This window comes from Nomascus leucogenys, chromosome 9 (assembly GCF_006542625.1).
Source record: "Nomascus leucogenys isolate Asia chromosome 9, Asia_NLE_v1, whole genome shotgun sequence".
Lineage (NCBI taxonomy): Eukaryota > Metazoa > Chordata > Mammalia > Primates > Hylobatidae > Nomascus > Nomascus leucogenys.
The window spans coordinates 108993640-109136735 of NC_044389.1; the positions used below are offsets into that span (position 1 = coordinate 108993640).

The 143096-nt window shown below is 50.9% G+C and overlaps 1 protein-coding gene across 5 annotated transcripts; it reads right to left on the reverse strand.

Annotated features, from left to right (window-relative positions):
• Window positions 1-24891: 24891 nt before the first annotated feature.
• Window positions 24892-118620, reverse strand: PFKFB3 (6-phosphofructo-2-kinase/fructose-2,6-biphosphatase 3). Of its 5 annotated transcripts, none has more exons than XM_030819345.1 (17): window positions 118409-118620; window positions 46755-46880; window positions 45188-45284; window positions 44245-44311; window positions 43656-43730; window positions 43230-43286; window positions 40731-40855; window positions 39561-39768; window positions 38904-39050; window positions 38686-38790; window positions 37455-37584; window positions 36416-36478; window positions 36223-36287; window positions 34060-34233; window positions 32244-32266; window positions 29149-29200; window positions 24892-27530 (listed from the first exon to the last, which is right to left on the reverse strand). In XM_030819345.1, exons 1-16 carry the CDS (start codon window positions 118422-118424, stop codon window positions 29158-29160), a joined length of 1521 nt encoding a protein of 506 aa, XP_030675205.1. In that variant the 5' UTR covers window positions 118425-118620; the 3' UTR covers window positions 24892-27530; window positions 29149-29157. The 5 variants fall into 5 exon arrangements, with proteins under 5 accessions (XP_030675205.1, XP_030675202.1, XP_030675204.1 ...); XM_030819342.1 differs by lacking the exon at window positions 118409-118620 and adding an exon at window positions 55124-55582; XM_030819344.1 differs by lacking the exons at window positions 29149-29200; window positions 118409-118620 and adding an exon at window positions 55124-55582.
• Between the last annotated feature and the right edge of the window lie 24476 nt (window positions 118621-143096).

The window sequence follows — 143096 nt, forward strand, 5'->3', positions numbered from 1 at the left end:
TTCATGTATGTTGTACTTCACCATAAAAAGATTACAATGTAGACAATAATACACATTTCTTAGGATGACCATTAGAATTAGAATTAAATGAGCCAGGGTGTACAGAAGGCTTTGCTAAGTGCCTGCCATTCAGCCAGCACTCATCACATAATGGATATTATTATCTGATGTTCCACTACTGAGCAATGAAAATAACTATTAATGCTGGGCTAGGAGACAGCAAACTCTCATGAGAGGACTTAAAATTGTTTCTAGTATATTCTCAAAAATCGCAGGTAGAGGCTGGAGGTAAGATTTAAGTGTGTTTGCCACAGGTAAATGCCAGGAGACAAGGTGACTACCACAATGCTTGGCACATGAGAGTCACTCAATAATTACTAGAAATATGGATGGAAGGATGGATGGATGGATGGATGAGCAGATGGATGGGTAGGTGGATGGATGAATGGAATTATGGGCTGATGAACAAATGGATGGATGAATGAATGGATGAGTGGATGGATTTATGAATGGATCGATGGGTGGATGGATGGATGAGTAGATGGATGGGTGGATGGGTGAGCAGATGAATGGATGAGTTGGTGAATGGATGGATGGATGGTTGGATGGGTGGATGAGTAGATGGATGGATGTAGATGGATGGATGGATGGATGGATGGTTGGGTGGATGGATGGCTAGATGAATGGATGGGATGAATGAATAAATTGATGGGTGGGTAGGTGGATGGATGGATGGATGGATGTAGATGGATAGATGGTTGGATAGATGGATAGATGGATGGGATGAATGAATAAATGGATGGGTGGGTGGATTGGATGGATGGGTATAGATGGATGGATGGATGAATGAATGAATGGGTGGGTGGATGAGTGTATGGATGGATGAGTGTATGGATAGAGGAACTGAAACAAGAGTGGTTTTGATGAAAATCTTGCAACCCCAAGGGTGTAAATACTTCCTCCATGCAGTTTTCTCTCTGCCCAGAGCTAAACACAACACCATATATGATACAGTGTAATTTTAGGCTTTGTGGTAACAGGAAAGTTGGCGGCCATTTTTTGTAGGCCTTTCCATGGTCATTCCTGGCTGTTTACTGGCCAGGGGAAAGAATTATGTCAGCCTGGATCTCTAACCCACCACCAAGTGGGAAGAGAGTTTATTTCACCTACGAATTTAATGTTCTGCCAAGGCCATCAATCCAGGCTGTGGGCAAAGCATGAGAGTAATTTTTCCACTCAGACAATCCCCTACAGGGAGCAGAGGCTAAGCTAATGAACATCCAGTGGATATTCAAACAGGAAGAGAAGACACTAGGCTAAGAGCATGTTTTCCTAAGACAGCCTAAAATGACAATCAGTCATCCGAAATGAGGACCACTGAGGCCACAATTTCCAGTCCAGTATTATGTTTAATTGCAGACTTCAGAGTGTTGTTAATTCAAGGGAAACATCCCTAAATTCACCACGTGGTCCCTATGGTCTACTTAGTGTGGCCTGTCTGGTCCTTAGCACTAGAAACAGAGAAGTCCACTAACTGCACAGGCACATGCTCCTGCCGTATGGCAGAGGCCTTGTGCATTTCTGTCTTTTTTATTCCTGTTATAAAGCAGGACATGCCTGCTCATAAAATCTGAATGTCTCCATGATCCCTTCACCCCTCTTCCCCAATCTGAAACTCTCTTATAGTAACACAATTAAGAGTTGGGTCCGTTTCCTTCCAGACTTTTTTCTTTATGTGCACACGCATATTTCTTTTTCAAAAAAAAAAATAAATAAGGTCAAAATATATATGCTGCTCAGTAGCCTGCTTTTCTCACTCAGTGCTTACCATAAAGAAATTTCTGTCGATGTACTTTGAACTCTACTTCCTTCTTATGGATGGCTGCATAGTAAAGCAGGCCCTCTGCTTCTACCCGCCAGTCCCTTCCTCATTTTGGAGTGTTCATGCCTGGGCTTAGGTGAGCTTTTGCTTTAGGTGTCGACCCCTATAACTCTCTTCTGAGACCCGTCCTTGGGCTCCAAGAGCCATTGTGCTAGGAGGGGCTGAAGGATTATGAACACCTGGCTCCTTGTCTCCAGTGGGTGTAATCTACACTCCAGAGTCCCACATGGGGATCAGGTGGGTGCCAGATCCGATCTGAAATCACATCCTGCCTTGTTCCTTCCACCTCCCTCCCCAGCTTCCCTACCCCTTCACGAGGTTGTCCTAGGAACTCTTCCATAATAAATCCCATGCACAGGAACCCTCATTGCAGGGTGTGTCTGGGGAAGGTGACCCACAGCATGCAATACTCCATGGCACAGGACATGTCATCATTTATCTAACCAATCTCCTATTAGTGGACTGTAGTGTTGTCTCCAATTTTTCCCATCACAGACCATTCTGGACACGGGCTAGCACGCTAACCCCACAACAGGGTCCTCAACTGCCCTCCATCCTGGCCACTCTTACAAGTCCCTTCCATGGTCATGTCACCTGTCTGACCTCCCATCGTCATGATTTAAAAAGAAGAACGTAAACATGGCTGCAAGGAACCCACCACCTTTATTAGTGACCGTGAATATAAATGAGTCAGTGTGCTTGTTTATTTTTCCCAGAGTTGAGTTAGCATCAAAAAGTTCGGCCCACACAACTTCTTGAAACCCCCTGAGCTCAGACTCCCAGGTAATCAGTGGTTGTTGTCACACAGCCTAGATACGATAGGCTGGAACCTGCTGGTGTATTTTCAGATCCATGACTCAGAAAGGGTTCTTTGTATGAGAATCTGGGGTCTCACACAGCAGTGCCTGTCTCTTCCCAACTCCTCGGATGGCCCCAACTAAAGATGAAATTGTGATGATGGAAAGACTTCATTTATGATGCTGCTGTTGGGAACGAATTGTGAGGACAGTGAAAGGAAAAGAAAGAAAAAAAAAATTTTAAATATGATGCTGCTGTGATGTTTCCTGGGAATTTTAGAAAAGAAAGAGCTCTAAGTAGGTTGAATATTTCTTTTTGAAATGTGAAGCTGAGACATATAGAAATCTATTTGGAATGCTTTTGTCTAGGAAACCTCTGAAAATAAGCAGAACTCTCGCTCTCTGGGGAAGCAGCAGAGTGGAGTCTCCCTTCGCACCGTTCCCTTTGCACAGAACCCACCGCAGCAATCATCTGAAACCTTTCTTCCTCCCGTGGGTCGATTTGAACATCCTATCCAGGTCTGAAAGGCCCTCCCATCTCTGCCTACAAGTTTCTATTTACTGAATAGTTTCTACGTGAAGTTTCAGGATTGCAAAATGCAGAAGCTTCGTCACGTTAAATACGCCTGGGAGGAGCCACGCCTCATTTTTAAAGCTTTCCAGGGCAATGAATGAAGTCAGACCACTGACAACAGCCACCTTGTGAAAAGAGAGGTGTGGTGGCTGCCATCTCCATGTGCATGGCAGCCTGGCTGGAGATGAAGTATGTGAAGAAGGCGCTACAGACCTGAATTTATTGGCACAACCCTGGGACCAGCTGGGGACCATGTAGAGCCTCGTCCCCTCCGGGTACTGTCATGCACATCCTTGGAAGAACAGACTCCATCCTTTTTTCTTTTTCCATGAGGGATGACAAAACTGAAGGTAGGTTCGGTTACCTACACCCCCCAAGTCCTCGAGTGACCTGCCACTTCCTATCCCAAAACAAAATCCTGCTTAGTCCCTGGGAATTCATGTCCTCTGGTTTAGGAGTACTACATCGAGCCACCCAGGAAAGGTTTAAACCTTCTCCAGAAAAGTACCAGTCCGGATGCTGAGAACAGAAGATAGAGTGGGTTCAAAGGGCACAGGCCCTAAACTCTCAGGGTTAGAAAAGAACCTAGAGATCAGACTCCGACGGGGCTGGGGGCGGAATGACTATTTTTCTGAGTTTACGTGGCTTATCCCAAACAGCTCATTAGTGGCAAGTCAGAGGCTGCAGCCTACGCCCCTTGTTCCTGGCCTGGGGCTCTTCCCGCTGAAGCACGCGGCAAATGCTATTAGATCCACGGCGAGCCCAGGAGGAACCGGGTGAATGTCAGGGCTGCCCTCCCACCCCGCCAACGCTCCCTTCCAGGATAACGATGATAGAATGCTGCTGTGACACGTCTCCCGCACACGGCGAGGCTGAAGAACTGAAGAGGAGGCAGCTGGGTACTTTTCCATCAGCTTCATACCCCGCCTACCCAGTCCCCTTCTCTGAGCCTGGACATTGGAGCTTCCCCAGCCCGACTGCTGTTGTTCAGGACACAGAGTTCCCGCCCACACCTTCACACAGCCAACGGCCCTGGCAAATTCTGTCCCATCAAGCACATCGTTTGTTTGGCCTGGCAGAGTTCTGGCTACTAAACAAACAAAACAGAAAAGTACACTCTATTCCTCCTGGGTGTACACAGTCAGATAAGGGAGACACACCCATTGAAGTACTCCTCCCTGAAAATATGTCTTGCATTTTTGCATTATTATGGATTAATTAAAAAACAAACGTATTAAATTTTGCTTCACTTACATGGGGACTAGAAAGAAACAGAGGTTGGGCTGGTTGCAATGGCTCACGCCTGTAATCCCAGTACTTTGGGAGGCCAAGGTCGGCAGATCACCTGAGGTCAGGAGTTTGAGACCAGCCTGACCAACATGGAGAAACCCCGTCTCTACTACAAACACAAAATTAGCTGGGCATGGTGGCATGTGCCTGTAATCCCAGCTACTCAGGAGGCTGAGGCAGGAGAATCGCTTGAACCCGGGAGGCAGAGGTTGCAGTGAGCTGAAATCAAGCCACTGTACTCCAGCCTGGGCAAGACTCCATCTCAAAAAAAAAAAAAAAAAAAAAAAAGAAGAAGAAGAAGAAGAAGAAGAAAAGAAACAGAGATTGGCCAGGTCCAGTGGCTCACGCCTGTAACCCCAGCACTTTGGGAGACCGAGGTGGGACGATCACTTGAGATCAGGAGTTCGAGACCAGCCTGGCCAATGTAGTGAAACCCTGTCTCTACTAAAAATACAAAAATTAGCCAGGCATGGTGGCACATGCCTGTAATCCGAGCTACTCGGGAGGCTGAGGCAGCAGAATCACTGGAACCCAGGAGTGTGAGGCTACAATGAGCTAAGATTGTGACACTGCACTCCAGCCTGGGTGACAGAGCAAGATTCTTTCTCAAAAAAAAAAAAAAAAAAAAAATATAGATATATAGATATATATATGAAAAGAAAAAAATAAAAAAATATCATAAGTCAAAGATGCAATTGAGAACACCTAACCTACCAAACATCATAGCTTAACCTGGCCTCTCTTAAACATACCGAGCACACTTACATTAGCCTATAGTTGGGTAAAATCATCAAAGTCTATCTTATAATAAAGTGTTGAATATCTCATGTAATATATTGAACATTGTACTGAAAGTGAAAAACAGAATGGTTGTATGGGAACTCGAAGCACTCTTTCCACTTCTACAAAATGCGTATCTCTTTCGCATCATTGTAAAGTGGAAGTGTCATAAACTGATCCATCATCCATTGGAGACCTCTATATTTTACACAACTGACACTGACCTGGGAAATCCCACATAACCACAGCATAAGGGAAGCTTCTCAGCGTCCCCAGCAGCTCAGGTTAACGTGGTCTCTCTCAGCCAGGTATCGTTAGGAGCCGCTTGCCGCAGAGCCAGAAAGGTGAGGAAGCGTACCAGTCCGGGCTCCCGAATGCTTGGTGCAGCCCCGGGTCCGCTCCTGGACGCCAGGGTCACCTCTCTGGGTATCCAGAGAATGCTCTGCCCTTCAGGGGGCTGCACTGGTGGCCCAGGGTCCCTTCCAGGTCCCTTCCAGGAATTCAACTCTTTAACTCCTAAACAGGAAGGAGTACATTGTGGATTAGATTGAGTGGATACCTCAGAAAGGGCTAAAGAGAGAGAAAAAAAAAAAAAAGAGCCATCTGAAAGTACGTGGATGAAAAAGACCCTCCATTCCTCATCACCATTTTTATTTTTTATTTTTTTGAGACGGAGTCTCACTGTCGCCCAGGCTGGAGTGCAGTGGCACGATCTCGGCTCACTGCAACCTCTTCCTCCTGGGTTCAAGTGATCCTCCTGCCTCAGCCTCCCAAGTAGCTGGGACTACAGGTGTGCACCACCATGCCTGGCTAATTTTTGTATATTTTTTAGTAGAGATAGGATTTCGCCATGTTGGCTAGGCTGGTCTCAAACTCCTGACCTCAAGTGATCTGCCCACTTCGGCCTCCCAAAGTGCTGGGATTACAGGCGTGAGCCACCGTGCCCGGCCAGCGTATCACCTTTCAGTGAAGGCTTCCTGCACACTATGCTTTCTCTTGTCTAGGTGAAGTCCAAACTGCCCCCCATCCCTCATCCCCCACCACCAGGCTATGACCGTATCTTTTTTTTTTTTCTTTCTCCTCTCTGCACCAGCAGCTGAGGCAGGAGAATGTTGAAATCAAAGGTGGTGGGAAGACATTTCTGAGCTCATGTCACAGAACACACCTCCCCCGCTGGCACCCTGGCCTGGGACAAATCCAGCTCCTTTGGGGTACCACTTCCCTGACGCATGGCCAGTGACCTTAGCCAAGCGTGTCTGTGACCTGGCCTGGTAGCTCGTTCACCTCAAAGCAATTGCCCAATTTGTTAAATTTTCGGAGAGCACTTTAGTGGAGAGAGTAATTTGTTTTTCATCCTTCAAAAGGCAGCCGAGCTTATGAGAAACCACCTAGGAAGAAGACTAACAGTCAAGCCTTTTCAAAAGGAGCAGTTACGATTTTATGATTTTTCATTACAAGGGCAATTGATGTAAATGTTCTCGTTGTAAAAGATCCAAATGTAGGCCGGGCACGGTGGCTCATGCCTATAATCCCAGCACTTTGGGAGGCTGAGGCGTGTGGATCACAAGATCAGGAGTTCAAGACCAGCCTGGCCAAGATGATGAAACCCCGTCTTTACTAAAAATACAAAAAAATTAGCTGGGCGTGGTGGTGGGCACCTGTAATCCCAGCTACTCAGGAGGCTGAGGCAGAGAATTGCTTGAACCCAGGAGGTGGAGGTTGCAGTGAGCTGACATCGCACCATTGCACTCCAGCCTGGGTGACAGAACGAGACTCTGTCTCAAAAAAAAAAAAAAAAAAAAAAGATCCAAATATAAAAGTTTATGGAGTAAAACACAAAGGTCCTTTTATCATCCCTCTCCCCTACTTCTCCAAAACTATTTACCTCTATTAACAGTGTGCTCTGTATCCTTCTAGTGTTTTTCTATGCACTGGCATATATACACATAGAGAGAGAGACATGAATGGAATTATATGATACAACAATATGTACTAGAGATATTTTCAAATCTCTGCATATATACGACCTCATTAGTTTTAATTATCACATAGTTTTCCATAGTGTTATATATCTTTTAACCAAGTCCATATTGATGGCCATTTGAGATATATCAGATATTTTTATAATCACATATGGTTCTAAATGTGCATATTATATATATATCATTCTTCTATGTAAATAAGGCATTTCAATCATTTCTAAGTTTGTCCTTATTATAAATAACTTTCTTTATAAGCCTTTGTCTGCATGTATACCTTGGGAGAGATGTCTAGAAACTGAATCGATGAATCAAGAGAGATGAACTTGTAAAAATTAAACACTTACATGCTTAATTATCCAATTACTAATCCAAAAGTATACACTATTGTTAATCCCAAACTACATCAAAAGAAAAAAATCACAAAGGAAACTTACAGAGAAAGTTCTGGGTATCTATTACCAATTATACCATGAGTTTGGCATGAACCATCTCAGCCATTCTCAGATAAAATAGAGTTGGATGTGGCAGTCACAAAAGCCAAAAGTCTCTCCCATAAATACACCAGGATAACAACTTAAGCCAAAGGGTTTTACTTCTGTATTAGCCACTCCGTAGGTGCAGCGGGTTCTTGCAGCCAGTTACACAGATGGTGTAGACAAAGTGTCCAGGCTTTAAAGATGGACAGGCATGAATTTGAATCTATCCCTACAAATTGGAATTTATTCTCTCATAAGGCCTTTATTTTATTTATTTATTTTTTTTTTTTTTGAGACAGAGTCTCACTCTGTCACCCAGGTTGGAGTGCAGTGGCGCAATCTTGGCTCACTGCCACTTCCACCTTCCGGGTTCAAGCGATTCTACTGCCTCAGCCTCCTGAGTAGCTGGGATTATACGCACTCGCCACCATGCCTGGCTAATTTTTGTATTTTTAGAGAGACAGGGTTTCACTATGTTGGTCACACTGGTCTTGAACTCCTGACCTCATGATCCACCCTCCTCGGCCTCCCAAAATGCTGGGATTACAGGCATGAGCCACTGCACCCGGCCAAGGCCTCTCTTATTTGTCTCTTTCCATCCCAATCTGACGCTGCCCTCCTCTCTGCACACATCCCTGTTCTCCTACATTTAACTTTTCCTGCCTTAGCCACCAGATTCATCTTCCCCACAGGCCAATTCATCTCTCTCTTCTTGCGAGGCTTCCCAATGCTAATAGGAATAGTTCTGCTTCCAACTGAAATGTACAAGGTTATAACAAAGCATCACATCCACAGCTACAACAACTGAAAAAAGAAAAAGGAAACTGGATAAGCTAACAAAGACATATTTTTCAAAAAGCTATTGGGGAACTATTAATTCAAAAAACTCTTGAGAGAGCAAGGACTCTTCCTGGGTGAATGGAGACGGGCACCATTCCCTGGAGATGACGGCTGAGTCTGGATGGGCAGGTGGGTGGCTGGTTCTGCCACAGACTAAGGGAGATGCAGGGACTTTTTGAAGATTCAATGAGATAAAAAGATATCAGTCTAGTACTCTCTTTCCACCCCCTCCTTGCCTTCTGAATATCCAAAGTCTATTTACATTGATTTCAACTTGCAAAATATTTGAGCTGGAAAATATATTTTGGGTTTTCCTAGTTCAATGGTTTCAACCTAGGCTGCAGATTAGAATAGCCTACAGAACCTCTAAAAATACCCATGGGGACGGGGGACAAAGCAGTATTCAAACCAATTAAAACAGAATCTCTGTGGGGTGAGGCTCAGACCTTAGCACTTGTGAAAGGTCACAAGATGATTCTGGTGTGCAGCTAAATTAAGAAGCGCTGGCTTAGTTCAACCTACTCATACCATCCTGACTAAGACAGGTTTTAGTCCCTTAGTCCATTTGCCATTTGGGCCGGTTATAACAAGATTCTTGGGACTGGGTAATTTATTAAAACAAAAATGTATTTTCTCACAGTTCTGGAGGCTAGGAAGTCCAAGATCAAGGTGCCAGCATCCGGTGAGGGCCTTCCTGCTGTGTCCTCACATCACAGAAGGTGGGAAAGGGGAAGAGAGAGCCAATCTCTCCATCAAGGCCCTTTACAGGGTGCCTAATCCTATTCACAAGGGAGGAGCCCTCAGGGCCTAAACACCTCTCAAAGATCCCACCTCTTTTTTTTTTTTTTTTGAGACCGAGTCTCGCTCTGTCACCCAGGCTGGAGTGCAGTGGCGTGATCTCGGCTCACTGCAAGCTCTGCCTCCCAGGTTCATGCCATTCTCCTGCCTCAGCCTCCCGAGTAGCTAGGACTACAGGCACCCACCACCATGCCTGGCTAATTTTTTTTGTATTTTTAGCAGAGACGGGGTTTCACCGTGTTAGCCAGGATGGTCTCCATCGCCTGACCTCGTGATCTACCAGCCTCGGCCTCCCAAAGTGCTGGGATTACAGGAGTGAGCCACCGTGCCTGGCCAACCCCGCCTCTTAATACTGTCACATTGGCAACACCAGAAATTTGGAGAAAACACATTCAAACCATAGCACATCTCTTATATTTTATGTGTTAAACTATTTTATATCATAGCCTTTTACCTCCTGAGGGCTCAGGCTATTTTTGGGGTCACCCTTGTCTCTTCCACAGCACCCAACATAACACTTTCCCTGTAGTAGGAGTCCAGTAATAATTGTTTGTGAGGTGGTTGATGCAATGTGCTCCCAGGAGATTTAGCCTTTAGGAATGCAGCATCAGGAACAAAATGCTTTTATAAATGTTCATATTTTTAAATTGTAAATTGGCAAATAATATTTATATATGGATAGGGTACAAAGTGTTGTTTATATTTACGAATACAATGTGGAATAACTAAATCAAGCTAATTAACATATATATCACCTCAAATACTTATCATTTTTGTGGTGAGAATATTTAAAATTTACTCTCTTAGCAATTTTGAAATGTACATTATTATTTTCTAGAGTCACCATGCTGTACAATATCTCACACACACACACACACACACACAAATATTCCACCTGCCTGAGATTTTGTACCCTTTGACCATCAGCTACCCATTTCTCCCATACTCCAGCCTCTGTAAACACCATTCTTCTCTCTGCTTCTTTGAGTTGACTGTTTTGGATTCCACACATAAGTGAGGACATGCGGTATTTTTCTTTCTGTGCCTTGATTATTTAATGTATTTAAATGTTTTCCAATTCCATCCATGTTGTTGCAAATGACAAAGTTTATTTTTATGGTTGAATAGTACCCCATTTTGTATAGATGCCGTATCTTCTCTATCCATTCGTAAGTTGATGAACACTTATGTTGGTTCCATAACTTGGCTATTGTCAATAGTGCTGTGATGAACACGGAAGAGCACACATCTCTTCAACGCAGTGATTTCAAATATTTTCAGTAAATACCCAGAAGTGAGATTGCTGGATCATATATTAATAGTAATTCTATTTTCCATATTTTGAAGAACTTCTATACAATTTTTCATAGTGGCTGTACTAATTTACATTCCCACCAACTGTGTACAAGGGTTACCTTTTCTTTTTTTTTTTTTTTTTTTTAATTGAGACAGAGTTTTGCTCTTGTTGACCAGGCTGGAGTGCAATGGCACAATCTCAGCTCACCACAACCGCCGCCTTCTGGGTTCAAGCGATTCTCCTGCCTCAGCCTCCTGAGTAGCTAGGATGACAGGCATGTGCCACCATGCCCGGCTAATTTTGTATTTTGTAGTAGAGACGGGATTTCTCCATGTTAGTCAAGCTGGTCTCAAACTCCTGACTTCAGGTGATCCGCCTGCCTTGGCCTCCCAAAGTGCTGGGATTACAGGCATGAGCCACTGTTCCCGGCCTAAGGGTTTCCTTTTCTCCACATTCTCACCAACACTTGTTATCAGTTGTCTTTTTGACAATAGCCATTTTGACAGATGTGAACTAAAAATCTCATTGTGGTTTAAATTTTCATTTTCCTAATCCACATGAATGCATTAATGATGCATTAATCAACATTAGTAATGTTGAACATATTTTTATGTATCTGTTGGCCATTTGCATGTCTTCTTTTGAGAAACATCTATTCAGATCCCCTGCCCTTTTTTTTTTTTTTTTTTGAGATGGAGTCTCGCTCTGTTGCCCAGGCTGGAATCCAGTGGCACAATCTCAGCTCACTGCAGCCTCTGCCTCCCAGGTTCAAGTGATTCTCATGCCTCAGCCTCCCGAGTAGCTGGGATTACAGACATGCGCCACCACGCCCAGCTAATTTTTGTATTTTTAGTAGAGACAGGGTTTCACTATGTTGGCCAGGCTTGTCCCAAACTCCTGACCTCAAGACATCTGCCCACCTCCGCCTCCCTCCCAAAGTGCTGGGATTACAGGCGTCCTTGCCCATTTTTAAATCAGATTATTTGCTTTCTTTCCGTAGAGTGGTTTGAGAAATGCATTTTGAAAAACCACACATTTAACACTTCAAAACAAGGAGAGAGAATAACATTTCCAAGCCAGCAAAACAAACAACTTTATACTGGCCCAGGAAAACTGGGGGTGAATATATTTCCAGGGAAATCACATCAATAGCAATGAAAGAAAAGGCCAGTTTTCATTCTCAAAAGGCCCTGCTCCACTGGGTCTCTTACCTTTTTGGAAACTGATTGACTTTTCTCTAATCAAGGTGAGTCCAGGAAAATAAAGGTATTGGCTTGATGGCCACTTGGCAACCATTGTTACCTGATTTATTGCCTGCTTTACCCATGATGACCTGCGTGATCTGGGGCAAATATTTTTTTTTTTTTTTTTTTTTTTTTTTTTTTTTTTTTATGATCTGCGTGATCTGGCACTCTCTCCCCTCCCCTCCCCCCCCCCTACACCCTGCCCGGCTAATTTTTTTATTTTTAGTAACTTTACATTACCTCTCACCTGACGTCCCTCCTCCATGCTACACCCCCCCCCCATTTTAAACTCTCAGCCTGAGTTTTTTCATGTATTAAATATGAAAAAATAAATAACCAGCTCATAAAGTGGTGGGGAAGATTTCATGCAATGCTGTAAGACTAAAACCCACAGCAGGTATTCTAATAGGACCCTTGTTTCTTCTTTGAGACTATTGATTTATTCATTCCCTAGTAGGAAAATCAAGTTCATAAGAGAGACCCCTGTGAAGACGAGGAAGGGTTCCTTAGGAGGGGTCTGGAGGATACTCCATCACGGAAGTGGAATGGGACAGGGCTCTGGGCTGGCAGGGAGAGGGGAGCTGAGCTTTTCGCTTAATGAAGGGAGAGCTGAACTCTTGAACCGATTGGATGTATTTTTCCTTTGTTTGGCCTTGGCCTGAACTGGCCAAGAAGCAGTGGGCGGATGGATGTCACTGCCTATTTCCTCCCAGTTGTTTTTACAGGCCTACATTTTAGAAGGCTAATTGTTAAGAGTCCTCATCTTTCTTCCCCACAAGAAGAGGGCTTTGTTCAACAATTAAATCAGGCTGTCTCAGAGGCAAAGCCTTTCCATTTTTGACCAAGGTTTGGCTCCAAACATAAAAGAAATATTGGCTCTATTTCATTTAGCTGACACTGTTTCCTCCCTCAGAGCCTGAACCGAAGTTTTCTACCCAAAAGAAACACTGGTCCCACCGTGACATATCCTAACATCCAAATACCAGGAGGTGAGATCCCTGGTAGCCAAGCCGAGAATGAAGACAGCCGTTTAGACATCTTGCTTCTGCTTCCAGTGAATGAAGGAAGCCAATGCTGCCCTTGGTTTATCTACATAATGGCCTTGGCCCTTCATCTGACTTCGTTTGGGACTTGTTGCATGTCCGGGTCTGGGCAACAGACTCACAGGGCAAGTGCGCCGCGCCAGCCTCGGGTTAGGGATGCAAGCTGTTGCATCTCAGGTGGCTTCTTCGGCATCCAACTTGTAAAATGGACATTTTTCTCCAGCATTCTAGAGCTGCTGTCTAAAGCAATTGTTTATGGTGGGAATAGTAGACACTGGGGATTCCAAAAGCAGAGGAGAAGGCGTGGGAATCAAGGGCACTTAGTTCACTTCTTGGGAGACAGGATCATTAGAAGTCCAAACCAGCATCATGCAATATACCCACGTAACAAACCTGCACATCTCCCCTCTGAATCTAAAATTTTAAAAATATTAACATATAAATAATAAATAAAATAGGCCGGGCGCAGTGGCTCATGCCTGTAATCTCAGCACTTGGGGAGGCCGAGGCGGGTGGATCACCCGAGGTCAGGAGTTCAAGACCAGCCTGACCAACATAGTGAAACCCCATCTCTACTAAAAATTTTTTTTAAATTAGCCAGGTGTGGCAGGCACCTGCAGTCCCAGCTACACAGGAGGCTGGGGCAGGAAGAATCGCTTGAACCCAGGATGTGGAGGTTGCAGTGAGCCGAGATTGCACCACTGCACTCAATCCTGGTAAACAGAGTGAGATTCCATCTCAAAAAAATTAATAATAATAATAATAAAATAAATAAAAATAAAAATGTACATCAAGAAAAAAATAAATAAATCAAGTGATTGTTACCGGATTAAAGGGTTGTGTTCTGTGCTTTTAATCTGAGTGTAAACTGCTCTAGTCCTTTCTTTGGGAAATTCTGTCCAAATTTCCTTGTGCAAGTCACATGGCAAATTCACTGTGTAAACGGGAGACCCTCAGGAAGCCTGGGCCCAGCCGGGTGAATGGCCATCACCAGAAATCAACCCAGGGCACCCAGGCCATGGGGAGGAAGTGGGAGGCTGAAGGGGTTGTGTGGAGGGTCTTCGAGAAGAAGGAAGAGGAGGGGGCTTTCAGGAGGGAGAAGGAACTTGTCTTCTTATCAGTTAGTAGTAGCTGCCATATCCGGCATCCTAGAGCATTCTCCCTAATGCTACTTAGAGCTTCTGACACCTCCCAGGGCACTGTTTGCCCTCTCATTCTTTCCAGCTAAGCAGTTTTAACTGAAAAGAGAGCTACATCAGGCTGGTCTGAGTGCAGTGGTGCTTACAACTAATTGATCACAATTCATTACAGATTACTTTGTTCCTCTCCACTCCCATTGCTTCACTTGACTAGCCTTTAAAAATAAAAAATAAGGCTCACACTTGAAATCCCAGCATTTTGGGAGGCCAAGGTGAGCGGATCACTTGACCCCAGGAGTTTGAGACCAGCCTGGACAACGTGGAGCAACATGGAGCAGAAATTTAGTCTCTACCAAAAATACAAAAATTAGCTGGGTGTGGTGGTGCACACCTGTAGTCCCAGCTACGGGGGAGGCTGAGGAGGGAGGATCCCTTGAACCTAGGAAGTTGAGACTGCAGTGAGCCCTGATTGCACCACTGCACTCCAGCCTGGGCGACAGAGCCAGACCCTGTTTCAAAAAAAAAAAAAATAATAATAATAATAAATCAAATAGGCTGGGTGCAGTAGCTCACGCCAGTAATCCTAGCACTTTGGGAGGCAAAGGCGGGAAGATCACAAGGTCAGGAGTTCGAGACCAGTCTGGCCAACATGGTGAAACCCCGTCTCTACTAAAAATATAAAAATTAGCCAGGCGTGGTGGCGTACGCCTGTGATCCCACCTACTCGGGAGGCTGAGGCAGGAGAATTGCTTGAACCTAGGAGACGGAGGTTGCAGTGAGCTGAGATCGTGCCACTGCACTCCAGCCTGGGCAACAGAGCAAGACTCCGTCTCTAAATAAATAAATAAGAGAGCTAGACCACAAGTCGTTTAGTCCCAGCAGCTGTGACACCTGACCTCGCTTTCCCTCTGTGAGCCTCAGTTTCCCCGCCTGTAAAGTGGTGGAGTTTAAACTTGCAGATCTCGAAGGTCCCAGCTCAAGCCATCTGGGCTTCTAAGACTAAAAATCTCATTTTATGGTGAGTGTATGCTAGGAACTGTTTCTCTCATTCATCTCTTGTAAAATGAACTCCTAGCTTTCGGCACAATCTTGGGCCATTAATAGGAACTCTCCCTCTAAATTATGAATGAACGCATGAACCTGATTTAACCCAGCCTTTCTCACTTTTACATAACACCATCTGGGTGATGAGGGCATTTCCAGTCATCCAACTTGCCTATATCCTTAGCTGCCCTTTCCAGTTTCTCATCCCCCCCTAATCCTTTATGAGCTGTGGATTTAGAAGACCAAGAATTTCTTGTCCAGGTCTAATCTGCTTGCAATAGAACTAATTTATTACCGTGTAAGAGAATAGCAACAGAATCTTAGCCCAGATTCTCTACTGGGCTAAGGTGTGCTTTGTAAGAGGACCTGCTCCAGAGCACCTGCTAAATACAGCTTTTCTGGATGCTGCGCCCAAATTCTCAGGCCTGCCCCGAATTGGAATACGGTTAGTGTTTTCCTCAAAAAGAATGAGCAGCCAAGTTGGTCCAGAAAGACCACGGTCCCTCCAGAAATTCCCTTCCCCTTGGGCTTCGCTAATATTCCTGTGGCCTGTGGTGGTTAAGCTGCCTGGGAAACAGGAAGTTTGGTCTTCACTACATGGCTTTCGCTTCGTGTTCCCTGTGTGTGTGGTACATTCTCAGCCCTGGCAAGCGCGTTGATGTCTGCTCTTCATTTGACATCCAAACAGCTGAGTCAAGGCCACGCTCTCCCCTCAATGGGATGAGGAAGAAATCGCTGACACCAGCTTCAGGTGCAGTGGCTCACACCTGTCACCCCAACACTGGAGAGGCTGTGGAAGGACTGCTTGAGCCCAGGACTTCGAGACTAGCCTGGGCAACAGAGTGAGGCCCCATTTCTACAAAAAATAAAAATATTAGCTGGGCGTGATAGTATGTACCTGTAGTCTCAGCTACTCGGGAGGTTGAGGTCGGAGGATTGCTTGAGCCCAGGAGTTCGAGACCAGCCTGGGCAACATAGTGAGGCCCTATCTCTACAAAAAATAAAAAAAATTAGCTGGGCATGATGGCGCACACTAAGTAATCCCAGCTATTTGGGAGGCTGAGGTGGGAGGATCGCTCGAACCCAGGAGTTGAAGGTTGCAATGAGCTATGATCGTGCCGCTGCACTTCAGCCTTGGGTGACCTAGCAAGACGCTGTCTCAGAAAAAAAGAAAAGGAAAGAAATAGCTGACATATTGCACTCCTAAGGCCTGGCAGTTATAAAACGACAGAATAATAATTTCTCTCACACCTTCCCCACTCCATGTGAGGAGTTCTGCAAAGTTGAATTAGGGAAAGGGAACAGGCCCCAGAAGGAAAACGTCTCAGCCTCTATGGGGAGCGTTGCAGGAAGCGGCTGCCTCCACTGATGGGACTAGGGTGACAGCACCCAGAGCCTGCCCGGGGCAGCGTCCCAGTTCCCTTCCCGGGGGAAGAAAGGGTGTCTCCAAAGCGAACACCGTGGGCTTCTTTTTCTTTCTTCCTCCTCTCTCTATGCTTGTCATTCCTGACTAACTTCATCCATGATGCCTTCTGGGATTTAATAACTAAGTAAAGATAACCTTGGTTGAGTTTCCTTCAAATCTCAGAACTGACAAAATATTCTCAATATGTTGTCCCAGGACCAGCCGCTTGGGATGTGCAGCAGTTCCATTTCCGAGGATTACAACGCGGTTGTTAAAGGGATCTCTCTTTTTTTCTCTAATGAAACGCTCTCTGGAGCACTGGCTTTCTTCACAGCTCTCTTGGTTGTCTTGGAACTTGAAGGACCTGAGCATTCCTAGACAATCAATTAGACGTTAACTCTGGTAGGGTATTGCCAAGTCTTCCAGTATTTTTTTATCCCTAATACTTAGAACAGTGTCTTGCATATAACAGGCATTCAACAGATACTTGCTGGTATAGACAGCCTCCTCCAAGTCATATTATAAAAGTCTCACTGGAAAAACTAAAACGAGCTCCTTTGGGCTGGTCAGTAACTGAATCTGCTATAAAGTAAATTATAGAAATAAAATATTTAGGCCGGGCATGGTGGCTCATGCCTGTAATCCCAACACTTTGAGAGGCCGAGGTGGGAGAATCACCTGAGGTCAAGAGTTCGAAACCAGCCTGGCCAAAATGGTGAAACCCCGTCTCCACTAAAAATACAAAAATTAGCTGCGTGTGGTAGTGTGCACCTGTAATTCCAGCTACCCGGGAAGCTGAGGCAGGAGAATCGCTTGAACCCAGGAGGTGGAGGCTGCAGTGAGCTGAGACCACACCATTGCACTCCAGCCTGGGCAACAGAGCGAGACTCCGTCTCAAAAAAAAAATAATGTTTACAGAACACTGCTTCAGGGCACTACAGTGGGAACAGTTTCATCCCACGGGTTCGCCTGCACACGTTAGAGACCGTGCATAATAGTTAAGGTGCATGAGGCAAATGAAGTGAGGATGTGACTGGGCTGCCGTCAGGGTGGAAAACGAGGGACCTGCTTCTGTACATAGGGGTGACGGTGTGCCCTGGCCAGGCCCGTCCTGGGCAGGAATATTAAGTGTTAAATATTCTGAAGAGTGGGAGGCAAGGAGTTCATGGAAATCAGAGCTTGCACAGACTTAGTTCAGAGACTTAAGAACCCATCTACAAAGGAACGATCATGAGTCCACAATCATATAAATAAATGACTGAATAAGTAAATAAATGGGGAGATGGAACAGATTTTCCTTATGAAAGAATTACAAATAAGTGTAAAAGGAATAAGGAAAATTGAAACTCACTATTAAGGGCCTGGCAAGGTAGCATATGCCTATAATCCCTGCACTTTGAGAGGCTGAGGTGGGAAGAATCACTTGAGGCCAGTTCAAGACCAGCCTGGGCAAAATAGTGAGACCCAACTCCACAAAAAATTTAAAAATTAAGCAGGACATGGTGGTTCATACCTGTAATCCCAGCTACTTGGGAGGCTGAGGTGGGAGGACTGCTTGAGCCCAGGTGTTAGAGGCTGCAGTGAGCTATAATTGTGCCACTGCACTCCAGCCTGGGTGATGCAGTAAGACCCCCATCTCTTAAAAAAAAAAAAAAAAAAAAGAGCCAGGCGCAGTGGCTCACGCTTGTAATCCCAGCACTTAGGGAGGCCGAGGCGGGTGGATCATGAAGTCAGGAGATCGAGACCACGGTGAAACCCCGTCTCTACTAAAAATACAAAAAATTATCCGGGCGTGGTGGCGGGCGCCTGTAGTCCCAGCTACTCGGAGAGGCTGAGGCAGGAGAATGGCGTGACCCCGGGAGGCGGAGCTTGCAGTGAGCCGAGATTGCGCCACTGCACTCCAGCCTGGGCGACAGGGCAAGACTCTGTCTCAAAAAAAAAAAAAAAAAAAAAAAAAAAGAAAGCAAAGGAAAAGAAAAAAAAAGAAAACCACCATTAGAACACCACAATACAAATAATATCTGCTGCAAGGAAAATACACTAATGGATGCTAAAATTAGAAAGTGAAACTTTAAGGAGAAACAAGATATTTACATACCCTCAAAGTATCTCCTTCACTGCTGGTTTTTGTGTGTGGAGATGGGGTCTCACTATGTTGCTCAGGCTGGTCTCGGCCTCCTGGGCTCAAGCGATCCTCCCACCTTGGCCTCCCGAAGCACTGGGATTACAGGCGTGAGCCATGGGACCTGGCCTGGTGGTGGTTTTAACACACGGCCACAGATTCTTGGATACTGCTCCCTTCAGGAGGTGGAGCTCATTGCCCTCCCCTTGAAAGGGAGCTGGACTAAGTGACTCATTCCTAAAAAATTGAAAGTTGAAGGGGAAAAAGACCAGCCTGGCAAGAGTGGGCAGACACCAGCTTCACCAAAGATCAAAGTTAACATCCCCAGAAGGAAGTCCTGTGTGGCCGTGTCCCCTCAGAGAGGATGTCATGAGAAGGGCGCTTCACCTCGGTGGGATTCTTCCCAAAATCCCTAACCAGACTCGGTCCCATCATGAGAAAACATGAGACAAAGCCAAACTAAAGAACATTCTATGGCCAGGCACGGTGGCTCACAGCTGTAATCCCAGCACTTTGGGAGGCCGAGGTGGGCGGATCATGAGGTCAGGAGTTCGAGACCAGCCAGGCCCACATGGAGAAACCCTGTCTCTACTAAAAATACAAAAAAAAAATTAACCAGGCATGGTGGTGCACACCTGTAATCCTGGCTACTTGGGAGGCTGAGGCAGGAGAATCACTTGAACCTGGGAGTGGAGATTGCAGTGAGCTGAGATCATGCCATTGCACTCCAGCCTGGGCGACAGAGTGAGAATCCGTCTCAAAAAAAAAAAAAAAATTCTACAGCATACCTGACTAGTACTCTGCAAAAGCATCAAGGTAATAAAAATAAAAAGGAAAGAGTGAGAAGTTGTCACAGATTGAAGGACTCTAAGGAGATAAGGTGACATCCTGGACTCTGGATCCTGAAACAGAAAAACGGCATTAGTGGAAAAACTGGTGAGACCTGAATGAGGTCTGTAGTTTTGTTACTAGTACTGTACTAATCATGTTAACTCTTAGTTTTGACAAGGGCACCATGTTGTCGTAAGATGTTTATATTACAGGCAGCTGGGTGAAACACAGACAGGAACTCTGTACTGTCTTTTCAACTCTTCTGTAAATCTAAAATTATTTCAGGCCAGGCGCAGTGGCTCACGTCTGTAATCCCAGCACATGGTGAGGCTGAGGCAGGTGGATCACCTGAGGTTGGAGTTCGAGATCAGCCTGGCCAACACAGTGAAACCCCATCTCTACGAAAAATGCGAAAATTATCTGGGTGTGGTGGCGGGCACCTGTAATCCCACCTACTAGGGAGGCTGAGACACAAGAATCTTTGAACCCAGGAGGCGGAGGTCCCAGTGAGCCGAGATGGTGCCACCGCAGTCCAGCTGGGGGACAAAGCGAAACTCCATCTCAAATATACATACATACATACATAAAATAAAATAAATTATTTCAAAATAAAAAGTTTTCCAAAAACCATCTAGTCTAAGCCCTTTCTTGTACATGTAAGAAATCTAGGAATGCTAACTTGCAAACGTCCTGACCCTAGCACTGAGCATGTGATAAGTAGGAGCTTGGCCTGTTGTTTGCAAAGCAGAAAAAGACTATTGTGAACGTAAGCAAACTTCTCAGTCTGTTTTAGAAAAGGGTGAATGTGGAAGTTGGGGATCCGAAAACATTCCCTTAAAATTATCTATGCAAATGTACCCCTTAGAAAGTCTCCACTGTCAGGCACGGTGGCTCGTGCCTGTAATCCCACCACTTTGGGAGGCCCAGTGAGGCAGATCGCTTGAGTCCAGGAGTTCGAGATCAGCCTGGCCAACATGGTGAAACCCCATCTCTACTAAAAATACAAACATTAGCCAGGCATGGTGGCGCACACCTGAAGTCCCAGCTACTCAGGAGGCTGAGGTGGGAGAATGGCTTGAGCCTGGGAGTTCAAGGCTGCAGTGAGTCAACATCATGCCCCTGCACTCCGGCCTGGGCAACAGAGCAAGAACCTGTCTCAAAAAAAAAATATTAGAAAGTCTTCATGTTCTCCAGGAATAGGAAATCCCCAAAGATGCTGTCTGGAAGAGGTAGGGAGGGAAAAACACACAGCCTTATAGAATGGACCTCTGGTCCCCAAGGTTATGTGTGCATCCAGAGTCAGGACCCACTCCAGAGAATCTGTTGTTCGTCTGGACACTGACAAACCTCTCCACAGCCCCAGGGACAGGAAACCCTGCTTGCTAATTAATATGCGACTCAACTCCCTTTCCTGTGGTCTGCTGACTCATGCAGGAGCATCCTGGCGGTCTGTGGAGCCCTTAGGCTGTGATGTGGCTAACAGCGCCTTCCAGGAGTCTGACAGACCTGGTTTATCTCAGTTATGGCTGAGCAAAATCAAGCAGCGTCCTTAAGTTCTCCTGGCTACAGTTCCATATCTGAAAAGTGGGGATAACAGTGTCTACCTTGCATTTGAAACGCCAGGCATGCATGCTCAGATGAATAACTACCGCAGCGGTGCTCTCTCTGTGCCAGGAACTGTCAGGCGTGTTTCATTCATGTTTTGTCCTCCCCAGTGGGGCAATTCTCAACCCCTGAAGTCAGAAATACCATCCGATCCAGCAATCCCATTTCTGGCTATATACCCAAAGGAATACAAGTTGTTCCACCATAAAGACACACGCACGCGTATGTTCATTGCAGCACTATTCACAATAGCAAAGACATGGAATCAACCCAAATGCCCATCAATAATAGACTGGATAAAGAAAATGCAGTACATACACACCACGGAATACTATACCGTCATAAAAAGGAATGAGATCCTATCCTTTGCAGGGACATGGAAGGAGCTGGAGGCCATTATCCTCAGCAAACTAACGCAGGAACAGAAAACCAGATACCACACGTTCTTACATATAAGTGGGAGCTAAATAATGAAAACACATAGACACATAGAGGGGAACAACACACGCTGGCGCCTATCAGAGGGTGGAGGGTGGGAGGAGGGAGAGGATCAGGAAAAATAACTAATGGGTACCAGGCTTAATGCCTGAGTGATGAAATAATCTGTACAACCAATCCCCATGACACAAGTTTACCTATTTAACAAGCCTACACATCCTGCACGTGTACTCCTGAACTTAAAAGTAAAAAAAAAAAAAAAAAAGATTTAGTTCTCCCAATAAGCCTGAGAACTATGGCATTCCTTCACATCTTTTTTTTTTTTTTTTTTTTTTTTTTTTGAGATGACATCTCAGCCAGGCTCGGTGGCTCACACCTGTAATCCCAGCACTTTGGGAGGCCAAGGCGGGTAGATCACCCGAGTTCAGGAGTTCAAGACCAGCCTGACCAACATGGCAAAACCCCATCTCTACTAAAAATATAAAATTTAGCCGGGCTTAGTAACATGCACCTGTAATCCCAGCTACTCAGGAGGCTGAGGCGGGAGGATCACTTGAACCTGGGAGGTGGAGGTTGCAGTGAGCTGAGATTGCACCACTGCACTCCAGCCTGGGCAACAGAGCCAAATTGTCTCAAAAAACAAACAAACAAATAAATAAACAAACAAGCCAAAATTTCTCCGAAGACATTTCTCAGGGACTGACTGCGCCAGGGGTCCTCTTTAGTCCCAAGGGCTGAAGTGCCATGTTTTGAGGTGATTCTGGTGTCTTTATGGGGGTTCTCCTTTCACCTGGTCTTAGGAGTATGTCAGAAACTGTAGGTTGAAACCAGCACCTTCAGATTATCTAGACCATCAATGAATTGACTGGAAAGACCGGCTCACACACCGAGAACAACTGAATCCAAACCCTCTTATGTTGTCTTGCAAAATATGAGCTTAAAATGAAGTTTATAAAACAGTCTTTAGCTGGGCGTGGTGGCGCATGCCTGTAATCCCAGCACTTTGGGAGGCCAAGGCAGGCAGTTCACCTGAGCTCAGGAGTTCAAGACCAGCCTGGGCAACATGGCGAAACCTCATCTTGACAAAAAATACAAAAATTAGTTGGGCATGGTGGCACACGCCTATAGTCCCAGCTACTCGGGAGGCAGAGGTGGGAGGATGACTTGAACCCTGGAGACGGAGGTTGCAGTGAGCTGAGGTCACACCTCTGCACTCCAGCCTGGGAGACAGAGCAAAATCCTGTCTCAAAAAACAAACAAACTTTAGAACTCACAAGTATTGTGAAATTCAGATTTTGAAAACTCACAGAAGGCTTTGAATTTATTTTTGCTAATATAATATTTTTAATTCAAAAAAAGTTACTTTCAATGACATGTTTGCTCACATTTCCTTTCTTCTATAAAGCCTTCCTAAGCCTCCTCTGCAAGCTGAAGGAATGCCTCACTCTTCACCAGCACGTCACCTGGGTCTTCTCCCTAGCGCTGGTTATCCATTTAGCGACAGAGCTCACTGCGGGCCAGGTCCGTATGGACGATGACGGGGCACAGGTAGTTGCCCTCTCTCAGGGATCTTAGGCCCAGGTTCAGGAGACAGAGGGCAAGGCAGTCCACACACACTGTGAAAGGTGTGCAGGGACCTAGGAGACAGGGGAGCCGTTTTTGCCGTAGGCTTTGATAACTGAATGGGGATGGGGAGGAAGTGTCAGGGAGAACCCTGGATAGCTGGGAAGACCTCCCAAGGGAGGGAACGGCACTCTCGAAGGCCCTGCGGTGGGTGCACATTGGCAAGTTCGAGGGCCTGCAGGAGGCCAGTGTGGCCGGAGCTGAGGGAGTGAGAAGTGGAAGGAACCGAGCCCAAGCAGCGAATGGAAACGACTGGTGTGTGCAACGTCCACCCCTCTCCGGCCCCGGCCCTCCTCTCCCCGACAGCGTCCACCCGGTTACTGAATCTTCTGTATTTAGTTAGTGACTGTGGACCTAGCCCATCTCTCAGATGAATCTCAGAGCTGGCCTGAAAGGTCACAGAGCCCCTGTGGATCCCCACAGCCCAGCCAGCCCAGGACCTTACGATACACAGACATCCTCTTTGGGTAGTCTTTTAATTTTCTGGGTAGTCAGCCTGAAAGGCTAGGCCAGATTTCCGTCAAGGCCACTGCTCCATCCCTGCACCTGACATATCTCACGCCATCAAACGTGGCTCAGAGCTTGAGGAGCTGGCCTTGGGTTCCCCAAAATGCTCTGCCCCACCACGCTGCAGCCAGTTCACAACCCTAGGAGTCATCTCGCAATGGAGGTGCCAAGTCTCTGCCGCCTGTTCTCTTCACAGCGTGGGCGGCAGGCGCGTAAGGGATGAAGACTCACTGGGGAGTCAAGGCTATTTCTGGAGCGCAGCAGTGGGGGGCTCCGGAAAAACAAGACCAAGCAAGATGCTGGTCACGCATACCAGCTGCGGAAGGAACCGTTCCAGGGCTTCCTCCACTCAGTGTGTATGCCACGCTCCACCCTAAACCCTGCCCCATCTGCAGAGATGCAGACGCTGAGGCCGGAAGTGAAATAACCGGCTCAACCTCTGGCAGCCAATGAGTGGCAAAGAAGTCATAGAAGCTTGAGTTTTATCCCCTGTAGAAACTTGGAAGAAGCCAGGAGATGGGGAAGCGCAGGTGAAAGCAACCTAAACTGAAAGATACCTTCTGTAGTGCTGCTGGGGCAAGAACTGCTGCTGTTTAAAAGGGCGCGAGGAAGGGGTATAGAAGGAAGGGAGTAAAAGCGACATGGAGCCAGGCACGGTGGCTCACGCCTGTAATCCCAGCACTTTGGGAAGCCGAGGGAGGCGGATCACCTGAGGCCAGGAGTTCAAGACCAGCCTGGCCAACATGGTGAAACCCTGTCTCTAATAAAAATACAAAAATTAGCTGGGCATGGTGGTGCACACCCGTAATCCCAGCTACTCGGGAGGCTGAGGCACGAGAATTGCTTGGACCTGGTAGGAGGAGGTTGCAGTGAGCTGAGATGGCGCCACCGCACTCCAGCCTGGGCGACAGAGTGAGAAACTCAGTCTCAAGCAAAAAAAAAAAGAAAAAAATTAAATTAAAAATAAAAATAAAACATGAAGTCTATCAATTAGAAGAAAAACTGAGCCAGCTCACTCTCCCCAAATGCAGGCACTAGACACTCTGTGCGTGCACGTCCTGTTGAAAGGAAGATAATGAAGTGGGGAGTTGGCAGCTCCACGGTGCATCTGCCGTAAACATCAATTAAAGACTCTTCTTTCCCCCACGAAAAGACCAGAGGTTCACTTCGTCCATGTATTTCAACCAGGTATTTTATTGGTCTGGCAACTGCAAAATATACAAATTTCTGAAAGGCATCTCCTGTTTGAAAGCTAGCATAGCTTTATATCCCAGGTCATTAATTCAGACAAATACACAGAACACAGAGAAGTCCTAAGTCACACATAGGAGGCTCCCAAACCAATTAACAACGAAGCCCAATCTCTACAGCTTTCTATTGTTTAGGCTCCTTATACATATTAAATAAATAAATAGCACATCTGCTATCAAAACAATAAAAAAATAAATTTCAAGTATTACCAACGAAAATATCATTGGTGTGGTTCCAAACAGTTTTTCTTCTCTCCCAAAATGAAGAGCTTTGCCCGTGGTCTCGGGACAGAATAAGGAGGGGGAAACTCACCCAAAAACAAATAGGCAAAGTTAAAAATATTGGTCCCCGTTATTTTGTGGGGTGGAGAGTTGGTAAGAATCAGTAGACGCCAAAAGTTCATGACTGTAGCTCAAACCCACCCCGCCCCGTCCAATGTCCTCTCAAAAGGTAGGTCACTGGCTTCCAAAGTAGGCAGTGTTCTCCCTTCCGTAGTATCTCCCTCCCTGTCCAGATTCATGTTCCCTCTCTCCCTATCTAGGCCCTTCCCAAACTAAAGTCCTGTGTTAGGCCAAGGCTTCTGGATTTAGGTATTGATTTTAGGTACTCAGAGGGGACAGGGGACCACAGCTTTATCAAGCCCCTATCTGTATCGAACTTCAGAGTCGATGTCCAAAGAATGAGGCCTGCAAGGGGGACACAAGAAACTATTCTCAAGAGCAAAGCAAAAGGCCTTACATGTCAAATCGAAAAATACAACCAAGTGAAGCACAATCATGCACCCGTGCACGCCCACCCCCTACCCACACATTCTGATGAGACTCAACATCCAGGGAGAGAGAGAAAACTGCGCGAGTCTGGAGTTGCACGGGAATGCAGACAGAGACATCCTCTCCAGCAGACGCCAGCCAAAGCGGGTGCAATGGGCGGGGAGGGCTTGCATGGGTCAGCATGAAAATCCCCCACTTGATTGTACGATATCTGAAGCAGAGCCTCACTTCCTACTCAATTCCAACCAGGAAAAAAACATGCATTCTTTAAAAGCTCTTCTCGAAAAACAAACAGCGACGGCTCTTCTCTCCATGCCCACTTTCAGGTGTCTAAATCCCCCACCCTCACCCAGGACCTGTCCCTTGAGCTGGGTGGAGGATCTCAGGGCTCACAGCAGAAGGCAGGAAAGAAAAGTGACCTTTGGCACGAGCTTTAAGACATCCTGAAAAGGGTCATTTGGACAAACTCTGCTGCCGAGTTTCCAAATGGTTTCATCTGGGCACGAGACTGCCCCCGTCCAACCTACCCCAGGGTTTGAGGCAATGAGGAGAAACCAACAGGCTGAGACGACAGGTCTCATGCTTTCATGTGACATGAATGTGACAAAATGTCACAGACGCCATGTCACAGACAAAAATGTCACAGACGCCATGAAGGGAAGGCCAGGACAAAGTCCACTCTTCCGAATTTCCCAAGGCACCGGCAGAGTGCCAGGCACAAGGCAGATGCTCCAAGACAACGTGCAGGCAGCTCTTGAAGAAGTGGCTGGGAGTGAGGCCTTGCTTGGGCCACTGTCCCCACCTGGGAAAAGCAGGGACAGTAATGCAAGTGCTGGGGAAGGATGCCAGGTGTTCCGCTCCCCACCTTCAGAGGCTCCAAGCCCCCAGGGCAAAACACCCCAACATCTACGTTCCTGAAGAGAAGGTGTGACTCTCAGGTCACACCTCTGCCATCAAAAAAGTGCAAAAGCCATCAGCTCCGGGAAAGTGTTTCTCAGTTCCCCCCAAGTCCAGGTCGGAGGAGAGAGGGGCCCTGCAGCTCCCTGGGAGCGGGAGGCCTCAGTTCTCATATTTCAGCAAAATACTTCCCTCTCCCCGTGCAGCCAGCCTGCCCTTGAACATCTTTGGAGGCAGAACGCAGGCCCGGAAGGTGTGTGGACCACCCAGCCAGCTTGTGTCTCAGCTCAGGGACTTCTTGCAGAAGAGGCCCCAACACCTGTCCAAGTTCGTTCTCATGAGACGTCTTCCCAGGTCAAGATGCACCAAACAGCCACGTGGAAGTTTTTACACATTCCTTGACCTTCAGCAACTAGGAGCCTGCCTCATTTAATTTTAGGATTCTGCCACCAGTGTGGTCTTCCCAGCTCCAAACGTGCCAGGAGATCATAGAAACAAAACAAAACGGCACAGTGTCCCCAGTGGCCTCTTGTCAGGACCAGCACTCATCGCCCTCCCCAGGCTTTGTGAAGGTCTCCGAGGCTGGACGCTCCTAGGAAACCCAGAGGGTGGAGGTGGGGGCCCCGCGGCTAAAGGCAGGGAGCCAGGGACCCACGTGGCTTTCTGGTGTCCAGCGGCCGAGGGGACACAGAGGGTGTCAAACACGGTTCTCTTCAGCCAAGGCTCCCCCGCTGCTCCACCCCACCCTCTCCAAAACAAGTCCTCAGGATACGTTTTGCCTCGGGCGGAGGGCAGGACACAAGCTAAGCTGCAGAAATGGAAATGGAATGGAACCAACACGTCTGCTTCAGTGTTTCCTGGAGGAGTCAGCACTGCTCCGGGAGCCTTTCATGTTCTGTTTTCAGGAGAAAAGAGGTGGGGAGGGAGTTAGGATTTGTAGCTGGCTGGCTTCTAAAGCAGAAGACCCTGAGCCATGCAACGGAGAATTCTTCCCTCCCTCCATCCCAGACAAAGAACATGATCCAAGAAAGGTGCTGCCAACCCCACGGGTGGAAGGGAGCCCAGGTGGGCCCCAGAACATGACGGAAGATAACCCCAGAGTCTCAGAGAAGGGGCTGGGCACCAGGCCTGGAGCCCGCCTGGTGGGGGCCGTGTGGCTCCGGGAGGACTGTGAGCTGCGTGGCACTGGGCACCAGTAACTACAGAGCCTCATGCTCACGACCCCATAGAAACCCCACACACAGAGCCTCACCAGCCACAGCCAGGCAGAGGACGAGCCCGGGGCCTCCAAGGACACACAGGGCCCCTCCTCTCCACTCAGCTCAAAACAGAGCCACACTCCCAGCTACTGCATCCAGATTCCGGGAACACAGTTTGACAGGCAGAACACAGGTGATACATGGAATGGCTGGACTTGGTGGGGAGGCCCAGGCGGGGAGCCAGGCAGAGGGGGCTGTTGCTAAAGCCCTGCCCCGCTTCTGATCACAGTGGCCCTCGCAGGGAGTTCTACCCCTAAGGCACTGGCCAGTACCAAACCCCCCCGCCCCGCACCAAAAACATGTTCCAAAATCAGCGAGGAACACGGCTGACTGCAGCCACGGCACAGCAGGCCTCCTTCCCCGACCTGCTTCACCCACGCCTCAAAAAACAAGAAAACACACAATGTTTAAAACTATTCTCTCCAATCGTAAGTGTCTCCACCTGGACTGCTCTAAAGAGGGTGGGAGAGAGCCCAGGCACGCAGGGCCACCACGGCCCATGCCTACCCCACACAGAACTGGGGGTCCAAGGCTGAAGCCATCCACAGGGAGGAAAGTCACGGGGCTGGGCAGCATCAGAGCTATTGCCCAGGCCTGGGCTGGACTCAGGAACCCAGGTGGCGGGTGCCCACCGGGAGGTGACGGGTACCCACCGGGGGGTGACGGGTGCCCACCGGGAGGTGATGGGTGCCCACCAGGAGGTGATAGGTGCCTGCCAGGGGACGATGGCTGCCTGCCGGGGGGTGATGGCTGCCCACCAGGAGGTGATAGGGGACGATGGCTGCCTGCCAGGGGTTGATGGGCGCCTGCCGGGGGATGATGGAAGTGATGGGTGCCCGCCGGGAGAGGGTAATTCTCTTCAGAGAGCCCTGGGTCTTCATATCTAGGGAGAGCCCCAGCCGGGCTGTGGGATCAGAGAGCAGGGCTGACATTTCCCTCCACATCTGCTGGCTCCAACCTGTCCTCAACACCACCAGCCCACGGCTTCCGGCACGCACAGATGACGGCGAGGCAACAGTAACAGTGGAGAGCCTGCAAGACTGGGTGACGTCCACGTCCTTCACCCAAGGGCCCCGGCTCAGGACACGTGGGGGGTGAGAGACAGACTAGAAAGGACCTCACGACAATGGTGCCGCAGTTACCACCCTCGGCATGGAGACAGATGAGCCCCGCACTGCACGATGGCCAGTCTGCACACAGACCCAGATGCCGTGACGCGGTGCAGGACAGAGGGACATGCACCCAGGCATTTACCTTCCACAGTTAGTAAGGAGAAAACTTTGAGAAAATGTGACAGACAGTTCGTCTTTCAAGCAGAGTGGGGACGAGGAAGAAACAGGTTGGAAAAGGAAAAAAAAAGAAAATCTTTAGTAGGATTTTCTAGTGTGCATTTGAAATTTTAAAAATGAAGGCTGCATCACAAATGCCAGGTGATCTCTCAATCCCAAGCAGCCATCACAGCCCCCAGGAAGGCACTGCAGAGCACCGGGTCCGGACAGTCGTTCGTCCCCATCTTACTGGGAAACCAAGATCACAGGGGTGAAGACTCTAGGCTGGGCGCAGTGGCTCACACCTGTAATCCCAGCACTTTGGGAGGCCAAGGCAGGTGGATCACTTGAGGTCAGGAGTTTGAGACCAGCCTGGCCAACTTGGTGAAACCCCATCTCTACTAAAAATACAAACATTAGCCGGGCGCGGTGGCGGGCACCTGTAATCCCAGCTACTCGGGAGGCTGAGACGGGAGAATCGCTTGAACCCGGGAGAAGGAGGTTGCAGTGGGCCAAGATCGCGCCATTGCACTCCAGCCTGGGCAACAAGAGCAAAACTCCGTCTCAAAAAAAATAAAGACTCCAGGCCACGGCCTTGAGACCCAAGGGGTTTCCCCTCCCCAAGTCTGAGTGTTCCTGCTGCCCCAGAGAAGAAACCCCTCAGGTTACAGGAGGGTATCCAAAGGCTGACCCGATGCCAGCAAGCCCGGAAGTCTCCACAGGCCCAGGGCACCAAGCTCCTCCCTGAGAAGAACAGCAGCCGTCATCCCCCACGCACTTCCTAGGGGCCAGATACTGTCCTAAGTGCTGTATCTACAGTGTCATTATGAAAACTTTATAAAGTTATTATCTCCATATTACAGATGAGGAAGCTGAGGTCCTAGAATTGCTTTAACTTGCCCAGAGTGCCAAGGATAGAGGCCAGGAGGAGTAGAACCAAGATGCAGACTTGGCTTGGTCTGACTTTCATCATAAATTCCGGTCACAGAGCTCAGGTGGACTCCTAGAATCAGATGTGGCTACAATCCTAGGTGTGGGGTCACACACCCAGGATGGATGGGACAATGGGACTCTAGAGTGAAATTCCAACCTGAGTCAGGTGTGATGGGTCCATAGGATGTATTTTTGCTGAACAAGAGGGATTCTAGCAAAGGCACTATTATGTTAGTCTTGGAGATGGGTAAGATCAGCTTTAGTGGGTGGGGGGCTATCCCCAAATGGCTCCTCCCAGTAGAAAGATTTCTTTCCTGGCAACATGAGGCCATGTGTCTAACGCAGGGGTCCCTAACTGGGTACCGGTCCACAGCCCATTCAGAGGCGGGCCACACAGCAGGAGGTGCGCGGTGGGTGGGCCAGCATTACCACCTGATTCGGAGGTGCACACAAACTCTACTGTGAACTGTGCCCACGAGGGATCTAGACTGTGCATTCCTTCAGAGAATCGAATGCCAGATGATCCGAGGCAGAACAGTTTTATCCCAAACCATCCCCCACCCTGCCATGGTGGGGAAAATTCTCTTCCACGAAACAGGTCCCTGGTACCAAAAAGGTCGGGGACTGCTAGTCTAAAGGATCAGGACACGCACAGATGTAAAACCTTCAGGCTCCAAATCCAAAAAGTTTCACACAAGAAGCCCAGATCCTGAAGCACTGCACGCTGGCCCCGCGCATCACAAACACTGGCCCTGAGGATGGAGGGCGTGCCCCGAGAAGATGGAAGTTGAGGGCAGGCCCACCTTAGGTAAGCAAAACCTGGCCATGGGAAGCAGCTGCAAGGGAGTGGCTGTGGGGGTACCCGAGGGTCCAGCAGCTGCCCATGCCTTGCGGGTTGCAGGGCAGGGGCCTCGGGACAGCGGCAGGGGACAGGCACCCAGCCCACTCTCAGAAGCCGCAGAGAGGAGGCAGCCGGCTTTCTGAAGCTAGGGGCCTTTCAGGCCCCGGCTCTGCGGCTCACCTGCTGGAAGCACGGGCCAGTCACTCAGCCCCTCAACCATTAAACGGGGGACTGACTGCCCTGCCGACCTCCCAGGGTGGTCTTAAGGAACGTGGACATGGGGGACACTGGCACATCCTCTGGCCCTTCACCCCTCTGCCACCAAAATCTGAGTGCCATGCCGAACCTCTCCCATTTCCAAAACCCAGCCATTCTTTTCAGCATCTCAGGCTGCATTTCTCATCACACCTTTCCAGTTTCTGCATAAAGTAGTTAAGGTAACTTAAGGAGCAAAGAGGAAATAAAGGGGGGTATGTTTTGGGGGGGGCGAGGGGATGACACTTCACGTGGCTGTCATTAAAGTTCTGCGGCAGGAAGGCCTCTGCTCCTGTGGGGAAGGGATCCCAGGGCAGTGGGAACACAGCCCCCGCTACCCAGGGGCTGCCAGAGCTCAGGCTGAACCTGAAACTGCAGGGAGCGCTGGGAGGAACAGAGGTGACCACATGGGTTAGAGATGAAGGCCGCACCCAGCCCCGGGCGTGACTGTGATGATGGGCAGGCTCCAACCCAGGACAAACGGATCCCCAAGAAGGGTCTCCACTTGGAGCTCTTTCGGGGTGTGGGGGGTCCTCATGGGGAGGGAGAGGCTCACAGCTCAGGCCCCACCACACTCCCACTATTCCCCATAGGTTTGTTTTACAGATCAGGCTCTGAGTAAGTTTTCCTTTCAAAACAAAGGACACTCCTGGGGCAGGAGGGGGCTTTAAGGCTAACGGCACCTGGCACAGATACAGCTCGCCACCAAGATCTGATTCTGAGAGGGAAATGTGGATTTATGCCGAGCCCTAAACCGCGGCCATTACAAACCACGACCTGCAGCCCTGAGAGGGTCATGGAGAAGCCAGCTGTCGTGCGGCAGTGTCGGAACACACCCAACAGTAATGGAGCCACCGTGACCGCCTGCACCCTTTTCTAAAAACATTCAGGAATCTCTCCTCCCTGCTCCTACACCCATCTCCTCCTTCCCCCATGGAGGACCTCAGATCACAAAACTGCTCTCATCCTCAATATTTTAACAGGCAGGAGGCCAAATGAGCAAGCAGGAAGAAAGCGGTGCAAGCAGCAGCAATGATCGGAGAGATACTTACAGACAGGCTTGCCCTAGCAAAGGCTGCGGAGGAGAAGCAGAGAGAGAAGTCAGTAAGGAGGCAGGGCGCAATCTGCAGGGACGAAGCCCTGCAAAACCCCACGCCAGCCCAGCCAGCAGCTTCAGATGTCCCTAAGAACCTGGCCACCCTGAAGGACTGTCCTCCCAACGCCAGGGGCAGCTCTGAGGCGGACAGGAGGATGCAGCCCCTGCCACTGCATCCTCCACGACGGAGGTCTGTGCAGCTCAGGATGTCAACCCCCTTCCCCAGCCTGGTCCCCCCAAGCATCGAAGCAGCAGCCTCTGAACTTCCAAATACAACCACACACTTCCATCAGAACGGATGCCACGGGGACACCCTTTCAGTTCTGCTAGTTTTTCATAAAACCCTCAGATCTGAGACCTGCAAGGGAATATGTATGACAGCTCTCCCAGTCCTGCCCCGTCATGTGCAAAGCTAAGGAGACTGAGGGCCTGGGAGGGGAAGGAATCTGGGCGATTAAATTGCTGCACTCACGTTAGTGTGGAGCTACCACCAAAGCCAGGCCTCCAGGCTTCCGCTAATCACAGCCACCTCACCGTGTCTACGTGTCCCCACCACACGCCCCACACTGAGCTGATGCAGGCTCATCTGATCTGACTTCTGCACTGCCATTATTCCCCCATTGCCTGGATGAAAAAACTGAGGCCTGGAGAGGTTAAGTGACCTGTGGAGGCTGCAGCATCTCCCAGGTCACCTTCCAGACACCACCAGGTCTAAGGAAGTCTCAGAAAAGGCGGGAAGAGGGGGCAGGCTGGAAAGGATGCCCAGAGCCAGCACCAGCATCTGGCTCATCAACAAACCTACTGGAAGCTGCACTGGGCTGATTTGTGGGGGCAGGCCTGGAGGGTGGAGGTGGGACAGACCCTTGGGTGGTACCTGAATTTGAGCCCAGAAATTTCTACATCTCACATATTTGCAAGGGTTCCTGGCCATAAAGGAAAAGACCAGTTTTCTGAAAACAGTTTTCTGAAAACAAATCTTAATGTCTAATAACCAAAATCTTCCAGCCTGTAATCTTCAAAATTAATGAAATAAGTGAAATCGGGTTGGGTTTTTTTTTTTTTTGAGATGGAGTCTCCCTCTGTCACCCATGCCGGAGTGCAATGGCGCGATCTCGGCTCACTGCAACCTCCGCCTCCCGGGTTCAAGCAATTCTCCTGCCTCAGCCTCCTGAGAAGCTGGGATTACAGGCGCCCGCCTCCACACCTGGCTAATTTTTGTATTTTTAGTAAAGATAGGGTTTTGCCATGTTGGCCAGGCTGGTCTCAAACTCCTGACCTTAGGTGATCCACCCACCTCGGCCTGCCAAAGCGCTGGGATTACAGGCGTGAGCCACCGCGCCTGGCCTTGTTTAGGTTTTTTACTACCTGCTGGGATAACCATGTTATTTATGTGAGAAAGTGGCCGCTTTGTTTTAGAAATAACCATTCACGAGCGTGAACGGATCTTGGACATCCCACTCTTCCTTCTGCACTGCCTGCTTCTGCCCTGTAAAAGCCCCATCCCCAGAAAGGAGGCGAACAGTCACGGTTGTCACCAGCAAGGAAAGCCCGCAGGATCTCAACTTTAGAGGGTGCTTCCCATGTTCTCCCTCAACACGCGAGTTGTGTGCGCATGCCCCAACACACGTGCACAGACACCTACGACATACACACGCGCACCCACACGCACCCACGCACGCATTCTTGCAAACACACACGCACGCAATCCCAGATCTGCGGCATCACGCCCGGCATGTGTCCCCCACGCAGGAAGGAAAGGGGAGTGCACTGACTTGTCCAGGCAGCTGTGTGGGCACCTCCGGGGGCAGGCAGCTGGGCAGGGCGGCCGAGGTGGAGGCCACATGCTCCTCAAAGCTGTTGATGCGAGGCTTTTTGGTGGGCTCGGGGCTGGCTAGCGGGGTGACACTATTGCGTCTCATGAGCGGGTTAGGTCCCTTCTTTGCATCCTAAGCAAGACAAAGACAAAAGAGAGAAAGGCGACAGTTACAAAGAAGGGGAGGAAAATTAGCCCCAAAAAAGTTTCTCTGCTCCTGGATTTTAGGGAGGCAACAAGACTGACCGAGGGGAGTGGCCGGGACCACGGGCCAGGGACCATGGGCTGCTGAGTGTGTGGTGACTCCCAGGCAGCAAGAATGGGGGCAATTCCCTCCCATGCCCGTTCCTCGGATGGTACCAAAGGATTCCCCACACAGACAAACACGGTGCTTGCAAAGCAAGGAGGGAAAGAATGATCACCACAGCAGAGCATGAGGTCGGAGAAAAGAGCTTTGCTTCCTTCCAGCCTAAGAGCTGAGGAGGGGCATCTAGGAGGGAGAGGCTAGGCCTGAGGCTCACAGGATGGGGAGGGGAAGGCACCTGTGCTGACTCCCTTCCGCCCACCCGAGGCAGGGTCTGCAGAGCCGTCTGTACTACGCAAAGGGCACTCTGGCTTAGGATGGGGCACGGAGGCTGCAAAACCAGCCTGGAGACCAAAGGGGCAGAAAATGTGCAGCAGGAAGCAGGTTCTGTGGCCAAGACCAGACATAGCCCTCCCAGGATAGGGGCAGTGTGAGGGGGTGTGGGCCTCCAGCCTCAGAACCGGGGTCTGTCTCCATTGTGGCCCTGCCCCCATTCCCTGCAGGGAAAAGAGCTCCAGGACCAGCTCAGGCCCAATCCCATAGCGGGGGCAGTGGCTCCCTGACCAGGGCTGTTGTCATATGGCTAAAGGCAGGACAGCATCCAGTGACCCACATTCCGAAGGGGAGGGGGTGACAGGGACCAAGGCGGCCAAGGGACCCTAGCCTCTCTCAGGTCAGCCACCAGCCAAGCAACTGCCGGCGACTGGGGCGGACACCTCATCCCTTCATGCCAAAATCCGAAGGCCAAGCTTCTTGGGACTAGGACAGTCACCTGCTTTGGGAACGCCATGACAGAAAGTCACGCTCGGTCTAAGAGAAAGGTCTGACTAGTACTAGCACAGTTTTGTACTTTTGGCAGCCTGTACACGGTGAATTCAAACTCACTTTCACAACGTACATCCACCTGGGCAGAGGCCCATTCTACTCAGCCAGAGGCAGCCTGGCCCACCTCCAAGTATCAGGCCTCCCCCCAAGGTAGAGAGCAGCTGCACCGCCAGGCCTCGAGGTCTCCTGAAACACCTCCCCACCCGCCATCCCCCAGGCCTCTGCTCTCCATGCCTCTCCTCTTTCAACACCGTGTTCTTGGTGGTTCTGAGCCTAATCACATGCACGTGGCGGCGCTGACCTGCTGATCCTGTTTGAAACAGTAACTCTGGAAACTGAAAGCGCTGGTTTTAGCTGCCAGAAAGGAAAGGCAACAAGAACTGTGCTATGCTGATGTTAAAGAGAAGAGAGGCTGGGCACAACGGCTCACACCTTTATCCCAGCACTTTGGGAGACTGAGGCAGAGAGGATCACTTGAGCCCAGGAGTTCAAGACCAGCCTGGGCAACACAGTGAGACCCCATTCTCTAAAAAAAATGCATAAATTAAAATTAGCTGGGCATGGTGGTGCGCACCTGTAGTCTCAGCTACGCGGGAGGCTGAGGTGGGAGGATCACTTGAACCCAGGAGGTTGAGGCTGCAGTGAGCCGTGACTGCGCCACCGCACTCCAGCCTGGGGAACAGACTGAGACCCTGTCTCAAAAAAAAAAAAAAAAAAAAAGAGAGAATGTATTTTCCTCACTAATATTCATATCTCGAGCTCAGCAGAAATGGGAGGAAGAGGACACAGGAAGAAAGAAAAAAGAGAAGGCCCCAGAAGCCATAGAACGGATGCGCAGGAACAAAGAGGTGCTGAGGAAGGCAGCCAGCAGGCCTGTGGCCCCATACAGGCCAGTACCTGCAGGCAGGCGGCCCCGGGGCCTCCTGAGCGCCCATCACCCACCAGGGCTATCGTGTGACGATGGCCAGGATGAGGCTTGGGGCCTCCACTCACCTCTGACCTCTCCCGGTGCGTGCTGACGGACTCCACGTTCAGGTAGATGGACTCCACACGACAGCCTGGAGGGCGTGGGATGGGGGCAGAGGAAGCTGCTGTTAAAGGGACAGCGCCGCTTACAGCCCACGGCCACAAGAAGCTACTGTGGTCACCTTCAGGGAAACAGGGCTTGGCAGGGGCTGCTACTCACCATAAGCGACAGGCGTCAGTTTCAGGACAGTGTGAAGAGGGCATTTCAGGTAGGGCATCTCCTCTGAAATTGAAATTGTACACCCACAATTAGAAATGAGACACGGCCAGACGTGGTGGCTCACGCCTGTAATCGCAGCACTTTGGGAGGCCGAGGCAGGTGGATCACCTGAGGTCAGGAGTTCGAGACCAGCCTGACCAACATGGCAAAACCCCATCTCTACTAAAAATACAAAATCAGCCAGGCTGTGGTGCCACATGCGTGTAATCTCAGCTACTCAGGACGCTGAGGCAGGAAAATCGCTTGAACCTGGGAGGTGGAGGTTGCAGTGAGCGCGTGCATTGCACTCCAGCCTGCACAAGAAGAGCAAAACTTTGTCTCAAAAAAAAGAAATGAGACATGAGGGTGGGGGAGGCACGGAAAGACGTTTATGGTCCCCCCACAAGGACCCTCGGAAGCCCTGTCGTGCAGGGGCATCTGTCCCCAGCCACAAGCTGTCCTGGGCAGCAGGTGGCCCCAGAAGAAGACTTTAGCCCAAAGAGCGCCATCAAACCAAACCAAGACTCGCCCTCACAATGACTTAGAGTTGGGAAAAAAGTCACTCCCAAACGATTTAGGTCTGTCTAGGGATTCAGCTGCACTGGATTGGACATGCTAAGACTTAACATTTCAATCGGATTGTCAGAGTTTTCCGGGCTGTTTGTTCCCTTAGAGGGCACTTAAGAGAAGTGCAGCCCCGACCCCAAGCCAAGACCCTGGGATGTGTGGAGCCAGGGGCAGGTCTCAGGGAGCTGTTTATGAAGCAATGACGTCCCCGGCATCAACCTGGGCTCCACAGCATTTGCCAAGGGCTTCAAGGAAGCACTGGACAGAGAGGACCTGAAGCAGCCGGGAGCTGGGAGCTGACACTTGTGCTGTTCTCCCAACACCCCATGGCACAGCAGCCAACATAGGGCAGGCCACGGCAGGTCTGCGGCTGACCCCCCGAGTGCCAGTCCCCTCCTCCCTCCATCCCGGGGCCACGGCCTGCCCGAGGTACCTGCGCTCTTATCCAGGAAGTAGGCCAGTAGGCAGCGCAGGACGGCCTGGTGGCAGATGACCAGCACGTTCTCCTGCCGCTCCAGCTCCATGATCACCGGCTCCAGGCGCTGGACCAGGTCCTGGTAGGACTAAGCACAGAGGGCCGGGCCCACGTGAGCTCAGGGCACTCAGGAGGGGCTCTACCACTGGCCACAGCCTGCATCAGACCAGCCAGAGAGCCGTGCAAAATCAGTCACCCATCATCAGCAGTGGTTGAGAAGGCGCAGGGTTTAACATGGACTATGGCTCAGCCACAAAAAGAGTGAAGCCCTCACCCCTGCTCCCCCATGGGGGAACCTGGAAAACCCGATGCTGTGTGAAAGAACCGGGCACAAAAGGCATGCATGGCATCTGACTCCACTGACATGCAATGCCCAGAATAGGCAGATCCAGATGCAGGAAGCAGACGGGCCGGTGCCGGGGCTGGGCGGGGCAGGCGGGAGCGGCTGCTAACAGGTCTGGGTTTCTTTGTGCAGTGAGGGAAAGGCCTGGGATTTGTGATGGCTGCACAGCACTGTGAGTACACTAACATGCACTAAACCATAACTTTAACATGATGAAAGTGGTCAATTTTATGTTATGTGTATTTTCTATCAATTTAAAAATGTAAAAAGAAGCAGGAGGGCTGTGACTTTAGAAAAAGACCAAAAAATCTCCTGCTCCTGTGGACTCTCTGCTGCGCTAACCAGGGCCCTGGTGTGCGAGGCTCGGTCTGAGGCCAGAGGACAGTGGGCCAAGGGCCTGAGGCATGACACTGCTCAGCAGGGCACGGGCAGGGAGGACACACCCGGCCCAGGAGGGTCCCATCGGCAGAGGAGGCAGCAGCATGCTCAGCCACAGCCCCCCGGGCACCGTGCATGGGGAGGCACAGATGCTGCCCAGGGGATGTAGACCCACCCCTCCTGCCAGCCTGCCCACCACCCTGCCCAGTGGACCTTCACACACCACCTTCCTCCTCTCCCATAGGGTTCTATGTCCCTAGGGAAACACATCTCACTTCTGCTTATGGGAAAATGCACTTCACCCCAGGCTGTTAGAAGGTTCAGTTTGGGGGGACTCGATTCCGAGGTGGAGAGTGTAGGAGCCCCCAGAACCCACACGGAAGTGAACTCCCTGGAGGGGGGGCCCAGCCCTGCACAGCAGTGGCCATGTACGCTGGGGTCCCTCAGCCCACCCCAGCCTGCGCTCACCTCCCCGGTGGGGTAGCGGTAGTAGTACTTGTCCTGCTCCCGCAGCGCATACTCCTCGGGGTAGGTGTCCCTGATCTCCTCGTAGGTCAGCTCCTCACAGACACCCTGTGGGGACCCAGTGGTCACTCAGGGGAACAAACCACAGGGGTGTCTAGGGCCTCTTGGGAAGCCGCCCCATGCCCGAGGGTGAGGCTGCCTGCCCGCCTCCCGGGACTCACCGCGTCGATCTCATTGAGCGCCTTCCACTGCTCGTAGGGCAGCCGCAGCGCCTCAGCTGTCTGGATGGTGCTCTTCAGCTGGCTGGTCCACACGCGCAGGTCCTTCAGGTTCTGCTCCTCCACGAACTTGCTCAGAGCGCTGGCAAACTGAGAGGTGGTGGAGAGGGGCCATTGATTCCAGATGCCCGCAGCTCCTTCAAGAGCCAGGGGATGGAGCAGGCAGCCCATGTGGGGATGTGCACTACCTGGTTACACGGTGGGGGCCCCAGGCCACTGGAACAGCCGCAGCCACACACACCCTCCCCAGAGACCAGGCTCAGCTCTTCCTGCCCCTCCCCTTCCTAGTGCACAATCGCTCACACATCACACACATGTGCAGATACACACACCACAGACACACATACAAACACACACATACATACAAAGGAACACAAAAACACACACACACAAAGCCACATGGATAGGCATAGACACACACACAGAGCTATACAGAGATGCACACAGATATGCAGAGACACGCAGGTGCACACACAGATAACACACACAGCAAGCACACCAAGCAGCAGCAGCAGCAGCAGCACACACCTCCCCACCCACCCTATAGACCCTGCAACCGCCCTACAGCCAGAACGGCCCATGCCGCAGCACAGCCCGCACCTTCTTGCCCCGGCTGGACAGGCCCGAGTCGCCCCCGATGCGGCCCTGGAGGTTGTGCTCGTTCTCGCCGTGCCGGCACAGGTAGATGGTGCGCGGCTGCACGTGGATGTTCATCAGGTAGTACACGATGCGGCTCTGGATGTGGTCCTGCACCCGGTTCACCAGGAACCTCCGGCCCACGTCAATCACCTTGATCAGTGACAAGTCCCTGCAGAGAGACCCCACCAAGGACCACAGCTCAGGCCACCGCCCACAGCAGGATGCACCCTGCCTGGCCCAGCCCGTCTCCAGAAGATGTGTTCCCCAGAGAACAGCAAAGCTTGACCGTAGGCCCCCCTCCAGGGCACAGACCAAATCCTTCTAAGGAGCAGAGCGTATGCGTGCGACAACTCCCACGGCTGGTGTCTGGCTGTGAGGCTGGCTTGCCTCCCAGTAAAGGGGGAGAAAAAAGAAAGAAAATGGAGAAAAAAAGAAAGGGGGATGTGCAGTGGCTCATGCCTGTAATCCCAGCACTTTGGGAGACTGAGGCAAGAGGATCGCTTGAGTCTAGGAGTTTAAGACCAGCCTGGGCAACATAGCAAGGCCTCATCTCTACTAAAGAAAAAAAAAAATTAGCTGGACGTGGACACCCACACCTGTAGTCCCAGCTACCCAGGAGGCTGAGGTGGTAGGATTACTGGAGCCCAGAAGTTTGAACCTGCAGTGAGCTATGATCATGCCCACTGCACTCCAGCCTGGGAGACAAAGGGAGACCCTGTCTCTAAGCAAGCAAGCAAGTAAGTAAATAAATAAATAAATAAATGGAAAGAAAAAAGAAAGGAACTATCGGAGGGACAGTAGCAACACCAGGCTCAACTCTATGCTGACTTCTTGTACTTCTACACAGTGTTCAAAATATTCCCACTGAATATCATTGTGTCATCAAGGATTGTTTTTAAAAGATATTTTCAAAGAGTTGATAAAGGTATCCAGCGGCTTTATGTGGATCACCTGAGGCCAGGAGCTCAAGACCAGCCCTGGAAACATAGCGAGACCTCATCGCTACAAAAAAAAAACTATCTTAAAAAAATTTTTTAAAGGTATCCAGGAGCAAATCCTTTGTGGGAACATCAAGAATTCAGTAAGAACCCTCGTGTGGGTCTTGCAGAGACGGCCAGCCACGGGAATCACCTGTCGCATTTGTCGGGGTCGAGGGGCTGGTAGCTGGCTTCATAGCAACTGATCCTCTTCATGAAGTCGTCCATGGCTTCTGCTGAGTTGCAGTCTTTGTAATCCGGGCTGGAGATTTTAACTTCCTGCAACACCACAAAGGGGCGGCTGATGAATCACGCTGGAAGGCTTTCTGCTGAGATTAAGCAGGATTTGGGGCTTTCAAAAGGGGAGCGCGCAGAAGGCTCAGCATAAAGATTATCCAGCCCAGCGTGTAAGAGAAAGGGAGAAAGATCCCGGGGGCTGAGTCACAGCCTGATAGTACACGGGGAGGATTCCCTGGGGAGATGGAGAACTGGAGCCGGAAGGACAGAGACAGGAAACCCACGGGGATTCCGTAATGAACACCTCTGAATGTTCAGCAAGTCAGGATCTGTCCCGTGCCCGAGTCACCGCCAGACAGCCTGGCGCTGAACTCAGCCAAGCTCCACGTGAGCATCTGCAATGCTCCCCGCACCGGGAGGAGGCTGCCGGTTCTAAGGTATGCTCAGGAGTTCCCAGAGATGCCTGTGGCCCTGTGTGGTTTCTCCTCCACCCCACACCGCCCGAGGCAGCCCCGGTTGACCAGTGCGTGGTTAACTGCTTCTCCGACTAGGGCTGTGCCTGCTCCTTTGCAGGGCTCACTCTCCTAGGCAACAACATAGGTCTACAACACCCACGGTGGCACGGGCCCCAGAGACCAGGTGGATCTTAGGGAAACTCAGCATTTCTGAATGCCTGGGCTCTTTCTCTCATCAACCACTGCCGTCACTGAGAGGCAGCCACTCTTCAAAGATCGAGTCAATGGGGAGTTGTGTCTGTCTCCTGGCAGAGTTTCAGCCGGGGAAGATGAGAAAGTCCTGGGGATAGAGTGTGGCAGTTGCCCAACAATGGGAATATAATTTGCTGCTGTACTATACATTTAAAAAAACGGCTAAAATGGCCGGGTGCGGTGGCTCACGCCTGTAATCCCAGCACTTTTGGGAGGCCAAGGCGGGCAGCTCACTTGAGGTCAGGAGTTTGAGACCCGCCTGGCTAATGGTGAAACCCCCGTCTCCTCTAAAAATACAAAAAATATTAGCTGGGCATGGTGGCGCACACCTGTAATCCCAGCTACTCAGGAGGCTGAGGCAGGAGAATCGCTTGAACCCGGGAGGCAGAGGTTGCAGTGAGCCAAGATTGTGTCACTGCACTCCAGCCTGGGAAACAGGAGACTGTCTCAATAAATAAATAAATAAATAATAAAAATGATTAAGATGTTAAATTTTACATTATGTATATTTTACCACAATTTTAAAAAAAAATCTAAGTTCACAAATGCCTGGATCTACCAACCTGCTTTGAGATTTCATCAGAAAGAGATTTCTGAACATGGCGGGTTGGGGCAAATGACTATCTGTTGGTGGACAACCAGACAAATGCTGAACTCCTTGCTAAGCACATTGGTGACCACTCATTGGGAAAAATGATTTCACAGCTACCCCCTGCTGTCTACCAAGGGGAACAAGGAGTGCCGAGCCAAAGAAAGGTGGCAAACCCTCTGTTTAGATGATTTCCTCGTACTCTGAGCCTCCTCCTCCCACTGGACAAATCTAAACTGACTTTTCACAATTCAAATAGCCCTTCCTGAAACAGGAATTCATTTCCTAAAGATATCTAGAAATACTTCCACCACTTTGGGGAAGATACCGGGGCTAATACATGCTTAGCATCCCCTCTAAAGGTGCAAAGATGCCAGCACCACAGCGTCCCAGTGTACGTTTTCAGAACTGCTTTTCTTTATAGAATTGTCATATTCTGATATGTTTACACTGAAGAGAAAATTAACTCCAACACGGGGTGGCAGCCTGTAGTAAGTCTCCATAGTAACCATTCCTGTTTATATATATTGCTATCAAGTGGTAACACTGGAGAAATTCATCAAGTTATAATGCCAAGTGCCCTCAATTTATCTGGGCAAGCTCCCTTGCACAGCACAGACAGGAGGGTTTGTGGCAGGTTCACGAGATGCATCGGCAGGAAGAAGAGTCTTACCTCCCAAACTTAGGAGGCTGCTGAGCCCTATGGACTTTTGCCAATGCCTAAGCATTCTTACCACCTGGAGCCATCACAGCAAGCGATCCACTTGCTGCCTCCTGTCCCACTGGGGGCAGTGAGCTGCCCTCTGCCCCAGCAGCTCCATCACCACTGGCTGTCAGCCTCCCGTCACCAACAGAAACTAATCCTATCTCCCTGAATTATTTCCTACGTCCCATCCAAGCCTGCCCACTGCCCTGGATGAAGCTAGTCCCACACAGGACAGGCCTCTGGGTCAAAAACCGCTCTGTAGGTCTGACCTCCCAATCGACAGCCAGCTGGGGGCTGCTCATCCTAAGGGCTCAGCTGCGCTTCCAAGCTGGACCCAGTCCCCCACTTCCTCAGACTGCAAATGCCCTTGTGGTCTACGCTGCCGCAGAAGCGTGGGGTTCCTGGCTGTCTTACCATGATATTGGAGGCCACAACTGTAGGGTCGTCGCACACAGACTCGATGAAAAATGCCTGGTGGAAGTGAGGTGGGGATGTTAGAAAACAAACACCACGAAGGACCAACCTCACCATCACTGTGATGTCATCATCCGGACAAGGCGGAAGCACGCCACCCACCAACTCCCAAAGACAGGAAAGCCCACCTCCTCACTGCCGCCTCCCGCCACCACCCCTCTGGAACGCCCCACGGCCCCCAAGAGCCCTACCGCACAAAGGCCCTAATTTAAGGCCGCAAAACGTGGGCAGCAGGAGGGGAGGGACCGAGCAGGACTAAGGAACATGGGCAGCAGGAGGGGAAGGACCAAGCAGGACTCAGGCCGCTTCCTGAGGCCTTTTCCTCTCTCCCGAGCCCTCTAGCACAACACAAGACGCTCAGCTCACCTTAAAGTCATTTTCTTTGGCAAAATGAAGGATCATGTGTCTCCTCTCTCTAGTAGTATTGGTGGCGTCGAAAACCTGATATGGAGAGCAAAGGGCCAGGAAGAAGACTCTAAGTTTGAGTTTAAAAACGTTTACCCGAACAGCAAGGATGCCAGACCCATCATCTCCAGGAATAAGCCCCAAAAGTGCTTCAGGGGAGCTTGTGCCTGCCCACAGTCCTCCCCAGGGCGTGCTTACCAGGCAAGCCTCCCCCAACTACCAACAGCACTCAGGGGTGGTAGCGTGGGGGGAATACCCCAAAAGCAAACAAGCAAAACAGTAACGTGCAATGGGACAGTGTACAAGGAAGGGCCAGTGGTCCTGTGGGCAACCCAAGTCCTGCCCGCCCTGGAGGTGGGGGACTGGCTGCAGAGGGGGTGGGTCGCTGAGTCCACCCCACATCTGCCTTCCTGAGCCATTGGGCTGCCCTGGCCCCCTGCTTTCCTCCACCCTCAGGGCTAGAGGCACAGGTCTCAGTACACCCTAGGCCAGTGAGGACACCCTCATGGGTGGGACTGGACACTGAGCCGGCTACATTCCCTGGACTTACCGCAATTTGTCCTCCTTCTTTCGCCAGGTAGCTTTTGACATCTCTCAAGGCAGCTAAGGCACATTGCCTGGAATGCACAAGAGACGCCGAATGTCAGCGCCAGTGCGTCCGCTGGGGCAGCCCAAGCAACTCCCGATGCACCCCGACAGGCAGAGTAACTGGTGGTTCCATTCTACACTGCTTAGCGCTGGGCAGGCTGGCCAGCACCCCTCAGGCCCAGAGGCTTCCAACCTGGGGCCCCGCACGGGTGGCCTCAGGAACCCTCGGGAGGTGGTGCTCGCACCAGGCTGCGCACGGGAACCACTCCTGGGGAGCTGCTAAGAAATGGCTGCCCAAAGCCACCCACAGATCTGCGCTAACTGGTCTGGGGTGGGGCCTGGCATCAGGGGTTTTAGCATCCCCCATGAGACTCCAACATACAGCCGGGGCCGAACACCCTTGCACTAGGGTTTCACAATCAACTCGCACTTAACAAGAAATCCTTTCCAAACAAACAGACACTCCCGACAAACAGGACCTGCTAATTCTCAGTGAGGGTGCTTCTGCAGCTCTGTCCCAGTGAGGGTCAACTCACTGAGACCCTCAGGGAACAGATGAGAGCAGCAACCTCAGAGGGACAGCAGGGCTTGTTCCCACACTGCACAGCCCTGAAGACCACCAGCAGGACCCACCCGCAGGCCGGCTTTCTCTGCCTCCTACAGAGCCTGGCTCAGAACAAAGCAAGCCCAAGCCCGCAGCCCAGCCTTACACCCGCAGCCCCACAGCCCAGCCTTATTCCCGCGGCCCAGCCTTACGCCCGCGGCCAAAGTTTATTGCAGCAGCCCAGCCTTACGCCCGCAGCCCCGCAGCCCAGCCTTATTCCTGTGGCCCAGCCTTACGCCCGCAGCCCCGCAGCCCAGCCTTATTCCTGTGGCCCAGCCTTACGCCCGCAGCCCAGCCTTACTTCCGGACTTTCATGGCTTCCTCATTGTCGGGGCGGAAGAAGTTGTAGGAGCTGTACTGCTTCACAGCCTCCCGGCGATACTCCCCGACGTTGAACACTGTGGATGGGAAAGAGAACAGCCTGGATGATCGAGCAGGAAGGGGCCAGCTCACACCGGGATCATGCGATCGACCAAAGGAAGAGCCACCCACCCAACCACACCGACTTGAATGAGATGGTGTGGAAGCAATGCTGGTGCCCAGTCCTGCCCTACCCTCAACTCCTGAGGACAGCAGGCCACAGGCAGCCCGGCTTCCCCAGTCCAGCTGCAATGCCCCTGCCGCAGGCTCTGCGACGCTGTCCCCTCCAGCCAAGTCTACAATCCCAGTCTCACGATATCCTAAACCAGAGACTGAGATTGTGAGGATGGGTCGGGGGAGGCCCCAAGTCTAGCAAAAATAGGGACAACACATTTCCACCAATGGTATCAGAAAGCGAGTGGGGCCTCATGCCCACCGCCAGATCTAGGTCAACCCTTCTGCTGGTGCAGCCGCCAGGGCCAGGGCCGGGGGAATGTGTCCCATGGTTCCTGGGCACTGAGCTGGGCACAGCAGGGATGGTAAACTTAAAAACCATCCCTTCAAAAGAGGGGAGGGTGGGAGATGAGCAAGGGTTAAAAAATAACCAGTTGGGTACAATGTTCACTATCTGGGTAACAGGTTCACTAGAAGCCCAATCCCCAATCAATATGCAGTATACTCATGTAACAAACATGCACATGTACCCCTAATCTAAAATAAAATTAATTGAAAAAAAAAAAAATGCCCAGTGCCTATCCACAAGATATTCCCCATCTTGTTGGGAAGACCAAGCACAGATTCTTAAATGCGTCATCTACAACCAGCGGTCCCCATCCTTTTTGGCACCAGGGACCACTTTTGTGGAAGACAATTTTTCCATCGACAGGGAAGGGTTGTGGGTGTACGGCTTTGGGTTGAAACTGTTCCACCTCAGATCATCAGGCATTAGATTATCATAAGGAGCAGACAACCTAGATCCCTCACATGCCCAGTTCACAATACGGTTCACTCCTGTGAGAATCTAATGCCACCGCTGATCAGACTGGAGGCGGAGTTCAGGTGGGAATGCTCACTCACTGCCACTCACCTCCTGTGGCCCGGTTCCTAACATGCCACCCGGCATAGCAGTCCACAGCCTGGGGGTTGAAGGCCCTTGACCTATGGTAGGCAGTGCTTAAGGCCATCAGCAGAGGAATGTTAGCTAGGACTGAGTGTGACAGGAATGTAAAGGACTGAGATGGCCGAAGACCGCTTTGAAGGAGGTGAAATCTGAGTCGGGGCAGGATTTAGGGGAGTGGGAAAGAGAATGGCCAGTGAGGAAAAAACCCCAACAGAAGAAGGGTGTAGACACAGTGTGAAGGGGGACCTGGCTGCACAGGAGGCAGGATCAGACTCCCTGACCAGGGGACAGCGGCGCCCAGGGATGGTCCTGCCTGTGAAACCAGCAACTGAGATGGAAGGTCAAGTTTTTGCACTTGCAGGGGACTGGCCTTGAGACCCAGTCTCACCTTTTGTGGGGACGCCAATCCAGTTGAGGTAGCGAGTCAGCTTCTTGGAGATGTAGGTCTTACCCCGGGCGGGGAGGCCCACCATGACGATGACAGTGGGGGAGTTGGTCAGCTTTGGCCCACAGGCTGGAAAAACAAGCAAGAAGGGTGTGTCATCAACCAAGTGACCGGAGAAGAGGAGCAGAGGCCATGCCCAACAATAACGCTGAAGAATTTCACCAAAAATGTTTTTGAGACAGGGTCTCACTCTGTTGCCCAGGCGGGAGTGCAGTGGCCACCACAGATTACTGCAGCCTCAAACCTCTGGATTTAAACGATCCTCCAGCCTTAGCCTCCCCAATAGCTGGGACTACAAGTTTGCACATCACCACCCCTGGCTAATTTTTTTATCTTTGTAGAGATGGGGTCTCGCTGTGTTGCCCAGGCTGGTCTCGAACTCCTGGTCTCAAACAATCCTCCCAGAGTGCTGGGATTACAGGAATAGCCACCACACCCAGCATTCATCGAAATTTTCATTTCATCTCCCTATCCTGAAGCCCCTGGCATTGTACCAGAGTGGGACCAGGCATCCCTAGTGGCCACAGCCCCCCAGCCACACCCTGTCCGTCAATTCTGCCTTTAGGTTCCACTTGGCAAAGACAGTCCCAACCCCAAATTCCTGAGCTGATACCCAGGGCGCTAAACCTAGCAGGGAACCAGTGACTAACACCACAGTGGAAGTGGAATGCTCCTGCGGGTGGGAGGAAAGGATTCCTCTCCCCAGGGAGGGTGGGGCTCAGAGTCGAGAGGGCGGATTCCAACACAACATGGGGACAGAGGGGCAGGGGGCTGGGGCCCAGGGGTCAAGAGACAGACAGGCCCACCATCAATATCCGAACCTCCACACAGAGGTATGGGCAGCATTTCTGAAAAAAAAAAATCTTTAAAAAGGCAATTTTTAAAAGTAGGAGTTTACAGCCAGGCGCGGTGGTTTATGCCTGTAATCCCAGTGCTTTGGGAGGCCGAGGCAAGAGGATCACTTGAGACCATGAGTTTGAGACCAGCCTGGGCAACATAGCAAGACCCTGCCTCTTCAAATAAATAAATTTTTTAAAAAATTAGAATAAAATGAAAAGAATTTATCAAATGAAAGTAGGTCAGGGAGGCAGAATGCTGAAATTACCCCAGTGGACAGGTAAATCCTCCACCCCTGAGCCTCTCACGCCCTGTCTGACCCCCTCTTCTGGTGCCAGGCTCGGATGAATGCTGGGGCCCTGCCGAGGGAAGGGCCGGTCACGAAGCCTCACGCAGGGGCTGGCTCCACCACTGTCTCCAGGAAACCTGGAGATGCTCTTGCCTGCCAGCTCCCTCCTGGCTTCCGCTGCTACACAACGGTCTTGGCATCTCAGTACGACAAAACAGCAGGGAGGGGGGTTTTGCTCGGTTTTTCAGAAAGCAGCCAGAAGCCCCCTGTTCTGAAAGCCAAGGGCCCAGTATCTCCCCGGCTGTCGCCTGGCCCTGGGAGTCTCAGGCAAATCCTACACCCTGCCAACATGCAAGCTCCAGGGCCAGATGACACCCGCCAGCTCCCGCCTGGGCAGCACTGCCCAGCACTCACTGCCACGTGGTCAGCCTGGCTGTCCCCATCATTCCCAGACACAGCCCGCATGGCCTGCAGGAAAACCTCTGAAAGCTGCACACAGAACCAGGCAGATGTCAGACTGGACAGATGCCCCGATGTCCAAGCTGAGCAGGCTTAGGCTGCGGGAGCCACCACCCCTCAGACAGGCCGCGGCTCAGCGAAGAAGCCCCTCTGTAAGCTGGACCCCCCAACAGGGCTCCAAACTGAAGTCAATGTCCAGGATCTGCTCCCAGGCCTGGCGGCGGGGGCAGGGAGGCAGGCATGGCATGCCGGGCCTTTGTCCCCTCCATGCTATTTGGAGACCATTAGTGGCCTTCTCAGCAGGCAGAGTAAGGAGACAGACAGGCTATCAGCAGATGAGGAGACGCTAAAAGCCCTGGACTGGTATGCCCTTGGTGTCCAGTGACCTAGAACAAACAGTTCCTCGAAAACAGATGCTTTTCACTGCCCAGGGTGAGCCGGGCATCCTGAGCACATGAGTGGAACAAACAAGCACAAAGCACCCAGGGGCTTTCTTGTGTCCCCAGGGGGCACACGGAGAGATGGTGGCCTCCCTAAAAGCCAGTGAGGCACACCCCACCGTGCCCAGGGTCATTCTGGCAGCTGTAGCTGCCACATCGGAAAAGTAGCAGCAACTCCTTGGAAACAATACCCATCCACTGACCCTTCCCCCAGGCCAAGGGTCCCTCCTGGTCTTACCAGGTGTCCCCACCGCGCCGCTGCTCCTAAGAGCACCCAGATATGCAGAGACAGACGCACACACATACTCTCAGCTGTGCACATAGGCAGAATTATTTCTGTCGGAACCACGCCAAGGAAGCAGAGGCTGATTGATTTATCCAACACGGGATTATGTCTACCCACTAATCATAGGGACCGATCTCCTCTGGCAGTAGACATTTAGGGAGGGAAAACAACAACAACAACAACAACAAAAGAGCAGAGGAAATACACACGGCAAAAGGTCAGACTGGATTTCAAGCCCAAATAAACCGCCAGTCCCTTCTTGGCAAAGCAGAGCCATTCTCCCTACGCACTGGTCTCTCGAATAGTAAGATTCAAAGAGAGGGGCGTGTCGGGCGCAGTGGCCCAGGCCTGTAATCCCAGCACTTTGGGAGGCCGAGGTGGGCGGATCACGAGGTCAGGAGGTCGGGACCATCCTGGCTAACACGGTGAAACCCTGTCTCTACTAAAAACACAAAAAATTAGCCGGGCGTGGTGGCGGGCACCTGTAGTCCCAGCTACTTGGGAGGCTGAGGCAGGAGAAGGCGTCAACCAGGGAGGCGGAGCTTGCAGTGAGCAGAGATCGCGCCACTGCACTCCAGCCTGGGCGACAGAGCGAGACTCCGTCTCAAAAGAAAAAAAAAAAAAAAAAACTCACAGCACACCTCATGTTTCTAATTCTGTGACCCTCAGTTTCTTCTTCTCTTCTCAATGGGCCTTTTTACCACCAAAAAAGAGACACCCCTACCTGCCTCATCACCCTCCCTGGCAAGCCACAGTGATTAGAAAGGATAAGTATTGGCTGGGCACAGTCTCCCAGCACTTTGGGCGGGAGAGGAGGGCAGACCACCTGAGGTCAGGAGTTCGAAACCAGCCTGATCAACATGGCCAAACCCCGTCTCTACTAAAAATACAAAAATTAGCCAGGCGTGGTAGCGGGCACCTGTAATCCCATCTGCTGAGGTAGGAGAATCGCTTGAATCCGGGAGGCAGAGGTTGCAGTGTGCCGAGATTGTACCAATGCACTCCAGCCTGGGCAACAGACCAAAAGTCTGTCTCAAAAAACAAAAAAAAAAATTACTGGGTTTAACACAAGATTTTCCAAAGAGTATTTGTGTCTCGTTTCATTTTATGTAAATGTTTAATATTTTAACTTCTTTTTCACGCACCCAAAGTTTTGAAAGTTGTGAAACTTAAATGTACTTAGATGTTGACTTTAGATGTCAATTGAAACATGCCTGGGGGAGCACAGATGTCACCCTGTTACAGGGGAAGGAACAACTGTGTAAAGACCCTGGGTAACAGACTAAACACCCGAATTGAGTCTGGGGGCCTCAAGCTCAAAGTGTTGTCATGGTAACGACCATGGCCACTTGGGTAAGTCCTCCCAGAAAGTCACCAAGTCCCGGACACGGAGCTTCAATTCTGCAAGGTTGTTACGTTCACGACACGCTCGCTCACTGGGCACATGCGCCAGGTACATGCACTGGGTACCCGTGAGACAGAGGCTACTTGGGGGATACAGGGTCAGTGTGGCTGAGTAGTGCCTTTGGGCTAAGCCCTGGCTGTCTACAAGCCCGCAGTACCATTAGTGTACAACGCAGACTGCCTACTAGGGCCCATTCCCTGCAGGCAAACGTACACAGGAAGCCAAAAGAAAACTGAAGGCTGGCTGATGAACACTCAGTCGCGGGATAGTGACACAAGGAGCCAGTTATGGAAAGCAGCAGCCAGATTGATGGCGAATCCCCCACCTGGACAGTGAGAGGCTGGCACCCCCAGGTTCCTACTCCTGCTCTCCCAGCTAGATTAAGCTACTAACCTCTCCGACGGTGTGCAATGCACAGACACACAGGCAGCAGCCCGCACAGTCTGTATCCCCACTGACTCGGAATGCATCCCCAGAAAATAAACTGTAGGGGCTATGCAGGGATAAGGCACGGATTTCTCTAGGACATCACCCACCCAGCTTCCTTACGCTAGAACACCAGCAGCCGGCGTAACTCCCTACTGAGATGAAAGTCTTTCTCTCCGTATTTGAGTACCACATCAACCTTTCTTCAGACTCAGCTTCCTCGGTGTCTGTCTAAATCCTGAGCAAAGACAAGCTGGCAGTTTGTCTCATTCCATTGTTTTTAAGAGGGAAAAAAAAATGCCAGGTACACTGGCTTACACCTGTAATCCCAGCACTTCGGGAGGTCAAGGGGGCATCGCTTGAGGCCAGGAATTCAAGACCAGCTTGGGCAACATAGAGAGACCCCGTTTGTACAAAAATCTTTTTAAAAATTAGCTGGGTGCAGTAGCACATGCCCATAATCCCAGCTACTCAGGAGGCTGAGGCAGAAGGATTGCTTGAGCCCAGGAGTTCAAGGCTACAATGAGACATGATTGCACCATTGCACTCCAGCCTGGGTGACAGAGTGAGACTCTGTCTCAAGAAAGAAAGTTTGGTGCTTTAAAAGGCTGTCTTTTACCTGTTGCTTACAACCCTGCAGTGGCCTGACCAGTACTAATACCCCCTTTGCTCCACTGATGATGGCAACTTCTGATTTAATGCCAAGTCCCAAGCACCATCCATCTTAGGACTCAGCCTGGTACCCGGGATCCCTCAGAACACAGAGACTCTTGAATTTTAGTGATGAACACAAAGGAAAGCCAGACCTTGCCGGTCAAAAAGGTACTTCTTGCCCATTATGCTGACTCACAAATTCAGTAAGTCAGCAGGAGTTACAGGATGCATGCGAAGGAAGCTACGGGTTTTGTAAGAAACATTTACCACCATGCTGATGTAGCAACAGGGTATCCCGTTAATGTGCCTCTGACGCAAGAATATAATGCAGCTTATCGATACAGTAATTTTTGTTTTGTTGTTTTACTGTTCTTTGTCTATAAAAAGCAGCATCCTAGACACCCTCCTTCAGCAATAAACCTCAAGGAGGCTGGGAATGGTGGCACATGCCTGTAACCTCAGCACTTTGGGAGGCCAAAGTGGGGGGATCACTTGAGGCCAGGAGTTAGAGACCAGCCTGAGCAACATAGCAAGACCCCATCTCTATGAAAATTTTTTTTTTAATTAGCCCGGTGTGGTGGTGCACACTTGTAGTCTCGGCTACTGGACAGGCTGAGGCGGGAGCATCACTTGAGCCCAAGAGTTGGTGGTTACAGTGAGCTATGATCGCACCACTGCCCTCCAGCCTGGGTGACAGTGTGAGACTCTGCCTCAAAAATGAATAAATAAATAATAAACTCAGGGAACTCTGCTGCAGACCTCCAATGAGAAGGCTGCTTATAAAGGTGGCAACAGGTTTAGGAGAAAGAAAACCCACCCAGCTGGGCGTGGTGGCTCACGCCTATAATCCCAGCACTTTGGGAGGCTGAGGTGGGCAAATCACTTGAGGTCAGGAGTTCGAGACCAGCCTGGCCAACATGGTGAAACCCCGTCTTTACTAAAAGTACAAAAATTAGCTGGGCATGGTGGCACACGCCTGTAATCCCAGCTTCTCAGGAGACTGAGGCACGAGAATCGCTTGAAACCTGGAGGCAGAAGTTGCAGTGAGGCAAGATCGCACCACTGCATTCCAGCCTCAGTGACAGAGTGAAACGCCATCTCAAAAAAAAAAAAAAGAGGCCGGGGCGGTGGCTCACGCTTGTAATCCCAGCACTTTGGGAAGCCGAGGCAGGCGGATCACGAGGTCAGGAGATCGAGACCATCCTGGCTAACACGGTGAAACCCTGTCTCTACTAAAAATACAAAAAATTAGCCGGGCGTGGTGGCGGGCGCCTGTAGTCCCAGCTACTCGGGAGGCTGAGGCAGGAGAATGGCGTGAACCAGGGAGGCAGAGCTTGCAGTGAGCCAAGATTGAGCCACTGCACTCCAGCCTGGGCGACAGAGCGAGACTCCGTCTAAAAGAAAGAAAGAAAGAAAGAAAGAAAGAAAGAAAAAAAAAAAAAAAAAAAGAAAGAAAGAAAGAAAGAAAGAAAGACAGACCCACCCAATGTCCGAAATGCCATTAGAGAATCGAGGTAGGGTGTCAGGAAGATACCAAATAGAAATAGCGTCTTCCCTCCATTCCAGTAAGAGATAAATGTGACTATATAAACTGAAAGACACCACCACTTGAAATAAGGATGTGCGATACCCAGGCTGCAGATCTGTTTACAAAAAGGAATGTGTCTGAGGCTATACCTCAAAGCCACACAGGAGGATACCAGCAGTAGGCGGGACAAAAGAATTAATCCATCAGCTTTAGCCAAATTCCCACCCTCCAGCTCTGAATGATTCTGACAGGGATTCTTAGGCAAATCTCTCACTGCGTGCGAGACGTGCAGGTTGATGGGGTCTAATGGATCAGGATCCAAGCCTGGAGGGAGGACGCCTTGATGCACGCTGGTGTTCTCAAGATCACAACTGAGCTGATGCCAACCGATCTCAGAGCCGCCCTGGAAGTCACGGGACACTCCTCCCAGACCCGTGGGCATTCGTATACAATCACATGTATTTACATATATAGGACTAGCCTCCATTGCAGTTTACAAAGTGCTATAGAGATAATACTTGTTTTATGCAAAAGTTGTTTCTGCATTTGGACTTGGCCAAATCTCCGTGGGGATTTAAGAGCTGCATTCCACTCCACTTACAGGTTTTACACAAAGACAAGAGAACCGTGGGCCACCCCAGTTCAAGCGCATGTGACAGGGCTGGGCAACACACCCGCATCCCCCAGTCCTGGGCTACCTCACAAAGAGGGGGAACAAGACCTCTCCTGAGGGCTACCCCAGAACCCTGAAGTCCAGCAGGGTGGATCTGCTGACGTCCCCACCCAGGGCACACCACGGGGGTGGGTGTGGGGAGAGGGGCAGGTCTGGACGAGGCCGGTGATTCAGACCCGGCAGGGCTCCAGAAGAGCTGTCAAGTCCCGCGGGGGCCGTCCTAAGAAACGTGGTAGCCGGGCAACCCTGCCAGCCGCCTGAGCTCAGGCGCCTTCAGATGACCCGAAGCCACCTCAAGAGTTTGCACCTGGATCCCACGGTCACTACTCAGGCTACGACCTGACCTGTTGAAAACCGCACCAGGCGGCTCCCTGTCCAGCCCATGGGAACCGGGGCGCATTACCTGGAGAGGCAGCGTCGCCTCTCTGCGCTGCCCACCCGCCCTTTTCCGCGGCGGCGCTCCGCAGATGAGGTGGAGCTCGAGGTAACCCTCTCCCAAGAGATCGCTGGTGGCGGGGGCGGCGACCGGTGGGGCGGGGCAGGGTACTGCCAGCCAATTCCGAGCACTGGGGAATGCGTGCGCCCGGGGCGCGTGGAGCAGCGCCAACCGTGCACTCACCAACCCACCGACCCTCCCCAAAGCCGGGGACACAGGCATGGCTCCAGGTGGCTCTCCTGGCGCCCCCAGCACGGGCGCCCCCATGGCACTGGAGATGCACGGAAGAGAGAGAAGAAGAGAGAAAGAGATAACGGCAGAAAAAAAGAGTGGGAGAGGAAGGAGGCAGAAACAGAGAGAGAAAAACAGAGACATATATATCGAAAGAGAAAACAGGACAGAGAAATAGGTTATTAAGTGCAGCGAGGGGATAGGAATGCATAGCAAGGCGGGAGAGGAGATGGAAACATGCAGAGAGAGGAGATCCGGACGGTGGAAAGGGGCGGAGGCGCGAGCGGCCGGGTCCCTGGGCTGCGCTCCGGCCACGGCTGCCCGGGACGGGTGTCGAGGACAGGGATCGCGGAGGATGTGGATCCTCTCCCTGGCCTGTCCAGGCGCGCGCGTCCCTCCATCTCGGCGTACGCAGCCCGGCCGGGCTCACTCGCCGTTTCCGGGCCGGCGGGGCAGCCACGGGGACAAGGGCCACAGCGCCCCTGCCGCCTGGCCAAGGACGCGCAGCCCGCGCCTCCGCCCCGCCCCGCCGGCGCGACCCGCACGGGCGCGCCCCCCGCAGAGGGGCGTCGGCACAAAGCCTCCCCACACAATGGCCCGGCCCCGCGCAGCGCGCCCTGCAACCCGGCTCCGCGCAGCTGCACTCACATCTGGGCAACGAGGGCCGGTGGTCCACGGGCACCCAGATCTTCTGCACTCGGCTCTGGGTCAGTTCCAACGGCATCTTCGCGGCTGCGCCCGACGGCCCGCCTCCCGGGGCCGAGATCCCGACGCTGGCAGGAGAGCGGCCGCCGACCCCCGGAACAAAGGAGGAGAGGGGGGCGTGCGCCGGCGCGCGGCCGGGCGTTTCCTGCGCTGCCAGGGGAAACGTGCTTTGGGCTAAGTTCCGGACCCTCGCCTGTGCGGGGCTCGACGTGTGCTGCGAGGGTGGCGAGGCTGGGGATGCCCGGCACAGCCGGCTCGTCCGCTCGGAAAGCTCTGGGATGCTCGGGCGCAGTGACAGCCGCGCTCTCGCCACCAAGTCCTGCCGCTCGCCTCCTCTCCGGCTCGGCTGGGATACCCCGCGCACCACCGGCTTTTAAAGAGTCCGGGCTGGCCGCAGACGCGCACGTCAGCCTCGGGGCGGGCCGCATTCCTTGGGTCCCAGCCCCCTTCCACGTGGGGAGGAGGGTGGGCGAGCCGGGAGGCAGCCTGCGAGCTCCCCCTGCGGGCCGGCGACGGCGGCGCACCAGCTCCTGCAGCCCAGCCCTGCTGAAAGGTCCTGGCTGCTGTTATCCCCTCGTCCCGTTGTTCCCTCGGGACGTCTGGCACAGCTTCCCCGACTAATTCCGGCCCCTCATCTCAACTGTGCTGGCCGGGAGGAGAGCAGCGACGCAGTCCTGCACAGTGTAGACCGTGGCCCCCTTAGCCGAATCCCTTGGGAAGCTGCTTAAAGTACATCCTACCAATGCAGCTCCTTTAGGGCCGTGGAGCCCCGATACTCTGCATTCCTAACACGCGCTGTGGGGCAGGCGCAGTCCAGGTAAGGACACGGGCCAGGCTGCTCCCTGATAATACCCGTCAGCCCATCCCCCGCCACGACCCGGGCCACCCGCGGGGAGGAGGCTTCCCTGATCCTCCTTCCTCACCCTGTCCACTTTCCTGAATCCCTTAGAAACCTGGACTTGAACTGAGCCTTGCTCCCCTCCCCTAGCCCAAAGACTGGGAACCTTGAGAGGCCTGCGGTGCTGGGCACGAGGAGGGGGCGGGAAAGCCCCGGGGAGCTGAACTGAAGTGGACTGGGGCTGGGGGCAGCTGGCATCTGGTTTTCACACTCACCATGTACACTATTCAATAAACCTTTATCGCCCCGAGTAGAAGAATGAATAAAACTAGACCCATTTCGATCTGCAATTCATTACCCAAGTCGAGGGAAAACTTTTGGAGGCGGCCCCTTATTATGCAGACCCCTAAAATTCACTCCGTTATCCTGCACACCCTGCAGCTCTGCCTCCCCACTTTTTGGTGCATGCGTGCCCCGTCTCCTTTTCCGGCCCTCGCAGTTTGCACCAGCTCGCGACTTGTGATAGTCGTGCAGTCAGGTCAGAGGCGTGCGGGGAAGATCTGGGCTGCTTTTGGTGGGGAACCGCCGCCCGCGCCGGGACACGACATGGATGTAATTTTTGCAAACGAAGCCTCAGTACAGGAGCGCTGCGCCGCCTTGCAGAGAGGTGCACACTTAGCGCTGAGGCTGGGCTGTGATTGGAGGGAAGGCGGCGCTCGCTGAAACCTACACCGCGGCGGAAAAGTCTGCGCAGAGGCTGCCACACGTCGCTCACGTCCCGCATGCTCCACAGGGAGGGCGCCCGCGCCCAGGCGGCGACCAGGGCTGCTCCCGCCCCGCGCGCCCGCCCCACCCGGGCCTCCACTCCTCCCGACCCGCCGCCTGCCGAGGGGCCCCGGAACGCGCAACATCGGCCACCTGGCCTGTGCCCCGCCACCCTCCCCCACGCCTCGACCCCCACTCCCCGCTAGCCTCGACCCCCACTCCAGCACCCCGCCCCCCGCGCCGCCCTCTCAGAGCCCCTGTTCCCGCGACAGCTTTGCTGACGGTCTGGTTTCCGCGCTCTGGCGGCTGTTCAGAAACCCGATGCGTTGCACTTGGACTTGTTTTCTGCAGTGGGAGCACATGCCAGAGGCGACACCCTAAACGCCCAGGGGAGAGACCCACTCCACTCCTGAAATAAGAGTGGGCTGACCCGAAGAGGGAAACAGCAGGCAGCGAGCGCCCGCGCCACCGGGACGAGTTCCCGCCCTGGGGTTCGCGGGGGTCCGTGAGGGCTGCAGGCTGAGCGCCGGGAGAGCGGCTGCACCCCTGCAAAGAGCCCCCGCGGTTCCTGGGGAATGACGGTGCACCTGCGCGCCCGCTGCTTGCCCACCGATTTTGCACACGTACAGGCCAGGCAAGCGGACCAGGGAGCCTTCTTCCACACTCCCTACAAGCTTGCAAACACATTGCTGGTTTCAGCTCACAGAGAGAGCAGAGAGATGGCGTCTGCCCCAGCAGCGGCACATCATTAATCTCTTGACCTAGATAACGCATCTGACAGCGGTCAGCTTTTAGGGCACAGGGAGTTGACGTCCCGGAGGTCCAGCTGAACTTTCGCAGACCGGGCACTTTTCCTGTCAATAACGCGTTGTGAGTCTAGAGGGAAGACTATGTTCTTCCCCCATTCGCCTCCTGCACTTGCTATGCAGCAGGCAAAAGGAAGTTAACTCAATCCCCCTCCTGCTCCTCACATCTAAGTGCAAACGGAGTGCGTGGGAGCAAGGACGAATGCACACCTGTTTTTGTGTTTGTTTTTTTAATGGCCAGCTAGAACTGGCAGCCTTTACAGCCCCAGGTAAGTTAGGGTAGAGCCCTCATGAGAGATGAAACTGCTTCACTACAAAATCACTTATAAACAACCCAACTGCAGCTGTATTCTGGTGATTTGCTGGTTCCGAGTTTACTAGTTTGGACATCCTCCTAACTCATTCCCTAGCTCTGCTAATGCCCCATCTTCACCCCAAATGTCCAACTAGGGCTTGGCCAACTTCCCTGCTCCTAACCTGGGTATCACAAAGGCGGCCCTTCAGAAAACGCCCCCAATAATGTAAATGTTCCACTAAGACGATGATTCTTTTACAGCTACAATAACACCAACGCTAGCGCAGATCGATTATTTCTCCTAGGTCATGGTCCTAGAAACTGTGAAAGATAGAAGGAAACTTCAAGACTACCTAGTCAACCCCACTTGCTTTATGGGAAGAAGTAAAGGGAGTTGAGATTAGAGAAGTCAAGGAACCAGGTCAGAGATGAAAGAAGAAAGCCAATTAGGAGCAGAGTTTGTTGGGTTTTTTTTGTTGGTTTGTTTTTGTTTTTCCCTTCTACTTGACACAGACACAGATAGATAGCTCCCTAGGAGACTCATTATGGGGCCACCCTAACCCCAGGGTGCTTAGTGGAATCCTAATTTAGGAGCTGATCAGGCTGTGATTCAGACTCACCTAGAACAATTGAGCTGTTTGGGAAGGAAAGGTCAGAGAAGGACCTTCCGTGAGTAGAATGAGACATGAGCAGGGCAATTATTGAAAATGATCCTGGCCAGTGCAGTGGCTCGCACCTGTAATCCCAGCACTTTGGGTGGCTCAGGCGGACGGATTGCTTGAGCTCAGGAGTTAAGAGACCAGCCTGGGCAACATGAAACCCCATCTCTGCAAAAAAAAAAAATTAAAAAATAGCTGGGCGTGGTGGCTCGCACCTGTGGTCCCAGTTATTTTGGAGACTGAGGTGGGAGGATCATCTGAGCCCAGGAGGCAGAGGTTGCAGTGAGCTGTGATTGCACCATTGCACTCCAGCCTGGGTGACAGTGAGACCCTGTCACAAAAAAAGAAAAAAAAAAAAAGCAAGTGCCTGGTGAGGTGCTCACATCGCTGAATTCACTGAGTTCCGTCCAGCCTTGAGAGGACAGCGGAGTGGTTTTTCTCCAGGATCACCTTTGTTCCCACACTTCTGTGCCAGCCAATGTCATCTAACTCCTACCAGTGCTTCCAAATGCTACTGTAACAACAAACACAAGCAACCGCATTTCCATGATCCTGTGCCAGCCATAGCCAGGTTAAAACGTTCAAACCAAGCTAGGACCTACCCGCTGCCCCAGAGAGAGTGAGAGAGGTGACAAGCAATGGTAGGCTGGGAGCAATCAGAAGTTGCTCATTAGACATCAAATGTCACTGTTTGCTCTTGTGAAAAATCCCATGTATGAGGGAGAGAAGTGAGACACCAAACAAAACACTGAAACAAACCCTTCCATCATCACCAGCCAAAGACACGGGGAGGGGACTGTTATTTCAATAAATTATTTGTAACTCACACATGATTGAGAATAGAGACAGACTATCCACACACTGTCATGTCAGGGGTTCGAAAAACCAATTCATGACATGCACATAGATGTTTATACCAGCTTTATTCATAATTGTTAAAATATGGAAACAACCAAGATGTCCTCTGGTAGATAAATGGATAAACTATGGAACATCCAAACAATGGAATATGATTCCGTTCTAAAGAGAAATGAGCTATCAAGTCATGAAAAGACATGGAGAGGCCAGGTGCGGTGGCTCACGCCTGTAATCCCAGCACTTTGGGAGGCCACGGCGGGCAGATCACTTGAGGTCAGGTATTCGAGACCAGCCTGGCCAACATGGCAAAACCTCATCTCTACTAAAAATACAAAAATTAGCTGGGTGTGGTGGTGCACACCTGTAATCCCAGCTACTTGGGAGGCTGAGGCACAAGAATCACTTGAACCCAGGAGGTGGAGGTTGCAGTGAGCCAAGATTGCGCCACTGCACTCCAGCCTGAGTGACAGAGCGAGACTCTGTCTCAAAAAAAATTATTATTTTTCTACAAATATCATATATTTTTCTCCAATCTAGTGGACTTAGTGTCTCATTAAGTGGGTGTGAGGAGAATACGCAGCAGCCATAACCTGGCTCTGGGTGAAGTGACTCAAATTGCTCAACTTAAGTACCGGCAAACCCTCCGGTAAGTTTCCATTTCTCTCTGCCCTGACCCTGTCACTCCATCTCCTGTGGGCATTTCCTTTTCTTTTCTTTTTCTTTTTTTTTGAGATCGCCCTGGTTGGAGTGCAGTGGTACCATCTCGGCTTACTGCCACCTCTGCCTCTCAGGTTCAAGAGATTCTCCCGCCTCAGCCTCCTGAGTAACTGGGATTACAGGCTTGCGCCACCATGCTCGGCTAAATTTTTTTGTATTTTTAGTAGAGACGGCATTTCACCATGTTGGCCAGTCTGGTCTTGAACTCCTGACCTCAGATGATTTATCTAAGTAAATTGTTCCAGAAAATAGAAAAGAATAAAAGCAACTCTAGTCATTTCTGAGGCTAGCATAACCTTGATTGGTAAAACAAAAAGTAAAAGAAAAGTTAAAGCAGAATTTTTAGTAAGGGTAAATTTTCAAGTCTCCATGTTCTATACTTATTGTAGCTCGGGACAGAAACGGACTTCAGTGACGAGATTGCCACTGCATCCGCTAACAGTTAAAATATTAGATCGTGAGAGCCAACCATATACAGTTGACCTTGAACAACACATTTGAATCACACAGGTCCACCTACTTTCTCCTGCCTCTGCCACCCCTGAGACAGCAAGACCAACCACCTCTTCCTCCTTCCCAGTCTACTCAACATGAAGTCAACAGAGAGGAAGACCTTTATGAGGATTCACTTCCACTTAAGGAATAATGAATGTTTTATCTTCCTTAAAAAAAAAAAAAAAAGATGTGGAGGATGGCTTGAGCTTTTTGTGTATTTCTCAAAAGTTTTAAGATGTCCTAATTTATTGGTCAAGCAAAAGAAGAAGAAAAGAAAAAGTCATGTGTTGGCTAATGATGGGGATTTGTTCTGAGAAATGCATCACTAAGCAATTCTGTCATTGTGCAAACATCACAGAGTGAACTTACACAAACCCAGATGGCAGAGACTACTGCACATCTAGGCTACATGGTATAGCCTGTTGCTCCTAGGGTACAAACCTGTAAAGCATGTGACTCTACGGAATACTGTAGGCAACTGTAACACAATGGTAGGTATTTGTATATTTAAACATAGAAAATGTACTGTAAGGCCGGGTGCTGTGGCTTACGCCTGTAATCCCAGAACTTTGGGAAGCCGAGGTGGGTAGATCATCTGAGTTCAGGAGTTTGAGACCAGCCTGACCAACATGGTAAAACCCCGTCTCTACTAAAAGTACAAAAATTAGCTGGGCATGGTGGCGGGGACCTATAATCCTAGCTACTTGGGAGGCTGAGGCAGGACAATCGCTTGAACCCGGGAGGCAGAGGCTGCAGTGAGCCGAGATCACGCCATTGCACTCCAGCCTGGGGGACACAGCAAGACTCCGTCTCAAAAAGAATAATAATAATAATAATAAGTACAGTAAAAATGCAGTATAAAAGATTAAAACAAGTCAGGTACAGTGGCTCAGGCCTGTAATCCCAGCATTTTGGGAGCCTGAGGTGGGGAGAATTGCTTAAGGACAGGGGTTTGAGACCAGCCTGGGCAACATAGCAAGACTCCATCTGTGATGGTGAATATTGAGTGTCAAGAAGATTGGATTGAAAAATGATTGGATTCTTCCCTCCCCTCCCCTCCCCTCCCCTCCCCTTCCCTTCCTTTCTTCTTTTCTTTTCTTTTCCCTCTGTGGCCCAGGCTGCAATCTACTCAGCTCGCTGCTGCCCGCTCCGCGGACTGCCTGGGACTGCCGCCGCACGCCACCGCTGCCTGCTTTTTCTCGTTTGGCTGCAGGCGCGCGGTCGCCATGTTGGCCACGCTGCTCGCCAGCTCCTCACGCCGAGTGCTCTGCCCGCCTCAGCCTCCCGAGCCCCTGCCCGGCCACCGCCCCGTCTGGGACGTGGGGAGCGCCTCTGCCCCCGGAGGGCCTCTGCCCGGCCGCCCATCCGGAAGAAGTGAGGAGGCCTCTGCCCGGCCGCCCCATCCGGGAAGAAGTGAGGAGGCCTCTGCCCGGCCGCCTCCGGGAGGTGGGAGCGGCCGGCCGTCTGGGAAGAGGTGAGGGGTACCTCTGCCCGGCCGCCCCGTCTGGGAAGTGAGGAACACCTCTGCCCGGCCGCCCCGTCTGGGAAGTGAGGAGCGCCTCCGCCCGGCCGCCCCGTCCGGGAAGAAGTGAGGAGCGCCTCCGCCCGGCCGCCCCGTCCGGGAAGAAGTGAGGAGCGCCTCCGCCCGGCCGCCCCGTCCGGGAAGAAGTGAGGAGCGCCTCTGCCCGGCCGCCCCGTCTGGGAAGTGAGGAGCGCCTCTGCCCGGCCGCCCCGTCTGGGAAGAGGTGAGGGGTACCTCTGCCCGGCCGCCCCGTCTGGGAAGTGAGGAGCACCTCTGCCCGGCCGCCCCGTCTAGGAAGTGAGGAGCGCCTCGCCGGCCCGTCCGGGAGGTGGGGGCCTCGCCCGGCCGCCCCGTCGGGAAGTGAGGAGCGCCTCTGCCCGGCCCCCCCGTCTGGGAAGTGAGGAGCGCCTCTGCCCGGCCGCCCCGTCTGGGAAGTGAGGACGCCTCTGCCCGCCCCCGTCTGGGAAGTGAGGAGCGCCTCTGCCCGGCCCCCCCGTCTGGGAAGTGAGGAGCGCCTCTGCCCGGCCCCCCGTCTGGGAAGTGAGGAGCGCCTCTGCCCGGCCCCCACCGTCTGGGAAGTGAGGAGCGCCTCTGCCCGGCCACCCCGTCTGGGAAGTGAGGAGCGCCTCTGCCCGGCCACCCCGTCTGGGAAGTGAGGAGCGCCTCTGCCCGGCCACCCCGTCTGGGAAGTGAGGAGCGCCTCTGCCGGCCACCCACCGTCTGGGAAGTGAGGAGCGCCTCTGCCCGGCCACCCACCGTCTGGGAACCCCCCCCCCCCGTGGAGGAAGCGCCTCTGCCCGCCACCCGTCTGGGAAGTGAGGAGCGCCTCTGCCCGGCCACCCCGTCTGGGAAGTGAGGAGCGCCTCTGCCCGGCCACCCCGTCTGGGAAGTGAGGAGCGCCTCTGCCCGGCCACCCCGTCTGGGAAGTGAGGAGCGCCTCTGCCCGGCCACCCACCGTCTGGGAAGTGAGGAGCGCCTCTGCCCGGCCACCACCGTCTGGGAAGTGAGGAGCGCCTCTGCCCGGCCACCCACCGTCTGGGAAGTGAGGAGCGCCTCTGCCCGGCCACCCACCGTCTGGGAAGTGAGGAGCGCCTCTGCGGACCCGTCTGGGAGTGGGGGCCTCGCCCGCACCCACCGTCTGGGAAGTGAGGAGCGCCTCTGCCCGGCCACCCACCGTCTGGGAAGTGAGGAGCGCCTCTGCCCGGCCACCCACCGTCTGGGAAGTGAGGAGCGCCTCTGCCCGGCCACCCCGTCTGGGAAGTGAGGAGAGCCTCTGCCCGGCCGCCCCGTCTGGGAAGTGAGGAGCGCCTCTGCCCGGCCACCTCATCTGTGAATGAGGAGCGCCTCTGCCCGGCCACCTATCGTCTAGGAGTGAGGAGCGCCTCTGCCCGGCCCCCCGTCCGGAAGAAGTGAGGAGCGCCTCTGCCCGGCCGCCCCGTCCGGGAAGAAGTGAGGAGCGCCTCTGCCGGCCGCCCCTGGGAAGTAGGAGCGCTCTGCCGGCCGCCCCGTCCGGGAAGAAGTGAGGAGCCCTCCCCGCCGCCCCTCTGGAAGTGAGGAGCGCCTCCGCCCGCCCCCGTCCGGGAAGAAGTGAGGAGCGCCTCCGCCCGGCCGCCCCGTCCGGGAAGAAGTGAGGAGCGCCTCCGCCCGGCCGCCCGTCCGGGAAGTGAGGAGCGCCCCCCCCGCCCCGCGCCCGGCCGCCCCGTCCGGGAAGAAGTGAGGAGCGCCTCCGCCCGGCCGCCCCGTCCGGGAAGAAGTGAGGAGCGCCTCGCCCGGCCGCCCCGTCCGGGAAGTGAGGAGCGCCTCTGCCCGGCCGCCCGTCTGGGAAGTGAGGAGCGCCTCTGCCGGCCGCCCCGTCTGGGAAGTGAGGAGCGCCTCTGCCCGGCCCCCGTCTGGGACGCCCCCCCCCCCCTGAGGAGCGCCTCTGCCCGGCCACCCCGTCTGGGAAGTGAGGAGCGCCTCTGCCCGCCACCCCGTCTGGGAAGTGAGGAGCGCCTCTGCCCGGCCACCCACCGTCTGGGAAGTGAGGAGCGCCTCTGCCCGGCCACCCACCGTCTGGGAAGTGAGGAGCGCCTCTGCCCGGCCACCCACCGTCTGGAAGTGAGGAGCGCCTCTGCCCGGCCACCCCGTCTGGGAAGTGAGGAGCGCCTCTGCCCGGCCACCTCATCTGTGAAATGAGGAGCGCCTCTGCCCGGCCACCTATCGTCTAGGAGGTGAGGAGCGCCTCTGCCCGGCCGCCCCGTCCGGGAAGAAGTGAGGAGCGCCTCTGCCCGGCCGCCCCATCTGGGAAGTAAGGAGCGCTTCTGCCCGGCCGCCCCGTCCGGGAAGAAGTGAGGAGCGCCTCTGCCCAGCCGCCCCATCCGGGAAGAAGTGAGGAGCGCCTCTGCCCGGCCGCCCCGTCCGGGAAGAAGTGAGGAGCGCCTCTGCCCGGCCGCCCCGTCCGGGAAGAAGTGAGGAGCGCCTCTGCCCGGCCGCCCCGTCTGGGAAGTGAGGAGCGCCTCTGCCCAGCCGCCCCGTCCGGGAAGAAGTGAGGAGCACCTCTGCCCGGCCACCTATCATCTGGGAAGAAGTGAGGAGCGTCTCTGCCTGGCCGCCCCGTCTGGGAAGTGAGGAGCGCCTCTGCCCGGCCGCCCCGTGTCTGGGAAGAAGTGAGGAGCGCCTCTGCCCGGCCGCTCCGTCTGGGAGGTCTACAATGGAGGCCAGAAGCAATGTGGGGGCTGGACGTGGTGGCTCACGTGGCTCAGAGTGCCTGTGGTCCCGGCACTCTGGGGGGCGAGGCGGGTTGATCACTTCGGGCTAGGAGTTCGAGACCAGTCTGGCCAACTTGGCGAAACATGAAAAATACAACAGACAAACCAACCAACCAACTCAGTGACAACAAAACAGGTCTACCCTGGAGTCATACTCTAATTTTTTCTATTTTCCTCCCTTTCTGATCCTTTATCCCACTTTCTTTTTCTTCCTCTTCCTTCTCCCTCTTCTTTGTCAAATAGAGGATTGAGTTATTATCACTGATCCACATAAAGTCCCTCTCTACCTTATTTTAACTCCCACCCCCCATTTCTATTCCCCGACTTCCCATGTGTAACCTTCCTAATATGTTTGATACGCATCTTTTTGTTTGTATGTATTTTTAGAAAATGTTTATTGTTTTTGTGTGCAAAAAAAAATTAAAAAAATAAAAATAAAAAATAAATAAATAAATAAATAAAAGAAAAATGATTGGATTGAAAAATCGTGGGTGTGTCTATGAGGGTGTTGCCAAAGGAGATTAACATTTGAGTCAGTGGACTGGGAGAGGCAGACCCACCCTCAGTCTGGGTGGGCACCATCTAATCAGCTGCCAGCATGGCCAGAACAAAAGCAGGCAGAAGAATGTGGAAAGACTAGACTGGCTTAGTCTCTGAGCCTACATCTTTCTCCTGTGCTGAATGCTTCCTGCCCTCAAACATCGGACTCCAAATTCTTCAGCTTTGGGACTCTTGGACCTTTGACCACAGACTGAAGGCTGTGCTATTAACTTCCCACTTTTGAGGTTTTGGGACCTGGACTGGCTTCCTTGCTCCTCAGCTTGCAGACGGCCTATTGTGGACCTCACCTTGTGATCGTGGGAGTCAATGCTCCTTAATAAACTCCCCTTATGTGTACATCTATCCTATTAGTTCTGTCCCTCTAAAGAACCCTGACTAATCCACCATCTCTACAAAAAATAATTCAAAAAATTAGCTGGGTGTGGTGGCAGGCGCCTGTGGTCCCAGCTACTTGAGAGGCTGAGGTGGAAGAATTGCTTGAACTGGGAGGTGGAGGCTGCAGTGAGTTGTGATTGCACCAGTGCACTCCAGCCTGGGAGACAGAGCGAGACCCTGTCTCAAAAAAAGAAAAAAAAAGGCAAGCTCACGAGGCAGCACCCTGCCCATGCTGTCTCACGTGCCTTGGCTCTCAATATCTCTCCCGCCCTCTCCCCCGAATAGTATTTATCCTTAGGAAAGCAAAAGAGGAAGGCGAGCCAGAAAGCTTGATTCTGGAAAATTCCTCTCAAAGTCTTGAAAACAAGGGGCGGGGTAGAGTAGAAAAAGAGCAGGATGTTGGAACCTGCAACCGTGCCACATTAAGTAGTGAGGGGCCTCTGTGGGCAGCAGGCCACCCAGGCGCCGAGGCAAGAGACCGAGGACACGAGCTGTTCCAGTATAATAAAATATAAAACAAGAATAGTTATACCAGATATAGATCTTAGATATGATTTTATATGAATATCATTAATCATTAGTTTGTAGCAATTACTCTTTATCCCAATATTATAATAATCCTCGCTCTATAATCATAACCTAAGAAAAACCAGGCCATATAGAGATAGGAGCTGAGGGGACATAGTGAGGTGTGACCAGAAGACAAGAGTGCGAGCCTTCCATTATGCCCAGACAGGGCCACCAGAAGGCTCCTTGGTCTAGCGGTAATGCCAGCGTCTGGGAAGACGCCCGTTGCCGAGCGGACGGTGGTCTAGCGGTAGCATCGGTGTCAAGGAAAAACACTGGCTACTTAGCAGACTGGGAAAGGGAGTCTCCCTTTCCCCGGGGGAGTTTAGAGAAGACTCTGCTCCTCCACCTCTTGTGGAGGGCCTGACACCAGCCAGGCCCGCCCGCAGTTATCCAGAGGCCTAACCGTCTCCCTGTGATGCTGTGCTTCAGTGGTCACGCTCCTAGTCCGCCTTCATGTTCCATCCTGTACACCTGGCTCTGCCTTCTAGATAGCAGTAGAAAATTAGTGAAAGTACTAAAAGTCTCTAATATGCAGAAATAATGGCGTAAGCTGTCTTTCTCTTTGTCTCCTCTCTCTCTCTGCCTCGGCTGCCAGGCAGGGAAGGGCCCCTGTCCAGTGGACACGTGACCCACGTGACCTTACCTATCATTGGAGATGACTCACACTCTTTACCCTGCCCCTTTTGCTTTGTATCCAATAAATAACAGCACAGCCAGACATTTGGGGCCGCTACCGATCTCCACGCATTGGTGGTAGTGGTCCCCCGGGCCCAGCTGTCTTTTCTTTATCTCTTTGTCTTGTGTCTTTATTTCTACACTCTCTCGTCGCCGCACACAGGGAGAGACCCACCAACCCTGTAGGGCTGGACCCTACAGGCCTCACCTCCCCAAAGGAGACCACCATCTGCCATGAGAATAAGTGAATGGAAAATGGACTGAGAAACTCACGTATCATGCCACCTTGGCTCTGCCAGAGTAGCCAGTACAGTAGCCCGAATTCTCCCTTCCCTGCCTCGCCACACACAATGGCCCCTAACTCCCACCTACCTTCTCCCCTAGGAGAATTCTGCGGGTAGCCCCCCAAATACTCTCTGCTGGCAGTTGTGATCCTCCTGGAAGAGAACCACGTTTATCTGCATTCTCTTACCAGTTTGGTTGGTGACTCAGTCTCCCTGGGTGCACTGCCAAAACCAACTTCTAGAGGAAGGTCTGAGTCCTGGGCCACAGTGACCCCATGCAGACGTGGCCAGCCACCCAGGAGGCATGTCAGGGTTGCAGGGGCCCTTGGATACATGGATCTTGCTTGTTTTCATGCTAAGCCATGGAACTATGACCTAGAACATGAGTAGCTTTGTTTCTTGCCAGACAATTTCTCAATATTGTGCAGACCCAGACACAACAAGATGAAGAAAACTCTAGACATCTGTGAGGCCCAGATAAACCCGATGGAACAGCCCTGGGCAAAGCCCCACTCAGGGTGGGGGAAACATGGCCACTACTAATCCCTAAACCACCCCGCCCCATGTCTCCTGTCTAAGGGTCTTCTATGACGCTGACACCACCTTCTTCCAAATCGTGGATGAAAAAGGAACAGGAGGCAAGCGCAGTGGCTCACACCTGTAATCCCAGCACTTTGGGAGGCTGAGGCAGGCAGATCACTTGAGCTCAGGAGTTCGAGACCAGACTGACTAATGTGGTGAAACCCCGTCTCTACAAAAATACAAAAATTAGGCCGGGCGCGGTGGCTCACGCTTGTAATCCAAGCACTTTGGGAGGCCGAAGCGGGCGGATCACGAGGTCAGGAGATCGAGACCACGGTGAAACCCCGTCTCTACTAAAAATACAAAAAAAAATTAGCCGGGCGTGGTGGCGGGCGCCTGTAGTCCCAGCTACTCGGAGAGGCTGAGGCAGGAGAATGGCGTGAACCCGGGAGGCGGAGCTTGCAGTGAGCCGAGATCGCGCCACTGCACTCCAGCCTGGGTGACAGAGCGAGACTCCGTCTCAAAAAAAAAAAAAAAATTAGCCGGGTATGGTAAGAGATGCCTGTAATCCCAGCTACTCGGGAGGCCGAGGCAGGAGAATAGCTCGAACCTGGGAGGCAGAGGTTGCAGTGAGCCGAGACTGCGCCACCGCATTCCAGCCTGGGTGATAGAGCAAGACTCAGTCTCAAAAAAAAAGAAAAAAGAAAAAAGAAAAGGAACAGGAGCAAAAGCCCATCCTTGCCATAAGAAGAGTGCTGGTGTTCCACGCCCTTCACAAAGTGAAGCTCTAAGTGCAGCACCAGGCAAACTGTGCAAAGGGACAAATGAGGTGGTCACTCCAAGGCCCTTGAAAGCTCTCAGGCCAGCTTCCCACTGAATCCACAAACCCCTGTTGAAGAGTCCTGGGATCCTCAGCTTAGACCTCTGGCTCTTTGGCTCCAAGCTATTTGCTCCATTATTAGATGGCGCTACTGGCTAGAAAGACATTGCTTACACTAAGCTGAGGTGATCTTCCTGGAACATGCCCTCTTGTCTCTGTTGCTGGACATGGGTTAAGCCTGTATCCCCCTCCAACAACAGGTGCTCGCCCTTAAATGTTTGAAAGCAGCTGTCATGTCCCACTGAAACAGGCATCCTTCAGGCTAAGGAGCCCACTCCTAGACTTTAGCGCAGCAGAAACAGTTTTCAAGTCTGTGCAATTCACTAAAGAGTGAATTCATCTTGTGATGTCAAGAACTGAATTAAGCAGGGACTCAAGAAGCAATTCCAGGGAACCTCTGCATATCTAGGTTTAGAGACTCAACTGTGATGAACCAGGCTGGTCTTATCTCGAAAGCTTATCCAATAGGAATGGGAGGGCAAGACAGTGACTGTGGTATGTGGCTGGGGACATGGCTTGGGAGTTAGGAACCCCAACCCGGGTTCTGACCCACTCTACACCTCATCTAGACCTCTGCTCCCTTATCTGTCTAAGCATCTCTTTCACTTCCCAAATGGCAGACACCAATGGTTCCCATTGTTCTCAATGAAATACAAATATTAATAGAAACTGTCAGGCCTCTGAGCCCAAGCTAAGCCATCATATCCCCAGTGACCTGCACGTATACATCCAGATGGCCTGAAACAACTGAGGATCTACAGAAGTGAAAATAGCCTTAACTGATGATATTCCACCATTGTGATTTGTTTCTGCCCCAACCTAACTGATCAATGTACTTCGTAATCTCCCCCACCCTTAAGAAGCTTCTTTATAATCTCCCCCACCCTTAAGAAGTTTCTTTGTAATTCTCCCCACCCTTGAGAATGTACTTTGTGAGATCCACCCGCTGCCCCCAAAACATTGCTCTTAACTCCACCGCCTATCCCAAAACCTATAAGAACCAATGATAATCCCACCACCCTTTGCTGACTCCTTTTTTGGACTCAGCCCGCCTGCACCCAGGTGAAATAAACAGCCTTGTTGCTCACAAAGCCTGTTTGGCGGTCTCTCCACACGCACACGTGAGACAGAAACCTGAGAGTAATCACCGGACTACCGGCAACTTAGAAACAGGGACAGCTGTTCATCTTTGAATCACCAGACCCTACCACAGTGTTTGACACGGAGAAGGTATTCAATCTATGCTTGTTTGATGAATGAATGTTTACATTTGCAGCGATTCAACTAATTGATTTATAATCCTTTTTTGTTTTGTTTTGTTTTGTTTTGAGACAGGGTCTGGCTGTGTTGCCCAGACTGCAGTGCACTGGTGCAATCACACAAACTCTAGTGCAGCCTAGAGTTTCTGGGCTCAAACTGTCCTCCCACTTCAGCCTCCCGAGCATCTGGGATTATGGGCGCATGCCACCACACTCAGCTAATTTTTATATTTTGTTTTTGTAGAGACGGGGGTCTCATTATGCTGCCCAGGCTGGTCTCAAACTCCTGGCCTCAAGCAAATCTCCTGCCTTTCAAAGTGCTGGGATTACAGGCATAAGCCACCATGTCCAATCTCAATATATAACCCTAAGTAGGAGCGAGTACTGGCTCACATAGTAAGCTGGAAGCAGCTTCCATAAATCCTGCAGGGCTCTGAGGTGGACAGACAGCCATTCACAGTAAAATCATCTGTAGAATGAGAACAGCAGCCCCATCTACCTCAAGAGGTCCTTACGAAGACCAAATTGGATATGAGCAAAAGCACTTTTGGAAAAACTATAAAGTATTAGGTTAACCAATCCCTGGATGAGCACTTTTTGTAACTGTGCAAGCCCACCCCAGATGTCTGAATAGATTCCCCCCGATCTTGGCTGCTCTATGATTTGGTCTTCACCCCTCGGTTTCCCCAGCAGATCAATGATATCCCCCAACACACACACACACACACACACACACACACACACACACACACACACAGGTGAGGGGAAGAGTCAGTGTCAAAACAACTGAGTTTTCTAACCCAGGACTGGGGAGAACAGAAACTGGAACCCAGATCACGTTCTGCTGGGTATGGGAAGCGTGCCCGGGTGACCCGCAGGGGCCAGGCAAGGCCGGCCCATGACTGCAGTGGAAACACATGCCATGGAGCAACCCTAGGCTGGCAAGCCACAGCTGGCACCTCTCCCTGTTCTGTTCCCCTCATATTTCTTCCTTCTCCCAGTGGAAAACATTCTAAAAATAGAGCCAAATCAAGCCAAAAAAAAAAGAAAGAAAGAAAGAAAAAAAACGGGCAGGTTTTGGACAGTGAAGCTGGCTGCTGATGAGATGTCAGGAAGCCTCCCGGCTGAGCTGGATCAATGTGTAGGGTTCAAATGAGAGAATGGGACGGTCTGTAATCGCCAGTGTTGAGACTGGATCGTGTTCCCTTCTGTGTACTCCTCAGGAAGCAGTGTGTGTGTGTGTGTGTGTGTGTGTGGTGTGTGCGCGCGCGTGTGTGTGTGTATTGGGGAATATCATTGATCTGCTGGGTAAATCAAGGAGTGAAGGCCAAATCACAGAGCAGCCAAGATCAGAAGAAATCTATTCAGACATCTGGGGTGGGCCTGGACAGTTTAAAAAAAAAAATGCTTATCTAGGGATTGATTGAATACAGTTTTTCCAAGAGTGCTTTTGCTCATATCCAATTTGGTCTTCATAAACTCATCTACCCCCAGGGAACGGCAACCAGTGTGTCCGAGCCACCTGGACACCATCCCTATGAGAATCGGCTAAAGAGCGAGACGGGGAGAAAGAACACGGCTGTGAGAGGAGATAGAGCCACCGACGAAGGCACGGGGGTTATCTTGCATCGCGTTGCTCCTGTGAACAGAAACCAGATGCTGATTTGAAGGTAGAAGGAGATAGCTTCCCTGTACAGTGGACAGCGGTGGGCCAGAGAGATGGCAAATGCAGCAGCCAGATCCTACCTGTCGAAACCATTCCAGAGGGACTTCCCCAACAGCTGCAAATCAAACTCGCTGGCCTCTAACTAGCCCTGGACATAAGGATCCTGTGATTCTAGGGGGGGCCTGAGCCCCCATCCCAGCTCTGCCTCTCAGCAACTCTGTGATTTGCACAACACACTGTTCTGCACCTCAAGTTCAGAATGATCTCGGGGTTCTCTGTGTAAAAGTCTCTGAGGCTAGAACTGCTATATTAAGTGAAACCGCTGAAGTAACCGTTAGGCATACATTTGACCAAGTTGGGTAGTCCAGGGGCTAGGAGCCCTAGATTGGGTGGGACATTCCTTTGTCAAGACCCTTGGTACACAACAGGTCTTGAGTGGTCCCTGCTGATGGGGATTCAGAGTGTGATATGGGGTTCACACCCCAAGAAGAAATAGTTCTGTTTCAATTTCTAATTTCTTAATCAATCCATGTATTTTTAACAAATGTATCTTTAAATAATTTTCCTGTGGCAGCCTTCGGTGTTTGGCCACTTCACAGCTTGAAATAGTCTTAATCTTTGTTATTTAGTATGTCATGTATGCCCATAATTGATCACTGTTGAAAGACAGGAAGTTGACTAGGTGTGGTGGCTCACTCTTGTAATCCCAGCCCTTTGAGAGGCCGAAGAACTGGGAGGATCGCTTGAGCCCAGGAGTTCAAGACCAGCCTGGCCAATATGGAGAAATTCCATCTCTACAAAAACTACAAAAATTAGCTGGGCATGTTGGCACGCACCTATAATCCCAGCTACTCAGGAGGCTGAGGCACCAGAATTCCTTGAACCGGGGAGGCGGAGGTTGCACTGAGCCAAGATCGCACTACTGCACTCCAGCCTGGATGACAGAGCAAGACCCGATCTCTGAAATAAATAGAGACAGGAAGCACAGAAAACCCTGATGTTAAAATAGAAGTTAATGGCCGGGCACGGTGGCTCACGCCTGTAATCCCAGCACTTTGGGAGGCCGAGGCGGGCGGATCACGAGGTCAGGAGATCGAGACCATCCTGGCTAACACGGTGAACCCCGTCTCTACTAAAAATACAAAAAATTAGCCGGGCAAGGTGGCAGGCACCTGTAGTCCCAGCTACATGGGAGGCTGAGGTAGGAGAATGGCGCGGACCCCGGGGGGCGGAGCCTGCAGTGAGCCGAGATCGCGCCACTGCACTCCAGCCTGGGTGAAAGAGCAAGACTCCGTCTCAAAAAAAAAAAAAAAATAGAAGTTAATGGGAAGATGATGTGGATGTGTCAAGAAACACACAAGCCTATTCTAATGGGTTCCCCACTGGCCGAATCTGGTACAATCTTTTTTTTTTTTTTTTTGTAGGGATAGGGTCTCACGATGTTGCCCAGGTTGGTTTCAAATTCCCAGCCTCAAGCAATCCCCTCTGCCTCAGTCTCCCAAAGTGCTGGATTATAGGCATGAGCCACTGCACCCAAAATCCTGTACAATGTGAACAACAAAATGAATAATGATAGTAATAGACTATAACCCAGAGAAACATAGGAACCCATGAACCCACTCAACTGAGGATACAATGAATGAATGAATGCGTGCAGGAGATGGGAAAGCTTTTCCTTAGAGTAGAAAATCAACAAATATGTATAGAAGGAACAACGGAATCTGTAGGTCATCCCTGGGTAATCACTGTAGGAATAATTGTTTCACACAAGAATCACCAAGTGGGGTGGAAGCTTGATAACAAACAAGATATTTGCAGCTGGGCGTGGTGGCTCACGCCTGTAATCTCAGCACTTTGAGAGGCCGAGGCGGGTGGATCACTTGAGGCCAGGAGTTTAAGACCAGCCTGGCCAACATGGTGAAACTCCATCTCTACTAAAAACACAAAAATTAGCCAGGGGGAGGTGGTCGTGGGTGCCTGTAATCCCAGCTACTTGGGAGGCTGAGGCAGGAGAATCACTTGAACCCGGAAGGCAGAGGTTACAGTGAGCCGAGATCACACCACTGCACTCCAGCCTGGATGACAGAGCAAGACTCCATCTCAAAAAAAAAAAAAAAAACAAAAAAAACAGATATTCGCAGAGACTCAAAATATCTCCCCACAGAATCCTTACTTATCACAAAGGGACAAAATAGTGACCATATAGTAGAGAAAACTGGCAAGCACCATCTTTAAGCAAGTGATAAAATTACCCTCAGGCCAGGTGCGGTGGCTCACGCCTGTAATCCCAGCACTCTGGGAGGCTGAGGCGGGCGGATCACTTGAGGTCAGGAGTTCGAGATCAGCCTGTCCAACATGGTGAAACCCCATCACTACTAAAAATACAAAAATTAGCTGGGCGTGGTGGTGCATGCCTGTAGTCCCAGCTACTTGGGAGGCTGAGGCAGGAGAATCGCTTGAACCTGGGAGGTGGTGGTTGTAGTGAGCAGAGATCGCGCCACTGAACTCCAGCCTGGGTGACAGAGCGAGACTGTCTCCCCCCCAAAAAAAAAGTGAACCTCACCATCAGCAGTCTGGTCTGTGACAGGCACATCACTACTACTCGAGCATCCCTGCCAAACACACAGAACCTAAAGCTAATTAGAAAGAAGCAACAGATGGACCCAAGTTCTAACTATTCTAAAAAAAATTCTAAAAAATAAGCGATCTTATTTTCTAAAAAATAAGGATATTCTAAAAAATTTAGGGATATTCTAAAAAATAAGTGACCTGAACTCTTGAAGAGATACGTGTACACGTATGCCCATTGCAGCATCATTCACAATAGCAAAGAGGTAAAGCAACCAAAGTGTCCATCGACAGATGGAATGGATGAGCCAAATGTGGAATTTACAGACAATTGAATATTAGCCTTAAAGAGGAAGGAAATCGCGGGGCGCGGTGGCTCACGCCTGTAATCCCAGCACTTTGGGAGGCCGAGGTGGGTGGATCACGAGGTCAGGAGATCGAGACCATCTTGGCTAACACGGTGAAACCCCGTTTCCACTAAAAAATTTAGAAAAAAAATTAGCTGGGTGAAGTGGCGGGCGCCTGTAGTCCCAGCTACTCGGGAGGCTGAGGCAGGAAAATGGCGTGAACCTGGGAGGCAGAGCTTGCAGTGAGCTGAGATCGCACCACTGCAGTCCAGCCTGGGGGACAGAGAGAGACTCCGTCTAAAATAAAAATAAAAAAAAAACAAAAAGGAAGGAAATCCGTCACAGCTACACCAGAGGTCAACCTTAAGGACTTTTTGCTAAGCGAAGCAGTCCAGATATAGAAAAACACCGTATGATTCCACTTACACAAGGTCACTACAATAGATTCACAGAAACAGAAAGCAGAACAGTGGAGGTCAGGGGCAGGCGGTGGGGGAAATTAGGAATTGTTGTTTATTGGGTGCAGAGTTTCAGTTTTATAAGATGAAAAGGTTCTAGAGATCTATTGCACAATGGCGTGAATATACCTAACACTACTGAACTGTACACATTTAAAAATGATTAAGATGGTAGACTTTGTGGCATACATTTTTATTGCATTTTAAACTTTTGAAAAAAATTGCTTAAAAAAAAAATCAGTGCCTGCACTTTTCAAAAATACAAAGGCCACGAGAGGCAGCAAAGAGTGAGGACACACTAGATGAAAGGCTTGTGAGCCTGGATGAAACCTTGGATCGCTCTAAATGTTGTTCTTGATTTTGCTAAAGGTAAAGAGCAGTAGTGGGAAAATTGGTGAGACTTGAAGTTTGCGTATTAGATAACAGAACTGTATCAGTGTGGATATCCTGATTTCAATCATGATACTTAACAGAACTGTATCAGTGTGGATATCCTGATTTCAATCATGATACCGCGCTTGTTTTGAGGAAATACACCCTGAAGTATTTAGGGGCAAAAGGGCATCATGTCTGCATCTAACTCTCAAATGGTTCAGAAAAAAAAATAGGGGCCGGGCATGACATATATTTCCGTCTTCAGACACACACACACACACACACACACACACACACACACATATCCATATAAATATATTTTCTCTTCCTCTTTATGACAGATATATACATATGTAGGTAGGTAAATGGATGGATGGATAGATAGATAGATAGATAGATAGATAGATAGATAGATAGATAGAAATGGAGAGGGAGAGAATGATAGAGTCAAATAGTAACACTTGCAGAATCTAGGTGAGAGTGCTATGGGAACACTTTGCACTACTTCTGCAACTTTTCTGTAAGTCTGGAATTATTTCAAAACAGCTAAAACTCAAAAATGTTAAAGTTCATGAGAAGTATAAATGGTAATAATTCTGCACATTCACCTCAAAAGGATGATCCTCAGTTTTGGAAGGTGCACACTTCTGATCAAAATTCTTACCTTTTTTAAACCCATGGCAGCTAAAAATTCTTATTTTGAATAAACAATGAATCAAACACCAATGCTGAAAGATAACAACAAATATATTTAATTCGACTTTCTATTTGCTGACAACGAAAGACCTGCCCAATGTGAAATGAGTAATTTGTAGAGATGCAGCCTAGAGCAGTTGTCTAAACTTTTCCCATCTCATCACTTACTGTACATGAGACAGCGTAATATAAACCACACTGCACCTGTTACACTATTTAAATACCAAGCTACTACTGGCGGTAAGAGGAACTGAGATAGCACAAAAGGGCACTTGCCTTTTCACTTTTTTTCTGAGACGGAGTATCACTCTGTGGCCCAGGCTGGAGTGCAGTGGCGCAATCTCAGCTCACTGCAACCCCCACCTCCCCGGTTCAAGCAATTCTCCTGCCTCAGCCTCCCAAGTAGCTGGAATTACAGGCACCCACCCCCATGCCCAGCTATTTTTTTTTTTTTTTTTTTTTTAGTAGAAACAGGGTTTCACCATGTTGGCCAGGCTGGTCTCGAACTCCCGACCTTCAGTGATCTGCTCGCCTTGGCCTCCCAAAGTGTTGGTATTACAGGTATGAGCTGCTGCACCTGGCCACCTTTTCACTTTTGAGACTTTTCAGAAGTCCATACCTCACTTCCACATTGGTCTCCCCAGGCAGCTTCAGTCGTGGCGGCACACCTCCCAGCAAATGCAGGGAGGCAACATAGCCTCTCAGCTGGGCACCTGCCTGGGATTCTGCTACTGAGGAAGCAGGGAGAAGGGGTATTGGGGGATGCTAGCAGTTTCAGCCACAGTATCTTCTTCCTATAACATACTTTTTCAACAAGCACCTTCTAAAACGTAGCCTTTTATTATAAAAAGAATGAAAAAAGGCTAGGTGCAGTGGCTCACACCTGTAATCCCAGCACTCTGGGAGGCTGAGGCGGGAGGATGGCTTGAGGCCGAGTTTGAGACCCGCCTGGGCAGCATAGCAAGACCCCAGCTCTACAAAAAAAAAAAAAATTTTTAAGAGCGAGAAAAGATACTAGACTTTGCAGCCAGACAAGTCCATGATGTTTATACACTTAATCTCCAATCCACATACGCAATGCCATTCTTGAAATGATCTGTGAAAAACTCAGTTTCCCTTGATAACTAAATAGCATGTAGTAATAATAAAAGAAAGGTTTGGCCGGGCACGGTGGCTCACGCTTGTAATCGCAGCACTTTGGGAGGCCGAGGCGGGCGGATCACGAGGTCAGGATATCGAGACCATCCTGGCTAATACGGTGAAACCCTGTCTCTATTAAAAATACAAAAAAAAAAGAAAGGTGAAGGTGAAGGTGAATTTCACTTTATGTGGGGGCACTGTTCACTGTTATACCTGTGACCACTCCACACTGCTCAGCTGAATGAACCTTGATTGGCTAATGGGGGGAGACAGAGACCCCCAGTTTCAGAAAAAGTTATCTTCCATTCCATCCACAGGAATGAGTCGTCACTGGGCCCATCTACCCGCTTTGCTGAGGATGCCACAGGATGTGGTCATATGATTAGTTCCATGGGGTTAAGCCACTGCTGGTCCAGTATCCAGTTACTTACAGCCAAAAGCATCCCTAACTATTAAGTATATTATGAATATTATTAAAATTCTAATACAAACTTTCTAATTAGAATATTAATAATAAAATAAAAAACAAAATAGTTTTATTTCTAATCATTTCTCTATCATATACCACCGAAACCACCACCAATCACCTTCCTCTTCTGGCCTTGCTCTATCGCTGACAGCCAGGGTCACCAGTAGTTCTACTGGGCCACCAAGGTTCCTGCCCTTCCCTATCAGCAAGACTTTATACCACTGGGAGAGGGGCTCGAGTTCTTAAAACTGGAGGAGGGGGGCCAGGCACAGTGGCTCAGGCCTGTAATCCCAGCACTTTGGGAGGCTGAGGCAGGTGGATCACCAGAGGTCAGGAGTTCAAGACCAGCCTGGCCAACATGGCAAAACCCTGTCTCAACTAAAAATACAAAAATTAGCTGGGCATGGTGGTGGGTGCCTGTGCTCCCAGCTACTCGGGAGGCTGAGGCAGGAAAATCGCTTGAACCCAGGAGGCAGAGGTTGCAGTGAGCCGAAATCGCACCATTGCACTCCAGCCTGGGTGACAAAAAAGAAACTCCATCTCAAAAAAAAAGGAGGGGAGAGGAAGTATTGATCTGGTATAACTGGGTGAGGGCCTGAGTGCCAGGCAGTGACCCAGATGAGCCCCTGGCTGGACCACATGTCCAGCAGCACCCAGTGGAAGACGGGCGAGACCAGAGGTGAGCCGATGGGAGACCCTGGCGTCCCTCTGCCGTCTGCTCGCCCCCGCAGTGGCCTGTTTCTATGGTGCGTTCTCTCTATCCTTGTGAAAACGTGTTTTCAGAAAAGAATGTGACCATCATGTGAAGTTATCAATGACTGATAAACAGCTTAGTGGCTAACCCTCCTGCCACTGTGAGTAAGCAGATGAGCGGAACCAGCTCGGAACGGCCCACCCCAAGGGGCCTTGTAAAGAGATTACGGAGGAAGCCAGCAGTTCTTTCTGTAATCCACCCCCAGCAGAGGGATCAAAGGAGAGGAGCCGAGAAAGAACTGAGAGTCCTTGTGGGCAGAGAGTGATGTGTCTCAAGGCCACAGAGGCCCTCGTGGGGCATGCCGTGGTCACCCGAGTGCTTCTTCCTCTAGTGTCCTCATGGAAATCACTGGGCCTCCTGGTTATTTAAATCAGGGTTTTTGTGTTGGGTTTCAATAAATTGAGACGGGCTAATTTGCTAAATAATCTGAGGAGAGAAAAAGAGTGAACATGCGGGCCGGGCGCGGTGGCTCACGGCTGTAATCCCAGCACTTTGGGAGGCCGAGGCAGGTGGATCATGAGGTCAGGAGATCGAGACCATCCCGGCTAACACGGTGAAACCTCGTTTCTACTAAAAATATTTTTTAAAAAATTAGCTGGGCATGGTGGCGGGCGCCTGTAGTCCCAGCTACTCAGGAGGCTGAGGCAGGAGAATGGTGTGAACCCGGGAGGCAGAGCTTGTAGTGAGCTGAGATCATGCCACTGCACTCCAGCCTGGGTGACAGAGCGAGACTCCGTCTCAAAAAAAAAATTTAAAAAGATTCCTGCTTTCAAAACTATATATACATATAATTATTTATATATTATTTATATACATACATATATATATATATATATATATATATATATTTTGGACCAGGCTGGTCTCGAACTCCTGAGCTCAGGTGATTCACCCGCCTCAGCCTCCCAAAGTGCTGGGAGTACAGGCATGAGCCACCACACCAGGCCAGATTCCAGTTTTCACTGCCACCTACCATGGTGCCAGCTACAAGCCCCGCTTCAGGCTGGGGCTGGGGCACCTGACTGCAAGCATGCTATTCCTTGTTGAGGAAATGAGAGACAGGTGCACAGGAAGCAGTTAGTAAACAGAATCCTAGTGGAGTTGGAGGTGTTTTAGAGATAATTTGTGAGCAAAAAATAGTCTAGATTCTAGAATAAGCCAACCCCAAAGTTGGCGTCGTGCTGGACCTGTGGCCTTTTCTCCGTGTGGCTTATGACAAGCCATTTGGCAGCTGTTAAAGGTCTTTGTGCTTTGTTTTTGAGAATGAAGAACTGGGTGGATCTTCTAAAAGAAGATTGCATAAATTCTTAGGACCCTAAACTGCTAGGTAGTTTCCAGAGAAAATCCCCTGCAACTCCAGGGAGAACAGAGGTGTGACACAGAAGGACCAAGTCTCCTAGGGATGGGGCTGGGGTGTGTGCGGGGTGTGGCTGTGCACTGTGTCCTGGAGCCAGAGACCCTGCTGGGCATCGCCCCATCCATGTTCTCAATCTGTGGCGACAGGTGGGCCTGTGGGGCCCCATGGTCCTTCCAGCTGACCCTCTGTGAAGCAAGTGAGGACCCTGGGGGGCTGGGAAGGGCACTGCTCTGTCTGGCAGAGGCTCAGCCCTCTGCCCTCCTGCCCTGGCCATGGACACTGGACTGGATGGTGAACTTCACTGCATTTGGATGTCGCCCAGCTAAGACAGGAAAGCATCAGGCAGCCCTGCCCCCTCCTCCAGCTCCCCCTGCCCCCACACCCAGGCTCTGATTCTTAGCCTGGTGTGGCACAAGCCTAGAAGGGGAACAGGGCCTGAGGGCTGGGAGACATGCCAGGTGGGGGCCTCAAGGCCACATCCCGGCTCTCCCGCTGGGGGCCTACTGCTCTGCTGGTAGCTTTGCACTTGTGATGAAACACGGAGCGCTGGCGTGGAGACCTGGCCTGGAAGGTCTGGCGAAGGGATCGGCCTGGGACTTCGGAGGCCCCTCATTCTCTCCAGCCAACTTGGCCCTAGGATGGAAAGGCTGCCGGTGGCACCGGGGCCGCTTCCTTCCCAGCCTCCACTCCGGATTAGTCTTAGGTGCAGGACAACTTGTTTGTGACACGTCTGCTGCTGCAATGGGGAGGTCTCCCAGCTCGGACCCTCCTGCACCCAGACCCCCAGTCTAGACCTCAAGGGGTCTGTGTGTGTGCGTGCGTGTGTGTGAATGTTGGGGGGATGCATACGCAAGAGAGAAGGGGGTGGTGAGAAGCGGGCTGGCCTTTGCCCAGAAAAGCCAGGTGAGGGATTAAAGAGAAAACCTGGGGAGACAGGGAGAAAGAATCCGCAAAGACTGAGGAGGCCAGAAGCCAGGGACCTCAGCTCCAACTCTTATCTTTTGCTTTTTGTTCGATTGTAGCAAAACATACATAAAATTGTCCATTTTCCCCATCTTTAGGCACACAGTTCAGGGCAGTAAGCACAATCACAGTGTTATGCAGCCATCGCCACCATCCAGCTCCAGAATTTTTCCATCTTCTCCAATGGAAACTGTGTCCCCATTTAAAAGCCAGCTCCCCATTCTCCCTCCCCAGCCCCTGGCCACCTCCATCCTACTTTGTCTCTATGAGTGGGATTCTTCTAGAGACCTCATATGAGTGGAATCATGCAGTATTTGTCTTTTTTTTTTTTTTTTTGAGACGGAGTCTCGTTCTTTCGCCCAGGCTGGAGTGCAGTGGCATGACCTCAGCTCACTGCAGCCTTGTGCACCCAGGCTCAAGTGATCCTCCCACCCTGGCCTCCTGAGTAACCAGGCCCACAATTGTGTCCCACCACACCCTGCAGTGAGGCCTCGCTATGTTTTCCAGGCTGGTCTTGAACTCCTGGGCTGAACTGATCCTCCCACCTTGGCCCCCCAAAGTGTTGGGATTACAGGCGTGAGCCACTGCACCCAGCCAGTATTTGTCTTTTTATGTCTAGCTTATTTCACCCAGAACATTGTCTTCAGGGCTGATCTATGTTGTAGTGTATGTCAGCATTTCCTTCTTGTTTAAGGCTGCATAATAGTCCACCGTGTGGATGGGCCACATTTTGCTTATCTGTTCATCCCTCCATGGAACTTAGGTTGCTCCCACCTCTTTGTTACTGTGAATAATGCTGATGTAAACATGTGCGTGGGCTGGGTGCAGAGGCTCATGACTATAATCCCAGCTACTGAGGCTGAGACTAGAGCATCACTCGAGGCCAGGAATTTGAGACCAGCATAGCCAACACAGCAAGACTTTATCTCTACAAAACATTTTTTTGAAATATTAGTCGGGTGTGATGGCACACACCTGTAGTCCTGGCTGCTCGGGAGGCTGAGGTGGGAGGATCGTTTGAGCCCAGGAGTTTGAGGTTACAGTGTGCTATGATTGCACCACTGCACTCCAGCCTGAGCGACAGAGCCAGACTCTGTCTCTAATTACAAATGAAAATAAAATAGAACATGGGTGTGACAAATATCTGTTCTAGTCTCTGTTTCACTTCCAAACTTATCTTTTAAAATGCATCAGCCTCTGTCATGTGATCAGGATACATCTTAGTTTTAGGAACATATCCCACAATTCTGCTACTTGCCAGAGAACTAATACACAGAGTAGAACATCTTAGTTTGGGGCATTGAAAGTAAAGCACTCAGAACACAGAATTGCATACATTGGTGATAAACTATATTAAAATAAACTAGGGCACGGTGGCTTGCACCTGTAATCTCAGCACTTTGGAAGGTGGAGGTGAGAGGAATGCTTGAGGCCAGGGGTTTGAGACCAGCCTGGACAACATAGCAAGACCCCATCTCTACAAAAAATTTAAAGATTAGCCAGGTGTGGTGGTGCACACCTGTAGTTTCAGCTACTCAGGAGGCTGACACAAGAGGACTGCTTGAGCCCAGGAGTTTGAGGCTGCAGTGAGCCACGGCTGAGCCACTGTACTCCAGCTTGGGCAAAGTGAGAGATTCTGTCAAAAAATAACAACAACAAAACCAAAGGAAAGAAAAGAAAAAACTTGAAGAAAATTGAAATGTTAACAATGGCTATTCTGTTATGTAATTATGAATGATTTCTTTCTTTATATTTTCCTGTCCTTTGTACAATGAGGCTGTTGCTAATGTTAGGAAAAAATATTACATTGTCCCCCTCAATCTGATTGCTTTAAGCCTGACTCTGGAACCTGAGGTTCATGCTGTCTTGCAAAGCAATCATTCATTCATTCCTCCATCCATCCATCCATTAAAAATGATGTCAATTACAGCATTTTTTTTTTTTAAGAGACAGGGTCTCACTATGTTGCCCAGCTGCTCACAAACTCCTGGGCTCAAGCAATCCTCCTGCCTTGGCCTCCCAAAGTGCTGGGATTACAGGTGAGAGCCACCGAGCCTGGCCTACAGACATTTTTAAAGCTGGTTACTTTGAATGGTTGAATGCTGCAAGTCCAGCAACTCGACGCAGGACCCGACTATCACCTGGATCCTACCACCAGGATCGACCTCACCGGGCATTTGTCAGTGGGTGCTCCTGGTCTCAAGTTAGTTACATGCTTGGGTGTCACTCTGGGGGCTCAACAGTCATCTCATCACTTCTCACCTGGGAACAACCCCTCCCTCCCCACTTTGGAGTCGGCAGCCTTTAGGGAAGGTGGGCTCTCGTAGTTTCTGTGCCTGGCAGAATGTCCTATAATCCTGGCGTCTGCATGCTCAGAAAACAGGGTCCCCTTCCCATCTGAGCTGCTGCAGCCTTGGCACCTTGGTTCACCAGTGCAACACAGCCCACGACGATCCAGTCGAGGGGAGACGGGTTCCTCCTCTTCTCCCCCCTTGCCTGCAGTCCTCCTGGGCCTCCACACCTGTCCTTTGACGAACCCGGGGACGGCAACATCCCACCACAGCAGAGAAACCCTTCTGTTCATTCCCGGGGGGCTCACTGGGGAACCGCCTGAGTGATCTATTTTACACCCTCCCCCATGCTCCATTCCTGCCCCTTGCAGCTGGGGGTTGTCTAGCACATAAGGGAACAAGCTGTTAATTGATTAATGATCACAAAACTTCGAGAGAAAATAAAGGATTTGGATTTGTGTGGCTCAAAAGCAGTGCAGCACAGATGAGTGTGGATTTGTGTGGCTCAAAAGCAGTGCAGCACAGATGAGTTTGGGCTCTTGCCGGCTTCGCCCTCATCCGCTGCTCTTCCCCAGAGGGAAGCCAGACTGCCAGGTTCAAATTCCAGCTGCCCCTTCCTTCCCAACTCACACGCTGTGTGACCTCGGATCAATAACCTAATTTCTCTGTGCCCCACTTTCTCCTCCAGTAAAACAAGGCAGATAAACAGAGCTCAAGAAGTGTTCACTTTTTCTTTTCAGCTGTTAAATGAATACCAGCTCCCTTTTATTGAATACGGCAGGCGCGTGTTGGGCACTTTGAATACATTGCCTTTCATTTTCAGAAAGACTCCACCAGGGAGACAGTAGTGCTCTTCCAGAGATAAGAAAGCCACCTCAGAGATGAAATCACTTGCGGAGGACCCCGTGCTGGGGAGGTGGTGGCTGGTAGTGAGACGGGAACTGGGTTGGGGACACTTCCCAAGGGAGTCAGGCCTCCAAGGCAGGGACCAGAGCGCTCCGTCCTGGCTCAGCCAGGCCACGCTCCAGAAGCAGATTGGGGCCGAGGGGCAGGCAGGGCTGGACACACCCCAGGCCCTCTGCCTTCAAATCCCCCCAGTCCGTGCTGCACACCATGGGGTGGCTCTCACAGCAGTAAATCCTTTCAGATCAACTCAAGGCTGAGATGACCACCCTGGCCCCGGGGAAAATAATGCCCAGCTGCTCCCCAGTCATCTCCACGGCCCATGGCAGGCACCAAGGGCAGGAGGGACCAGTGGGGCGGACTCTGTCCACCCCCGGAAGCTCTCCAGCAGCTCCGGGTCAGTGGCTTCACCTCCCTGTTGTGACCCTGACCTGAGTCCCCTCTGAGCCAGGGCTTCCTGGCCCCAAAGCTCCCGCCTGGGCTTGCAGCCCCCTCTCCTGCCTGCGTTTCCCCTAAGCCCATATCAGCCGCATGTCCTACACCTCCTTCGCTGTTCTCTTGTTGCTGGTTGTGTCTCCCCAAGAGGACAGGGCATTTTTGCTTCTGTTGCTGATGGGCCCCGGAACCAGCCTGGCCCACGGCAGGGGCGCCCCGCACAGTGGTCAGCTGGGTGAGTGGAGGAGGAATGAATGAAGCTGCGCACATCAGCAGGTGCCCAGCGTCACAGACAGGCCCAAAACTGGGGCAGAGACGCTGGGCAGATAAAGCCCGCCGGCTCCCCAGAGCCCAAGGTCACTGGGCTTCAGATTCCCAAAGGTCCTGTCACCACCAAGACTGGGGCCAAACCAACACTTGCAGCCTGAGGGCTTCCTTGGGCACCTTGGCTCCCCCATGACTAGGGTCTTCATGCCAGCCCTGAACCAGCATCCACCCTTTGGACAGCCACCCTCATGATATCCACCCTCACGTGTGCACCTCAGGTGACCACTCACACCCACGTGCCCACCCCAGGTATCCACTCCCAATGTGTCCACCCCATGTGCCCCAGGCCGTCAGTGGTGTACACCATTTCCCAAGTTCCCCACCTTATCCCTGCATCAGAAACATCCTGGCCAGGCACGGTGGCGCACGCCTGTAATCCCAAATTTTGGGAGGCCAAGGTGGATAGATCACCTGAGGTCAGGAGTTCGAGACCAGCCAAACATAGTGAAACCCCATCTCTACTAAATACAAAATAAAATTAGCTCAGCGTGGTGGTGGGCACCTGTAATCCCAGCTACTTGGGAGGCTGAGGCAGGAGAATCACTTGAACCCCGGAGGCAGAGGTTGTAGTGAGCCAAGATTGCACCACTGCACTCCAGCCTGGGCAACAAGAGTGAAACTGTCTCAAAAAAAAAAGAAGGAAAGAAAGAAAGAGAGAGAGAGAAAGAAAGAGAGACAGAAAGAAAGAAAGGAAAGACAGACAGACAGAAAGAAAGAAAGAGCCGGGTGTGGTGGCTCACGCTTGTAATCCCAGCACTTTGGGAGGCCGAGGCGGGCAGATCACGAGGTCAGGAGATCGAGACCACGGTGAAACTCTGTCTCTACTAAAAATACAAAAAATTAGCCGGGCGTGGTGGTGGGCGCCTGTAGTCCCAGCTACTCGGAGAGGCTGAGGCAGGAGAATGGCGTGAACCCGGGCGGCGGAGCTTGCAGTGAGCCGAGATTGTGCCACTGCACTCCAGCCTGGGCGACAGAGCGAGACTCCGTCAAGAAAGAAAAGAAAAGAAAAGAAAAGAAAAGAAAAGAAAAGAAAAGAAAAGAAGGAAGAGAGAGAGAGAGAAAGAAAGGAAGGAAGGAAGGAAGGAAGGAAGGAAGGAAGGAAGGAAGGAAGGAAACATCTCACAAACTCCGTTTTATTGACCTCTACTATGTGTAAGAGAAAAAGCAATCTGGTGAGCATTCTAAGACATGCACGCCCATTTCAGTCAGCAGGCAGGTTCTGAATTTTCATCCTGACCACTACGAGGAAAACCACAGAAGTCAGTCAAGCCTACCCTGTTAAGAGTTCACTGTAGAGCTAAGGAATCTGCCACACAGGAAACCATTAGGGAACAATTCAGTGCTGAACCAGGACACTGCATGACCAGGAAAACCTGAAGCCACAGGATCCGAGAGGCCAGCCTGGGAAATCAGGCCCCAGTGCAAGAAGCTCGTCTCCCACAGCAGGCAGGAGCGGGAAGTCAGGCACTGCCACCCACGTCCTGGAGCCCAGAGACAGCCGTCTCCTCTCCTGTCCAGAACTCACTCGTGAGCCCCACCAGGTAGCATTTTATGTTCAGACTGCAGGTAAGGGCTTGCTTGAAGACAGGGTTCTGTGGCTAGGACAGATCTGAAAACCACGATCTCATCCAAGCCATCAGTCTTCCAGAAAGTGGAACCGGAGACAGCTTGAGTCACTCACAAGTTAGGGACAGCCAGGACTAGGGAGGGCCCATGTTTCCTGGCACCCAAGTCACTTTTCAAATAAACATATTATTGAAATATAACATGGAGGCCGGGCGTGGTGGTGCAAGTCTATAATCCCAGTGCTTTGGGTGGCCAAGGCAGGAGGACTGCGTGAGCCCAGGAGTTCAAGATCAGCCTGGACAACAAAGAACTTAAAAATTAGCCAGGCATGATGGCGCACACCTATGGTCTCAGCTACTTGGGAGGCTGAGGTGGGTGAATCACTTGAGCCCAGGATTCGAGGCTGCAGTGAGCAGTGATGGTCCCACTGTACTCCAGCCTGGGCAACAGAGGGAGACCCCATCTCTTGCACAATTAAACAGGTAAATGAGAAGTATGGAATACATTCAAAATGCACAGCTCGACAATCCTCACAGGAAAGCATGCCTATGTAACCCCCACCCATCAACCAGGTCACTACAGAAGCCCCCGTGCCCCCTCCCATCACCACCTCAAGGGAACCCGTGTCTTGACATCGGATACAGACGATCTGCAGGGTCTTGAACTTTCTGTCAGTTTTACTTGGCCTGGTTTCCTTCCCTCAGCATTTTTCCCATAAGATTCTTCCCCCGTGTCCCTTCCTGCAATAGCTGGTTCTTCTTCATCCTTCTGTAGTATTCCACTGCATGAACACCACACTTGATTTCTCCACGTTGATGGAACGTTGCATTCTTTCCGTTTGGGGGCTCTCACCCGTTGGGGTGCTGCAGTAAACATTCTTCTGTGCACCTTGAGTGCATGTGACTACGCCAAGGCGGGGGCTTCCTGGATCCTTCTGTATGCAGATGCTCGGCTCTGGTAAATGCTGCCAAGACGATTGTGTGCATTTCTACTCTGATATGAGAGTTGCTGTGAGTCACAGTCTCACCAACATGTGGTCCTTTTCTTGTTAGCCTCTCTAACAGGTGTAGAGTAGTATCTCACTGTGGCTTTAATTTGCATCTCTTGAATAATTAGGGAGGTTGAAGTGCTTTCTATGCTTATGGGCCATTTGGGTAGCCTCTTTTATGAACACCACCAAATGCAGAACTGGGTCCCCATGCTAAGCCTTTTCTGGCTTACTTGGTTTGGATTTTGTTCTGTTTTTGTCTTTCTCTACAGTGACTTTGTTGATCTAGGCAAATAAGAACAACACTGTTCCCAGATAAGAGCCCAGGCCCTGGAGCCAGCCAGCCAGGTTCCTGTTGCAGCCCTAGCACTGGTCAGCGAGAGATCCAGGCTAGTTGGCGCCTGCGGTGCCCCAGCTGTGCCATCTGTCATACGGGGATGACGACAGCACTGTGGTCCCCACACTCGGATGAGTTCCCACCTACAAACATGCAATCCACGCCAGGCACATCCAAGTGCTCCCTGCCTCAGGATATTTACTGTTATGCCAACACTCTGTGTACCTGAAAGTGCCCCAAAGCGCCATGACGGAAAGGAGGGAAAGGAGAGAGGGGACAGAGCAAGACTGAGAGATGCAATCTCACAATTTTCTGGTCATGATGGCCATTGAAATGACAACCTCATATTCTCTCTACTTGGGCATGGGAACCAAAGAAGGGGTAAAACTGAGGTTTGAGGAAAGAAGCTAGGGACAATTTAATTTTGAGAGAAAAGAAACAAAACAGTCTGGGGCCGCTGGCTCACGCCTGTAATCCCAGCACTGTGAGAGGCAGATGAGCAGAACATTTGGGGTCAGGAATTCAAGACCAGCCTGGCCAACATGGTGAAACCTCATCTCTAATAAAAATACAAAAATCAGCCAGGCCTGGTGGCAGGCAGGTGTAATCTCAGCTACTTGGGAGGCTAAGGCAGGAGAACCCCTTGAACCTGGGAGGTGGAGGTTGCAGTGAGCCGAGATCGTGCCACTGCACTCCAGCCTACATGACAGAGTGAGACTCCGTCTCAAAAAAAAAAAAAAAAAATTAAAAGAAAGAGAAACAAAGTAGAAGCTATTCCTGAGGCCCAGAGTTTTTACACGCACAGGGACCCCAGAGCTTCCCCCAGCAGAGCCGCGGGAGGGCTGCACAGAGACCACAGGGCCAGAACCACCAGAACGCACCTTTCTCCGGGGCTTCGTGCCCGTACACTGGTCCCAACCCTGGTTCTCACCCCGTGCCAGTCACTGGGTCTCCACAGTCCAGGGGCAGCAGGCCCAGTGCCACAGAAACAGAAACACGCCTGACAAGCGAGCCCCAGCTCCTGGCTTCCCCGGCAGGGGCCGCAGGCAGCTCCAGGCCTCCAAGCCCAGGTCAGCCCGGGCCACGGAATCTCTCGCTCCACAGAACTTGAGCTGATGCCTGCGTCCCATATGCCGGTGTGACGTGGCCAGGCAGGTGTGGGGGCACCGCGAGGCAGACAGAACAGCGCGTGTTTATTGTTTACCAGAGAGGACTCTTCTAAGAAGCCCTGTCCTGGATTGAGAAACTAGGCTGTAAGGCTGGACGGGAAAGGTCACGATGTCTGCTTCTCCTGGTAAACAGGCCTGGGTCATTGGCATGAAGGAACCAGCAGATCTGTGCCAGGAGTCCAGAACGAATCACAAGAGATCCAAGAGGAGACTAAGGCTCAGAGAGGTCAGCAGAAAAAATACAGGCTTTGGAGTAAGGAGCACCTTGTAAGGACTAATGACTCCTTCTACTGGAACTTGCCTCTTCGAGCCACTCCAATCCCCACACCTGGTCAGTCCCCAAATCCCAACTCCCATAAGGTTTCCCGCACACATAATCTATGTTCTTTCCGTGCCTATTGTCTGTGCGGATTAAATTCTAAATGCCGCGCCTGGACCACAGGCCCTCACTCTCCATCTCTTCCCCCCGCCTCCCGTTTGCGCCACTGCGTATTCCGCCGACAGGGACTCATCTTCCTAAAACAGTACTTTGGTTCTCTTCTTCCCCTGCTCAAAAACAATCACTGGCTCCCTACTGCCACTAAGACCAAGTTCAACCTCTTTAGGCTTCACAGGAGGTCCTCTACAATGAGGCCTCAAGCAACCTTTCCCCTCCCTCCCTCTGCACCCCTGCAGCTGACCTGCTTCTCTCCCAAAACAAGCCTTCCTGCACCTAGCCCCCCAGATCTCTGGAGACCCAGAAACCCCCTTTGCCTCTGTCTACTCCCTCCATGTCTACTAACATTCCTCCCTTGCTGTTCTCTGAGCATTTATTTTCTGCACTACCTCAAATACTTCTCTGCACCTTTTCATGTGAGCATATATAGGTAGGGGAAGGGGTGTGTGTTTCCTGCCACACCCTAAGCCTCTTTAAGTTTTATCTTGTTCTCTGCATTCAGCACAACCCCTAGCTCAACTCTTTCACAGGAAGCGGTGCTGTAACCATATGGACAGGACACACAAAAGCTGCACACATGTGGACAACTCTTCCTGAGCGCTCCCTCCAGGCGGAAAGCACACCACTGCCAGGCCCCAGCAGCTGAGGAGTACAGGTTGCGCCTCGACCTTTTGTGGGCTGCTGGCAAACACAGACATGACCACAAGCAATGGCTGTGGTGGGACAGTTTCTGCTGTGGAAATGCCCAGGGTGAGGGCTCCAACTCTGCCTAAAAAGTCAGGGAGGGCTTCCTGGAGGAAGGGTGTGAGGTGAGTGGTGAAAGAGAGTTCCCGAAGTAGACAAGTAGGGCACAGTGAGGACAGAACTGGGAGAGAGTGGACATCCCAGGTTGAAGGACATGCAGGCCAAACCATGAAGGGAACATAGATCCTGCGTAAGGGGATGCTGGGAAGAGCTGGACCACTGCAGTGGACGCTGGCCTAACAGGAGGTGATGGTGCGGGAGATTAGCATGGAGCGGCCTGCTTTCAGGACAGAGGACAGATGCGCCCCAGCACTGCAGTCACAGGAACATCTAGCTCTGTCCTCCCTGGACAAGTTGTCTGCCTTGGGTGAACTTTTTTTTTTTTTTCCTGAGATGAAGTCTCGTTCTGTGGCCCAGGCTGGAGTGCAGTGGCATAATCACAGCTCACTGCAGCCTCGACCTACTGGGCTCAAGCAATCCTCCTGCCTGAGCCTCCCAAGTAGCTGGAACCACAGGTATGCGCCACCACACCCAGCTAATGTTTTAATTTTTTGTAGAGACGGGGTCTCATCATGTTGCCCAGGCTGGTCTCAGACTTCTGGGCTCAAGCAATCCTCCCACTTGCCACTTGCAAGCCCTGTGGTCTTGGATAAGTCACTTAATCATTCAGCACCCCAGTTTCCTCATTTGGAACATGGTAAAAAGAATACTGGCCCTGTGAAGTTGCAATTGTAAGTAACAGTGTTTAAATGTGCTTTCTGAACGTTTGCTCACACTGGTCGCAGTGTCACCGAGTGACAAGTATGCGGCCAGGAAAGGCCAGTGAAGTGTCCTGTCTGCCCAGCTCAGGGCTGCAGCAGAGGAACTGCACCCAGCTTGGACTCCTCTGCCTCCTCTGCTCCAAAAAGCCTGCCTGTGCGCCTCCCTCTCCTTCCTGCAAAGGAGCATGCTTCTCTCAGACTGCCCCACACCTTGCCCTCCCGACGTGGGCTGCAGAAGCCATGGGACCAAGAAGCAAATGGATACCAAGAAGCACAGCCGCATGCCTGATGGGAACTGATCCCAGCAAACGAGTGAGCCAGCAGGGGCTTTCTCACAGTCCCCAGGGTGTTCCGGGAGAATGCGTCAGAGTATCTGTCCCGGACACCAGTGGTTTTCGGGTTTCCCTCCATGACTAAGACGCTCAATGGAGTACTGCGGCAAAAAGAGGAAAAGCACCAACTCATGCTTTCTGAATCAGCCCTCCAGCTGCAGAACTTTGGGCTCCAGCCAGATCGACCGAACAAGAATCTGCATCTGAATGCCATCTCCAAAGGACTCCTAGGCATTTGAGCTTGAGAAGCGCGGGCTCCCTCCCCACTCTCATCGTGGCTCTGAGCTGAGATATCCAAACTTTTCTTATCTGATATCCAAACTTTTCTACCCCCAACAACCTGTTTATCTGTATCTAATATACACGTGCTACTGCACAAACACATTATGTATATGATAGAAATTCCATATAAAAAATAGGCCGGGCGCGGTGGCTCACGCTTGTAATCCCAGCACTTTGGGAGGCCGAGGCGGGCGGATCACGAGGTCAGGAGATCAAGACCACGGTGAAACCCTGTCTCTACTAAAAAAATACAAAAAATTAGCCGGGCGTGGTGGCGGGCGCCTGTAGTCCCAGCTCCTCGGAGAGGCTGAGGCAGGAGAATGGCGTGAACCCGGGAGGCGGAGCTTGCAGTGAGTCCAGATTGCACCACTGCACTCCAGCCTGGGCTACAGAGCGAGACTCCGTCTCACAAAAAAAAAAAAAAAAAAAAAAAAAAAAAAAGAAATTCCATATAAAAAATAGAAATCTAGGCCAGCAGTGGTGGCTTACACCTGTCATCTCGGCACTTTGGGAGTCCAAGGCAGGAGAATCTTTTGAGTCCAGGAGTTTGAGACCAGCCCGAGCAACACAGAGGGACCTCATTTCTACAAAAAATAAAATTAGCCGAGCGTGGCAGCACACACCTATAGTCCCAGCTTCTTGGGAGGCTGAGCTGGGAGGATTCCTTGAGCCCAGGAGGTTGAGGCTGCAGTGAGCCAAGATTGCGCCACTGCACTTCAACCTGGGCAACAGAATGAGACAGTCTCCAAAAAAAAAAAAAAAGAAAGAAAAATTTTAAAAGATGAGTTAAAAATAGAGAAGAAGGGCAGGGCCCGGTGGCTTACGTCTGTAATCCCAGCACTTTGGGAGGCCGAGGCAGGTGGATCACCTGAGGTCAGGAGTTCAAGACCAGCCTGACCAACATGGAGAAATCCCGTCTCTACTAAAAATACAAAATTAGCCAAGCGTGGTGGCATGGTGGTGCATGCCTGTAATCCCAGCTACTCGGGAGGCTGGGGCAGGAGAATCACTTGTACCCAGGAGGTGGAGGTTGCAGTGAGCCAAGGACGCACCATTGCACCATTGCACTCCAGCCTGGACAAAAAGAGCGAAACTCTGTCTCACCAAAAAAAAAAAAAAATAGACAAGAAAGACTTTGTAATATTTCCTTCCTACATGGAGTAATCCTTTTGCCCTAAGGAAGGGCTTGAGGGTATCCTGTCTTCCCAGCTGCTGGATTAGGCAGATTTCCCCTGGGGACCTGTCATCTTCCTCTTCCTGAGCTTTTCTTTTTTTTTACCTTTAACCTCTTTGGACTTTATCCTTGGGCTTTTCTGAAAGCACTTTCTGTCCAGCCCTTGCTATTCCACCCAGCCCAGCCTAGCTCCTCACAGCCCCCAGCGGCTTTCCTGCTCTGCTCAGCCACCACCTCCACCTCCATACACTGTCTCCACCTCCACACTGTCCTCACCTCCACACTGTCCCCACCCTCTACTTTTGCTCCTGGTCTTTCCATTTGCACCTCAATGACCCCATGGATTTTTGTGGTTGAAAGTTTCTAGTCTGGTTTAAATATACTTTTTAAAAGTTTTGTAGGAAGGAGGTCTCACTATGTGGCCCAGGCCAGTCTCAAACTCCTGGCCTCAAGCAATCCTCCTTCCCAAAGTGCTGGGATTACAGGCATGAGCCACCGCACCCTGCTGTAGTCCAGTTTATATTTTCGTCTTCTATATTTCATTTCTTAGAGGAACAAGAAAGAAAACATAAAGGAGGGGTGGGGGAGCGAGTGAGTCTGGAAGGTGGGTTTCTTTAATGTTGACGCAATTAGTGTTCTCTCTCATTTCTAGATTACCAAACAATCCAAAAAGTTGCACAGGGTAAAGTGACTAGGCAAGCAATGGAGCCTTTAAATTGCTTCTAGACACACCATCACCTCTGTTTTGGGATTAAACATCTATTTCCAGAGTTCTGGTTAATGGTAAACAAGGTTCTTTTGCTTAAAAGGAAAACCATCGTCTTCATTAAAGAACCACGGGGTGGGCCCAGGCATGTCCTCCCACCCGCACTTCAAAATAACCACAAACAGAAGTCCCAGAAATTCAATGCAAAAGAGGGTCCCAAAATGTGACTAATTTAAGGGAACTGCAAATAGGGAAGAGGAAAAGTAAAGCCTTTCCAGAGAGCAAGGCCAGCGCACTCCCAATGTTTCAACCTTCTCAGTATCCTAGACCCAGAACCAAAAGGAACCTGGGAAAGGTTTAAGGAAATGCACAACCAAGACATAACAATGTTGGGGAAATGTAAAACCGGGAGCCAGGCAGAAGCCAGTCCTTCCTCGGTGCTTGGACCCTCTTGGCCACTCTCATATCTAGAGCGCAGGGCTGGGATTTTGCCCTGGGACATAAACATTTAGAGAGTTCCAAATTCTGAGTGACTTTTAGAGATTCCACATGTTTGTAAGCCTCTAGAGAGCCCAGGAGACATCACTAAATTCTTAGGCAGTACTGGACACACTCTCCCTGTTCCTCAGCCACCCGCCTTCACCATCAGTGCAGCAAGTTCATACCCATCTTATCCGAGGAGAACCCTCAGGGCCTGGGGAACAGACGCAATGGCCCAATATCACAGTCAAATATCCTGGAGGAAGTGGGTCTACTCTGCATTTATGGGTGACGCCAGTCTCCTACCCACACCCCGACAACTCCATGGTGGCCCAGGTCTGAGCATTCGTGTCCCTTGCTCACTAAAATTAAGACCCCCTCACCCTGCTTGCAGCCACCAGAGACCCAATCACAATCCTCCCTGCATAAGACTAAGAAAAGAACAGAAAACGTGCTCTCCCCCAGGCAGGTGTACCTGCCACCCAAGCAGATGCACTGTGACAAGAAAGTATAAGAAGACTGGGCGCGGTGGCTCACGTCTGTAATCCCAGCATTTTGGGAGGCCGAGGCGGGGGGATCACTTGAGGTCAAGAGTTCGACACCATCCTGGCCAACATGGCAAGACCCCATCTCTACTAAAAATACAAAAAACTTGCCGGGTGTGGTGGCACGTGCCTGTAGTCCCAGCTACTTGGGAAGCTGAGGCAGGATAATTGCTTGAACCAGGGGGCGGTTGCAGTGAGCTGAGATCATGCCACTGCACTCCAGCCTGGGTGACACAGCGAGACTCTGGCTCAAAAAGAGAAAGTATAAGGAGTGGGGACTTTTAGACAACTTTTAGGGGGGCAGGAAGGAGAGGCATTCAACGAAGGACCACTTTAGGAGGTTGTCTGGGCAGATGGATTCCATGGAAGTGCTTTGAATGTAAGTCAGATCACTGGGGCTGCGTCGCTCCTATCACCCACATTCATCCCCAGGCCTGAATGTAAGGGCTCAAACAGACCTGCAAATACACTCGGCACCTGCAAGTGTGTAGCTGCTGTGCGGACCATCCCATCCCATCCCATTTTCTGGCCCGTTCAACTCATGCATAATGGTGGTAGCGATGGCCAAGTTGTCATTGCTGGGCGGAGAGTTCCTTTAAGACAGGAATAATAAGGCCCACCTAGGAAGCACTGTGGACCGTAAAAGGGTCTCCAGTGGCCACCAGCAGGGTGGCATCCTGATTTTCTACAGGCATGTAGAAGCCTTTTGTGCTTAGCTGCTCGTGTAATCCTCACAACTGCATAAGGCTGACACATCAGGGAACTGAAGCACAGAGATGTTTGGGAAATTCTCCAAGGTCACACAGCTACTCAGTGGCGGAGGTGGCATCAGAACCCAGGAAGGCTGACTGAAGCCACCGTTCTGCCTTGCTCACTGGCATCCTCAGCCTCCAGCCTGAGGCAGGACATTCTAGGACAGCTGATGAATACAAGCATGGTCAGTGTGGGTGGCCAGGGCCCTCGCTCAGCAAGTGGGAGCAAAGTGGAGGATTCCAGGACTCACTACCTCATGATCTTCCAACAGCCTCCCACCACCTCCAGTCACCCCTACCTAAGCTGCCCTTCTGTATGAAAATGCTGGGGTTGGAGAGTGGGGCAGGCTAGGAAAAGAAGACAATGTGATTTAACCTGTCCCTAAATTGTTATATAGCACCTGTGGAGTTAAAGATCTCAGCTATCAATTAAAATGCAAACTGAGCTACTATCGATCATTTAGAGATGACGCAGAAGAAGAATCTGAGGATGTGACCTAGAAGAAAGCAGGAAAGACCTAGGGACTTAGCAAGGGACAAAGGACCAGAAACAGGCAAAGAGAAACAAAATTTTACCTTCTCTACAGTGTCGCTTAGGGCTGGGCTGGCTATCTCCATAGATATCCAATTCCTTAACACCTGAGGGCAGAGGACAGGAATGAGACCAAGGTTTTAGGATGAATAATCCAGGAGATCCCTTGAAAGGAAGAAAGGAGGATCATCAGATATATCTTCTGGAGCTCCACAAACTGCTCAGAGCAGAGAGGCCACCAGACAGGGATGCTGCCTCAGATAATCCAATGGAGGAAGAGGGTTTGGCTGGTATTTTCTGGCTGGGTTCTTGATAAGAAACTGTCATCACATCTGCTAGCTAGGGATCCAAGAAAAACAAGATACTGTCTCTTTATACACATTCCACAACCCCTACCTTCTCTCAAGAGACGTTAAAATGGCTTAAAATGTGTTAAAATGTGACAATTTAATAAATGTGGCAGAGACAAAAAAGAGACTCCTAAAGTATTCCTCTCTTCAGAAAGTATGAAGCTATTAATTCAGCAAATGAATCCAGGAGCTCAGAAAGGGTTACCCTGTTATGCATCCTCACTACAGACTCAATATCAGACAGACACTGAGGGCCGCAGAGCTGAATGAGACCCGCACAGGCGTTTTCCTCCCGACTTCTCAGAGTACTGTACCTGGTACTACCTGGAGGGCTGAAACGTACTCAGGTAAAAGTTACTCACTCCTCCAGTCCTCAGCCCTTCCTGTGTGAGTCCCATGCTGGCCTTGTCTAGGCATATGCGGTGGAGTGGAGGAGTGTCAGATTTGCAAAAAAGAAAGGCTAGGAGGCCAGGCAAGGTGGCTCACGCCTGTAATCCCAGCACTTTGGGAGGCCGAGGCGGGCGGATCACCTGAGATCGGGAGTTCCTGACCAACATGGAGAAACTCCATCTCTACTAAAAATACAAAATTAGCCGGGCATGGTGGTGCATGCCTGTAATCCCAGCTACTTGGGAGGCTGAGGCAGGAGAATTGCTTTAACCTGGGAGGCAGAGGTTTCGGTGAGCTGAGATCGCACCATTGCACTCTAGCCTGGGCAACAAGAGCCAAACTCCGTCTCAAAAAAAAAAAAAAAAAAAAGAAGATGAAGGGCTAGGAGAAGTGGGAAAGGTGGATTGCAGTGCAATACTGTGATCACATTTGTTAAACTCAAAGTCATGATTATTCTTTTAGCAAGTCCAAGGGCACCTGGGCCCCTTGTTAAAGGGGCAATGGGCCAGAAACAAGTACTACTCAAGATCCGACTTGCTGGTGAGATGGGAGGCTGCCTCCATGTGAGAGAAGCCCTGGCATTCTCCTCTGACCGGCGACAATCTCCCTCTTCCCCTGAGGCAGACAATAACAAACCTCAACAGGGCTGGGCAAACCCTCCAGTCCAAAGAAATCAATCAATACACAAACACTTTATTACTTCATGAATAATTGCAACCTCATTGTTCACGAAGGAACCCATTCCACTAAAATAGAGGCATTGAGTGGAAGGAGGAAGAGGTTCAGAAAAAAAAAAACCAAGCCGGGCGGTGGCTCATGCCTGTAATCCCAGCACTTTGGGAGCCTAAGGCGGGTGGATCACTTGAGGTCAGGAGTTTGAGAGCAACCTGGCCAAAATGACGAAACCCCATCTCTCCCGCGATAGCTCACACCTGTAATCCCAGCACTCTGGGAGACCGAAGCAGGTGGATCACCTGAGCTCAGGAGTTCGAGGCCAGCCTGGCCAACATGGTGAAACCCTATCTCTACTAAAAATTACAAAAATTAGCTGGGCGTGGTGGTGGGGCACCTGTAATCCCAGCTACTGGGGAGGCTGAAGCAGGAGAATCACTTGAACCCAGGAAGCGGAAGGTGCAGTGAGCCGGGATCGTGCCACTGCACTCCAGCCTGGATGACAGAGTGAGACTTCGTCTCAAAAAAAAAAAAAAAAAAAAAGTTGAGCCTGGTGGTCCACGCCTGTAATCCCAGCTACTCAGGAGGCTGAGGCAAGAGAATCGCTTGAACCCCGGAGCAGAGGTTGCAGTGAGCGGAGATAGCACCACTGCACTTCAGTCTGGGCGACAGAGTGAGGTTCTGTCTCAAAAAAAACCAAAAAAACAAACAAAAAAAAGACAAAGAAAAAAGAAAATAAAATACTGGGTACTAGGCTTATACCTATGTGATGAAATAATCTACAACAAATGAGTTTACTTATATAACAAACCTGCACATGTACCTCTGAACTTAAACATTTACAAAAAAACAGGCGCATCAAGAAAAGGCAAGGGCTTTGGAGTCTGGCAGATGAGAACTTGCATCTGAGCTCCACTATTCTCCCACTAACATAGGTGAACATCTGGCTCCTCCAAAGGCGGCCAGACACGTTCATCCCCGCGGGCTCTGTGTAACTGACCTGAAATTCTCCACCTGGGAAAGTCTATTTTGTGCCCCCAGGCAGAAGGAAAGTCTAGCCTCTTCCTCATAAGGAAGTTGTGGGGAAAAGAGAGATCAGATTGTTACTGTGCCTATGCAGAAAAGGAAGACACAAGAAACTCCATTTTGATCTGTACTAAGAAAAATTGTTTCTGCTTTGAGATGCTGTTAACCTGTAACTTTAGCCCCAACCCTGCGCTCACAGAAACATGTGCTGTATTGAATCAAAGTTTAATGGATTTAGGGCTGTGCAGGATATGCCTTCTTAACAATATGTTTGCAGGCAGTATGCTTGGTAAACGTCATCGCCATTCTCCATTCTCGATTAACCAGGTACACCATGCCCTGCAGAAGGCTGCAGGGACCTCTGCCCAAGAAAGCCTGGGTATTGTCCAAGTTTCCCCCCACTGAGACAGCCTGAGATATGGCCTTCTGGGAAGGGAAAGACCTGACCATCCCCCCAGCCCGACACCCGTAAAGGGTCTGTGCTGAGGAGGATTAGTGTAAGAGGAAGGAACGCCTCTTTGCAGTTGAGACAAGAGGAAGGCATCTGCCTCCTGCCCGTCCCTGGGCAATGGAATGTCTCGGTATAAAACCGATTGTATGTTCCATCTACTGAGATAGGGGAAAACTGCCTTAGGGCTGGAGGTAGGACATGTGGGCAGCAATACTGCTCTGTAAGGCATTGAGATGTTTATGTGTATACATATCTAAAGCACGGCACTTGATTCTTTACCTTGTCTATGATGCAGAGACCTTTGTTCACATGTTTATCTACTGGCCTTCTCTCCACTATTATCCTATGACCCTGCCACATCCCCCTCTCCGAGAGAAACACCCAAGAACGATCAATAAATACTGAGGGAACTCAGAGGCCGGCAGGATCCTCCGTATGCTGAACGCTGGTCCCCTGGGCCCCCTTCTTTCTCTATACTTTGTCTCTATGTCTTTTTCTTTTCCAAATCTCTGGTTCCACCTAACGAGAAACACCCACAGGTGTGGAGGGGCAACCCACCCCTTCAGGGGGCCTCTTTGCAATTGAAATAACAGGAAGCCTTCTGTCTCCTGCTCATCCCTGGGAATGGAATGTCTCCGTGTAAGGCACACCAATCCCATTCGTTCTATTCTGAGATAGGAGAAAACCGCCCTGTGGCTGGAGTCGAGATATGCTGGCAGCAATACTGCTCTGTTACTCTTTGCTACACTGAGATGTTTGGGTAAAGAGAAACATAAATCTAGCCTACGTGCACATCCGGGCACAGTACCTTTCCTTGAACTTATGATCATAAGTTCAAGGATACAGATTCCTTTGCTCACGTTTCCCTGCTGACCTTCTCCCCACCTGTTGCCCTGCTACACTCCCCTCGCTAAGATAGTAAAAATAATGATCAATACTGAGGGAACTCAGAGACCGCCGCTGGTGCGGGTCCTTCATATGCTGAGCGCCAGTCCCCTGGGCCCACTGTTCTTTATACTTTGTGTCTTATTTCTTTTCTCAGTCTCTCCTCCCACCTGACGCGAAATACCCACGGGTGTGGAGGGGCTGGCCCCCTTCATAAGTCTTTCAGATACTTCCAGACAGTGGTCAAGTGTCCCCAGTTCTGCCATGTCTGTGTTAAACATCCCCAATTCTTCAAACATGCCTCATGTGACTTATTTCCTGACCCTTCACCGGCTCACTCTCCCCAAATTCACTGCAGGCCCTCTACATGAAGATTCGGATGGAGCCACAGACCCAATGCACACGAGGTCCTCAGGGGGTCTGGGTCCCATATTGGGGTCTAGGAGCGGTCCCCGGGTGCTCAGAGAGCTTGGGCGGCGCCTTCACCGGGGACCTGCCCCAGGCCCACATCCACGCGCGGGGCGGGGTGGGCCGCCCACTTCTCCCGCGTCCTCAACCCACAGGGAAACGGGCTGCGCGCCTGGGCCGCCCCGCAGAGTCCAGATGCCTAAAGCCCTCCTAGTCTGTTTCCTCATCTGCGGCCTGCACGCCCGCCGCAGCCACACCCAACGCCGGGACTCGCAAAAACACCTGCCGGGCCTGTTTCCTCTCGGGTATTATTTACAGCCGCTCCCAGGCCTTCTCGGAAAACATCCTTTGCCGGAAACACAACCCCAGTGCCCCAGAGCGCAGGGGGCCCAGCACCGGATCCACGCGGAGCTCACGAGCCAGACAGCCGCCGCAGGGCAGGCTGGGGCCGCGCTGCGCACGCCGGGAGGGTGCGCGACGGCACGTGAACGCGGCGTGCCGCACGGCCCGGGAGGAGCGGGGTGCGCGCTGACCGGCTCGTGCGCCGCAGGCAGCAGCCAATCCGCGCGGACCACCCCCAGGCCCCGCCCCCGCCGGTCCCGCCACTCCCCCGTCGGACCCGCAGTTGCTCCCAGGGCTCGGGACCCAGCTGGCTTAGGCGCCCGAGGTGCACCTGGAAGGGAGCAGGCGCGGGGTGCAACGGAGGGTGGGCGCGCGCACCGTGCCCAGAGCGGGGCTCCTGGGAGCTGATGTCCCGTCTGGCCCCCCTACCTCCCAGCTGGTTCCCCGCTTGCCCGCCCTGCCTCACCGCCCTCAGCACAGGGACCTGCCTCTGTCCCCACGACGCCAGGCTCCAGGTGTATCTAGGACTAAAGAGTTGACATCCAGTCTATATAGGGTTGTGGGGGGTTACCTTAAAAGTTCCTTTTTGTTATTAAAAAAGTAATATACACTTGTGCAGTGATTGAGAACAATAGAGGGAGGGAACAGAAAATATTCGTGATGGAGTTCCCTTCCAGACTTCGCGTCTCTGCAGATATTTTTTTAAGCCCCAGGAGGCTTGGTGTTGGCTCCCACCTCTGCACTGAATGATCTCCCTCTACTTGGTGTCATCACACATGGGATAGGAGTCAGAGGTTATCACGAGGAATTTTATGTTGCTAATGAGTACAGCCAGTAGCAAAGGAGATTCAAGATGAAGACAACATTCCTGGGGAAAACACAGAAAGCAAATGAAAGATACAATTATGGGACGGGGGAAGGAGAGGAAGAACTCTGTGCTACTGGACTGGAATAACTGATCCGTTTGTATTTACAATTTTAAAATGTTTCCCAGCTCCATCCATGAAAAAGGCCCCGGAAACACGGACACTCCGGTAGCAAGCAGAGGCACACAAAAGCCCAGATCCAGCCTTCTAAGGACCATCCTCCACTGAAAGTACCCAGGGCTCGTTGGAGGAGTGGCTGCTCCCAAGGCCGAGACTGGGAAGGACACAAGGAACCTGGAACAGGAGCTAAGACAGAGCACAAAAGCCGAAGGGGGCGTGTCAAGGACACAGCAGCCAGCCTGAAAGGGTTCTCAGCCAAACTGGGAGTGGCTTGAGCATCGAGTATGTCAGGAATGGATTCTAACACATGCAATCATAATTTTAAAAATCCCGGAGTCCACACGGGTACTATTACTACTATTAATAATGATGATGAAATTAAAGCTAGTAAAAGGGGGGATGGGCAGGAAAGAGCTTCTTTACAAAAGAATGCCAACTAATAAATGTGGAAAGAATGGCAAAAATGGTAAATAACCATTTTGCGGACACTCTGATAATAAGTGTTTCACTCAAGAATCATCAATAGATGCTAAAACTATTGAATAAAAGATTATTCCTTGTATATACACACCCCAAAGAATTGAAAGCAAGATTTCAAAGAGATATTTGTAGACCCATGTTCACAGCAGCATTATTGACAACAGCCAGAAGGCAGAGTAATCCACGTGTCCATCAACAGATGAATGGATACACAAAATGTGAGTAAACACACAGAATATTACTCCACCTCCAAAAAGATGGAAATTCTGACCCATGCTACAATGTGGATGAGCCCTGAGCACTTGATGCTAAGTGAAATAGGCCAGGCACAAACAGACAAATGTTGTAAGATTCCACTCACATGAGTTCCCTAGAATATTCAGATTCAGAGACAGACAGAATTGTGGCTGCCAGGAGCTGCGGATTGTGAAGAATGAGAGTCATTGTTTAATGGGTGCAGGGTTTCAGTTCTGCAGGATGAAAAAGTTCTAGAGATGGATGGTGGCGATGGTTGTACAACACTGTGAATATATTTAACACTACTGAGCTGTATGCTTAAAAATGTTGAAGATGGTAAATTATAAGTATATTTACCACAATTAAAAATATTTACATTAGAAATTAAAGACCACCCTGGGCAACATAGTGAAACCCTGTTTCTACAAAATTAAAAATTAAAAAATTAGCCAGGCATGGTGGCACCCACCTGTAATCCCACCCACTCGGGAGGCTGAGGTGGGAGGATGGCTTGAGCCCAGGAATTCTAGATTGCAGCGAGTCCTGATGGCACCACTGCACTCCAGCCTGGGTGACAAAGTGAGATTCTCTCTCTCTCTCTCTCTATATATATATATATGTGTGTGTGTGTGTGTGTGTATACGTGTATATATATGTATATATATCTATGACTCAAGGACATGACAAAATGAAATAAAATAATAAATTTTTATATTTTTATAAAGATTATTGGGAACAGGATATTTTATTCACACTTTGTGAGTGACTGCAAAGGATCCCTCCACAGATAACTTTTTAGTTACAAATGGGAAAAGTTACCTTTACAAATGATCCAAATAAATGGGATCCTCATATTGCTGTTAAAGAGTTACCCTATCAGGCCGGGCGCGGTGGCTCACACCTGTAATCCCAGCACTTTGGGAGGCCAAGGCGGGCGGATCACGAGGTCAGGAGATCAAGATCATCTGACACAGTGAAACCCCGTCTCTACTAAAAATACAAAAAAAAATTAGCTGGGTGTGGTGGTGGGCACCTGTAGTCACAGCTACTCAGGAGGCTGAGGCAGGAGAATGGCATGAACCCAGGAGGCAGAGCTTGCAGTGAGCCGAGATCGCTCCACTGCACTCCAGCCTGGGTGACAGAGCGAGACTCCATCTCAAAAATAAAAAATAAAAATAAAAAAATAAAGAGTCACCCTATCACCGCTCCAGGCAGGGGGAACTTGCAGAGGCCCTGAGTTATGAGTCTTGAGTGTTTGAGCAACAGAAAGAAGAGGCCAAATGAGGTCGGGCACCGTGGCTCACACCTGTAATTCCAGCACTTTGGGAGGCCAAGGCAGGTGGATCATCTGAGGTCAGGAGTTGGAGACCAGCCTGCCCAACATGGTGAAACCCCGTCTCTACTAAAAATGCAAAAATTAGCTGGGCATGGTGGCAGGCACCTGTAGTCCCAGCTACTCAGGAGGCTGAGGCAGGAGAATTGCTTGAACCCGAGAAGCGAAGGTTGCAGTGAGCCAAGATCGCACCATCGCACTCCAGCCTGGGCTACAAGAGTGAAACTCCGTCTCAAAAAAATAAAAAATAATAAAAAATAAAAAAAAGAGGCCAAATGAATCAAGATTGGGAGATGACTGGAGAAGTGACCTGTCATTTCTCTTTTAACTTCTCATTTTGACATAATTTCAAATTTAGAAATTTTTTAAGTAGTACAAAGAATCTCTATATATCTTCATCCAGATTCGCCAGTTATTAACATTTTACCATATTTGCTTCATCCTCTTTTTTTTTTTTGAGATGGAGTCTTGCTCTTGTCGCCCAGGCTGGAATGCAATGGCACGATCTCAGCTCACTGCAGCCTCCACCTCCCGGGTTCAAGCAATTCTCCTGCCTCAGCCTCCTGAGTAGCTGGGATTACAGGTGCGTGCCACCGTGCCCAGCTAATTTTTTTGTATTTTTAGTATACAGGGTTTCACCATGTTGGTCAGGCTGGTCTCGAACTCCTGACTTCAGGTGATCTGCCTGCCTCAGCCTCCCAAAGTGCTAGGATTACAGGCGTGAGCCACCGCACCCAGGAAACTGCTGATCTTGTAACAAGTCAAAAGGGAACTCTTCATTCTTTCTTGCTTTCTGGACCTCAGGTAGAGAGGGTGTGGGAGCAATCACAGTCCTCACCTCATCTCAGGCTCTCATCACTGATCCCTGAATGGCCTTCTTTTGTATTTGTTTGTTTAATATAACAGACAACTATGACCCCATCAGCCAATTGACATCTCAATTATTGACATTAAGTGACATGTATTTTTGTATATTCCCCCATCCTCTGCTTCTGCCTCCCTTCAAATGGAAGTAACCATTATCCTGAATCTTGTAAAAATAGTTTTATTATGTATCTATTCCTAAAAAGCATTGTTTAGTTTTAGTTGTTTTAATTTTATTTTTAAAAGTATCATAGGCCAGGCATGGTAGCTTATGCCTGTAATCCCAGCACTTTGAGAGGCTGAGGCAGGAAGATTGCTTGAGTCTGGGAGTTCAAGACCAGCCTGGGCAAGATGGCAAGACCTTGTCTCTATTTAAAAAAAGAAAAAATAGCCAGGCATGGTGGCACACACCTAAAGTCATAACAACTGGGGAGGCTGAGGTGGGGGGGGATCGCTTGAGCCTGGCAGGTCAAAGCTACAGTGAGTCACTGCACTCCAGCTTAGGTGACAATGCGAGACCTTGTTTCAATAAATAAATAAATTAATTAAAAGTACCTTACCATATGTAATGATTTTGATGTTTTTGGTTTTTGTATTTTTGGGTTTTCTTTTTTTTTTTTTTTTTTTCCCCAGACGGAGTTTCACTCTTGTTGCCCAGGCTGGAGTGCAATGGTGTAATCTCGGCTCACCGCAACCTCCTCCTCCCGGGTTCAAGTGATTCTCCTGTCTCAGCCTCCCGGGTAACTGGGATTACAGGCACGCACCACCACACCCAGCTAATTTTTTTTGTATTTTTAGTAGAGACGGGTTTCTACATGTTGGTCAGGCTGGTCTTGAACTCCTGATCTCACGTGATCCCCCCCGCCTCAGCCTCCCAAAGTGCTGTGATTACAGATGTGAGCCACCACGCCCTTTTTGTTTTTTTTTAAATTGAGACAGAGTCTTGCTCTGTTACCCAGGTTGGAGTGCAGTGGCGCGATCTCGGCTCACTGCAACCTCCGCCTCCCAGGTTCAAGCGATTCTCCTGCCTCAGCCTCCCGAGTAGCTGGGGTTACAGGTGCCCACCACCATGCCCGGCTAATTTTTGTATTTCTAGTAGAAACAGGGTTTCGCCATGTTGGGCAGGCTGATCTCGAACTCCTGACCTCAAGGGATCTGCCTACCTCCGTCTCTCAAAGTGCTGGGATTACAAGCAGAGCATTTTGGGATTTTTTTTTTTTTTTTTTTTTTTTTTTTTTTTTTGGATTCAAGCATGAGCCAGAGCACCTGGCCTGTTTTGGGCATTTTGCGATTTATTATGCTCTTGTTTTGGGATTTTTTAATAGTCATCAACAATATTGAGAGTTGCTGTCTATTTGAGCGTAGCTTATTTATAATATTGCCCTGTGTGGATATACTAAGAATAATTTATCCTCCTGTCAAAGTGCAGTTGTGCTGTGTAAAGGTTTTTCTATGAGAGTGCTGCTATGAACATGACTGTGTGAACATCAGCAATCCTAGGAGCGGTATTGCTGGTTTCAGAGTAGATGAATTTCTTTTTTTTTTTTTTTTTTTTTTTTTTTTTGAGATGGAGTCTTGCTTTGTCACCCAGGCTAGAGTGCAGTGGCACTGCGATTTCAGCTCACTGCAGCCTCCACCTCCGAGGTTCAAGCGATTCTCTTGCCTCAGCCTCCAGAGTAGCTGGGACTACAGGTGTATGCCATCATGCCCGGCTAATTTTTTGTATTTTTAGTGGAGATGGGGTTTCACCATGTTGACCAGGCTGGTCTTGAACTCCTGACCTCAGGCGATCCGCCTGCCTCGGCGTCCCAAAGTGCTGGGATTACAGGCGTGAGCTACCGCACCCAGCCGAAGTATGTGATTTCAACTTTACACCAAAGAAAAGACCAAACTGCCTCCAAGGCATTTGCACCACTTATCGGCCCACCAGCAATGTGTGAGGGGCTTTTGTGGTCCACATTCTGTCGATGCTGAAAGCCATCAGGTTTCCTCATTTCTACCCGGCACATACAGTGAAACATGTCTTCATTTTGGTCTCAATCTGCATTTTCCTGATCACTAAAGAGGTGAAGTTTCTTTATTTCCTTTTGTTACACACTGCCTGACTTTTAAAAGGCTTTACCGGTCATTCAGTTATTTCTCACAGAAGCCAGAGAATAGAACACAACCACAGAGACACAATGGACTGCCTGCTTATTCACTCAAGTCGGTTTTTCCATAACGTGGATTGGGATTCACTGTTAGGCCATGTGTTACCTATTACTCATCCAAAAATGAATTTTCAAAAGTTTTAGGAGGTTAAGAAATCCATTTCCTATAAAGCAGTCATGATAACATGACCTTTTGCTTCACTGAAATCATAAATGAAAAAGTCTTTCTATAATCCAGGATTTGAACAAAACCTTTGTCATACCCCATTTATAAACAGGACCCGGGAAATGGGGTGACAATAGCAGACGAGATTCTTGGAGGACCACATGCTGACTCATTTATTATAAACGGATGACATTCAACTTCTAGAATTTTTCACAAAAGACACAACTATTTACAGATTCAGATTCCTTTGCTGTTATTATGAGGCAGCAAGTTGATGACAAAATCCTTGTTTCCATTTTCTAATAAGCCTGGCAGAATTGCTTTTTTAAATTTTTTATCATTTATTTTTATTTTTTTCAGACGGAGTCTCGCTCTGTGGCCCAGGCTGGAGTGCAGTGGCACAATCTTGGCTCACTGCAACCTCTACTTCTTAGGATCAAGCGATTCTCCTGCCTCAGCCTCCCAAGTAGCTGGGATTACAGGTGCCCGCCACCACACCCAGCTAATTTTTGTATTTTTAGTAGAGAAGAGGGTTTGCCATGTTGCCCAGGCTGGCCTTGAACTCCTGTCCTCAGGTGATCCACCTGCCTCAGCCTCCCAAAGTGCTGGGATTACAGGCATGAGTCACCACACCCAGCCCAGACACTTTAAAAAGAGAATTTGGGTCAGGCATGGTGGCTCACAACTCTAATCCCAGCACTTTGGGAGGCCAAGGTGGGCGAATCACGAGGTCAGGGGTTCAAGATCAGACTGGCCAACATGGCAAAACCCCATCTCTACTAAAAATACAAAAATTAGCCTGGCATCGTGGTGGTGGGAGGCCGAGGCAGGAGAATCACTTAAAATCTGGGAGGCAGAGGTTGGAGTAAGCCAAGATTGTGCCACTGCACATCAGCCTGGGCAGCAAAGCGAGACTCCATCTCAAAAAAGATAAATAAAAAGTAATTAAATAATTAATTAATTAACTTAATTAAAATCGAATTTGCTCTTCTTTGGAGGCTGGGCGTGATGACACATGCCTATAATCCCGGCACTTTGGGAGGCCAAGGTGGGAGGATCATTTGAGCCCAAGAGTTGGACACCAGCCTGGGCAACACAAGGAGACTTTGTCTCCACAAAAAGTTTTAAAAAAAAGCAGACTGTGGTGGCGCACACCTGTGGTCCCAGCTACTCAGGATGCTGAAGCAAGAGGATTGCTTGAGCCTGGGAGGTGGAGGTTTCAGTGAGCCATGATCGTGCCACTGCACTCCAGCCTGGGAGACAGATCACAACCCTGCCTCTAAAAATACACACACACACACACACACACACGCACACATACATATATATATGTACATATATATAATATCTCTTCTTTGGGAGCTAAACAATGGGAAACACACGGACACACAGGATGGAATAATAGACATTGGAGACTCCAAAAGATGGGAGGATGGTAGCGGGGGTGAGGGTTGAAAAATTGCCTATTGGGTAGGATATTCACTATATGCCAGTAGAAAATCTGCACTAATATCTCCTAAACATAAAAACATTTTAAGAAAGAAAAATATCTTCCAAAGTTTCAAGCCAGTAACCCAGGGCCATAAAGTCTACTTTCTTATTCTTTCTTTTTGTGTTCAAACACGAATGAGGTTTTTAAATCTATTTTTCTACAATGAGGCCATCTAACTTTCAACAAGCCTGTGGCACCAGGGTTAGCTGAAGGTAGGGGTGACCTGACTGTCAAGGTTAAAACCGGGGAAATCTGAACAAACCAGGATGAGCCAGTACCCTGATTTGGAAGCGAACCCGGTCAGCAGGTGCCTGGGTGGGGTCTGTTCAGGAAGTCTTCCTGGAAACAGAGGAAGGACAGACATTTGGCTGGTAATTGTGTAGTATTTACATGGAAACACTGGGAAAGTGAAAAAACCCGGCCGGGCGCGGTGGCTCACGCCTGTAATCCCAGCACTTTGGGAGGCTGAGACAGGCGGATCGCGAGGTCAGGAGATCGAGACCATCCTGGCTAACACGGTGAAACCCTGTCTCTACCAAAAATACAAAAAAATTAGCCGGGTGTGGTGGTGGGCGCCTGTGATCTCAGCTATTCAGGAGGCTGAGGCAGGAGAATGGCGTGAACCCGGGAGGCAGAGCTTGCAGTGAGCCGAGATCGCGCCACTGCCCTCCAGCATGGGCAACAGAGCGGGACTCCATCTCAAAAAAGAAAAAACTCGTAAGTGCTTTTCTCCCAGCTTGGAAGAGGGCATGCTCAGCGCCCGGCGTAAACCCCTCAGAACCTTTCGGAATTCTTTGCCGGCAGCAGTGAGCATCAGTCCCCATCGTCCAAGTCATTTTCTTCTTGAAACGGCTCTGTCTGATGACTGACCTGGGGCATAGTGGACTTTTCTGGAAGGCTACTTACTGGGTCCCATCCTTTTGAACCATGGACAGAAACAGAGCTGCTCAGGGAGGTCACCGTGACCTCCTATGGGCCACTCACAGCCTCTACCAAGGACAGGGCCTGGAGGAGGTGCAGCTGCTGTGGCAGTACGGGCTCCCCGCAGCTCACTACAACCCAGGCCTTGACCGCCTCGGCCACCTGGCTCCCAGCATCTCCCCAGATCAGACAGAAGGCAGCTGGGGGAGCTACCCATGATTCACTCTCTCTCACCCCACAGCGAATCCATCAAATCCCGCCGCCTCTGCCTCCTAAATATATTCAGAATCCAGCCACCCCCAACACCACCCTGATCCCAGCCACCTGCAGCAGGCCCGGAGACTCCCACCTGGTCTCCCGGCCTCCCCCGCCACCCCACAATCTGCTCTCAGGAGAGCAGCCACCCGTGGCGAAGACGTTTTATGGTATCACGTTAATTCAGCCCACCAGGCACAGTGGTTCGCGCCTATAATCCCAGCACTTTGGAAGGCCAAGGTGGACAAATCACTTGAACTCAGGAGTTCAAGACCAGCCTGACCAACATGGTGAAATTCCGTCTCTACTAAAAATGCAAAAAAATTAGCTGGGCGTGGTAGCATGCACCTGTAATCCCAGCTGCCCAGGAGGCTGAGGCAGGAGGATCGCTTGAACTCGAGAGGCGGAGGTTGCAGTGAGCCGAGAACGCACCACTGCACTCCAGCCTGGGCAACAGAGTGGGACCCTGTCTCAAAAAAAAAAAAAAAAAAAAAAAAATTAATTCAGCCCACACCTCCACCAAAACCCTCCCAGGCCTTCCCGTCTCCAGGTGAGAGGCCAAACAAAGCCCTACCGTGGGAGATGAGGAAGTGCTGAGCCGCCACTCCCTTCCTAAGCCTGCATCCACCTGGCTTCCACCCTCTCACCCTGCAGAAGCCGTGCTGGCCCGCAGGTTCCTCCTGCACTCAGCTGCTCTGGCCACAGGACCTTTGCCTCACACTTCCCCATTTGGACATGCTCCTGAGCTAATGGCACTGTCTGCTGCCTCACTCCCATCAGGCTGCCTCACTCCCCTCAGTCTCGGTCCAAATGTCCCCTGGAGTGACCATCCTGTGTGCAACCACAATCCTCCCTCCCTGTCCCTGACTTCCTCTCCCCGCTCTTTTTTTTTTTTAGATGGAGTCTCGCTCTGTCTCCCAGGCTGGAGTGCAGTGGTGCGATCTCGGCTCACTCCAACCTCACCTCCCAGGTTCAAGCAATTCTCCTGCCTCAGCCTCCTGAGTAGCTGGGACTACAGGCATCTGCCTCCACACCCAGCTAATTTTTGTATTTTCAATAGAGACGGGGTTTCACCATGTTGTACAGGCTGGTCTCCAACTCCTGACCCCAAGTGATCCGCCTGCCTCGGCCTCCCAAAATGCTGGGATTAGAGGCGTGAGTCACCTCGCCCGGCCCCTCCCCCTCCTCTTTCCTGAGTTATTTTCTTCTTGGCATTCACATCCATTGACACATGCAGCGTTCACCTGCTCACCAGCCCAGGGAGGTCACCATGACCTCCTACCAGCCACTCAAAGCATCTGCCAAGGACAAAGCCACACAGGCTCACCCTATTCACATGTAAGCTGCATGGTCGAGGTTTGTCTGTCTTGTTCACTGCCGCAGCCTCTGCACTTACATCCGCCCCTGGCCTACTAGGCACTGCTGAAAGGACTGAAGAGCTTACGGAAGTGACTTCAGTTGCACCACAGATGAGGGTAGGCACCCGCCGGACAGGGCAGCCCATCGGCCTTTCAATTGCATTTCTTGCTTGTCTTCTTTCTTTCTTTCTTTCTTTCTTTCTTTCTTTTCTTCCTTCCTTCCTTCCTTCCTTTCTCTCTCTCTCTCTCTCTTTCTTTCTTTTTTTTTCTGAGACAGAGTCTCACTCTGTCTCCCAGGCCGGAGTGCAGTGGCACGATCTCAGCTCAATGCCTTCCAGTTCAAGCAATTCTCCTCCCTCAGCCTCCCGAGTAGCTGGGATTACAGGTACCCACCACCACACCCAGCTAATGTTTTGTATTTTTAGTAGAGATGGGGTTTCACCATGTTGATCAAGCTGGTCTCGAACTCCTGAGCTCAGGTGATCTGCCCACCTCAGCCTCCCAAAGTGCTGGGATTACAGGCGTGAGCCACCGTGCCCAGCCTCTTCTTTCTTTTTTCAAAGACAAGGTCTCATTCTGTTGCCCAGGCTGGAGTGCAGCGGTACGATCAAGGCTCACTGCAGCCTCAACTTCCCAGGCTCAGGCAATCCTCCCACCTCAGCCTCCCAAGTAGCTGGCACTACAGGCACATGCCTCCACACCTAGCTAATTTTTTAATTTTTTCTTTGTAGGGACAGGAACTCACTATGTTGCCCAGGCTGGTCTCGCTCTCCTGGGCTCAAGCGACCCTCCCACCTCAGCCTCCCGAGTAGCTGGGGCTGCGGGTGTGTGCCACTGCACCTGGCCATACAGTTCTTGCTTTTCTGCTGAATTTCCTCAGCTACCAGATCCGCAGCCCTCCTTTATTCCTGGGTTTGGAGTGTTCCTTATGCAAACGTCCCAGAGAGATTTGGCCCTTGCAGGTGGCTAGTTATCGTGATGCCTTCCACCCTCCTACCAGATGCTTCCTCCCCCGCTGCCTGGCTCGAGAAGCCTCCATGGAGGGTCAGAGGCTCCACAGAAGTGTGGACGGGTAAAGCCCCCAGCAAGGCTTCTGCCTCACTTGGACCACCTAGAACTTGCCGCAGGACCTGAATCACACTGGAGCCCGGCTGCAGGAACTGTTCCAGGCATCAGTTCCCACTGCAGAGCCTGGGAATGGAGCTGTCCGGCTCCCCAGCCTCTGCAGTGGGAGCTGATGCCCGGAACAGACATCTCAAAAGTGTGGGTCACCACCCATTAGTGGCCTTGAAATCAATTTACTGGAATAAGACCAGAATCTTTCTTAATGAAATGGAACAGACTAGAAAACATCAGCGTGTACAGTATTGTCTGAGGTTAAGTATTGTTTCAGGACATTTTTTGTCTAGGCATCAAAGCAGAAACTATCAAATCAGAATTTCTGGGGCATCGGTTTTTTTTTCTTTTTTTTAGCTCCCCAGTTAATTCTAATGTGAAGCCAGGAACAAGAGCTGTAGGAGGGCGGTTCTGTCCTTCTGAGAAACAAGGTGTCCCCACCACGGCTGTGAGCCAGTGCCTGCCACCGACAGTCACAGCACCATGGCACTGAGGACCAGCTTTCCCTGAAGTCCGCCTGCATCAAACAGGTCTACCCCATGCCTAGGCAAGACCTTCCTCTTTCTCGCTTCCTTTTGAAAGTCCACACTTCTCAGGGAGGGGGGAGGGTACCCTCCCGACTTCCCGTTTGCCCCTGCCTGCCTGATTGGATCTTTCTTCACTGCTGTGGCTGGACAAGCCTCTGGGATGACTTCAGCAGCCTCAGAGAGGACTTCCAGAATCCGATCGCCAGGGGTCAGTATCTCAAGCAGACAGTCACAACAGCAGACCAACTCCACCCTAAGAAAGCACAGTTGTCAGTCACCCCTCAAACAGAGGTAGCATCCCAGTGTCCTCACCAATGCAAGGGGCCACAGCCTCTGGGAAATCTGCTTCTTGCTTCTCTGGCCGAGGACTGGGGCATACAGCACCTCACTTTCTGACAAGTGAGTGTTGAAGCCCAGGCCAGGGGGAAGTGTGTTTTTGAACTGTCATGTCAGAGCACCCTCTGGAGCTACAGCTGGAAAGGTTGCTTGCGGAAGTGCCAGGACGACCAAACCCCACTGCTCTTCAGACACCTTGTAGCTGCCCCAACCAGAACCTCGGACTTTCCTGGGGCCAGGCCCCCTAGCTCAGACCCGCACACAAGATACCACCAAGAGTCATGCACACTGCCAGCGGGGAGCAGCGGTAAGTGGGACGGTGTTCCACAGACTGGGGCTCCCTTCCTGTGTCTGTCTCCCTGCTGTCCTGGTCCACCATCTCAACCGCCCAGCTGGAAATCTTGGAACTCTTCCTCTGCAGTCATGAATGACAGGCAATTTTTGCTTTTTGTTGTTTTTGTTGTTTTGAGACGGAGTTTGGCTCTGTCGCCCAGGCCGGAGTGCAGTGGCACGATCTTGGCTCACTGCAACCTCCGCCCCCCAGATTCAAGCGATTCTCCTGCCTCAGCCTCCCGAGTAGCTGAAATTACAGGTGCCCGCCACCATACCCGGCTAATTTTTCATACTCTTAGTAGAGACGGGGTTTCACCATGTTGGTCAGGCTGGTCTCAAACGCCTGGTCTGAAGTAATCCTCTCACCTCACTCAGCCTCCCAACGTGCTGGGTTACAGGCGTGAGTCACCGCGCCTGGCCTATAAGGATCTTAATGTGGCTCTGCAACTACTCATTCCAAAAGAAAATGACAGATTAACCAAGTAGAAGAATTTATGAAACACTTGCTACCACCAGATCCAATATAAGCATGAGGTATAGACTGTAACTCAAACAGCTCTCCAAGTTACCATGCAGAAAGCATTCTGAGAACAAATGAGTGTTCTGGTCTGGTTATGGGACAAGATATGCCTGCAAGAGCTGCTATGTGCATAGAATCAATGGAAAAGGTGACAGAAAAGGCATGAACTTAAAAGGTGTGAAGAGACATCCACACCCCATGTTTATTGCAGCGCTATTCACAACGGCCAAGACATGGAATCAACCTAGGTGTCCAACAACAGATGAATGGATACAGAAAATCTACATATACAACATGGAATACTACTCGGCCATAAAAAAGAGTGAAATCCTTGGGAGGGAACTGGAGGATATTATGGTAAGGTCACACAGTACATTCTGAGAGCTTGTTTGGAGGTTCTAACAGGGGAGCGCAGCTACCCGTGTACCCTTGACTGAAGACGAGTCCTCCTCTATTGGGGATGGTTGTCCTCTTGGACCGAGCGCACAGCTTCGGGAGGGACACACATGGAGTGGTGAAGGAGGACGGGGACACCCACCTAGCCAGCCAGATCAGCCAAATCAACCCTGGTGATCACTGGGGTGACAGATGTCACGGCCAGATTGCCCTCACATCCCACACAGTGCATTTTGTATCGTATTGTTGTTGTTTTTTTTGTTTTGTTTTGTTTTTTGTTTTTGTTTTGTTTTGTTTTGTTTGAGAGGGAGTCTCACTCTGTCGCCCAGGCTGGAGTGCAGTGGCACGATCTTGGCTCACTGCAACCTCCGCCTCCTGGGTTCAAGTGATTCTGCTGCCTCAGCTCCCCAAGTAGCTGGAATTACAGGCACCTGCCCCCACCCCTGGCTAATTTTTGGATTTTTAGTAGAGACAGGGTTTCACCATGTTGGCCAGCCTGGTCTCAAACTCCTGACCTCAGGTGATCCACCCGCCTCGGCCTCCCAAGTGCTGGGATTACAGGTGTGAGCCACCGCACCCGGCCTTATTGTTATTTATTATTAGAACTTTCACCCGCTATTCCCTTGTCCCTCTGAAGATGGAATGTGCAAAAATCCTTGGAACACTGCTGTCTGAAGACATTTTTATAGGATTCTAGACTTGAAAAGGACCTCAACAATTTATTCAAGACCACAGTCTCTTAGCAGAGCCACGCCTCCATCACCTGAGATGAGTCACCGTCTACACCATCTATCTTATTTATTTCTCTTTAGAGAGACAGGGTCTGGCTCTGTCACCCAGGCTGGAGTGCAGTGGTGTGATCGTAGCTCACTGCAGCCTTGAACTCCTGGGCTCAAGCAATCCTCCCACCTCAGTCTCCAGAGTAGCTGGGACTACAAGTTCACGCCACCACCCCCAGCTGATTTTTAATTTTTTTGGTAGAGAGAGGGTCTCGCTATGGTGTCTAGGCTGGTCTCAAATTCCTGGCCTTAAGTGATCCTCCCACCTCAGCCTCCCAAAGTGCTGGGATTACAGGCATGAGCCACCACGCCGGCCCATCTATTCGATTTCTAAGGAGAGAAGTTCTTGCAGGGGAAGAACTGCCCCAGCGTCCCTCCATTGTGGTTCCCAAAGTTAGTCATGATAGGCATGGCTTTCCTCTCCATGTCCAGCTGAAGTGCTTCCTGCCTCCTTTTCTTCTCATGAATTTCTTTTATGTTCCACATCAAGATACTAACTTCTCCTTCTTCTAGACAGATTGGCCAAAGACGCAGACCTTCCTCCCACTCTAACCACCGTCACCCTGGAGACCCACAGGAAGAGCTGTGAGCCCTGAACCCAATGCTCGCACCATCCTTCCCCCACCTGGGCCAGGACTGCCACTGTCAGCTGCTGCTCCAGCCTCACGCTGAGCATAGGGGACACGGCCCAGATGCAGCCACCACCCACCTGATACGGTTCCTGCCTACCCCGTGCCATACCACTGCGGTCCATGTTGGACAAGTGGAATATGAGGTCTAAGTCCCTCTGGCTCCATTCTAGCCAGCACCGTGGCACCAACCCAATCACAGCCTGTGTGACAGTCCAGGAGGTCAACCATTGTCACACCCCCTCAATGCAGAGTTCAGCCTCCTCAGGTGGGGCCTCCTACTGAGAACTGCTCTGCACTGGGACTTCTGACTCCCCTCCCTGGCACTTGCTGGAGAGCACGGGAGGTGGGCTCCAGGGAGGAGACGCCATGTCTTGCTGTTCAGCTGGTACCTAGCATGTGCTGGTGCATAGCAAGTGCCCAATCTAGAGAATGAATGAATACTGTGGTACACAGCCACTCACCTTTCCCGTAACTACATTCAGTAGTTGTCCACTAGTTCCTGCCATAAGTGAGGGACAGGACCAGCACCTAAGATCTTTGGTTGCTTCTCTGTTGTACCCTGAAGACCCTCTCTCCTCCAAAAGGGAAATCCACCCAGCTCTGTGTCCCAGCAGGCTCCCCTGTATGGACCACCCCGTCAGGCTCCCCTGTATGGACCACTCCATCAGGCTCCCTGGTCCTCCGGCTGCCAAAGCCATGAGATCAGAGGGAGGAAGGAGTGAGGTCTAGGTGAGGATTCTCCCAGCTCCCCCTCTGCAGGCCACACACTGCCTGCCCCTCCAACAGAGGCCACAGTCCCTGTCAGGCTGTCCCTAGTTTTGGCTCTGCCACTTGACATTTTAAACCTCGAGGTGCTAATGCCCAGGGCTCTGCACTATCCCTTCCGGTTTTCCTATCTCCTACCCAAATCTCCCCATCGTTAAACTCCTCGACTTGCCTGGCACCCGCCGGGCCCCTGACGGAGCTGATCCCAAAGTCTGAAGCTTGTCAAGAGGCAGAAGCGCAGCCTGGGGAGGGAATCCGCAGCTGTCCCTGCTCGGCTTCCAGCCCGCAGAGGACAGACGCCTTCTCCAGATGGCTTCTCTTGGTTTTGGGAACAGGGCAGCAAAGTCTTTTCATTTCCCAATTTTTAAGTTACTTTTCTGAATAGTTAACACATTCAGATGGCTCAAAGGTCAAAACATACAGAAGAGTAGCTGCACTGGCGTGTCCTGCACCTCCGTCCGTGAGGGTTGAGGCGCCGTGCTGTCCCTCACAGGAGGACCTCGTCCCCTCCAGGCAGCTTCAGACCATGGCTCAGCACCAAACCCAGCCACGGCCTGGCTCTCTGCAGTTCCCACTTGCTGTGCTTACTTCTAAGTGAGAGGTCGCACCTGCAACTGGGGAAGCTCTGCCTAGATAAGGCCTCCAAGAGCCTGCGCCCTGGCTCACACCAGGGCGTCTGGGAAATGCAGACAGCACTTATGCCAAGCAACACTGTTTCTTACACCCTGGGACCTCCAGGAAGTAGCATCTGCCAAATGGAAGGATAACGTTTTCCTCTTCATGCAGCAAGGTCTCTTCAGATTAAACAATGATAACAATAACCAACAAAACCAAAGCTTACCTTGGTTGGCAGTTTGCAAATGTTTTGCCCTGTGTGATCTAATAATACACTAAAATACGCTGTCATAAAGCAAAATCTTCATATGCAAACAATACATTAGCAGCTTGGCTATTTAATACTTTGTCGCATAAGGCTCTGTACTGAGGGCCCTAACAAGTAAACAGAAGTCTGTCCCTTTTAGGAGTTTCCCAACCGGAGCCCACATCGACAAAAGTGGGCAGAAGTGATGAAGTCAGAGATAAATGATTGTTCCCTGCAGTTAATGAGTGGGGGGGAGGGACACTCTGAGAGCCTCCAGAGAACCCAGAGAGTCAAGGTGGCCACATCATACCTGGATTAATGGAGACACCGAGGACAGTGGCCGTGGGACTAAACGTGTCCAGCTGACAGAGGAGTGGCAGAGCCCCTGCTTGCTGGCTGTCACCTTCCTTCTGGCCACCCTCCCCATCTCCCTACCCCAACAGGACAGGAGAGTCAGCAGCCACCTTCACCGCCAGGAGCCCACGCTGATACCTAGGCACCCTCTGTTTGAAAAACAAGTCCAGTACAGCCTCCAAGCAACCGTAGCATCACGCTGGCCGTGCCTCTGAGTTATGAGAGAAGAGAGGCAGAGGGGTGGGTGCGGGGAGGGAGAGACGACACAGCACAGGCCCAGTGCCAGGGGAGGCCAGGCTCCTCCCCACACACACACACAGCCAGTCCTCAACGTCCTTAGTGTGCCCAGGTCGCAGTGGGGGAGTCTCGGGTATTGAGTGACAATCATCACCAGAGCTCAACCCCTCCCAACCCAAACACAACTCTGATTTGAAAGTCAAATCGAGGCCCCCCTCCCCACACTTCTGCAGCTCCCACTTCTCTCCGGGGTCTTTGAGCTGAGAGTGGCCCAGGGCTCTGGGCAGTGCTGGGCCTCCAACCACCCGGCCTGTAAACCGGGGTCCAGTGGCTGGGACCCCCTCCCCGCCCCGGTGCGGGTAGGGAACATGAGGTAGCCGGGCCTTTCTGGCAGTCCCGGCACGCAGGGCGGAGAAGGCAGACGGCAGCCCCTGCAGGAGGGGCCGGGCCGCGCTCATCAGCGGGCCTGAGTTTGCTTTTCTGGGGACGGCTCCCATCCTCACGCGGCGGTCCCTATCCATCCGTCGGTTTTGCCCAGGAGGCAACGGAGGCTGGGGGCTGAAATGACTGCGCCGGGGTCAGAGCGCGGGAGGGGCAGAGGCGGGACTCAGGCCCAAGCTGCCTACCTCCCGCGCCCCGCTGCCCCTCTCCGTGCCCCCGAGCTCACCGCTCCCGCCCTCGGGACCCCGGGCCCCGCCGCCCTCCGGGTCTCTCCGGGTCGGGGGCTCTGGTCTATCGGGGGCCCTGGTCTATCTGCGGCCCGGGGCTGGAGCGCAGCGGGAAGCGGGAATTCGCTGCAAGTGCCGCCCCCGGCTCGGGCACGTGGTGGCGGCCGCGGAGTCGCCAGAGGGGACGCGCGGGTCTGGAGGAGGTAGCTCGGGTCTGGAGGCACAATGCGGGGCTGCAGAGGAGACGCCGGGCCGGAGAGGAGACGCGAGGCCGGAGGGGGGACGCGCGGGGCCGGAGGGGAACGCTCGGGGCCGGAGGGGACACGCAGGACCGGAGGAGACAGTGCGGATCTGGAGGGACACGCGGGTCCGGGGCGCAGCGCAGGGCGGAGGGGACAAGGCGGAGCGCGTCTCGCTCGGCCCGGGGAGGCACCGCCGCAGCCCGGCTGTACAGCGCTTCCGCGCCTGGCGAGGACCCGAGGCTCGGGTACCCACAGGCGGCCGCTCAGGTCCCCGCGCGCGCTGGGGGCGTGGGCCGCGTCACCGGGACTCCTACCTTTCCTGAAGGGCATCGCGCCGGGGGCGCTCCCCGCGGGGCTGGCCCGCGACACCCAGACAGGACGACGTCCAAGCGGCAGCCCCGCGGCTCGGGGCGCCTGCGGGCGGCGGGGCGGGAGAGGGAGGGGAAAGGGACATATTTGGTCAAAGCCTGGCGCGTCACGGCGCGGAGGAGGATCCGCGGCGAGGCAGGAAGCGCGGGGCGGTGCCAGCCGTGAGCTCCGGGCGCCCTCGGGCTGCTGGGGGAAGCCGGGGTTGTGGGCCGGGCCGCCCTGTCCCGCCCAGTTCCCCCAGGTCCCGCAGGGGCGGCCCGCGGCCCGCAGCCCCCCAGACGCGGAACTTGCCGGCCTCGGAGCTGCCGCCTGCCTTGCGGACTCCACGGGACAGGGGAAAATTGGTCCAGGAAGAAACCAACTCCTTTTGCTCTTTCGGGCTGTTCCGAGCCGTCCTTCCCGAAGGACGGGACCTGAGGGAATTCCATCCCATTTTTATTTTTATGTCCTACGGGCACAGGGGACACGCTCAAATCACCAGCTGACTCAAATTGAACAAACTGAAATTGTGTAATTTTTTCTTTTTCTTTTTTCTTTCTTTTTTTGTTTGTTGTTTGTGTGTGTGTGTGTGCGCGTGTGTGTGTGTGTTTTGAGACAGGATCTCACTCTGTCGCCCAAGCTGGAGTGCAGTGGGATTACAGGCGTGCGCCACCACGCCCAGATAATTTTTCTAAATGTTTTTGTAGAGACGGGTATTGTCATGTTGCCCAGGCTGGTCGGGAACTCCTGACTTAAAGTGATCCGCCCACCTCGGCCTCGCAAAGTGCTGGGATTACAGGCGTGAGCCACCGCGCCCGGCAGAATTGAAATTAACTGCTGGCTAGAGGGAGCACCCCAGAAACTCGCGTCTTTCACTGGGGGCCGCCTCCCCACTGCCTCGGTTTAACCTCGACCCCTCCGCGTCCCGCCGGCTGCCTTCTCTCCACCGCACGGGTCACAGCCTGACCGAATCCCTATGTGCTTATTCGTGTGTGGGGTCTATGAAAGCAGTCAATTTTTTTTTATTTTGTTCGCTGTTTTCCCGGAGCCTGGAACAGTCTCACACACAGCTCAATAAATATTACTTAATATTACGGCCCTTACTCAAGGGAAGTAATAGTGCGACTTAACAAACGGACATACGGAAATGCAGGGAGTCACCTCCCGGCACCACTGGCCTTGCCTCTCTGCAAAGGCCAACATCTGAGAAGATGCCTTTTATTCCTCCCAAATGTCTAAAAAGCAGACCTTCTTTGGAGCCAGTTAACAGTTAATTGTTGTGAAAAGTGCTATTTTCTGTTGCATTTTGAAAAACAATGATGTCAGGAGCAAATCTCCTGATCTCCTGATATTTAAAACACCCGTGCAAATAGCAATTGGCCCGCTTTCCATGCGGTGGCAAAAATCATGCAGGAAAGGTACAGCCAGTATGTGTGGGTGGTTTTTTTTTTCCTTTAATCTTTCATAATCATAATTTGTTTCTTAGCCTGCTACCGTTCGTGGGTAATAGTCCAAATTCCTCCCTCTTTGGAAGGGAGATGATGCCACGGGGAGGAAGCCACTGTGGGGTGGGACGGTGTCTTGCCAGTTGGCTTGGGACAGAGCTGTTGGTGGAGCCTTCAGAACAGACCCTGCTCGTGGGCCTGGCTGTAGATGAAGTCCTGAGCCCTGACTTCAACTTCTGCGCCACCGCCTTTGGGGGTGTGTCAGCGGAGCAGGAAGTGGGGGAACAGAAAGGCGCCCCAAATTCGAAGTTAGGTGTAATCGTCAGCTCCCTCTGTCCTTTTCCCTGCCGTAATTGCAATGGCAGGTGGACCTGGACTTAGCTCCATGGACTTACCTGCTACAGAAGACAAATTTAATCCAAGGCCAAGGGTTCCAGATAAAGCGTGCATCATCCTGCCTGTATCAGACTCGCCGCCGCGGCTGTCATAGTAAGGCCAGAGCACATGCCCTCAGAGGTGGATGGTGCCGTGGCTGGATATTTGGTCTTTGATCCTGTTTTCTGGTCCAGAGCTTCTAAAACCCTTGGGATCTCCAGAGGGATGAGTGTTTTTTGAATGTCAATGAGAGGACTGGGCAGCTCTAGGATGGGGGCTGGGAGCTGGAATTAGTCAGAACTTTCAGCTCAGACCTCTGACCTTTGGGGAGGGGAGAGGGGCTGAAGATTAAGTTAATCACCAAAGGCCAGTGATTAATCAATCATGTCTACATAATCAATCCAAAAAAAAAAAAAAAGAGCCCCAAATGACAGAATGTGAGCCAGGTACCGTGGCTCACGCCTGTAATCCCAGCACTGGGAGGCCGAGGTGGGTGGATCACTGGAGGTCAGGAGTTTGAGACCAGCCTGGTCAACATGGTGAAACCCTGTCTCTACTAAAGGTACAAAAATTAGCCAGACGTGGTGGCAGACACTTGTAATCCCAGCTGCTCGGGAGGCTGAGGCAGGAGAATTGCTTGAACCCAGGAAGCAGAGGTTGCAGTGGGCCGAGACCATGCCACTGCACTCCAGCCTGGGTGACAGAGCCAGACTCTGACTCAAAAAAAAAAAAAAAAAAAAGGAATGTGGAGAATTTCTGGGTTGGCGAACACATGGAGGTGTGTTGGGAGGGTGGCAGCCTGGAGAGGACGGGGAAGCCCCTTGGCCTTCCACCCCCCTCACCTCGTCCTAAGCATCTTTTCCATCTGGCTGTTCTGAGTCCAATGCTTTATATTAATAATAAACCAGTACCAGTAAAGTGCCTTCCTGAGTTCTGTGAGCTGTTCTAGCAAATTACTGAATGTGAAACTGGGGGGGGGGGGGGTGGGGGGAGTGTAGGAAACCCCCAACCTTGTAGCCAAGTTGGACAGAAGCGTGGGTACCCTGGGCTGGAGTCAGGAGGCTGGTGTCTGAACTCAGGGCAGTCCTGAGGGACTGAGCCTCGGAGCCTGTGGAGTTAGTGTCAGATTTGAATGGAATCATAGGCCACCCAGTTGGTGTCTGGAGAGCTGGGGAAACTGGTTGTCAGTGTGAAAAAAACCCACGCACTTGGTATCAGAGGTGTTGTGAGTAAAAACAGGTCAGACTCATGTATTCTGATCTCGCTACTCTGAGTTCGTTTGAATCCTGTGTAGAAAAAAAAAAAAAGAACATTGGAACTCGTTACTGTCTTGTTTCTGTTCCATGTTCAGACAACCGCCCTCTCAGATTTTTGTGGTTGTTTAATAGTCCCTGGGAACATTTGTTCTCTCACCACCAACCAGAGTCAGCCAACTAGGATTGATGTCAGTGTCAAATAACTCAAAGAGTGGTTCTGTGTTGTCCTTCGCAGAAGGCAAATCCACCCGGCAGGAACGGCTGCCTCTGCAGATCTGTAAGCCCATAGAACAGGGCGGAGGGGATTGGATTTGCTGAGCCATCCGGGATTGAACAACAAACTCGCCACAGCTGTGCTGGTCAGGGACAGCAGGGACCGTGGGCACGGTCCCTCTGGTTTTCAGACCTGGAGAAAAGATCTGAAGCAATTTTAAATTAAGACTATATTCCCAGACCTGTCAACAATATAGTATGAATCACAGAACTGAGTACTTTCATTATTACTCACCAAACTTTCAAGTGTGTCTGCTGGCATCTCCGTGCTCAGTCTGGACTATTGATGTGAGCACTGCTGTGCTCCAAAGGAGCTCTTAGCATGTCCAAGTGGTGTTCAAAATGTAACCCGATCGCAAGGGTTCGTAAGGAAACCAAGGATTGCCCGGCCAGGCTCAAGTCTTCCTCATCCTTCTTCCTTCTGTCATCATTTGAGAATGGTCACCGTAAGTGGCATGATTTGGTAACCGGAGGTCCTGAGCGCAAAGGTTCTCAAACCTGAACAGATATCAGAGCCACCCACCTGGAGGGCTGGGCACACCGATTGTTTCCTGAGTTTCTGAGTAAGTCTTGTGGGGGTGGGGGGCAAGAATGCGCCTTTCTAGCATTCTAGGTCGAGTGCCAGGTGATGCTGACCCCTATGCTGCTTAGTTCAGTCCACTACTTCTGGACCACACCTCAGAGCTGAAGAGGAAAGGAGCGACTTTTGCCTGCAGGTGACCTAGGGTAGGGACCCCAGGGCCCCAGGGGCTTCAGACCCATTATGCGGGGACCCCTCCCTGGGCAGACCTACCCGCAGATGAGCTCTCAATCCTGAGGCTCCTGTGGCCAGGGCAGGGGGAAAGGGAGGCGCCGCCTTCCTCCCTTACGTCGGTGCCCAGGCTCCGGGGACAGCAGGTGCCGTGGCCACAGCTTCCAGTTGTCCTCATTGCAGGAAGAAAAGGGCTCCTTCCTGGAGTTCTCTCCGGTTCCTAGGCTGACGGCTCCCATGCTGTCTCGGAAGGGAGGGTGGCACTCAGTAGGAGGGGTCTGACACTCCCTACTCGGAAACTCCTGCCTGCCACAGCCTCTCTCTGGCTGCATGTTTGCATTTTGGGCCTTTCCTCTCTGAAGATAGAGCGTATGGCTTTGTCTCCCATTCCCAGCAAAGGAATTCCAGGCATGTGGGAAGCATGCTGGGATCCTTTGATGCGGGCGGGGACAAAGGCAATAAAGAACGTGTGTGAAGGAGTGTGGGGGGCAGGGCCAGCCAGGTCCACGGAGTACTTGAGGCCGATGCCTTTCCTGTCCACGCCCACCCGAGGCCTCTGCCACATCTCCAATGTGAGAGTCCAGAGCCGTTCCCACTACCTGGCTGGCCCCATACCACGGCCCGCGTGTGGTGTGGATCCCCCTCCTCAAGCTCCCCATCTCCTTGGAGTTTGCCAGAAGGCTGGGGGATCTGGGACGGGTCTGAGTCCCTGCTGGGTCCCTTCCTATGCTGTGTGAAAAGCGCTCTTTGAGCCTCAGTGTTTTGTCCATGCAGCACAAGGAGAGCTTAGTAAATGGGTGGTTCTATTGTTATTGTCAGTATTATCATTATCATCATCATTATTATATTAACATTATCATCATCATTATGATCATTGCCATTATCATCATTATTGTTTAGCTGGGAGCAGGGAGGGGCTGCTTTAACTGCCCCAGGGTAGTGAATAGGAAGCTGTGGTCTCCAAGAGGAGTGAGGAGGAGTGGTGGGCACCACTGCTGAGAGGGACAGGACAAGAGAAACCCCACCTGCTGGGGCATGGGCTCCCAGACCATTCGTGTGTGTGTGTGTGTGTGTGTGTGTGCACGCACATGCATGTGACTGTGAAAGGATTCATGATCCACAGTATTGGAGAGAACTATGAACACTGAAAGTAAGTAAATGAGGCCGGGCGCGGTGGCTCACACCTGTCATCCCAGCCCTTTGGGAAGCCGAGGCAGGTGGATCACCTGAGGTCGGGAGTTTGAGACCAGCCTGGCCAACATGGTGAAACCCTGTCTCTTCTAAAAATACAAAAATTAGCTGGGTGTGGTGGCGCACATCTGTAATCCCAGCTACTCAGGAGGCTGAGGCAGGAGAATTACTTGAACCTGGGAGGCGGAGACCACAGTGAGCCGAGATTGCACCACTGCCCTCCAGCCTGGGCAACAAAGCAAGACTCTGTCTCAAAAGAGGCAAGAAAGCAAGCAAGCAAGCAAGCGAGAAAAGAAAGAAAGAAAGAAGAAAAAAAGAAAGTAAATGAGTGCATCCACCTCCCAGGTCTTGGTATTCTAAATACCATCCTCCAATTAAAGGAACCAGGAGATCTCAGAGGGTTAGAGGGTTAGGGTGCGAAAGCACAAGATGAGCCGGGAGTATCTGTGGTGCCCCAAAGTGATGGGGACATGTCCCAAAGACACCAGGGCCGACCTGAAGGGGCTCTTCTGGGACAGTCTGAAGAACAAGATAGTATGGTAGTAGACAGATTGTGACCCACGGAATTAAAGAAGAATCTTGAGCCCATACTGATTTAAATAAATAGATGAATGAATGAATGAATGAATGAGGGAAGAGAGAAAGCTTTTCCTTACAGTAGAATTCCAACCAATACATGTAGAAGGAATCGTGGAACTAGAAAAATCACCATTTGGTAAATGCCACAGTGTACTCGTTTCAGGGAAGAATCATCAGTGGGTGTTAAAAGTAGTGGGCAAAATACCATGAGAAACAGGATATGGACAGACTCAAAGCATCTCCCCACCAGATAATTATCCATTACAAAGGGGAAAACGGTAACTTTATAGGGGAGAAATCTGGCAGACCTCACCAGGAATGGGCGGAATCAACGTCACGTCCTTCCCGACATGGTTCATAGAAAAGGATACCCAGTCATATTTGTGGTATTCCTGCCAAAAATGCATACGCGGAATCTAATCGCAAGGCAACATGAGACACCTAAAATAAGGGATGTGCAACAAAATACCCAGCCAGGACGTCCTCAGAAATGTCCAAATCACCAAAGACAAAGCGGGTGGAGGAAGCGTTCCACATTTAAGGAGACTGAAGAGACACGATGACCAACAACCACACAGGGGGACCCTGGACTGATCCTGAATCCCCAAAAGGATATTCATAGGACAGTTGATGAAATGCAAGTTAATTATTATTCACTTATTATTAGCCAGTTATTAATTCTCACATTTTGATAACTGTGCTGTGGTTATGTGACATTTAGGGAATCTGAGTGAAGGATAAAGTCATAAGTCATTTAACCACGAGGATGCATTCTCAGATTGGCCAGGTACAGTGGCTCATGCCTGTAATCCCAGCACTTTGGGAGGCCAAGGCAGGAGGATCACTTGAGGCCAGGAGTTCAAGACAGCCTGGGCAATATAGCAAGACTCCATCTCTACAAGAAAATTTTAAAAATTAGCTGGGTGTGGTGGCAGTGCACGCCTGGACTCCCAGCCACTGGGAAGGCTAAGGAGGGAGGATGGCTTGAACCTGGGAGGTTGAGGCTGCAGTGAGTCATGATCACGCCATTGCACTCCAGCCTGGACAACAGAGCGAGACATGTTTCGAAAAAAAGAAAAGAAAAATCAGTTTTCTTCCACTAAAACAGTATGTTTAATTTTCCTAATTTGCTGTTTATACAGTATGGTCCTCTGCTCCAAGCTTAAAACAAAAATCTATAGGAAACATTGCCTTTCTAGATGAAGCTGAGATGGAACAGCTCTTGTTCTACAGGTGGGGCTGCACAGGCTCTCACCACACATCTCTGACCTCAGGAAAAGCCTGTGCTGAGTGACCGGGAGTTTCTTGTCACTGCTGCATTTTCTTCTTCTTCTGTTTTTTTTTTTATTTTTTAGACAGGACTGTTGCCCAGGCTGGAATGAATGCAGTGGCATGATCACAGTTCACTGCAGCCTCAACCTCCCGGGCTCAAGCGATCCTCCCATCTCAGCCTCCCAGATACCTGGGACCACAGGTATGTGCCATCACGCCCAGCTAATTTTTTGTATTTTTGGTAAAGACAGGGTTTCACCATGTTGCCCAAGCTGGTCTTGAACTCCTAGGCTCAAGTGATCCGCCTGCCTTGGCCTCCCGAAGTGCTGGGATTACAGGTGTGAGCCACCACACCTGGCCTCATCCCTGAAGCATTTTCTGCCATGTCTTAGGCTGCATTGGTGACATAATCTGGGGGCTGCCGCCCCTCACAGCTACGTGACTTCATACGCAAGCTCCTTGGCCTCACTGTGCCTCAGTTTCCTCATCTGTAAAATGGAGACAATAATAACACCTGCCCCTAGGTGGCTGTGAGCATTGCATGAGATAACATGTGTGTCAGTCAGGGGTTTTGGTTGCAAGCTAGGGATCCAACTCTGGGTGATTAAATCAGAGAGGAATTTATTGGAGGGTATTGGGTAGCTTACAGGTTTGGGAGAAAGTCAGGAGAACTAGCCAAAGCTGTCAGAACTCTGGCCAAATTCACATCAGAGAGCGGCTCTGGCAAACTCAGGATGCTAGATCCGCACGGGGGCACCACCTCTTGAGCCTGCTCCTTTGTCTCTGTCACCTTCAGAGGCTGGGCAGGAGCGTCTGGCTCCCCTGTGGAGGTCTCAACCTCACCCCCTTAGCTTCAGGGAAGGCTGGGGAAGCATCTGATGGTTTCAGCAGCTATAGTGCCTCATAAGTCTGTAAGGTGGGGAATTCCCCAACCTAGGAAACGAGCTCAGATGAGGAGCAAGACAGAAAGAAGAGGGGATGGGGTGTGGAGAAGAGGAGAGGATGCCTTTGGAGCAGAAGCCAGCCGTGGCAAGCACACAGGTTGGTCATCGCAGGTGTCCTGCACCACCCCAGGCTCCCTTACCTCCCCTTGGACTGCTATCGGATCTAAAGAGGCCACCGAAAAAGAGGAGGTGCAAAACAGAGGCATGAGTTGTTCAAAGTCAAAGAACACAATGAGGGAAGAATTAGTGATTTCAGAACTGGAATGAACCTTACAGCTCATCGAAACCAGATGCCCCATTTTACAGAGGAATGAGGCATTCGGAGGCTAAATGACTCGTGCAGGTCTCCCAATAGCTGATGGCGAAGCTGTGAATTCAGACCCCCACTTCGCTTGAGCAGTGATGGGAAGCTGGTGACTTCAGGCTCCGGCAGGTCAGCCCGGGATGCAGGGGGCGGCTCCTGGGCTCCTCCTGCTCAGCAGCAGCTGGAGGGGGGCTCCCCCTTCCTGAAGCTTTGAGAGCTGGGGGGCTGAGCACATTCTTGGGCTGTTGGGTGACACAATTCCCCTCTCTGAGTCCCCCAAAGGAATGGCTGTGGCTTCCTTCAGTTACAGGGCTTCCTATATTAAATCTCAGCTCTTCGAAACACCCAGAGTGGTTTATCTTGTTCCGACTGGACCCCAATTGAAACAGACAGAACACAAGGAAAAGAGCCCAGGATTTCAAGGTGGAACCTGGTTTTGCCACTTACCATTTGTGTGGCTTTGGGTAAGGCATGTAACTTTTCTACCTTAGTTTGTCCATCTGTAAAGTGGGCATATTCATACTTCATATTAGGTCTATAGAATAGACATTTCATCAAGGTTGAATTTTTTATGTGCTTACATAAATGAATATCTTTCTTTGTAGGAGTAAATGGGCTTGATGTTCATTTGTAGGGGTAAATGGGCTCAGATGGCTCAGAAAAAAATACGAACTCGCACATGACACACACATGCAGAATGATTTAGCACATACATAGACAACTGGTGAGGAACAATTGGTCAGTGCGGGAGAAGGGGATAGAGATGTTTTTCAGTTTGAAACTGTTTCAAAATAAATGCTTTCAGGGCCGGCACGGTGGCTCATGTCTGTAATCTCAGCACTTTGGGAGGCCAAGGCAGGCAGATCAGCTGAGGTCAGGAGATCGAGACCATCCTGGCTAACACGGTGAAACCCTGTCTCTACTAAAAATACAAAAATTAGCTGAGCGTGGTGGTGCACGCCTGTAGTCCCAGCTACTCAGGAGGCTGAGGCAGGAGAATCATTTGAACCAGGGAGGTGGAAGTTGCAGTGAGCTGAGATCGCACCACTGCCCTCTAGCCTGGGCAACAGAGTGAGACTGTGTTTCTAAAACAAAAAAACAAAACAAAAAAAAAAACAAAAAAATGCTTTCAGGAAGGAAGAGACAGATGTGCTAATTTACATCTACTGAACTTCAATAAATGTGCAATTTAATGGAGGGGATGTTTGTTTACTTTCTATTGCTATGTAGTGTTCTTTTTTAAACACACACACACACACACACACACACACACACACACACACACACAGATTTGTGGTTTAAGACCCATCCTTCATTAGCTCCTGATTCTGAAGGTTAGAAGTCGCACTGCCTGACTGTGGCTCTGCACAGACCTCGCCCAGCAGAGATCAAGGTGCTGACTGGCTGAGTTCTCATCGGGAACCTCTGGAGAAAACTCCACTTCCCAGCTCCTCCTTGTTGGTAGAATTCAGTTCCTGTGGAGTGAGAATAGGGTCCCCATTTGCTCGCTGGCTGTCAGCGGGGTCACTCCTAGAGGCCACCCTCGTTCCATGCCACGTGGCTCCTCCTTCCGCAAAGGCAAGGGCAGGTTGGATCTTTCTCATGCTTTGAACACTGATGTCTTCTTCTGGGTCCTGCAGGAGAAAGCTCTCTGCCTTAAAGGACTCAGGCCCCCAGCAGTCTGCCATCTTACAGTCAACTCATGGGGACCTTAATTCCATCTGCACAGCCCTTCCCGGCAGCTCCTAGGTCAAAGCCGAGCTGAACACCTGGGAGGAGGCGCACACACGGGCCCGGGAACCTGGCAGCAGGCTGCTGGTGGGGGGGCACGGGCTCCCCAAGGGCCCACGGTCGGCCTGGCCCAGCCCTAGCACAGCTGGTGTGCTGTGTGCACCCTTTCTGTCATCCTCCCCTCAAAACGCAGCTCCTACGTGCTGCCCTGGCTCTGGGGAAAGGCGATGCATTATCCTTTCTCCTCCATTCAGCTGAAGTTTCAGACATCAGGATTCCTCTCTAGGGAGAGGCTGTTTTCTTCTCCGTGGCGATGCCCCGACAAAAGGAGAAGAGCGTTGCGTTGATTGCCCCACCGTCCTGGCAACTCCACAACCGGGGAGCAGGACAGTGCCCAGGACCGACAGATCGGGCAGCCACCCCTCCTTCACAAGGGACGAGGAGCCACAGGGAGGCTGTAGAGTCAGGAAAGGCTCTTGCCAGCTGTTCACAGCGTCACTTGGGGCCTCCACAGCCCGCTGAGCCAAGGACAGTGTCGCACGGGTGACGGAGGCCCTGAAGACACCAGAGCCCTCAAGCACACCCGGCTGTTCCCTGTCTGCTCTCAGGAAGCCCAGCCCCTGGCAAATAGGCAACAGGTTTTTTTATTTTATTTTTTTTTAATGTTACAAAGAACCTTCACATAATTTTTTCCATAGCATCCTGACAAACTCTGGATTCAAGCGGAGGCAGCATTCACCCATTTCTCTGCCGACAAAGCCGGCCTCGGCCAGGGTAGTGACTTGCCCCGATCGCTCAGCCAGACCAGGGGCAGAGCCCCAACGCCAGGTCTCCTGGCCAGCGCTGTGTCTCCTCCCGCCTCCATCCTCGTCCGAAGGTTGGGACGTCACAGTCCTTGGAGGCTCGCTTAGCTGGGAACTGAGGACCTTCGATCTCAGTGTGCTGAGTCTTCATGACCTGCATAAGGCCGAGGAGCCTGGCTGCCTCTTTCCCAGAAATTAGTCTCGGTCTCTAGGGCCAAGTGGTTGCTTTCTACTGCATTGCGCTCCTGGAATCCTGGAATACGCTGCTGTCTTCTGCAGAGGAAATCGGAGTCATGGTGACTTCAAATTAATCGCATAAGCACTCCCAGAGAGAAACGGGAGTCTCTGTGGCGGGGCTGCACTTTGCTTGTAATGAGGACGCTTTACAGGTCAAACGAAACCACGCAGGAGAGCCAGGCCGTGTGGGCGGGGCTGGGCCTCTGCTCCAGGCACTCCCTTCCTCCACCTCTCTCCTCACCTGTAACATGCAGACAGTGTTCATCAGGGGCCAAATGTGAGGAGCAAATGACTTTTTTTTTTCTTTTTTTTTTTGAGACAAAGTCTCGCTCTGTCACCCAGGCTGGAGAGCAGTGGCACAATCTCAGCTCACTGCAACCTCCGCCTCCCAGGTTTAAGCGATCCTCCTGCTTAACAAAATAAGATTCTCCTGCTTAACAAAATAAGATTCTCCTGCTTAACAAAATAGATTTTTGTCCAGCTCAGGCTGGAGTGAAGTGGCGCAGTCTCGGCTCACTGCAACCTCCACCACGCAGGTTCAAGCGATTCTCCTGCCTCGGCCTCCCGAGTAGCTGGGATTACAGGCATGTGCCACCGCGCCCGGCTAATTTTTGTATTTTTAGTAGAGACGGGGTTTCACCATGTTGGCCAGGCTGGTCTCAAACTCCTGACCTCAGGTGATCTGCCTGCCTCAGCCTCCCAAAGTGCTGGGATTATAGGCATGAACCACCACGCCCGGCCTGCGCCCAGCCTACTTATTTATTCCTAACTTTATCTTTTTTTTCAATAAGCCTTTTGCACTCCTACATTTATTTTTAACTTTTATTTTAGGTTCAGGGATACATGTACAGATTTGTTATATGGGTAAATTGTATGTCACAGGGGTTTGGTGTACAGATTATTCTGTTACCTAAATTATAAGCATAGTGCCCATAGGTAGCCTTCTTTTTTATTATTATTATTTTTTAAAAATTTGAGGCAGGGTCTTGCTCTGTCACCCAGGCTGGAGTTGGAGTGGCATGATCACAGCTCACTGCAGCCTCTACCTCAGGCAATCCTCCCACCTCAGCCTCCCTAATAGCTGGGACCACGGGCATGCACCATCACATCTGGCTAATGTTAAGTTTTTGTAGAGATGGGGTTTCGCCATGTTGCCCAGGCTGGTCTCGAACTCCTGAGCTCAAGCGGTCTGCCTGCCTTAGCCTCCCAAAGTGCTGGGATTACAGGTGTGAGCCGCCGCGCCCGGCTGACAGCTATAGCTTTTTGGTCCTCACCCTCCTCCCACCCTCCACCCTCAAGGAGGCCCCGGTATCTGTTGTTCCCTCCTTTGTGTCCTTGTGTCCTCAGTGTTTAGCTCCCACTGATAAGCAGAACATGCAGTATCTGGTTTTCTGTTCCTGTGTTAGTTCGCTTAGATAATGGCCTCCAACTCCATCCATGTATAACTTTATTTTATAATATAGAAAACATTGAACAGTCATTGTTAAGGAAAACTTTGATGACTGTTCCTATTCAGAAATTTACTTATTTAAATGTCCTTGACATTTTTTCTTTTGGAGACAGAGTCTTGCTCTGTCACCCAGGCTGGGATGCAGTGCCGCGATCTCTGCTCACTGCAACCTCCACCTCCTGGGTCCAAGCGATTTTCCTGTCTCAGTCTCCTGAGTAGCTGGGACTATAGGCAGGCGCACACCACCATGCCTGGCTAATTTTTTGTATTTTAGTGAAGACAGGGTTTCACCATGCTGCCCGGGCTGGTCTCAAACTCCTGAGCTCAGGCAATCCGCCCGCCTCAGCCTCCCAAAGTGCTAGGATTAGAGGCATAAGCCACCGCACTTGCTGCCTTAAAATTTTTAAACTGCATTTATAATATTAATACTTTATACTTTTAAATACTTTAATTTATTCACAAGCATTCTCAAGTGCTTAACAACTAACTTTGGCGAATCTCTGGTTTTTTTAAATGTTCCCATACTGCCTACAATCTTAATAAATTGGCGTTGAATATCTGAGTTTAAATCACAAATCTATATCAATTACTCAATTACATATTTTAAGTTGGAATCAAGAGGCCAGTCCATTCATTGCATTTAAAATTACAAGTTAAAATATGCCACATCCTCTTAAAATGGCAACTTCTTAAAATATCAAATATGTACAGATCGCCTAAACGTAACCCCAAAATATCAAAAGTATGAGTTTGTTTCACGCTTCTCTGTGTAAACAGACTTTTCCAGGGTTAAGAGAGACTTACCCAGTAAAGAAACAATGATGTCATTACCAGCAAGTCTGGCGTCCTGTCCCAAGGAACTGAAGTTGCTTATTGACTGGGACAACCCCTGCTCAGGACACAGAATTGAATTCTTGCCTGTAAAAGGGACAGAAAATACGGAGGCCTGTTGGAGCTCTTATAACAGGAGCTCCTGGCCCCCCAGGGGGAAGGGGTCCCCACCACGCTTGCTTCCAGACCTACTGACTTTCCTTCAAAGCCCACAGTGGCCTCAAGGGGGTCAAGAGCCCACCCATTCAGGTGCCTGGCTGGTTGGCTTGGGACATCCCTGGCCCAGTCACACCCCAATTCAGGTGACAGCCCAGGAGATGTCAGCAGACCCCCTCCTGGGAGTGTGGAGAATTAGCATTTCTCTATCCTTGCCAAAAAGCAATCTCAGTTAGTGCAGATGCAAGAAAACCACATCATCTTTCTCTCCCCATGGGGGAAGGGCTAGCTTTATTAGTTCTGGAGTACAAATTAGTCATCACTGTCATTCTAGCTAAATCGAGGTCAGCTTTCTCCCGATTTAGGCTGAAATTAGCAAAGACCCTTCTGATTTGACAGTCAAATGGGAAGGGAATTGATGGATCCCAGCACAGAGGTTGAAGGTGAGAGGCTGCAGGGATCCCAGGGTGCCCTGTGCTTCTGTTGCAGCCTTTTTTCTTTCCTTCTTTTTTTTTTTTTTTTTTATATGGAGTTTCACTCTTGTTGCTCAGGCTGGAGTGCAATGGCCTGATCTCAGCTCACGGCAACCTCTGCCTCCCAGGTTCAAGTGATTCTTCTGCCTCAGCCTCCCGAGTAGCTGGGATTACAGGCTCGTGCCACCACACCTGGCTAATTTGGTATTTTTAGTAGAGATGAGGTTTCCCCATTTTGGCCAGGCTGGTCTTGAACTCCTGACCTCAGGTGATCCACCCCCGTCCTCAGCCTCCCAAAGTGCTGGGTTTACAGGTGTGAGCCACGGCGCCTGGCCTTCTGCTGCAGTCTTGATGCCACGTGCTTTACTCCCTGTCTCAGAGAAAGAAAAAATTTTTTTTTGCTCTTTCCCTAGAAACCGAGAAAATTAGGTTAATCAGGCAAACAAGTGGTAAAGATAAAAGACTCCCCCGCTCCCCACTGACCCCACCACACACACACTCACACACACACACACACACACACACACACACACACACTCCTCCAGGTCCTGGCTCTCCTCCTCCTGCCCCAGCAGCTGAGCCTGCAGCCCTCCCTGCTCCCACCCCCACCTCAGGGGCTTGGACTCCTCTGCCCTCTGCTCACCTTCCCCATGGCTGCCCAGTCATCCCCAACTGGCAACATTCACTGCGATGGGAAGGGCACAGGCAGCTCAAGACTAAGTCGCTTCAGGAAGACGGGAATCCCCTGTTCACACCACAGAATGAGGTTTCCTGTGTGCAGAGAAGGAGGAGGGCTGGGAAGAAGCAGCTGGAGACAGGAAGGAATGACGTGCAAATGACGTAAAGAGAAACGACACTTCTAAGTCATCAAGAACAGAGTGCTAAGAGGAAAGAGGTCTGTACTGGAAAATGAAAGATTTGGATTACATGGAGAAATTTTCTGAAAGTGAAATCTGTTACAAATAGATTTGGCTGGCCGGGCGTGGTGGCTCATGCCTATAGTTCCAGCACTTTGGGGGGCCGAGGCGGGCAGATCACCTGAGGTCAGGAGTTCGAGACCAGCCTGGCCAACATGGCGAAATACTGTGTCTACTAAAAATACAAAAATTAGTCAGGTATGGTGGCGCACACCTGTAATCCCAGCTACTTGGGAGGCTGAGGCTGGAGAATCACTCGAACCAGGGAGGCGGAGGTTGCAGTGAGCCGCCATTGCACTCCAGCCTGGGTGACGGAACAAGACTCTGTCTCAAAAAACAAAAGAAGAAAGAAAGAAAAGAAAAAGAAAAAGAAATGGCTTCTGGGATATAGGATCTGCAATGCGTGAAACCACAGCCTGGCTTTCTGTGCCAAGCTCCCATGCTGCCGTCCTCACTCCTGGCTGTTCAGGCCCCTCCTAACAGCTGTGTGTGCGTGTGTAGATACCGCGCAGATTGTGTGTGGCTCTGCGTGTAGAAGTTCAGGCAGCAATAACAGGACTGCTGGAATTATTTTAGGTAGGGAGGCCTCCTCACTGCACCCCAAATCTCACCCCCTGGGAAGATCACTAAGCTGTTACGTGAAACCAGTGTTGACTGAAAAAGGTTCATCAACTTCACCTAACAGTTTTTGCTGATGGGGTAGAATCTTATCTCTCGAGTGTGTTTGCACCCTTCAGAAATGCTTTCGGCTACATGTAAATGAGAACCTGACTCAAGGAGGCTTAAACACATTGGGATTTGTTTTTCTCACAAAACAGGAAGGTCTGGAGGCAGCAGCAGTTAATCCTTTGAAGGCTGAATCATGTCAAGGACAGCCTCTGTAGTTCCTGCACCCTCTTCCTCAAGGCTGCAGCTGGGCTGCGGTAGTGGCAGGCATCACGCCGCATTTGGGATTCGGGCAGCAGCGTATGTCCCTTTAATCCAGAAGGCTCAGCACCCTCGGGACCCCTCCCCGCCCCCAGTGGATGTCTGCTTGCGTCTTCTTGATTAGCTGCAAAGTGGTGCTGAGAGAGAGCAGATGGAACGTTTCTGAAAAGTTAAATACAAGAAAGGGTTTGGGAATGCGAATCGGGTTGGTCTTTTCCCGGGTCAGCCCCAGTGCACCTCTTTCTATAGAACACACTGCCCCCGCCAAAGGCTTGGAGGACGACCCTCAAGACCCCCCGAGCCATGGCATCCACCTTCCCGAGTCCTGCGTATCCAGATGACATGCAGGCGTCCCCCTGGGGTCCAGAGGCAGCTCCTCGTGATCCCACAAGCTATAGCCCAAAGACATGTAGTCGATTATCAACACATCGAGTAAGGAATGGTGGAAGAGGAAACAGACCATTGCAATACGATCCCCCTCCAGAAACTCAGAGGATGGGAAGACAAAAAGAGTCACACACGAGATCCCGCTGGAAGGAGCAGTGAGGTCTCCCTGCCCTGGCAATACAGCAAGCTCCCCAGTGAGCCAGCCTGGCACCTCGTATCAGACCTTCCCACTAACTTCCATGGCCTCTGGGAGGGTCCTCCAAGGCCTCATCTAAGGGGGGCAGGGGCTACTGCTAGCCAGCCTGAGGGCTTCTTTGTTGCTGTTTTTGAGATAGGGTTTCACTCTGTTGGCCAGGCTGGAGTGCAGCAGTGCAATCTTAGCTCACTACAGCCTCGACCTCCGGGGCTCAGGTGATCCTCCCACCTCAGCCTCCTGCGTAGCCGGGACCACAGCAGGCACGTGCCACTGCACCCAGTTAATTTTATTTTTTTTTAGAGATGGGCTCTCACCATGTTGCCCAGGCTGGTTTCAAACTCCTGGGCTCAAGTGACCCTCCCACCTTGGTCTCCCAAGGTGCTGGGATTACAGGAGTGAACCACTGCACCCTTTGATTTCTGGGACAATGTAATTACCTTACACATCTAGCTGTAAATTCCTCGTCTATTCTGTTTGGTTGCATGCTCAAGCAGCCATAGCAAAGGCCTTCTCTCCACACATCATCCAACCTAACACCTTCTCTCTCCCAGAGGCTGGCCCTGGTGACCTGCCCACCTCCTCCTTTGTCTCCTGGAGGCTGGCCCTGGTGACCTGCCCACCTCCTCCTTTGTCTCCTGGAGGCTGGCCCTGGTGACCTGCCCACCTCCTCCTTTGTCTCCTGGAGGCTGGCCCTGGTGACCTGCCCACCTCCTCCTTTGTCTCTTGGAGGCTGGCCCTGGTGACCTGCCCACCTCCTCTTCTGTCTCCTGGAGGCTGGCCCTAGTTGCAGGAAAACAGGCTCAGGGCTGCCACCGATTCTACATTATGGTGAGTTGTTTAATTATGTCACTGAATATTACAATGTATTAATAATAGAAATAAAGTGCACAACAAATGTAATGCTCCTGAATCATCCCCAGACCATCCCTCAACCCTGGTACATGGAAAACTGTCTTCTACAAAATTGGCCCCTGGTGCCAGGAAGGTTTGGGAACCACTGTTTTATGATACAGCTTTAGTCTCTAGGTCTCACAACAGGTGGGCATGCAACTGATCATTTACCATCAAGTAGGACCCTGATTTTCCAGGCTGAAGGAGTTGGGTCCCCGCCCCACCACTGGACCTCCTCTTAGCCAACGCCATACATTGGTGTCTGTCCCGTGGAGCCACTGGCTCTCAGATACCAAATTCCCTATCCGTTAGGTATAGGTATGTTTTTTGTTTGTTGTTGAGATGGAGTTTTGCTCTTGTTGCCCAAGCTAGAGTGCAATGGTGTGATCTTGGCTCACTGCAACCTCTGCCTCCTGGGTTCAAGCGATTCTCCTGCCTCAGCCTCCCGAGTAGCTGGGATTACAGGCATGCGCCACCATGCCTGGCTAATTTTGTATTTTTAGTAGAGACGGGGTTTCTCCATATTGGCCAGGCTGGTCTCGAACCCCTGACCTCAAGTGATTCACCTGCCTCGGCCTCCCAAAGTGCTGGGATTACAGGTGTGAGCCACTGCACCCTGCAGGTGTACGTCTGTTAAGTAACAGAAACCCCAACTTACTGTGACTTAACAAAAAGGGATTTCTTTTTCTTGTAGAAGTGAGGGTGAGCAGTCCAGGACTGGTGCAGAGGCTGGATAATATTCTGCTGCAGTGAGCTGGAGTTGCTCACGGTCTGAGCCCTCCCCTGCATCTCCAGGCACCGGGCCCCAGTTCAGGGTTGAAGCCAGGGACACAGGAGTTGCAGCGGCTGCGTTTTTCCTTTCACCAAGAAAATGAAAGCTTTCCCCAGAAGATGGAGATATTTCCACTTTTATCTCCCCAGACAGAATGATGACACTTAGGTGCTGGGGAAGTGAGAAATTTGTTTCCTACAGAAGGGGTTTCCCGGAGAAGGGCTGGGGATGACAGGTCACCAGCTCAGCAAGGTCCACAGCGCTGCTCTCTGGGGAGGAGGAGAGGGCCTCTGCCGGCCTGCAGGGCCTGTTCAAAACACCCTGAGCCTGGGGTATTTAAGGTGCTTCGTACCTGATTCCTTACAACTCACTCAGAGCGAATGGTTTAGACAAGCACCAATCTTGAAGGAATTGAAAACACTTTGCTAGATAAAATGAATCATTTCAGATTCCCAAAATTAACTGAAGTTCTGTACGTCGGCACAAAGTTGTGGCTTTGCCATCTGACGGAGGACGCGCAGCAGTCGTCTCTGGCAGGGTAGACTGAGACCTGAACGCTGAGGGACTTAGGACCAGCGGTGCCGTCCAGGCCTGGCTGCAGACGGTGAGTCGCTCTGCCGCTCAAGGATTGGGCAAAATGTGCGAGCCAGTGTTAACTTTTGAAGTTTTGGTGTGGATGGGTGTTCAGTGGCTTCAGTGAAGAGTTCACGCTTTGGAATGACAATTTTTGTCTTTTTTCTTTCTTTCTTTTTATTTGTTTATTTTTTTTTGAGACCAAGTCTTGCTGTGTCGCCCAAGCTGGAGTGCAGTGACACGACCTGGCTCACTGCAACCTCTGCCTTCCGGGTTCAAGCAATTCTCCTGTCTCACCCTCCCGAGTAGCTGGGACTACAGGCGCGTGCCGCCACACCCGGCTGATTTTTTTTTTATTTTTAGTAGAGAGGGGGTTTCACCATGTTAGCCAGGATGGTCTCGATCTCCTGACCTTGTGATCTGCCCACCTCGGCCTCCCAAAGTGCTGGGATTACAGGCGTGAGCCACCGTGCCCGGCTGTGTTTTTTTTGTTTGTTTTTTTGTTTTAATTTGAATCCTCAGTCACCAGAATTTTTTTTGTTTTAGTAAGGCTGTAAAAGCCAGAAAGGGGGAAAAAAGTAATATATTTTCTCTAAGCTCTGAATGTGGGGGTTTCTTGGGCCAAATTATATTATACCTTCATTTGTTTACTAGCATTGTTTTTTACATATTTTAGAATCATATTTGTGTCTTTTTGAATAGGATTTTGGGGTATCTAATACTTTAAACAAATTCTCATACTGCCTAATAGTAAGCTTTTTTTTTTTTTTGAGACGGAGTCTCGCTCTGTCGCCCAGGCTGGAGTGCAGTGGCGCAATCTCGGCTCACTGCAAGCTCCGCCTCCCGGGTTCACGCCATTCTCCTGCCTCAGCCTCTCCGAGTAGCTGGGACTACAGGCACCCGCCACCACGCCCGGCTAATTTTTTTTTGTATTTTTAGTAGAGACGGGGTTTCACCGTGGTCTCGATCTCCTGACCTCGTGATCCGCCCGCCTCGGCCTCCCAAAGTGCTGGGATTACAAGCGTGAGCCACCGCGCCCGGCCTATAGTAAGCTCTTCATAAATCCCTCCTCAATGGTTAACTTCAGTGCTATAAAAATATATACTTTCCTGAATGTTTCTTACTCTGTAGTTAAGTACAGAGGTAGCATCTTTCAATACTGGAAAAAACAAGTTACATCACTATTTCCTCCTTGCCTAATATTTCCAAATTCATTTGTTTCAAAAAGAAGTTCTGCCTTGAGTCTCTCCTTCCCGTCACGCCCAGGGAAGGTAATCTACCCAACACAAATCAGCTCACTACAGGCCACTAAACAGCTCAGCAAATCTGGTGGCACCACCCTGTTGGAAATGTTATTTCAGTCTCTGGAAACAAGTTCTGGGTGTGCCCGGAGGATTGGCATTAGCGGGAGGGGACTTGCTTCTCGGAGCGAGAGGCTGTGTGGGAGAGCAGTGGGAAGCCTGAGAGGACATGTGAGCCCGTGGGATTATTTTTGTCATAAAACATGCTTTGTCCAAAGGCTTGGAGGAAAAAAGCACTGGCTTCATTTCTGCACAATCATTGTTGTTAAAATAGCACAATTGGTGGCAGCAGAATGTGAAGATTCTGTATCATCCTCCCTGCAAGGGTGAAGGTGTTTGTGAGCTTTATCAGAGGGCATTGGAGACTTTTTTTTTTTTTTTTTTTGAGACAGGTTTGACTCTGTCACCCAGGCTAGAGTGCAGTGGCACAATCTCGGGTCACTGCAGCCTCCGCCTCCCGGGTTCAAGTGATTCTCCTGTCTTAGCCTCCCAAATAGCTGGGATTACAGGCACATGACACCATGCTGGGCTAATTTTTGTATTTTTAGTAGAGAGAGGGTTTCACCCTGTTGGCCAGGCTGGTCTCGAACTCCTGACCTCAAGTGATCCAATATTGTTGAGCTGGATCAGTGGATGTTAGGCATCAGAACTGCCCTTGAAGGCTGGTATGGTGGCTCACACCTATAATCCCTTGCACTTTGGGAGGCCAAGGGGGGACGGTCGCTTGAGCCCAGGAATTCAAGCCTGGGCGACAAGAGCAAAACTCTGTCTCAAAAAAAAAAAAAGCGAAAACCAAAACAACAACAAGAAAAAAAACAAGAACTGAATGTGTTTTCCTTTGGAGAACGGGACTGGTGGAGGCAGAGTGCTGTTCTGATTTATGAGTATTTGAAGACTTAGTTGATTTTATAATTATGTACAGATATTATTTTGACAAAAACTAAAATTAAATAGGAATACCAGCTGTAAACTTACTTTTCAATCCAAATTTTGGTAATAATTATGCAAAATTCAGTTCAGAATGACTTAATCCAGTTGCACCCTCATAAAATACCTGTGTATACAGCGGTCGTCTGGGAGAGTTTATTCAGTCACCATCAGCTTACTTCTGAAGCGATTCAGCATCAATGATTGTTACTTAGTTCCTTATTCTGAACCTAAGCACAGTATTGCAAGTAACTGCAAAGCATGTCTGCCAAATTATCAGACTTTTATTCCATTTATTCCTTCTGCTTTTTTCCAAGAGAAATGAGTAACAAAGTTCCCTTAGCAACCCCCTTCTTGTCAACCCACTTCCTCCCCTCATGTGAAACCTGGTTTCAGCAAGCCAGGGACCCACAGGGGTTTGTCACGAACCGGTCCATGGATAGACACTGTCTTAGCTTATTGGAAACCTTATGTGTTCACTGCTTAGATTTGAGCCTTAAGTTGTGGGAGAAAAATGCAACAGGAAGAGAAGAGGATAATAGAGATTTAATAGGAGGTATTTTAATATTGTGTGAGAGTACAGAGGAGGAAAAAAGGGTGGTTACTAAATAAAAAAACCCAGCTGTTATCAAATCTGCAATTTGCTGATACCCTTTGACCATATTTAAAAATACATTGACCAGGTGCAGTGGCTCAGTGCCTGTAATCCCCACACTTTGGGAGGTCAAGGCAGGAGGATTGCTTGAGTCCAGGAGTTCGAGACAAGACTAGGCAACATGGTGAAACCCCGTCTCTACAAAAAATACAAAAATTAGCTGGGCATAGTGGGATGTGCCTGCAGTCCCAGCTACTTTGGAGGCTGAGGTGGGAGGATCGCTTGAGCCCAGGAGTTTGAGGTTACAGTGAAATATGAATTTAATAATCTTGACATTTCATATAAATGACATTTCAAAATCTTTACAATATCTTGCTATAAATAAAGTAACGTGTACAGCTCCATCATTTACATAAATCTAGACCCTCACGGCTCTGGTCAGGACTCAACCACCTCTATACCTTAGTGCCTTAGATCAGGGGTTGCCAATAAAAGAGAAAAGAGAGAGACCAACCCAGAAATCCACTGACTAGTAAAAGTCCCAGAAAGAGAAATACAGTGAAGCAAGGAGGGTCAGTTATCAAAGAACTATCATGAGAAACACTTCCAGAATTGAAGGATATGAGTTTCTGGATTGAAAGAGTTCATCCCCTGGCCAGGCACAGTGGCTCATGCCTATAATCCCAGCACTTTGGGAGGCCGAGGTGGGCGGTTCACTTGAGGTCAGAAGTTCAAGACCAGCCTAGCCAACATAGTGAAACCCTGTCTCTACTAAAAATACAAAAATTTGCCAGGCATGATGCACATGCCAGTAATCGCAGCTACTCGGGAGGCTGAGGCAGGAGAATCGCTTGAACCTGGGAGGTGGAGGTTGCAGTGAGCCGGGATCACACCACTGCACTCCAGCCTGAGCAACAGAGCAAGATTCCGTCTCCAAAAAAAAAAAAAAAAACAACAACAAGAGGGTTCATTCCCAATGCCCACCATGCTGAATGAGAAGAGGTCCACGGCATAGTCGTGAAACTTCCAGACAGTGGTTCCAGAACCTTCCAGAGAGAAGAAAAACAGGTCAGCAAGGAGGACACTGACTTTACCAACAGCAAAACAAGAAAATGAGAATGTAGCAATGCCCTCAAAATTCTGAGGGAAAATGGGTTTTAATCAAGAAGTCCACATTTAGTCAAACTAGCAATTCAGCATGACAGAATTATGATTTTTGTGGGTGGTGGTGAGTGCCTGTGGTCCCAGCTACTCTAGAGGCTGAGGTGGGAGGATCGCTTCAGCCCCTGAGTTCAAGGTTGCAGTGAACTATGACCACGCCACTGCACTCCAGCCTGGGCAACGGAGACCCTGTCTCAAAAGAAAAATAGAAAAAGAAAAATGCAGAATTAAGATTTTTCAGACATGCATGGCCTAACAAACTGTATCTCCCCTGTATCTTTTCTTAGGAAACTACTTCAAGATAAGCTCCACCAAAAATAGAGAGAAAATTAAGAAGATTAAGACACAGGATCCAGCACAACGCTCCAGCATAGGAGAGACCAAGAGAACATTTGACAATCCACTGACTTCCTAGAAAACACAAGAGTGGGCTGGGCATGGTGGCTCACACCTGTAATCCCAACACTTTGGGAGCCTGAGGTGGGTGGATCACCTGAGATCAGGAATTCGGGACCAGCCTGGAGAAACCCCGTCTCTAAAAATACAAAAATTAGCCCAACGTGGTGGCGCACGCCTGTAGTTCCAGCTACTCAAGAGGCTGAGGCAGGAGAATGGCGTGAACCCAGGAGGCAGAGGTAGTAGTGAGCCAAGATCGTGCCACTGCACTCCAGCCTGGGAGACAGAGCGACACTCCGTCTCAAAAAAAGAAAAAAAAAAAAAAAAAAAGAAGCAAAGTTTAGCTTTCCCATGCCCCCACCCCCCGCACCCTCCCGCCCCCACCAAACACACACACACTCTCCTATTCATTCTTTCAAGTTAGGCCTAGGGCAACATTAAAAAACAAACCTGTAATCAGTATTTATATGATATGGCATTTTGTGTATTCATCTCAGCTGAGTCAGTTGTATATCATGGTTAATTACCATTATTTTACAACTTTGGAAAGCCCCTCATCTTCCCGCTCCCGGATGGACCACGAGTTCTCCAGGCCCCTGTACGGCTATGGACCAAGACTTCTTTAATCATGACCTTGGGAACTGCTTTCCTCTCTCCTACTTTGGGTTCCCTATTTCCCCGAGTCAATGCCATCTTTTTCTGGGTTTACTCCTTCAGTTGTAGCGAGTTAGACTGAATGGAGATGAGGGAGGTGGAAAGTAAGTACAGCCTCTTCTTCCGAGACATCTGCTTAGGAAGAGAAGGAAGGAGCCTCATGAGGATGTATTTAGAAGTATGGAGGCAGAGACCAGCAGCAGGTCAGCTAAAAAGTTAAAAGTAGTTCCCGCGGGGGAGGTATGCAGCTGGGGACTGTTGTTTCTCAATTATGGGGCTTGTGGTGCCAATAAACCTCACATGAGTAGCAACTCAGCAGGCCCAGGATACGTGTTGGAAGGAGAATGAGGGAAGGGGCAATTCTCCAGGCAGCGGGGAGAGCGTGAGCAGAAGTCACTGCCAACCCTCCCACCACAGGAACCTAAGGGAAGGCGCGGCGCAGCGAGGGCAGTGAGAACGCCCCGGCTTCCAAGCAGGAGTCTAGACGTGGTAAGGATTGTGTATATGGGAGTGGCTTGAACAGCTGAGGCATTGCCTTGGAAGATGAGAGGGGTGCACGGTTAAAGCAGGGAGACCAGCGGGAGCCCACGGGCCTATTCCCAGGAGATGAGGGGTCAGAAATGAAGGAGCTCCACTGCGTTACCATGAAAGATGGAAAAGAAACAGAACCGGCGGTCCTCAACTACAGACTGGATCTAGATAGAAGGGAAAGTGAGGAATCGAGGGTGATTCTTGGGTTTCTGAGTTAGATGACCGAATAGATGATGCTTTCCCCCAAATCAGAGAGTTTGGCAGGAGAGCTTGAAAGGGAAGAAGTGAGTTAAAGTTTGGGACGTGTGTTTGAGGTGCAAAGGGGACAGTCAGGGGATGGTGTCTAATAGGCACT

Bases quoted from the DNA above. Each gene is read 5' to 3' on its own strand.
- PFKFB3 (XM_030819342.1), bottom strand. From the start codon at position 55,199: ATGCCGTTGGAACTGACCCAGAGCCGAGTGCAGAAGATCTGGGTGCCC. The intron at 38,791-38,903 runs GTGAGTCCCGGG...GGGTCCCCACAG, and splicing joins CGCTCAATGAGATCGACGCG to GGTGTCTGTGAGGAGCTGAC. The intron at 32,267-34,059 runs GTCAGTGCACTC...TCTCCTCCGCAG, and splicing joins CCACACAGCTGCCTGGACAA to CCTTTGCTAGGGCAAGCCTG.